Here is a 103,692-nt window from a genome sequence, read left to right as displayed (position 1 = left end):
ATCTTTATATCAACCTCTCGATATTTTTGCAGCCTGACTCATAAAATGCTGAGTGTGTGTGGGAGAGCTAGAGTGGGAGTGAAGGGATGGCACTGCCATTTTAAAAATGATTATAAATAGATAAAGCACCAGCTGTCTGCAACTTACCCTCAAGACAGCATTAACTGGCCAAGATTATAGCCTTCCTCCGTAGCTGATAAGGCAAAGATGATTAGTTTTGTTTCTTAAATTTAACGGAGAGTGTCATAAGACTTGACAGCTATATATACAGCTTGCAAGGTACAGCTGCCATCAGTATTTTTCTACACAGTTTCAGTTACGTTTATTTTTTCGTTTAAAAGGGAGATGATCACTGTAACAATTTTAAAATATGTTTGTATTATTACCAGCACTCTGGATTGTAATAAAACTAGAATTCCCCGTACCACTTGCTTCACACTGTTGATACAGTTTACTTCCGCTTGCTTCTGTTGAAATAAATTGGTTTCACTTTCATTTCTGGAGAACCGCAGGGTCCGTTTCAGCAGTGGCTTTCACACACCAGCACATCCCGACAATGCTTAGGCCGCAGACCTTAGAGGGGAACGTTTAACGTTTAAATTCAAATATAAAGCCTGCTGTCTTTGCCTGTTTTAAAAACGTAACAGAAGTGTGCTGGGTCCAGGCCTACACACAGCGATGATAATGGGACTGTGGTACTGTCATTTTTTTAACCCTTCATTTTCTAGTCGGCGTGTTATTACGCCTTTAAAACTAGGTATGTTCGGTAATGTCAACAGAGATGAAGAGACCCTTATTAGGGCACACATCGCCGCATGGGGTCCCAAGTATGATTAGAAACTCATTTTCCCGCTATGCGAAGTATTTGACAGGCAACCAAGCTGACGTGCTACCAACTGTCAAACACATTTATAGGGAACAAAACAATTCTGAGCAGCTCCCCTGCTGCACTTCCCAGTTATCTAGCTGGCTGGCTGGGCTCATTTAAATGTGAAACAATACAAATGTAACTACATAAAGTGCACATTGTCTTATATAATATAAAGCCAGGTCCTGGTGAGGGGATGCCGCTTTTGGCTCTGCTGTAGCTTGAGCAAATCGCTCAGTTTTCGTATTGTCGATACAGAAATACAGACCAGCTTCCCAAGGAGCCTGCGGCACAGTGTTTTATGAAGAGATTTCTTTTCACCTGCCAACATGTTTTGCAGGAGCTCGGGTGCCATGCGGGACGTCAACGCATGGGACCTCGACGGCAGAACAACTTGCTGAGAAAACTGAAAGGCCTCTTGGTGGACCCTGAAGAAGGAAATCACAGACTTTCCTGTAGACAGCTGAGAACTACTAAGCGTCCATGCTTCCCAGCACAGATCCGGAGGGAATTTAGCATGAATGTGGGGCGATTCCCTGGACGTAAGTCTGAGATGAGCACTTTGATGTTCAGCACAGCCAAGATAGCAATGCCTCTGGGCATACAGAGGATCACATGATTTTAAGTTCCCAGAAAAGTTTTCCACTCATGACTTAGATGCCTGCGGACTTGGAGCTACCTCAGTAGCTTGGTATCAAGCTACTCAGTTAGTAGTAGTTCACATCAGTAAATCACGTACTTGAATGTAGGTACCTAAAAGCCACCAAAGCTACCTATAATGCAGTTATTCCCATGCTTGGATCTAGTCTTCTGTGCCTGCTGCTGCACAGTGCTGACCTTTTGCTGGACGTGTTGTCTTTAGCTGCTGTTGCCTTTATGTCTTTTTTTTCCAAGAAAATTGAAAGTAGATTTCCAAGAAAATCATACTGTGCTCCAAAATACAACTTTATAAAGGAAGCTTTTTAGAACATTAGCTGTGGAGACAGACCATGGCATCTTGACTAATGTAAAAACTTGGCACTTCTATTTCAACTTTCACCAAAGCTTCACGCAAGGCCAAATCCTGCAAGGTATAAACTCTCAGTCCTTCCAAAGTGATCTTTTGTGGCATTTAGTAGACTTGCAGAAGACTGCTAAATGCAGCTCACTAAATTTCTATTCAAATACATCATTTACTGAGCACTTCCTCGCTGTGAAAAATTGTCAGGTTGTGGGTACATGTTGTATCGACATGGATGCATAATATGCATACATAAATGTATGGTACATATTATTGTTTTCGCTAGAGGAACAGCTTTAAGGACAGCAAAGTGGCCTTATGACTTTTAATGTCACTCAGATTGCAGTGTTTGTGCCAGAATAAGCTCCAAAAAGGAACAAGGTCATGAACACAATGCTGCTATATTTGTGAAAATGCTGTGCTGGAAAATGTTCAGGTCTAAGCGTCAGGTCTAATGCTCTAAGCATTTGACTGAAAGGAAGTGTGACCTGGATTTCATCCGACAAGATCCTGGAGTGTGTTTGTAGATCACACTACTCCTTCTCCAGGTACCAGCCTGGTATTTAAACTCTCAGAATCGCTTAGTGCTCTGGCAGAGATAACTGCAATCTGCGATGACATCTATGCTACACCATAAGACACCACTTCTTCTGGAGCTTTAGTCAAAATACCTGCCAGGAGACTAGCTTCAGCTGCTTAAATATGCATCTATATTGTGTTTGTGACTAAAGATGTACTCACAATGGTAGAACTAAACTGAACTGCCACCCTCAGGAAAACCTTATTAGAACAATTCCGTAAAAGTAGTTTATGTAACAAGATCTTAAATACACACTGGTTTTCTAAAAAATGCTGCTATGCAGTTATCCTTAACTAACCTATACCTTTTTTTTTTTTAAGTACCTAGAAATATTGAAATATAGACTCTTTGAAATCATTGCTCTGGTGCTTCTCTTCAATCTGCTGTTGATTTTATTTGAGAAAGTGATTTCATATTAAAACATTGAAGATATCTTGCCATTAAAATCAACTCTTCCAAAGATCTAAGTTGATATAGTGTTTGTGCATTGAGCTAAGGCAGACCTTTATTTTTCCAAGTGTCACCTGTAGCATCAACAGTTTTGACCGTGATCCTGGCTGCACCTACTTGATAGCACTTAGTAATTGTTTTGTCCTCACCTTTTTTTGTGATACATAACAGCATGCACGAAAGCAGGCAGGTGCACCCTTATCACAACTTAATGGTCTATTTCCTAAAAAAGTTTGACTAGTTGTAGTGAAGCAGAAAAAACAGAGTATTTTTGGCATACACCATGGTCATTTAGGGTGCAAAACGAAGTACGTCATACCGACTTTTGCACTGAAAGGTATTCAGACTTAAACATGCTATTGCATCATCAAACTCATATTCTTTAACCTAGTCATATTACCTGTTGTTCCAAACAGCTGTCACAGCACTGAAACATATTTTTGGTCTAGGAGTTCATTTTTCTTCCTTGCTTTGTCCATATTTAGTTCTAGCCTTTGTGGCTGAGTTCAGAATGAATTGCCTTCTTAAGCTCCATCAGATAAAGATTCATTACAGAGCAGAAGTCCCACATTTGCTCGAGAAGGACATGAACGCTTTTGTAAAAGTTACTGACTTTGTCAGCTTCCAAAAGAAAGCATAAGTTGGTTTTTGTTTGTTTGTTTGTGTTTTAAGTCCTTGAAACCACGATTCCTGCCACACAATTATCAGACAGAGGATTTTCAGGCAATACCGAATGTGAATTATGCTGAACTGTGCAGACCGAAACTTCAGAACTGGTCTTTTAAACTAGGTGGGGGTGATTCAAAAATATCATTAATTTTTTGTAATGTTTTGACATGGAGCCATAAGGCCAGTCCTGTAGCATTCATTGTTTCATACGGTATTGGTCCAACAAAGGCTCTGCAACTGTTTAAACTCGCTTAACAGCCACTTCTTGCTGCTGGAGGACAAGAGAATCTCAGCCTGTCTCCAAAACATTCAGCTATTTTTAAGTAGAACTACTAGGTATCAGCTGCAATATAAACAGTGTGTGAGAATAGCCTGCCACTCTTCTCTTTCATTCAAGTATTTTTTTGTGACAAAGAATCTAAGTAAAGACAACCAGCTTTACACAGATACAAATTGCAAAAGTGGCATTGCTGTCACCAAGAGAAACCCCTTGAAGCAGAAAGAAAACCTGCAGGAAAGCTTTGGAGAGGAGGTGGGGAATGCGCAAAAACAACATGCATTTTCAAAATTCATTCCAATGGGGAAGAGGCATGGGAAAGACAATATTCCCTACGTTTCAGTCCTTCATTTGCTCAAGTTCCACTTCACGGCTTAGTCAAAACTGCCTTGGAAAGCGCATTTATATGCAGTCATCGGATTTTGCATGGAAGCAGGTGAGGTGGTAAGACTGGACGAGCCAAGCTACTCCTTAAATAACTTCCTAGCATTGGGATACACAGGTAGCCACTCTATTGACCACTCTTTGATGCTGTTGTCAGAGATCATACCTTTACATCTTCCTACGTCACAGCAATCAGGAATGACTTGCTATTTTGGAATCACTGTTGTTCCTGGCTGACCTCCTCATTTCCCTCAGAGCCATGACTGATAGGGTCATGAACCCACCACAGTGGATTGCTAACTGTCCCATTGCTTACAGAAATAGGTAATGTCTTTCTCGTAATTAGCTTTTCCATTATGGTGTCAAGTGCTCCAGGAACCATATCTTGCGTCTAGGCCATTAGCTGTGGTAATTATTTCCTTCTGGCAAGAGGATACAGAGGCATGGCCCCACACATGTGAAACACTTAGCACTTGATTTTCTCTGTGACTAATTTAGAAATGAGGTCATGAGTGCTGGTATGGAGTCTAAAGAAGCCTACGCAACTCAGGAGCCACTGGACAAGTTATACATTGCACCTTGGATAATTTCTTGCACATAGGTTTTTGTGTACATTGTTCCTCTTCTGCTTCCAGAAGCAGAGCAAAAAATTAATCTCAACTCCCTGGGGCAGTACACAATCAGAGTCTCCTGTGGTTGTTACACGTTTGCTTTAGCGCCAAGTTTCTCTGTCTCTTGCTACACAGTGTTCCCAGAAGCTATGGATACATTTATTAGCATTGGTAAGAGGATAAACTCAAAAGCAGACATAAAAGTCCCTTCATAATCCCTTCTCAGCTCCTACCCTACACTGAGCCTTAAATTTACTCGTACCTAAATTTTCCAGCCTAAAGCCCCTTCAGTGCTTACCAAGCTGTTGGTAACACACCCAGAGAACTCTGTCCTCTGTGGGGCTGGCTGGTACTCTCCCCTACCCAACCCCACCCCCCAAAGAATCACAAAGCGCTCAGTATCTCACTATACTCAGACTATCCTATGAAGTCAGACAATGACTCTGGCCTTCTGTAAAACAGAGGCAGAGGAAAAAATAACTGTGGTTATCTGGTAACGCAAAGGCCTCTGCTCTCATCCCAGATGCAGAAGGCCTGGCCTCAGTCCCCCTTCTACCCATGGGGTACAGGGGCCCATGCACTTGCCAGCTCAGGTCTGGAAACAGAATAGTGGCCCTTGAGTGACACTGCTCAAGGAGCCAGTAAACCTTGCTAACAGTCTGCTCTGCTTCTGAACTTGAGCTGGCCTGTACACAGACAGCTTGCGCTTCCCTGCATATCACTTCCCTGCTCTCCAGACTCTGGAGCCAGCACAGGCAGAGGCAGCCCAAGTTTGTTTGTACACGTGCTTTAAGTTTTTTTCTTGCTGCACGAAGTAGAGCAAACAAAGATTAAAGGGATAGCAGCTGGAACTACACAGCTTGGTAGAAATTCCATAGCTGTGCATGCATTTCCTGTATCTAGAAATAAAAAGGCATCCTTAAGGCGTTCTGCACTTGCAAAAGGCTGTTAAGTAGAGGGAAATTCACCCACCTGGCAAATTCACCAACTTTGAAAAGTGGTAAGTGAAGAGTAGAAGCGCAGAACAGTGGGCAGTTTGCTTAGACCCACTATTGCTCTCCCCATAAAACAACTCTTTCTCCCTACTGGAGGGAGTACTTTAGCCTGCTAAGAATTAGCAGTAGGCTACAAAACAATCTGAAGGGCTCTTTTTCCCCCTCCTCCCAATTTATGCTCAGGGTGATTAAGAGAACATGATTTCTGTCAGAGAAATAATCACAATGTGAAGCTGCTGTATCACTTCCGGTTAACTCTGCATTAAAGCATTCAGGGAACTCCTCGCCCATTTCCTTCATAAGACTAGAAGACAAATAAATGAAAGCATATTACACTGCCAGAGATGGAGGGGGCACAGCTATCATTTGTAGCTTTCTGTGCATAATCTGGTCATTAAACAAACACTGGGTGACATACGGGTAGGCAAACATTTATTTGTCTGTTAGTCTCATGAGAAAAAGACAATAGTGAAAATTACTGTTAAAGGAAATGAGCTTGGAAAGTAATTCTAGACTGAAAACAAGTTCATACTTACGATGTGTTTATGCGCTCTTTCCTTTCTCATCTGAGCCAGGAGACAAGCTGAAGAAGCTCTACAGCTGCATTCCTCACTGCCATTGCTTGTATGGAGCTGGAAACAATGAGGAATTGCTGTAGCATTGGCTTGCCTCAGCTATGCTTCCTCCCACTAACAGGAGGAACATGCAACACAGAGGTGGGAAAGGCTGGAGGTTATAGTAAATTCTGCTGAGGGAATTCAGCAGTGTGGGAAGTAAAACTGTGATTGCCACACAGAAGCAAATTATTACAAGTCTGTGCCTTGTTGAACATGCAGCGCTCACTTTGCTCTTATAAACCTGCTCTGAAGCAAGCCTACTTACACATCTGCCTCAATGTTCTTTCTTTGTTTTTGCTCCCCATAACAAAGGATGGGTATTCTTTGACTGAACCATGCTGCAAAATTATTTTTAACTCACTGGCATATTTGCTGTACAGTCATCGAACCACGCTGCTTACAGGAATTCAATCTGCTTTCATTTCAGCTTGCAAATAAAAAAACCCAGCGGTATAAATTTAAGTATGTGCTTTTATTTTATACCTTCATGGCACATTTTAATTTGTAAACATTATATCCCCAATCCCCTTCTTCATGTGTTGAAAATAACCATTGAATACCTTTATGAGTATTACCTGAGATTTAAAAACAACAACAAAAAAAAAATACTGGCATCTTTCACTTTAATTGTGTACAGTACTGTTTGAAGAAGAATTACAAAAGGGAATGTTTCCAAAATAGGATGGCTTCCTTTTGACTATAAAGAGATAGAAAATACATCAAAACATATTAGAATCATTAGCCTTATTCAGAGGATATTGCAAGTCACTGCCTGAAACAATTCAATTAATGCACAGTTGAAATGCACACTGCTTCAGTCCTGCAGTAGCATAATATCAACGTTGTCATGAACACCTTGTAAAAGTAGCTCCCCTTGATAAGAGACAATCTTTCGTCGTTTTGCAGCCTTAAGAGTTCCCACTAGAGCTTCAAAGAGGTTGGCACACTTTTCATCAGCAAAGAGCACACCGAATTTCACACTCACTCGTCCATCAGCATCTAAATCAAAGACAGAACATGAAAACACACACAGATTGTCTTTCATTTAGGAGATTACAGCAGTACAGAAGTGAAACAGTCAGAATGCTGAAAGTAAACCCCGTGGCGTTTCCCAAATGCCATCAACCTGATGCCTCACTTCACTTCCATGATGTTTGTCTTTGTTAAAAAGAGCACTTGTGGGGAAGATACTATGAATGCTGATGATAAATATTAGGCAAAGTTCCCACCTGGTAAGACTTTCCCTTTTTTTCCCCCCCAGTGACTTGTATGCAGGACCACATATCTACTGTGTTTATTTTTACTGATGACTTCTGAAATCTATGACCAACCCAGAGTATTGAACATCTTCAAAGCACAAGGAGTAAATTTGTTTTTAAAAAATGTTTACGTTTATGAATATTTAAGGTCCACACTGAAATAGCGTGAGCGCATTTTTCACACACAAGGTAAGAATTCGAAAATGCATGTTACGGCTAGCCAGGTTATTCCTAAAAGACATATACAGTCATATGAAATGCAAGATGTGCATGACAGTTGAGTTTTGAAAAATAAACGGAAATAAATGGAATTGCATCAGAACTGAAATACATGAGCAGGTCCCACATCCACAAATTGCATAAATATGTGCAAAGAAAGTCAAATTTTAACAATGAAAAACATCCGGAAGAGCAAAGTCTACATTCTAACCAAGTTCAAGGGGAGGCTGGGACTACAACTCCCGGATTAGAGTTTTAAGCATACAGATCAATTCCCTCCAAATAATACTAGGATGAACAGAATTGAAGTATATGAATACTGTACTGAAGCTCAGTAGTTACCAAGGAAGTGGGTGGAAGGTAAAGGTGCAACTTTTTTCTTTGATGGCTGCAGCCAGTATCTTTGAAGTCCAAATGAAAGGATAATTTTGCAGTTGATTTTAGTGGGAATAAGATTTCAGGCCAACCTCGCCTGTGCTGCAGAGGCTTAAATGTTTAACTTCATAATGGGTTCTAACTTTAGAGAATGAGTTCTAGAGAGTACCATGCAGTCCAACATTAACTACATACACAATTTTTCAGGATACCTCAGCCTGTTTAATTAAACCTGCCAAGTTCAGAAGTTGGTATAACACATCTGCATCTGTATGGTCAGAGAAATTACAATACTTACTTCTGGTTCCCAGCCGCTGAATCTCCTCAACTAAGAGGTTAATTTCATGTTCCACGTTCATTGTGTTCTAAAAGGTAAAATAAATTTTAATAAAGTTATTAGGAGACCATTTATTCTTTGCACATGTCCAACCGAGCATGTTCTGTTTATCAGGAGTATCACAGCATTTTATAAAACGGCAGTAGCACACGGTTATGGGATATCCTAAGATTTCAGTCTTGAAAGGAGAGAGCCTCCACATTTGTGTGAAAAAGGATAGAAAATAAAACCTCAGTGCTTTCCAAACTCAAATATGAAAAGCTCATCTCAAAGTGCTAAAAATATGTGGATTTGGCGTTTTGGGGTGTTTATTTTGTTTGTTTCTTTCTTTTTAAATAACGAGCTTGGGCCAATTATTATTTCAGTGGCAGTTAAAAATCAGAACGTCCTGGTTTGGTAACATCGTAACTCTTCGGGGGCTCTGCATCTTTCTGTTAATGCCCTCAATAAAAAGGGAACATCTTCCTTTAAATTTCCCTCTAAGATATGTGGTGGGCAAGTGGCTGTGGGATTTTCGTTTTGTTTTTAAAACCACGCCCAGCTTTCTACTCATCCTGCCAAGATACCCCAGCCACCCAGCTCCTTATAGCAGGACTATGCATGCAGTACCTGAGATAGCAGCAGCTACTGCATACCTGCTACTGAATGTGGAACTGAACACGAGACAAACTTTGCAAGTGTCCTAAGGATGACAATGTTTATTTCCATTCGTAGTGATCCACAGGAACTATTGCAATGCAAAACATGATCTGGTGCATCTCTGCTGTGAAACACGGCAATTGTCACTAATGTGCATCAACGCTATGAAAGTTTAGTTATATGCAGCTTCGTAGATGGCAACACTACAGCTGCACAAAACACTCCTTGGCTACAAAGGATCCAAGGTTAATAACGCAAGCACCTAAAAGGTGTTTTGAGATCTATAGCATATACAAGGTGGCCTCAACACAATAAAACCTTTAGATGTGGAACACCTTAAGCTAATAATGGTATCAAGGTAAGTACATGGAACGGGTGCCACAAAGAAAGCAGACAAAGCGTCAAATGCAGCTTCAGGAGGTGCTGGCAACACAATCTGGAATAAAAGCTAGAGAGAGCGTTTCTGGAGTTGAGCACTATATGAAAGGGTCTCAGAATTGTGAGCAAAGGTGCTGTCTCTGCTGTTCAAGGACGCAGGATTTCTGCACAGATCTGGTAAGTAAACAGAGTTAAAACTTAATATCTGGCTGCATCACCAACTCTTCCTTCTAACAGAAAAAAAATCCTCTTTTTTTTTTTTTGTATTTATTGGGCTAAAATAGGTAACAGTGATATAGTTCTACCTGCAGTCCCTCCATGACTTATGCAAGGGGTAAAATACAATAAACAGAATTTGATTTTCACAATTCATTTACAAAAAAAAAAAAATCTGTCTTTTTACATGCAAGTTTGAGCAAGCTTAACATCAGCATGGATTTCAGACGCAACCTCACCCAAAGCACAGTTTCATCCCTAGTGCATGGTAACAACAAACGCTCAAGTGGATATTAACAAACTAAGGTATAACTTTACAAGACCATATGCTGCCTTGGTTATCACCTCTTTAAAAAGTGTATTAGAATTGCACGGCTACGTGGTTTCAGAATTTTAATTACATTAGCTCATGGAACAAATAAACTCTACAAACGTCTAGATTTTATTTAACTGAGCACTAACTATTGGTAGAAGTCACTGAGGAAAATATGACCCGTCCACCTAAAAGTTTACACTTCAGCACTGTTAATAGTTTCCCAAACTCGCAATTTTACTATCTGTTGTTATAAAATCACTAGCTTCTTTAAAGCTGTTTTCTTAACATCGTTATAGTTCAGCATTTAATTTAACTTAAAAGTCTCTCTCCCACAGATATATATATACTGTGAATTTAAATAGCAACGTTCAGAATTAAAAAAAAAAAATCTACATTATGATGCAAAATTCTCACGATCGAAGAGAGCAGCGGCTGCGCAAGGAGCGAGGGGAGGAATGGATTCTAGGTATCTTAAAATTAACTATTCTCGTTTAAATAGTCATTTAATACGGCCACGCAGGCTACACACCAAAGGGTTTGGTATTAACTCCACAAATACATTGGGGGAAGCCAACGCGATGGAGCACGTAAGACGGCAGTTCAAGTCCCCCCTGTCTCCGGGAGGCTCCCCTCACCGACCGGGGGAAGCTGGCGCTGCCTCGCTTCACACGCCTCCCGCCCGCCCGCCCCGCGCTCCTTCCAGGCACCGCAACGCGCCGACAACATGGCCCCTCGGCGGCGGCTCCTCTTTCAGGGGAAAGGCCGAGCCCTCTGCCCGCGGCCAGCCTCGCCGCCGGCCGGGGGGGCACCGGGAAAGGGGAGCTGGGGAAGGGGAAAGGCCGCCACCGCCCCGCCCCGCCGCCCCCCCCCCTCTCTCTCTCCCCCCGGCCGCCGCGGGCCTCCGCCACTCACCCGCTGCCGTCGCCGGGAGGCGCCGAGAGCCGCAGGGAGGGCAGCAGCGGCGGCGAGGCCGATGCAAAGTGAAGGGAGCCGGCGGCCGCCTCAGGGCGCGGGGGGGACGGCAGCGAGACGGCCTCGCCCCGCGCGGTTTATCCGCCGAGAGCGGCTTCCGGGCGGCTGCGGCAGGAGGGAGGGAGGGAGGAAGCCGGTCAGGGAGGTAACGTCTTCTCCCCGCTCCGCCCGGGCCCGGCGGTGGCGGCGGGTAGCTGGGAGCCGCGGCCGCGCCGCCATCTTGGGCCGTGCAGCCGCCGCGCCGCTGGGGCCATTGTGGGCCGCTCTGCTCCTCTCGCCCGCGGGGTCAGAAAGCTCCGGCTTCTCCCCGCCGCGCCGGGCCCTCTGCCGCCGTGGCGGCCCTCGCCGGCTTCTGGAGGGCTCCTCATCGGGCGCAGCGGGGATGGGTCGGAGCGCCAGCCCCCTCCCCGGCCCCTCTGAGGGGGCAAGCAGGCCGCCTGTGCCCGCTGCAGCTGCGTTTCTGCTCCTCTTGGACGCAGTTGTACCGCTGCTTGCTAAAATATGATTATTTTTTTTTACTGGATTTACCTTACCTGTTAAACATCCGAGGGGTGGCATTCCGGAGCCTGCCGAGTGCTCCGGGACGCCGCTGTCCCAGGGGCATCGTGTCCTTCGGCCCGTGCCGGCAGACGGGCTCCCGGGCGAAGCGCGTACCCGTGCGTTTCGGCAGGCTGCTCACCTTGGAACTGTGCCGTTCTCCCTCCGCGGTGACCTCGTTCCTTGCCACGTTTGACGGCCCCCCCATTTTGTGTCATCTTTGCAGACTTGGTCAGTACGCCGTGTTCTTTTTGTGAAAAAGGCGTTAATGAACTTATTAGGAAAAATCAATTCCAAGACCACTCCTCGAGTAACTGCCTCTCTTCCAGTATTTCTGCTCTTAATGTAATACATCACCTTCCATTTAGTCACTTTCTGTTACTGTGCCGTGCTTCACGCTCTCCCTCTCTGCTGGTTTCCCCATGTGACGCTATGCCATGAATGCTTTGGGAAGTCGGGTGCGTTTGCTTTCTCCTAGCAAAACACTTCTTTTCAAAGAAAGTTAATGAGCTAGGTTGACATGATTTACTTTGATAAAGTCACATTGCATTTTAGCCTGCATTTCATTCATTTCCAAGTCCTTGTGCTTTGACACTGTAGAAATATGGAGAATTCGGTTTAATCTTTTGTATCTTTGTATTCGTTGCTGCTGTTGTCTTTCTTACTTCAGCTCATAGGAGTGTTTACATTCTTTCTCAGGGACACAGGCATTAAAACAGAGTAGAAAGTACTCTTACAAAGTGATGAGACTGCTGCCAACCCGCAAGTCAGAGACAACGCTCACAGCAAATATCGCCCTGAAAACTCACTGGCGCAGCTTAAGGCATTGCTGTTCCTGGCTGCCTCTCCTGCCTCTTTATCAGTCACAACTACCCCAAAGCAGAGCTGCTATAAGAAGCTATTTCCAGCCCTTGCAATTCACATCTTCATGCCTTACTTTATAAAGGTGAGATTGAGATAATTTCTCAGACTGTGAGCTGTACAGTTGAGGCCTGGTCCCTTCCTACATTCTCTCATTCCTGGTATAAGGGTGAATAAACAGCTAAAGGCATCTTACATCGCTATAGCAAGCTCTGCTAGGGCTCGTTTGGCAGAACCTGCGTCTCGATAAATTAGTCTGCATGCTGGAAAGAATGCCAAGAGGATCCATTTTCATCACTCTGGGGATGTTAAACTGGAGTCCAAGCCCTCTCCTTTTCCTCAGGATTTTTTAAAGTTGGTGTTTTCATTAAAATACTATTTTTTTGTTATTTCAGTACTTATCTTTCATTAAAAAATTCACAACAGCGTCTTTGGTTAGTAAAAATCAGAAATACAATGTGCTGCTTTCTGCACAAGGAGCTATGTATTCATCAGGTGATAGCAAATCAAAACATTTTCACAAACATAATAGCTGTATTTAACGTTTGTAAAGACCGCTCTTTTCAAGAAAATGAACCATAACAATTAGGAGTATAAGGCTGAAAGAGCTACATTCCTCAGTTAATAATTAAATGAATGAATTTTAAATCTCTGTGAGAGGTTTAAATGAATTTTGGTAATGCCACCTGAATTTGGACCCACTGTGCATATAGTGTATACATTGTATATATGTGTATATACATAAAGACGCAGGCTTATATAACATGAACCCCTTTTTAATTTACTGATGACTTTATGTTGATGGCTGTGGTCATTCAAGGCCCAGGTTGAAAGGGGGTTTTACAGTGACAAAGACTAATTTTTATCATAGAGTCCTTCCAGACATAGAGCAGCTTCCATCTAACTGAGGGAGGAAGGGGGAGTTTGTGTAGCTGGTCCTCCATCGTGTCGCTCAAAGCATATGCAGTGGCAAGCTGTGCTAGCAGGAAATACAAGCCATCAAAACTGATCCTTGCTTTATCCCCAGGAGACAGTTTGCCCCACTTGTTGCAGAAACTTGTAGTGAAGGGTAGAGCAGTTTAGGAAGAGAAAGGAGGGTCTTATGCCCTGGGAGTACCATCCTAAACTATGGAGTCCCATATTTAACTATGTGGCATTGTGAGGTTTGTAAGCTGCTATTCTGTTCCATTTCACCAGTATATGGCAAAAAATCACATTAAGCTGAACTGAATTAAATGACAGGATTCTGGGAAAAATGTAATATCCGAAGAGTGTTATAACTGTGCAGTTGAAGCCATACTACGTATTTATGTTATGGCACACTGCTTTTCGTAAAATCTCCATTTTGCTGGCCCACACAACGTTGAATGCTATATTCAAATGCATAGACTATATTAAAATGCATAGAGTTTTAAGGAGAAACCGAGACAAACCTTGTAAAATGGTACCTAATTATTATGTTAGCAAATGTGGGAAGTATTCTAGTTATTTAGCAGTATAGAATAAAAGTGCTATTTTTCTACTTTTATTGTTAAGAGCATGCTTTCAGTTGAGTTACGTAAGTACTTCAGATTTCTTAATCATCAGAGCAGCATAGCATTTGCACAAATAATGTAGTCATTCATTGTGGGTAATGTAGTGGTTATTACAGATGATTTCCCTTTGATGGAATAACAGTTTGGGACTTTTCAGACCAAAGGTGGTGGTGTTATTATGAAATCTGTTAAAAATGTTTTTCAAAATTTGTTTTGAATCATAGCCATTATTTATAATAAGCCTGTCAACTATACGTGTGAGAAAGAGAAACAAAGACCTGTAAGTTCTTATCTTGTTTTAATTTAGCCCTCTCTGAGGAACTGAAAAGCATATTTTAAATTCTGTTTCCTGAAAAGAAATAGTTCAACGTACCCGAGTATTGGCCCCCCAGGAGCACGTCAGAAGATTATCAAAACACAGTATGCTTTCATTACTATTTCTTTCATGGCCCTTCCTTGTCATGTAACGTTAAGATAATTGTAGGTAAATGAGTAATCAAAAGCATCTGTTGCCATGACAATCCGGGCAGCAGCGATTCTGCCTGAGTATGCAAACGAGCTGGGCAGCTTAAGGGGTAAATGGCTGATTATGTCATTTACAGGGGCAGCAGCAGAGAGCAGCAAATGTGAAAACTGTAGAGATGGTGACTTTCTGTTGCTGTTTCCCCAAAATGCTGCTTAAAAGAAAAAGCGCAAAACAGGACACAGGAACACACAGGACAGATTTGGAGATCATTGCTCATACATATTTTATATCACTGGTTAAGGTCATCTTCCGAATCATAAGTCAAATTCTCTTTATTGCATTTGGGTCCCCCAAAGTAAGGAGATTCCACCTTGAAATGACTGTTCTCATTTGACCATCACTGATATCTTGTACTGTTACTGTCTCCCCCAACATAGTTTTACAATTAGCTTGCAATAATTTACAAAAAAGAGGAATTACGCAACACAACATTTAAAAATATAGGCTGAGAACACAAAAGCAGACATACTGGATCCAATCAAATATATCTAACTCAATATTTTGCCTCCAGCAGTTAGGATTAGGTGTTTGGAGGACGAGTATAACAAATAGGGAAACTAACAGTTGATCCTCTGGCTTTCTCTCCTAGCTGCTGGCACTTAATTGGATTAGGTTAGGGATTTCCTGAGCTGGAGGTTTAATCATGATGTTTAAAAGTCACAGATGGGCATTTGTCTATGAATTTGTCTAATTCCTTTTCTAACCTACTTACACTCTTTGCTTCCTGACATCCTATGGCAATTATTGCATAATTAATTTATGGAACTATGTGTAAAAAGTTGTTTGTTTTGCTTATTTTTAACTTGCTTCCTGAGAACTCAGGGAGTGCTTCCTACTCCCTGTATTCTGAGCAAGTAATCCATCTGTCTTCCCCTTTCTCCATGATGTCCATGACTATAGCTCTCCAACCATCCATCTCTGGCAAGCTGAAGAGTCCTAGTTTTATTTAAACTCGTGTAAAATGAATATCATTCTATGTTGCTGATCCTTCTTGTTGTTCTTTATAATTTTTGAAATTGTTCCATGTTCTTTTTTGAGACCGAATTACTAGGACTGTCAGCATTATTCAGCACATGGGTACAGCATATATAATTGCAAATGATGTTTTCTGTTTTGTTTTCACTTCTAGTAATTCCCAATGTTCTGCTTGCCTTTTTGAAAACTGCTGAGCACCATCCAGAATGATTTCAAAACCTCTTTCCTAAGTGGTAGCAATTCATTGTTCTGTTATATATAATTAGGATTACTTTCCTCCCAGAACATTATTTTGCATTTTTCAGCACCATCTGCTATTTTATTGTGTGAACACCAAGTACTAGGATAGTCTCTGATAATTTGAAATAAAATCATTCAGAGACTTTGTCACCTCTTTTCCCATGTCACTGATGACATTTGAAAAGCACAGGTCCCAACACAGATTCTCCTAAAAGCACACTGGTAACCTCTCTCCTTTGCGTAAACTGTCAGTCAGCTCTCTTTCTTTGCCTCCATCTACCTTTCAGCTACTTATTGATTCAGATTGGAGCCTGTCTTCTTACCCTATGAGAGATTAGTTTTGTAAAAGTGTTTAGTGTTTATAGTAAACACAAACAAATTTGTTGTAACAGCTTTCTCCAGACAGGCATGCAGTGCACCTGAAAAGAGCATGTAGAAGAATTTTACAAGGTCTTTTGCAAGGTAATGGCCATTTTTTTCTGTTTTCCAGCATACATCAATTAAAAATATTCATGTTTTCCTATTATGATCTTGATAATAAATAAGCTATGCTGTTCTTGTTTTGCACAATAGTATGCTCTTAAGTCTTTGCTTCATTATGTGCTTGTGGGCGGACAAATGCACATGCACACGCACACCATAAAATTTTCTGTTGAGATCCTTAACTAGCTAAAAAAAGCATTAGAGCTGCCACTGTGATTTGCAGATTTTAGCGCTAGAAGAGACCATCTTATCTGCCTTCTTACCTAATCCAGGCCTTGCTTTGTTCTTCCAACACATTTTTGCCCGTGACGTTGATTTAGTAATACTTCCTGCTGCATGTACCTGTCTCACATCCCTTTGCTGTAATACCGGCAACTGACATCTGCTGGAAAGTGCCACAGATTCTCCTTACTGTCTCCAAATGTGGAGAAGCAACAGTGCTGTGATTCAAGCAGGAGGATGCATGTGTGTCGTCTTACCCAGTCCCATCACCTGTCTGTGCAGGGGGCCTCCCGTGAGTCACTCCTCAACGTGGATTTGCTGTATTATGCAACCCACTACAGGGTTATGATTCAACATGAAGTAGTAAACCTACTTCAGCCTAGGCTAAAGCAAGTTTTAAAAATATATCCTCACATGATTTAAAGATTTCAAGTGATGGAAGATCAAATGTATTCCTAACTCCTGTAGACTTTCTAACACCACAGGAAAAAAAAGATATCTTTTCTTGGAACAAGACAGGCTCACTGGCTGCAATGAGAAAGACAGAATCACAGCAAGTCAGTGCTGTCATGGAAATCTGAGGGGAGTAAACAGTATTCCGCAAGCCTGGCGGAGTGTGTTCTGAGACAGTCAGAAGAAAAACTATATTGTTTGAGACAAGCCAGTCAGCCAGGAAAACAGCACCATGTTCTCTTACCCACTCCACACGCAAAGCATCTTCATCATTCTTGGACCAATCATAAATTGTATTTGGCTGTTCTCTCTGTCTTAAATAAGCAGTTGTTTCAAAGGAGAAAATTATTTGAGCAAAACGGAAGGCACAGTGATGCTCTGCAAAACCTTCCAGATCACTTGTGTGGGCTCTTAGCTTTACCTTTTCCTAAAGAAAAAAAAAAGTTTATCTTTTTGTTCTCTTTCAGTGAGCTGGAAAAGCAGGCTTTTTTTTTTTTTTAATGTAAAAGCAAATATGACTGACCTGCCTTAGATCAAGAGAGATTGTAAATACAAACACAGCTACTGCTGACAGTCTTGCACTTGAATGAATATTTCCATTGAGTTAAACCGAGTGATTCACTCAGGCTGTTGTTCACCTGTGTCTGTCCGTGAGAGAGGGGTCTTATTTCAGAAGTGATCTCAGGGCAGCTTTACTCTTCCTGCAATCTACTAGATGCCTCAAACAATGAAATATCCCTTCTCCCTAAATTAAGCATGTAAATCTTTGTTACACTTGAACAGAAAAGGAGTCCTTAAAATCTTGATGCAAATCACCAAAGCGACTTGCTCTTCATCTAACCCTATCTAAACCTGTGTGTGGAATGACAGAAATATCCTACTGGCAGCACAGGCTAAAAGACTGAGCCCATATTGTTAGTCCTACATCAAAAACTTCAAAAAGAACTAAAGGATGACCCTAACCATGTCTGAGTATGGTCACATGAACGTTGTAAGACTGAACTGAAAACCTCTCTAAATTTGCACAAGGTCAGAATTGGCAGGGAGTATATTTTGAGCTTGGGTGATGATTTTCTGTACAAGAAGATGTGAAGCAAAGGGTATGTGCAGTCACATGTCGAGGGAGCAGAGTATCAAAAAATTTTTGGAGACAAAAAGAAAAAATATTTAAATAGCTGATTGTATATAATGTGTTTTATAGTATTCTTTGCTGTAACAGCTGAATAGCTGGGAGAGAGCAACAGGAAGACTAATTACTTTCTCAGATTCCTTGTGTCAGAAATCTCTTGCAGCAAGAAGATGGCAGCACATCTCCTGATCTCCAGATAGTATAGTAACACCTAAATCGTCCAGTCCCTCTGTCCTCATGTTTAGCACATATTCCGAAAACATATTCCGAAATCGCCTTCCCTCTACCCTCTACTCATACACATACACACACACTGACGTCTTAGGGACTTTTGCAGAAAATCAACAAAACTGGCTTTGCATAAAATTGTCAACTGATGATAACAGAGATGACAGTTACATTAATACAGAATTACTTTTCACATCTTCAAATACTTCAAATACAGCTCTGGGTGTATTATCTTTATTTATTAGTTTCATATAAATTTCCTTCCTAAAGCTCAAGCATTAATAATGACTCGTGACAGAAGTACATCAAATCTTTTCCTGAAGAAAAAATTATTGAAATAGAACTGCGGATTGACGTTTGTCAGGATGCATTTATTTAAGAGACAAAATCTTGTCATGGCAAAAGTCATTACATTAATTTTTTTTAGTGAAATGTCAAGACCTCCTGCTGGCCATGGAAACTTGGTTCAGAGAAGTTTATGGCTGGGAAAACGCAGAAGAAAATTTTCTCTGTCACTGACGTAATGGGAATCAATACTCATTTAAGGCAATGATCCTGATTAGGAGCATCACTTTCAGGAGTAAACCTCCAAAACTTTCTCTGAAGTAAACTTTAATTTTGATAGTCTAGGTTCTAGGTTCCCAGCTCAAAAACTGTGCCTAAAGGTGCAGATAATGGAGCATTTGAAGCTGATAATTTTCAAAATTGCACTATATTTTGAAGCCAAATAGAGGACCACATTATTGGTTCCTGCTTATGAGGAAGTGTATTTTTAGGTTCAAATTTTTACATAAACTGCCTTTTAAGAATTCTTTTCTGGTTTCAAGATGCAAGACCAAATCTGAAATCCAAATGAACTGCAAATTCTTAACTGATTAAACTTAATTGCACTGGTGTTGTAGCTGCAAGTCTTTGATTCTAATTCATTTGATTTCATGCTGTTGGAAACTACAATGCAGAACAATGATCAGATTCCAAATGCAGCTTTCCATAGAGCACTGCTAATGGTCTCACTGACCTAATACTCTAGAAAGAATTTCTGTCAAGGTACAGAAGATCAAGCTGTATACTGATTTCAAAGAGTGGACACATATCTACTAGGGACGTACTACAAGAATATCAAATTAATTCACACTGTTCCACATACGATGCTGTTTGATCATAAATGGCGCGCAAGTTTTCTCCAGCTAACATCTAAGTTTCTTGAATTTTCAAGAATTTTTCAGCTGTGAAGTTAATTGTAATTGTGAATCCAAAACGTCTGGGTGGCTGTTTAGGTCTTACCTTTTTCTTTTCTTTTTCTTTTTTTCTTTTTCTTTCTTCAAGGAAACTGGTGTGTCTGGTGACGCTCAGATTTGAAACACAGTTAAGAAAATTAAGCGTAACCATCTGTCCTGTTTGGTTTTGTTAGCCCACCTAATTGTGTTACCTGTTGATTTAGTCAAGTATATAAATAATATAAGCCTCCCAAGTTCTTGTGTCATTGATAATATTCTGAAACAAATATGTGTTCTCTGTAACACAAATGAGTAGGACAAATGAATCTCACTTTTCAAATGTTTACGGAAGGAAAGCACAAAAGTTGTCTTGCACAAAGACAAGGTAAACTGTTAGAGAGACTTCCCAATGCACTTCCTCTGAATCCAAGTCTGTCTTATGCAAGTTTAGACCACCTTCAACTTCCTTCTACTCTTAGAAATCAGGCTATTACCCTATTTAAAAAGCTTATCTCTATTTGAATTTAATGGAGGCATATAAAATAATATTAGATTACGTGAGAGCATGCTTCTGATGGTCTGCAAATTTGATAGAATCAATAGGGTTTTGCTGATGATTCTAGAAACTATATATGCAAGTATTTCTGTTCTAAAAAACATAAATAGCCATGTAAGTACAGTACTATCAAGAAACAAAAAAGGGAGGGGCAATGTTATCTTTTCTTTAGACAATCATTTCCAGGTGCTGGCAAAATAGGATTACTGTGAGCTGTATAGAGAACACAATGCATACCATTAGCAATCTTCCTGGAAAAGTCAGCAGGCATTTAAGAAGCATTTGCCCAAGCGTAGTGTCTAAGATTTGGAGTAGCAGTTGTAAGAGCTCTAGTTTTCAATCAGGCTTTTAAGTTGTGCATCTGTATTAATATTCATCTCACCAAATTTTAGCTACCTGAGAGTAAGGTGTCTGTTTTAAGTTAGCTACCTAACTCTCTGTAGTATATATAGTTATATCTCCAATAGTGAAGAAGAGACATGAGGAGGTGAAGACCTTCAGCAGGCGAGGTCCTCACCTGAAGAGCACCACCATGGAGAGAGCTCCAGTAAGTAGCTTGGAGATGACACTTAACTTTTAAATAGCTAAAGACACATGGAACCAGTAAAAGCTTTGTGGTCACCGTTGTAGGTTGAGAGATACATAACTGGTAATGCAGAGTAAGCTATTAACTGTAGTACCAAGAATATATTGATGACCCCATTCTATTGATTAATCAAAGATCCCTTATGCAAATGTACAAATAATCCTCAATATTAACAGCTTCTCACAATAGCAAGTAGTCATTAATAAAGACTTGGTGTGTCAGTTAATTAGTTACTACTGCTCAGATTGTCCTGTCTTTGTCTTTCCATCACACAGGCAAACAGAACATGGTAAGTCTACTACTTCAGCGGAAGTGTAGACTTTTTTTCATTTACTTACTTTCTAAGGAATACACATCCTTTATTTCAGTTTTGGGAAATATAATTCATTTGTGTTCCCAAGCTAACAACTGACTATACAGGCTATTTTTCTCACAGGTCAGATGTGAGGAAACAGAGCCATTTCACTTCCTTCAAGATCTCTATATAAAGACAAGAGGAAAATGGGACCAGACCTATTGTTCTTTGAGTTTCCTGCCTCCTTTTTTACTGTGCCTCATTTGGAAAAGCAAGGCACTGCCACTCCATCATCTCTAGTCAGTGTATTTGGATATCTAATAATCTATAAATTGCTCTTGTACTACACAGACTGTCAAAAGAGTCTTCATTTGATAAAAAGGCTGTATAACGCTTTGTCAAAGATAGCTGCTGCCTCTGTTTTTCTTTTAGATAAAATAATGTAGCTCTTCATTTAAAATCTCTCTCTTCCAAATTAATAAGCTCAAAATGTACAAATAAATATCCCATCCATAAAATCTCAGTAAACCATTTTTTAAGTTCCTTCTTGGTTATTTTTTTCAAGTCTTCAAACATTTGAGTGGCTGGAGTGTGATGATAACATAAACAAGACAAAGGCCTGAGTTACAAAGTATATTTGGCCTACTCTTTGGCTACTCTAGTCCTAGGCTTTTTGCCAGGGTTATAAGAATTCTCATCAGAATGAACTGGGAAACGGTACAAGAAGTTTCTGCTCTTACTCAGCTAAGAGTGGTAACTGAAGACCTGTGAAAGCAAGCATGAGATCACTGTATGCTCCCAGCAGGCCCTGCTTTGCTATTTCTTCTATCCATACAAGATGTACTGCAAAATAATTGGAGTGAGCATGCTAGGCTTTTCTCAATCTCTCAGCCGTTTGTAAGACACCTATAAAAACAAGTGCTACGCAGACATTTTACAAAGCCAGCCATGAAGAAACCCACTAGTACATCTCTCTGTGCTGTGAGGTGAAGAAGAGAATGGCCTAGCCTGCTACTTTCTAGCATCTCATCAAGCTGAACGACCTAGATTGCTATCTCAGCCAGGTAAGAGCAGTGTTTGGATTCCTGTAATGAATCAGCATTGCCTTTCATCACAATAGTTGTTTGTTCCATTATGGAGTACAGAACAGATAGTGATTCAGAAAACTCATAGCCTTTCAATCGGAGAGGTGACTATACATTGTAATCCTTCCCTAATGAAATTATTTCCTCTGTAAAAGAGCCAAACTGACCTTAGCCTGAAGTAAGAGGCACAAGGGAGAATAATGATGCAAGGAGCTGCTCTTCTTCACCTCTTATTTTACCCTCCAGTAAGAGAGAGATGCACTTCATGCACTCAGGGTATTCTCTCTCCCCTGTCACAGACACACATCCTGTCAAAGGACTTCGGTGAGAAGCAAACAGACACAGTCTGACAATCGTATGAAAAAATGTGTGGATAACAAAAGATATAATAGTCTTTCTGTATTTATGCGTATATATTCATTCCATCCTGCTCATTTTATGATTAAAAACTGTAAGATCAGAACCTTTTCATAGAAAGCACAGAAAGGAATGAAGTACTTGGCAATAATTCTACTTAAATGCAGAGAGCCTTAGCTCTGTGTAGACTTAGCACCCATTCTACCAAATACATTCTTCCCTCTAAAATGCCTGGAACAGAACATGATGTTTCAAAAAATAAAGAAACAATAATTTCTTTAGAATATTTGAATGTCTATTCATTAAGTATATTTCTACTCTGATCAAACATTAGTTGCAGTTCAAATAATATTAATTGATTTTACATTACAGGATTGTCATTAGTATTTGCTAATGGAGTCAAATTTAGTATGAAGTTCTGATGGTAAGAGCTTTGCTTCAGGAATTATTTATATACTAACAGGAAAATTTCATCTTTCTTTTCTGACCTCTTGAGTCGCTTAATGCAAACAGAAGTTTCAATTCTGTGTTTATAGTATATATGTTACTGTCAAACTCAGAAAATGGATTTTCTTTGAATAGGAATGGTGGTACAATGAAGATACTACCGTCTTTTAAAATCAAATTCTGCTTCCAAGTACACTAATGGAAATACAAAATTATACCACTTATTGTGATGGCATTATTCTAGCTTTTACAATACTGTATGTAAGTTGGGGACGTGGAGGTGAGGTCAGTGACTCAAAGGTGTCAGGGCCCTGGGTGCATCCTCCCCGCTGCTGGGGCTCAGGGCCAGTTCCATGGTGGCCCCGCTGGCACAGCCGAGGGTGGCCCCTTCCTGCTGGGGCCATGGGGAGAAGCTCCCTGACAGCAGTGGGGAGGCCGCAGCCAGGCCCGACCCCCCCACCCAGAAGCTGCTTCCAGCTGGGGCTCTCACATGGGGCCTAGCTTGAGCTCGGCCCTTGCTGTGTAGCAGCCCTGCCTCTACTTGGCCACAGGCTGCTGATCCAGATCTGACCCCAACCCACAGGCAACTGTCAGCCTCAGCCTGGCCCCATACCCCTGGAGGTCCCTGATGATCTGGATGGTTGGTTGAACCCGGCTGCCACTCCTGGGCCTGGCCTGCTCCCTCACTCAGGGGTGATGGGACTCTTGTTGGTGAGGACACAGCCTCCATCTGTCTTGTCATCATGCTCGGCTCCCAGCCTCCCTCCCCTTAGGGAGATGCCAGTCGTTGCCGGTCCCTGACCAACAGGTGTGACTAAAGAGATGTAATTAGAAATAGATCTTCAAAATAAGTCAAGATACTCAGGAGAAAGAAGGAAAGAAATAAAATTACAGACAGAAAAAATAACAAATACGAGAAAGCCTGAAGAAGTGAGATTCTCTAAAATATATTAAAGCTAAACTATGTGTATATATAAGCCTTAAATATTACATTCATGTATACAAGTAGCTAAAGGGACGGTGTCAAGAGGATGGAGCCAGACTGTTCTCAGTGGTGCCCAGCGACAGGACAAGAGGCAACAGGCACAAACTGAAACACAGGCAGTTCTGTCTGAATATGAGGAGAAACTTCTTTCCTGTGAGGGTGACAGAGCACTGGAACAGGTTGCCCAGAGAGGTTGTAGAGTCTCCTTCTCTGGAGATATTCAAAACCTGCCTGGACGCAATCCTGTGCAATGTGCTCTAGATGACCTTGCTTGAGCAGGGGGGTTGGACTAGATGATCTCCAGAGGTCCCTTCTAATCTCAACCACTCTGTGATTCTGTGATTCCTTCATCATAGGCTGAGCATATAGCGTTCTTAATCTCCCTGCTATCCCTGATTCAAACATCAGAGAAATGCCATTAAAACAGCGTTACTTTTACCAAAACAAGCAGATTTGAAAGAAGGTTGAGATGTTTTTGATCTGGAGGTCCTAAAGAAAAGGAAATAGACTAGATTACTCCTATCTTAAACAAATGTAAGACAAGAGTGAGTTTTGCATCTTACTTAACATATCAAGAGCAGCCTACATCATGGAGAAGAAAAAGGAACGGATTAAAGTTCTTGAGAAATTGATATTAATGGAAAACAGTTAAAAATACAGGCTGAGTTAAATTCTGAGCCAGAGACAGAATCATACCATAAAATAACAAGCTGGTGAATCCTGAAGAGAGAACATACCAAAGCACAAGGAAAAGAAGAGTTGCAGCACAAATCCCAAGACTATGGATATTTAAGAGGACTATATTAAGAGCGTGAGGGAGAAAGATGTAAAAGGAAAGAAGAAAGGGTCAAATTGAAATCCTTGAGTAACTGATTTTAACTTAAAACAGGGAAAAAGTAGTAAGATGGAAACTGAAATATAAATGAAATGGAAAAGAAAAATTAAATTTACATGGCTAAAAGCAGAGAGTAGAAAAGAAAAGGTATATATTTACTATGGGAAACTATAAAGAGAGATCTGAAATTTGGCTTTCAGCACTGCTTCCCACCCGGTAACCAATTTCTGACAAATTCAGTACTATGCCAGAAGTTTCCTGAAGTAGCCATTAACAACCCTCCCACATGGAGATCATTATTCAAGTTAGGAAAGGATAACATCCGCTTCCATCAGCGAGTTAGAGTGCACTTCCACATTCAAGGGGAAAGAGGAAAGGGTAAAAAGTATGGGAACAATGAGAATTGCTTAAGAATCCAGAGAGACAGGAACTAAACAAATAATAAAGGCACTGAAGGGGGTGTAAGAATATGTTCAGACTAGCTGGTGCTTCAGTAATATAAACTTTAGGGACAAATATACAAAAATACATAAATGTATTAAGAAAAAGGTATTTGAATATAACTTTATTATAATTCTAGGCAGTTGTTACCAATATATAAAGGATTTTATATAAATAATTATGTGTGCTAGATAATGCTAAAAAGTACAAAGGAAAGTTAAACTATCTTACCCCCCCTGATGCTACTAAATTATAAATAAAGGACATATTTATAACAGAGGATGTAGATACTGTTGTGAATAATCTGTAAATAAATACAACAGCAGAACCAGATGTATTTACAGTCAAATGTTGGAAGGCTCTAAAAGGAGTTTTAACTCCTATAATAAGAGACTAATTTAAAAATATCATGCAAGCAGGAGACATCCTCTCCTCTCTGAAGAAACATGAAGAGTTGTAAAATCTAAAGAAAAGTGGGATTGGACTCACTGCTTAGGCTTTTGAGGTCCTCAGATAAATACGAAAAGAAACCCTCTGTTCACCCTCTGAAGGAATTCCTCCCTAGATCTTACGGAACACAGCTGTGCTTGGGCAAGGGCAGGTGCTCCCCACCTGCGGAGGTGCAGATACAAACTCTCACACAGAAATCTGCCAAAATCATAAAGAAATAAAGGTTTCTCTTTTCCAGTATCTTTCACTTGGAATTTTTTAAATAAAAAATAAGCTTTCTTTTAAAGGCTTTCATTTGACTGCTTACTTCTTTCAATCAACTGATACATTTGGATGAAAGAGAAAAGGGGTCAAGTTCTGAAATGTGCACAACCTTTACAAAGATCATGATAGGTGTATATGAATTAAAAGTTTAAGGGAAAACTGAGTCAGTGCAATGGTAGATGATATGGGAATTGTTTATTCGTTATTGTGATATTTACACAATTAAAAAAAAAAAATACTCCACAGTTAATAAATGTCTCCAGCCGGGACCCCATGCGTATTTTAATGGTTATACATCATGCTAGAGAGGCTTTTGAGAAAGAAGTTACATTCCCTTATGGGATGTGCCTGCACAGAGATGCAGAAGGGATCAGAACGACCACATTGTGGTAACTGTATTCCTTGAGATTCACTGTGTACTCGCTGAACACTCCTTGCAAAGGGGTTCTCTGTCCAAAAGAAAAAAATGGTAGACTCCTTGTTGTTATTGTCTGCTACATAGCTTCGCGTGGAAAGAATTGTTTCATCTGCCATTGAAAACAGACTAAAACATGGGGCATTTTTTTGGTGGAGAAATAATCTAGCAAGACAAGTCGGGGTAGATTTTATGAGGGTAGATTTTTTGAAATATGGATGCTATTCCATAGAAGATAAAAAATCACCAGCAGGTATAACCTAACCAAAAACTGGTGTTTTTGTAGTTTACCAAAATTGCAAGAATGTAACTATCAAGGTTGACAAGATGTCACAAAGTGTAACTCATACAACACACATGGAGAAATTTACAGATTTGTAGACACAAATATCTATATAGTCTCTAAAAAGACTGTATTTACATTAAAAGTGTTGATTTTCCATATGATAGGAATCAAGGAGGCTTTTAGAAAAGCGGAACAAGGACTTCTTTGATTTAGAAACGCCCACAATATTCTTCTGTCTAGGAATAAAGTATGCCCCCTCCAAAGCAGCTCCGAAGTCAGCAGCAGCAGATTTCTGTAACGATCTCCCATTCATTTTTAGCATTACTCTACTTCTCTTTCCACTAAGGGATGAGGACAGAACAAGTTCCTGCAACTCATGATGAGTTGCAAGTAAAGGAGTGTATTGACAGAGTTTGTAAAACCTGCTCCACAGCATTATGTATGGAAAAAAACTTAGAAAAGCAATGACAAATAACCTCAGGGCCATTCTTCTAAACTTGGGGAAAGAGGTACAAGATGGAAAGTGTGCCCAAACTGTAAAAGATTAAAAGTTATTTCAATGTGTTTCAATAAAAAAGTTATATAAACATATGACTTATTTTGCTGCAAATAATGGCAGCACATGAGACTCTCCAACAAGAATTCAGAGGCCCATCAGAAGCAGGGAGATCTGGGACACGGCCCTCCCATTACACCTGATAAAGACAAGACTCTGTATATGCATGTGTTTGAGTTATATTTATAAATTAGTCTCAGCATGTTTAACAACTAGTTTCTAGAAATCAACATTAAATAATGATAAAAGATACTGAAATCTGAACAGTGTTTTAACTGGCAATTCCCTTAAATGAATAAAACATTACAATATATCTGGTTTCGGGTTTTTTTTTTCCTAACAGCAACTGACATGCATGTTTTTGGTTGCATAGTAAGTTGTAAAGTATTCCTTTTCTAAAAAACAAGGTTTTATTGGTGCTTAACTTGGTTCTGATTCTAAAAACTGTTACGGGCAAAGTAACTTTGCACTATCTGGGTCCTTAGTTCTGGGGCTCCAGTGATGATTTCTCTGATTTTGTTCCTTTAAAAGAATGATTGCTTTGATATTAATGTCATCTGCTTCACAGAAAATATAGTAAAATTAGGCACCAACTGGAGAATAGTTTAACTCTTAATTCGTAACTCTGAATTCTAAGGTGAATTAAAAAGAGCATAAAGAGTATGGTACCTTAAAAAGCCAAGAAAGCTCCTCCTGCTATGTTTAAATGATAATTTAAGGCAGTTAAATCAACTTTTTATTGTAGTAAGACATCAAAAATGAAAATATACTTGGGAGAGTATTTTGCCATAAACCTCCTTCTTTGCATACCTAAAACGAGCTCTGGGAAATGCTCTGATACAGATCTTCCCAAACTAATAAACTAGAAATGAAAGTGCTGAAGAGTAAACAAAACAGGTAAAGAACAAGACAGAAATTATCACTGAAAAATCCAGCTAATTTTTTCATCTCAGTAGACCTGGAGTCTGACTTGATGGGAACAGGTAACGTTCTGAACACCTACCTCGCTCTGGAGATTTGCAAAGGTCCTGTCCAGGGAAAGGAGATCCCATAGCCAAACACAGATACACTGTAAATGGGACTGAGGCAAACATGTTTCCCACATATGTAGCCCTTGGGAATTAGAAGTTAATTTGCTATGCCTCATTTTATTCTCACTCTTTCTGCTAAGTCTTTGAATTAGCACAAAGGCAAGGAGGTAAGTTTATGATATGGGAGTTGGAAATGGAACCAAACAGCTTCTTTTCCAAAACAGCTCCCTAAATGGTTTTCAGAGTGGTGGTATAAACAGTGAAAAGTCCCATATATTCCCCCAATGCATTCAACTCTCCAGTAAATAATGGCATCACACTTTGACATAAAACTCATAATATAAAATTATTTTGACAAGTATAACTACTTCTGTGTCCTGAAACTAATTTCTAAAGAAGTTTATGGCTGTAGATACATACATAGATTTAACTTCCAAATAGTAGTGCCCAAACCAGCACACAATCACTGAACCTTTAGGAAACAAATGCTCTTTGAACCCAATCACCTACTAGCAAGCACTTTTAAAAGCTCTCCTACAAATGACTGTTTAACTGATAGTATTGTAGTATGCAATTTAGCCCTAGAGGAAAGGTGATATTCATTTTACTTACAGAAATACGTGACAATGGCTCCAATCAACTGACCTCCGATGCTAATTTGTTCCTATCTCAGTTTTTGATATATCTAGTTATTATGATTTTATAAAGTTAATTATAATTTCTTCTATATAGCCCATAAAGAATTTTAACTAACTGAGAAACATGAAGAATCTGTGTGGTCTCATGATTAATATTAGCTGGGGTTGCAAAAGATTCCATAATGGTACGTTTCTGCAGTTAACACAAAGATGGATCTTCCCAAAGTAATTTTTCAGTGGTTTCTAGAAAATTTAGTTAGCAGCAAGAGGATATACTATGTTTTTCAAAGAGAGCAAGAAAGACTAATCTCTGCTTTAAGTTCAGAAAAGAACTATCTAATTGCAGAAAAACAATTAGTATTACCTTGTTAAATTATAATGATGTTCTTTTAGCTCAAATAGAAGACAAATGCTGGAATCAAAATTCAGAAATCAGAGCTGATGGGTAAAAAAGGATGAGATGGTTAAGTGAAGTACAACAAAGGCAGCAGCAGCCACTCGGAAAGAGAAAAGGAAGAGCTGTGAAGGAAGACGGACTGGAAAAAAAGACAGATAAATTTAAAAAAGAAAAAAAGAGAAAGGGGGAGACAATGTCTCTAAATACTAGGATTTCCACCTCAGCAGGATTTAAACCAGACCAGGTACTAGCAAGGGTCTAGTATGAGACCATGACATTCTGCACAGGTTAACCGACTGTCAGGAATGGCAGACTGGCTCCAGAAGCACAGTTACCCTGCAAAGAACTAACTGCAGTTGTATTCTGGTGAGGGCTTACATTTCCCCACCAAAGTAGAGTCCAGGAAAAAGAGAGCGGGACAAGCAGAGTGGTAACTCCGGCTGAAGAGACAAGCGAGCCCTTACTTATTCTTTCTTGCTAGGCTGATGTATGGAGCTATTACCAAGGCACCTCCTAGTATTGTGTTATGTAGCAATGCTGCATGAAGCACTGAGGGTAGAAGAAGAAAGCACGTTGAGGATATAGTCAGGCACACTGGGTAGAGCAGTCATCAGTTATCAGGAAAACCTGCTTTAGGGAGGCCTCTGTTCCCGGAGCCCTCTAGGTCACAGGGAAGGCAGACTGTGGAAACCATTCAGCCCTGCCCTCGCTTGCTCCTCAGGCCGGCCTGCAAACGAGGAAGGCGCCCGCGCAGCCGCGCCGACACAGGGCCTCTACCACTGCCCCATCAGCCGCGGGGCGCGGGCCCGGCCGGACCGGCGAGCAGGCCACGGACGCCGCCGGCGCCCCGAGGAGGAGGAGGAGGGCGCAGCCGGCAGCACCCTGCTCCCGCCACGGCGCCGCAGGGCGCCACCAGGCCCCGCCGCACGCGCCCCAACGGCCGCACAGGGGGCGCTGCCGCGCGCGCGCCCGGCACAACACCTCCCCCTCCGCTCCGGCGGCGGCTGCATATCCGGGCCTCGGTAAGGGGGCGGGCCCTAGGGCGCCGCTCGGGAACTTTATTCGCGCTCTTCCCCGCTAGCCCCGCCCCGCTGGGCCTTGCACTTCCGGTGGTTCTCGCCGCCGCCGCCGCTCGCCCGCTGGTTGGCGCAGGCGCGGGGGAAGGCGCGCAGGCGCGCCGCCGTGTGGGCGTGGAGGGCGGGGCGGGTGGGCGGTTGGCGGGGGAAGGTGTGAGCGGCCGCTCGCGCGCGGCGGCTGGCTGGGCGTGCGGCGGCGGCGTTGTTCCCCTGCCGGGCCGGGCCGGGCCGGGCGGCGTGAGGCGGCTCGGCGCGCTTTCTCCTGCCCCCGCCTGCCAGGCCGCCGCCGTTGGATGCGAGGCGGCGACGGCGGCAGCAGCAGCGCTGCGCGGTGCCCGGGTGTAAGATGGAGGGCCTGACGCTGAGCGAGGCGGAGCAGCGCTACTACTGCGACCTCTTCTCCTACTGCGACACCGAGAGCACCAAGAAGGTGGCGTCCAACGGGCGGGTCCTGGAGCTCTTCCGCGCCGCGCAGCTGCCCAACGACGTGGTCATGCAGGTAGCCGCAGCCGCCCTTTCTCCGCGGGGCGGCCGCGCTCCCGGCGGGCCTGGGCACCGCCCCGCCGGTAAAGCCCGCGGGGAGGCGGCCTCGTCCGGGGCTGCCGCCCCTCCCGTGCGCTCGGCCCGGCTCTGGCTGCTCTCGCGTCCTTCCCCGGCCGGGAGCCCTTTGGCGGGGGTCGCCCCGCCGCGGGTAACGAGCCGGGGTGGAGAGGCCGGACCAGACCCGGGGCGGTCGGGGGCTATTGTCCGGCCTAAGGCGAGCCTGGAGCCGTCCACCTGAGCCCGGGCGGGAGGGTGGCAGGGCTGAGCCTCTCCAGCAGGGAGGCAAGGGGGGGTCCGCGTGTTGCTGGGCAGAGCGTGCTCCTAGTAGGGCCCCTGCTTATGTGTGTGTGGGGCTTCCAGTTGCAAGACTGGGAAAGGTCCGCTGATAAACTCCAGTGGCCATGTCCAGCAACTGGTAGGAAAGTGTCTTGTTTGCTCTGTGTTGATAAAGTCCATCCAAAGCATGAGAACCCTGCCCCCCCCTCCCCACAAACTGATTTTAGGATGTGAGGAAGGTTTGTCCTACAATTCAGTGGTGAAGAGTACTACAGAAGAAAACCTGGGTTTGTATTTTTGGGTACAGCTGAAGTTGATTCGTTTTGCTTATGTTATGCAGTCTTTTTTAGGCATCTATTCCCAGCTGGTATTAACTTACCTGTAGTCACCAAAACGTTTTCTTGCAATGAAAAATGCAGTATTGAGTTAGGCCTGTACTTGTAATACGTATATGAAGAGTTTTAGCACTGCTTTTCCTGGCCAGGTAAGATGTAAAAGCTGTGATTGTATTACAGATCTACCAATGCAGAACAGGGAAAGTCTACTCTGATGTGCCTCGTGTAATTATTTGAGGAAATTATTCACAGGGTGCCATGCTTAATCAATAAATATTTGTAGTAATTGCTTTTGCAGTTATCCCTGTCAGTGTTCGTGCTTTAAAGTTTATGCTGTATTTTGAACGCCTCTGAAAAATGCTGTGGGTAAAACTGCATCTAAAAGGCATTCTGTATGTTAGGCAGTTTCACGCTCTTCCTAGATAAACAGCCCTTTTAATAAAGCATCAGCGTTACTGTAGCCAGAACTACAGGACACACATTTCAACTTTCTGCAATTTAGTACTAAATGTCAGGAGAATACTTATGCTTAGCAAGGGTTATTGATAATGTCTTCTGGGCTCATAAAAACAACTGGATTAGTTAAAGGAGTTTAAGATACCCTGAATCACATGTTTCAGCTCAGTAGAAGAGGGTGATAGTTGTCAGGGGTTGGGAGTTTTTTTGTTCCTTTTTTTAAGGCTAAAATAAATGTTTGTTAGTAGTAAAACTAATAATCTTTTATTTGATAACTTGCTAGAGTGTGCATAATGTTAAGAGAGCCTTCACGTTCAGTATTATGAATGAAGTTCCTGAAGGCCACTCACTGTTTCTTTTTGTCTATGGCCAATGCATTTCAGAAAACTCATCCCAGGAAAGTGGATGTTTACCTGCTTGGTGTATTTAAAATCTCTTTTCCATAAAGCTGTCTGGATCATTGTGTAGGTAAAATAGGCTAGTGCTAGAGATTTTATTCTATGCAAAGGTTTAGTGCAAGAGCAGAAAGACTTGGTATTTTGGATACAAGTGGCCACAGACTATATTCTTATCTGTACAGAGAAGGTAACATATTTTCTCGCAAAGGAGAGCGCATCTGAAGGAAAGAAAAACTACTCGGGCATCATTCCATGGGTTCTAAATAAATTGTTAACTCCAGAAGCAGACCTGGCTTATCACTAAAGTGATCTCAAGGAAAACCTTGCAGTTAAAACAGTAAACAAGATGTTAAGATTGCATGAGGAATGAGACTGTAAATAATGCAAAGAAAGTCAAAATGCCCTTGCATTTGACATAGGTCAGGCTGCTCTTGTGCGTTTAATGTTGGTCACCTGTGAAGTACCTGGTATTTGTGAGGGAGAGGACCAGTTGCCTGGTTCTTTATATTCGCATTGAAGTACAGCTGTACTTGTAGTTAGGGCAGACGTGGATATATTAGTGCATGTTCTTCAGAGGATATTTGATGCTTCAGAGGTTGTGAGTATACAACTAAAAACTCAATGTAGCATAGTTTAAAAAATATCGATGAAACCCTGTGATGGGCACTGATGTTTTTTTTTTTTTTTTCCTTTCCGTTAACTACCCAATTCTGTGTTCTGTTATCTGTTTCCCTAAAAGTCCTGGTATTTGTAAGGGAAAGGAACTTGATTCCGTTACTTCAGGTACTCGATTCAGTTCTTATATTCTCCTGAAATAAAGTGTAGTCCTCCTAATCACATAAATGCTAAATACTTTTCTGGTGTTCAGTTTAACTTGATGCAAAATTGCTGCTATTCAAATCCACAGGAACTGGATAGTCCTGAGGAACAACCTGCAAGTTTTTCTCTTTAGCAATACAGATCTGTAGATACCTTTTGAATAATTCAGAATTGATGCTGCTGAAAATAAAAATGCATGACTTGTTTGCAAACCTGTTGTTTTGGGACTGGATACATCTACAGCCTTTCCTGCCAGGAGTTATGTTTGCGTGAAGTTTCTGTTTGCAACAGAAGAGTTAATACATGTGGCTAATCTTCTTAATCATTCACATTTCTTCCTCTAAGGAACACTGTCAGCTGTGCATTAAATGGGAATAAATGAATGTATCGACAACTGAAACAGTTAAGGTTGCTGTACACAAATCCTATGCTGACAAAGCAGTAAAAACCTGGAAATGAAAAGCTAAACGGCCATATAGTGTACATCCACAAAAGGACGCTCTTATTGCCGCAACAGAAATGCCACAAACTGTTGCAGCCTTAACTGCAGATGTGAGGATGCCAGCCTTTCATTAACCTGTATTTCAGCCTATTTGCGCACATCCTTGAAATTAGCGTTGAGGTAGAAGATTTGCGTAGAATAATAAATGAAAGTGTGTGTGTCTGGGTAACAAGTCCAGCTGCTTCACAACAGCCATAAGTTTTTTACATCGCTCTCAGGATGCGGTTTCACATTGCAGCTAAACCAGTTAATGGTGAGCTATTACTGAAGGAGGTGGTTCAGTCTTCCCCCAGCCATGTAGTCCTGCTGCTGCTTCTCCTTGCAGAGGCGCTAGTACTGTCTGATACTGGTGTGTTCTGGTTTCAGGGGCTACATAGGCAGAAAATGAATCACAATCTTTTTTTATTTTTAACTCTGTATCAGATAATTGTGGGGGTTGAATGAATGTCTGGGCTGGCACAAACAAGGAGACAGGAAAACTGCTTGCTGATGGTGGGAAAGAGGAGAACCATCCTCTTTCACGGCAACTGGATGTATCAGTTGTGACCTAGCATTGGTTTCATAATAGCTTCAACTACTTGAAGTTGGAGCTGCCATGTTTTCATTGTTTCACTTATGCTGGCACCGGCATGTATTTGAACAGACAATAAGATGGTTCAAGGAGCTTGTACAGCCAGAATTTAGGGGGTTTTGTCAATTTATTTTTAAGTTGGCTCAGCTCCCTGAGCTCATGGCTTGGTTGCATGTGCATCAGTGTTGGCACAAGAGGAGGGAGGCAGGACTGTGAAGCAGGGGTGGTGGGGCAGGATGGGATTACAACAGCCCTGTTCTGTGTAGCTGCAGTAAAACTACCACCACTTTGCCTTGTTATCTGACAGGAAAAAAAATCTATTTGGTCTAGGAACACGTTAGTAGAGCAGTAGTCCTTCTCCAAACGTTATGGTCCAGTAGAGTAGTAATTATTTTCTGGAGGTGATACCAGTTTCTTCCATGTAAAATTAAGGGACTGAGTATACTGACTTTGTGATACTTTTTCAGTCTAACCACAGGCTTAAGATGCTCTGTAAGTGCTTATGTTCACAAGGCTATTATTGAAACTGCAAATATTAGATTTCCGTTTTCTGCCTTGAAAGTTAAGACAGAAGAATTTTGGCTACCAAAAATGTGTAGAGACTCATTGCGTGCCGTCGAAAGATTGTGTGAATTTCCTTTCCCTATTCATAACTTGAGTGAATTGACAGCTCTTAACACATCGGTTTTCTTCATTTTGATTGCAACCAAATATGGAATGGTGAAAGGAAAGTTTTCCTAGCAAGAAAAGTGATGCATAGTTTTATTTGGTTTTAATAAATAAGACTTAAATTTAAAGTATCTGTGGAATAAAGCTAGTTTCAACTGCTGTTAATGAAATGATTACACATACATTTTCTGAATGAAAGAGCATTGAGCTAAAAAAGTTTAAGAATCAAAGAACTGTTGATAAGTTAGCTCACTACTGCTTTATATATTAAAGTCTGTGGTTTCTGTTAGCCAGTGATATGACATAACCGGTGTGATGCTGAGAACCTCAAATTCATACTGCGTATGCGTTTCAGAAATTTTGCTTTGAACTAGTTCTAGCCTGGTCCTGTAGCCTGAATAGTAGAATGAATTAATTAGGGTGTACTCCCAAATTGCATCTTCTAGTTTAGCTTCACACAAAAGAAATCTATTTGCATGATCTGAGGCAGTTCTACAATATGAACCAGAGCAGAGAAGGGCAATCGGGAAACTTGATTCAAAAGCACACTTCCGATATGAACCAAGATACTGATGTAGGCATGCCCTTAAAGTCAATTCTTGATGCCTCTACTCTGGTGCTGAAATTATTTGTAAAAGCTGCAGTCAGCCAAAAAAAAGTATTGTGAAATTCATTATTTATATATGGGATTAGTAATAATAGCTGTCCCATTTTTCAAATATAATGTTCTGAGAGGTGAAAATATTCACGTCAAAGACTTTACTACTGCATTTGTAGAATTCATGTTCGTGTGATTTATGAACTTACACTGCTCCTAGAATCCTAGAAATTTCACAAGAGGATAAAAATTGTGCATATGGTACTCATCAACAAATATGTAATTATTTGCATGTACTTGCTCTACAACTAAGGAATTGTCATCTTCAGTGTCGGCATTGTACACCAGTTACCTGACTTTTAATTTGGTATTAGAAAGTGTGTACAATAAGTGTGTACAAAGTGTGTACAAGTGTGTCGTGTCAAAATTACACCAAATTTCTCCAATTTACAAATACGCTTGCATTAGCCCATTAAAAACCTAATGTAAAGCCTATTTTAGGCTTTATCTTGGTAGTCAGTTTCAAGCCTTTTTTCATATCTAAGAGTCTTTATGCTCGGACAGATCAGTTTTGATTGTTCTTGTGTCATGGATACAAGAAATTACTGCCACTAGTTATCTACTTCGACCCTCTGTGAGAAGTTACTGCCTTCACAGCAAGGGTTATAAGAAAGCGTGCATCTGTGGTGCAGGTGCTTCGTCGTAAAGTCCAGACTTATGCTGTAAATCCCTACTCATCAGCTACAATTTTTAGATTGTGCAAAAAAATGGCTGAGGTTCAGGCATGTGTTCCCTTTTGTTGTTCTTGGGGTGATAACTTTTGGCAGACGTAGGGAGCAGAGAACATGGAATGGTAACTTCCTAAGCTGCCAGAGCTCATCTGTTAGCATGTAGTGTTTTTCAGTGTCGTCGTTTAAGTGATAGCCTTCCAAATCTTTGTATTATTCACTGAATACTAAAGAATGTTGCTTGTGATTTCTTTTAGTTATCAGATGCTTTTTTTGTAATCCTTATTTTATCTCTTGTTGCTGGTGGTAGCTTTGATGGATTACCCCTAATTTGAATACAGTAGGTACTTGAATTATAAGCCTAAGGGAGCTCATGGCAAAATAGAATAGCAGTTTCTCAATTAAAAATATTGATTTCTTTGTTAGAGACTGGATGTTCAGAGAAAGGGGGCTAAGAAAATAAAATTTTCTTCATAGTGACTTTATTGCTGCAATCAACGTTTCAGTTTTTCCTACAGAAAAACTACCTGCATATCAAATTACTAGAATTCACTAAATGCCAACTGCAAATGGAAGCTGAGCTAAAGCATGCTCTGGATTACCTGTGTGGTGGGGATATGCAGAAGAGTCAATCTAGTTCTGACTAACGTATTTTCAGAGCTAGTAGGCTGAGAAGTTCCTTATCCACTTCAGGTTTCGTACCTTCCTTTCAGCTACTTGGATTTGGGCTATTTTTAAAAATATAGAGCATTTTCAAATCTTTACCTCCCACAAAGGTATACTATGTAAAAAGCTTTCTTCTCCTAATCACTTTTACTTGATCTTCACAGAAGCTCTTTTTTTTTTAATCACTTAATTGGGTATTCAAATCCTAGTTTGGACCCAAAACCCCCATTTATTTGGGGTTTGTGCTTTTTATTTTAAAGCTTACAGCTTTTCTGCATATCATTTAAAAATAAAATTAGTTTAGATTTCTTCTGAGGGATATTCATAACAGTTTATTAGTAAGGCATTCTTCCAGTATGGAAATGTATAATTACATTTAGTATTTTAAATAGTTTGAATAATGTCATATCTCAACAGCATTTAGTTGGGGAATAATCACGTTATTTTTTAAAGCACAGGCAGGCAGTTAATTGCAAAACTTTAGTACTTTAGATGAGGCTTGTTAGACTTGTATTTGTGTTCAGCTGATTTCTCAATATAATTGTTTTTAAGCCTTTGAAATTGACCCAGAATTCATACTCTACAGTGTTTTATATGGTTAAGTAGTCCCTTTGTAATTACTGATGCCAACACAGAGTTCAGCTATGATCTAGTACCACCTCTCAACTTTGAAAAGTGTTGTTGTTTTTTTTTTTTTAAGTGCTATCAGAGAATTAATACCCGTTCTAATATGGTCGGATAGAACTGTAAAATCTTTTTAGAAATAGCAGGATCCTTTGTATCAAATGCAGCTGCAAAATAGTTAGTCGTACAAAATCATGTATTGTAAACTTGATTTTCTTCCCCTGTAAAAGTGACTTTTTTATTAGTTGTTTTGAGCACCTCCCTAGCCATCTACGAAAAACTATAAACATACCTTCATCTTTGTTTAGTCATCGATAAGTATTATTGTAGATGCTGTGGAATTGCGAGATTTTGCTGCCAGTCTCCCTGAATTTTCAGTTATGCTTGCTAGCTTTCAAAATGTTGGTCCTTACAAACAGGTTTTATACCTATCAAAAAGGTCACAAATATATATCATTTAAGTTAAACCTTTCTTGTAGAATTCCTAGACTTTAAAGAGTTCGTCTGCTCTTTGCTTAAATGAATTTGAAGTTAAAAGTGAGTATGGATATATACATAAATATATATGTGTGTGTGTGAGTATGTTTTAACAGTGAACACTCCTGCCCTGCAACATCAGATTTAATATTTTTCCTGTAAAATTTCTTCTCATAAGTGAGTATGGAGATAGATATAGCTGCTTTATTGACTGTGAGATTTTGTTTTGGCTGGAGTTCTAGTAACGATTACTGTTAGGAGGATATATTTTTCATTTGTTCTTTTTGCTTTATCATTTCTTAGACCATAGGGATATTAAAGAATAGTGCTTTTCTTTCAGTTGAGCAGTAACTCACTGCGTCACAATTTGTATTTGTGACTTGTGTTTTCCAACTGTGGTGTCTACAGAGTTAGATTATCCTCTGCCACTAGTTATACAAAAAAAAAAAACCTATTGAAACTTAAACTTTTTGTCTTTATATAGGGACTGCCTTTTGATAGGTTAAAGGACTTGGAAAAGATGACGCCTGATCTTAATTTCTGGAAGGACTGACTTCTGAAGTCTAAAATGCTCCTGAATTATGTTAACAGAAAATTAGTAGACCCAGTTTCAAGTACATTGCTTTAAACTTCAATAATTCCCGAAAAAGTAACCAGAACTGAGCTATAGAAAATTTAGCATTAGATAGTAAGTTGCTCCTTCTTCAGAATATTAGTCACGAATTTTGTAGAAAACTGTTCTTACTGCAGTAGTTTATACAACTTGTATTTCTCTGAATTGAAATGTCTTAAGTCATTTAAGACCTAGTGTTAGTAGCTCTGTTCCAAGTCCTTCTTAAATATAGCCATGTAAACACGCAGTTCTTAAAGTTTTATTTAAATTTAGCCTAAATTCTTATAGAGCTGTTATTAAGACTTGTAGATCTTATTGGGAAAAGGAAAGCAGTACAAAGCTAAGTCACTTACTGACACTGCCTGGTCAGGTTGTCACTCAGAAGAAAACAAATTTAAGTAGGAGAGCAGCATAAGATGATGGACGTGGTAGCTTCAGGTAAATTTGTATGGAAGTGCTCAGGAATACCAAGGCCAGATCTAAGCAGTCATATTTGGTTAGGCTGCAGCATGACCACTGTTTATGGGATCACAGAAAGCCTTTTAGTCTACATTGTACACTAGCAAAAAAGCCTGATGCTTGTGTTCATTCTTTAAGGCTCTTCTGTCTTATGTGTGTTCTGGCATGGTGATTTTAGTGAAAATGTTAAAATTCAGAAAGTAAGAAATGGTAATTGGGAAGAAATATCAATTACCTGCTTAGAATATCAATTTCCTTCAATTTCCAGTGGAGTGTTATGTTTACATAGGATGGCTGAAAAGAGTTGAAATGTCAGTATACATGCTCTTTCTGTTCAGAGTTTAGCACGTAGGGAATTTTGCAGGAAAAATACTCAATTTAATGTTGCCGGGCAGGCAGTGAGAACATCCATGTGACCTCCCATGAAGCAGCTTGCCTGACTCATTCATTATTGGATTAATAATTTGAAACACTGAATATATTATTATTGTGAAATACCTCTTCAATGCCTGCCAAAATTAGGTGCTTTTTAACTGCTCTAGATGGATACTTTGGCTGCTACTTTTTATTCTAGAAAAAATGATCACCATGTGTCCCAGAATCATTCCAGGGAGTCTCGAATTGGCACAGACTGGCTCAGGCATTGAGAGCTGGTGCTAAAGGGCATTTTTGTTTTGAGGGGAATTCGTAGCAGTATGGTATATGCGTGTATCTTCCCCTTCAGCTCTGTCAGAGTGGCAGTCATGTTAGGATGAATACAAAGTAGCATCCTTACAGTACTTCCTTACAGTACTTTACAGGGTTTCTGGATGTTAACAGTCATGTTTGGCTTCCCCCTTCGTCTTTTTAGCTAGGTTTGATGTTGTGTCTTGCAGCTTTTTGCTTAAAGGATCTGTGTTGTCTTCTGTATCTTAACTCCGACCAGATCGTCATCTTAACATGAATGGGATGCATCAATCATTTTATCTTCCTGTTCTTCATGTGACAGGTTGTGCATGATCTGTCTTCTTTCTAAGGCATGAACGACCCCATGCTGGCATGGACAGTAGAAATCTTCAGAGTCAGCTTAAGCAGATAGGTGGTTCGTTGTGCTTCCTCGCATAGGCTGAAGAAGACAAAGCATTTGTGAGCTTATCCATGGTCTGTTTTTTTTCCAGCAGTGAAATATTGGAATCCTGCCCAGTTGGTGTAGCAGTCATCCACTTCCTGCTGGCCCTCTGAAAAATGGGGAGGTTGCCCCTACCAGGCATTATGAGAGAAATTGCATATATGTGCACCTTTCTCATTGCAAATATCTAAAAACATGCATTTAGTTTGAGAGGTGAAAAAGTGTGTCATGGCTAAGAAGGCTTCATTCAGCATCCCTCCAGTTCTGCTGCTGTTCCTCGTGCACGAGTTTAGATGCCTGGAGGAAAAAAAAAGCCATTACCAAATCTGTCCCTAGTAATGCTAAGGAAGACTTCTTTGGGTGAAGGATACAATATTTTTTATGAGATTTTAAGTACTCTTGAGGTGACATCCTATTCAGTTGCCTCAGTTGTGCCTCCTCTGCCACTCTTGAATGCAAAGCACAGGACTTTCTTGAGGCTGTAGCTTTACAAGAAGTTTAGCGCCAAATGAACAAAAAAGCATTGCCACCAACCACATGCTCCCGTGCATGTCTTGTAGCTGCTGAGTTGCTCGTTGATTGTACAGTAAGCTGACTCAGTTGAATAAAACTGCAGATAACTTAGCAAGGAGAAAGGTAAATAAGGTTTTACTGGCTTACTGAGAACCTTTCTTTCTGCATCAGGAATTTAGAAGGGCTAACGCTCCTTTAGATCTGTAGGACATCTTGCGCTTCTTCAGAATTTTTTTAATTTCTGGTTCTTCTTGCTACTGTGTTACAGTTCTCACTTGTCAGGTTACTTTCTCATGAGAGCCTACTCTGCGAGAAGGACAGCAGTAGAGACCGTCTTAGTGCAAGCAAATAGCCCCTCTGCCTTGAGGTCTTCCAACTATGGCTTTGTATAGTGTACTTGGGAGGACAGTAATTACTTTTTCAGTGATTGTTCTGGCCATCTGAGTTTTCCTTTACTGGTGCTATTGAACATGTCAGAAAGGATGTGCTTCTTTATTCTTTCCTATCTTTGAGGTTAGTTGGCTATATTTTGCTTATGAATAGAAGCGCCCATTAGCACAGTCTGGCTTTGCTTGGAGAAGCAGCCCCCTGCATCTTGGAGTTTTGTTCAATTCAAATGCGTGCAGGGTGCATCTGCCTCGTCTTCGTGGCTGGCATGTGTAGGTGATGATTGGCAGTGGTTACCACGTACTACCTAAGCAAGGAGGGACCCACAAACCTCTGGAAGGCTGTGGAGCTCTGGATAGGAGGCACTGTTAATGAGACTCGTGTATGGCTGCTACAGCTTTAGCAAGAGTTATTGGTAAGACCACAAGCTTTGACTGTAAATGGAAAATCAAAACTACTGCGTTAGCAGGTGTCTTCCATGAGTGAGGACAATCCACTGCAGATATACTTCCTACTGGGAAGAATAGGAAGTGCTGAAGGCCACTCTTGAATGGGTTGAGGTCAGGAATGTCTCCTGAATGTGCTGCTTTCATGTTCGAAAGAGCTGCTCTGTGCTTTTTTTCTACTTTCTTCTGAAACTCAAAGGTCAGAAGCATAAAACTCTAATGGTTTAGGTGTCTCTAGCTTTGCCTTGCCAGTTCTGTTTCCAGAACCTATAAAGTTCTGCTGCTTCTCCCTGACCTGTTCTCTCAAGCGCTTCACCCCATTTTTCAGGTCCTTTTATCATATGACATGGATGATGCCCTACACTGCAGTTAGGTTTTGTTAGTTGTTGGAAGATGTCTACTAAATGACATACTTCAAGTGGACTATGTTTCCAGCATGGTGCACTCATCTCTGTATTGTGATCTTCTGATTCTTGAAGCTAGGCTTTGTATTTTAGTGGGGCTTCTAATTTGTTAACTTCTATATATGCCAACATCAGTTTTCACAGCTCAGCTTAAAAAGGTACCAAAGATAAATAACTGAGATGTATGAGAAAGATGGATTTAGAAATGAAGGATCTAAAACATGACCTGTTTAAAAAAAAAAATAATACCTACAGTAGGTGAAAATTCTATTAATTAAATTTTTGATGAGCACTGTTGGGTTTTAAAGCATTCACTTTTAAAAAGATATATATTTATTTTGCATATCTGTCACTTAAATCAGTTTCATTTTTTCAGAGGTTTTTGTTTGCTGCTTTTGTATTAACAGAATGAAAGCAGGACTCCAAACCTTCCAAATTTCCTTCTAGAAGAGCCTCACTTTCTACATCCTCCTTCCTTATTCAGGGATCAGACACCCTTCTAAAACAAATTCCGAAGTACAGGGACAGCATCATTCCCCTGAGACTTAAAAATGTTGGTCATTCTTTGACCAACTAATTAACTTCTGTTCTTTTACTTCTGATGAAATTAATTCTGAAGTTACATTTGATTGAAACGTATAGTGGAACCTGAAATGGCCTTTGGTATGGGAAAGTTTAGTAGGTTTTTTTTCTATTGATATTTTATTAGTCTGCTTCCACTGTGGATAGCATTCTCCTTAATGAATTGCTGTATGTTGGATACAAAAATAACATTATTGATGCTTTTCATTTTAAATTGTGAATCAATCTGTAGTCGTAGTTATATTTTTATTAAATAATCTAAAACTGAATATAGACTATTTTAAGTTTTTTAGCATTTTTATCTGAAGAAGGCGCCTTAGCTTGTTTTTGGATGAATTGCTTGCTTTTCATTAAAAAGTTACTGTTAATATGCATAGCAAAAATGGGAAATCACATGATAAATGTTGAACAACTATATTCATTTAGTCGAATTTAATTCAATTTAAATTCGTCTGTATCAGATACTGTTAAAATTAAGGTGTATACTTGTCTTTGCAACTCTGGAATGTGTTTTATATGTCATTCCTGATAATCTTTCTGTTTAAGTATTAAAAACCACTTTTTTACTGATCAAGCACTGGAACAGATTCCCCAGAGAGGTTTTAGAGTCTCCATCCTTGGAATTATTTAAAACCTGACTGGACGTGGTCTTGAGCAACCTGCTCCAGCTTACCCTGGCTTGAGTAGGGGAGCTGGACTAGATGCTCTCTAGAGGACCCTTTCAACCTCAGCTATTCTATGATTCTGTGTGGAGTTTCTTTGTGTTTGTAGATTAAAAAACAAACAGACAAAACCTTACACGAGCAATACCAAATGTAGATTCATGCAAAGTCACAATAGGACTACTAAAACACCTCAAATTAAGAATGTTTATAAAAACAGGACCAGGCTTTTATTCTAAAGCCCAATTTGGCATCTTTCTCTTTTAATACCTAGTGTGTGTATATGTACATATATATGTGCATGCACATACGTATATATTTTGTTTACTAGATAGCAGACTTGTGTTGATATCCTAGCTTGGATGCAGTGATACTTAAGGTTCTCCAGTGAGCTTATTCACTCTCTTCTCCCCTCCCCATTACGTGTTGCGACTGCCAGCCTTCAAATTTGCCTGTCTTGCCTCTTATCTCCCTCTTTTATGAAAGCCTTAGTGCTTTAGTGACTCCCTACAAGCAGATGAGTGAAAAATCTTTACCACGTAGGTGGCACATATGCCTATATGTTGCTTCCTTTATTGTTTTATCACTGAAGAAGTCTCTGTGCATAAATACTGTAGCTCTTTTGCATGCGTAGTGTTCACAGGTCATAGGCTTGATCTGCCTTGTGGAAGACCCTGTGGGGGAGTGTGATATTGTGGTAGTCTTTCCAGGAGAGGTTTAAGTTCCGAAAAATGCGTTTCACCACATTTCATGGGAAAAATGTAATTTGTTCTACTTCACCTGGAGTTTTAAAGGGTCTTAGGTCTTTTGGATCTTTGGTTCACAAACCATCCTAAGTTCAAGAACCTCTTATCTGAAAGATAAACCTGCAAGCGTTCTAGAAGTTGCATTTTGATGTCAAAATACCACTTCCTGTGTGTCTGCTCTGCACCAAGTCCTAATATTGTTGATGCTGCTGTTTTTTCTTTGTAGTATGGTGACTTTAGTGTGCAATTTCATATTCTACAGCTTTTGCGCTGATCTTTGCATCAGCAGCTCCAAGCAGTTCTGGACTTAATTCACTTAATTGCAGTAGTGTGACCTGAGGATCTTCACAGCTAAGCAGATGCAAACAGCTATGGGGGGTTACCTCTTGAAGATGACGCTGCATTCCTTAAAGTTTTAGGAAATTCCTTATCCTCTCTAGTCCTAGGAAGATGAAGGTCATAAGCATAAAACAAATCTCAGAGAAGCAATCCCTCAATTTTTTGTCCCATCTGCATAGCTTATTGCCTGTGGAACATTTAAATCCTCCTTCAAGGAGATTATAGGTAGGCTGTTTGAGGTATGTTCAAACATGCTGTCAGTCCACAGAGGAGGCTCCGCTAGATCTTTGCATTTAATGATTTTACTCCTCCTTCAGTCATCTTTCTGATGGTATTATATGCTGCTTTTGAAGTAGAGAAGTCATTTAACTATGTATGGGTGGATTTGACAGCTACTTGTTCAACAGTGTCAGGGCATTCTTTGTGGTTGTTTTTCTGTATCCTTAGCTGCTTCCTTTTCTTGATACTTCAATCTGGCATTTTTTTCAGTATTTAAATCTTTCCTTTGAATCTGTACTTGTCATTCCTTTATACTTATTTGCCAGTAGCCTAGTTATTGATCCAGTATTTAACAAGCTACTTATTAGCTTCAAAAATGTCAATTTCTAGTTCAGCACTGACTTTGAAATTGCCTAAGCCTGTTACTGTCTTACGATTGCATAGGTTCCAAATACCAGTGTTGCTGCTTCCTGTCATAAAGAGCTTTTCCAGAGTCTGCTCAGTTATCCATCTGTCAATGTTAGATCAGTGAATCTACAAGCTTTTCCTGTTTTATGTGTAGTCAAGTTCACAGATATTCATCAACCTTCCAGGAAACAGTGAAGAGCAGCACTGCTCTTGCCATCGTCCTGATTTTTGACTGTTAGCTATTTGTTGTTGAAACTCCAATGCTTTAATTCTGGCACTTATATAAGTATCATTACTTTCAACTTTAGTTTGGGTGTGGGCAGTTTATTTCAGATGTTACTGCCTCAAAGTTTATCCTTTGAGTTGTTACCTGTCAATTTAGACTGTCGCTTGTTTTCTCATGGCGTGGTCTTTGCAGTCCAGCTAGCTACAGATGTTTTGAAATATATTTTTTTTTAATTAAGGAACTTTAAAATGCCCTGCTATCCCCTGACTTCTGTTCTAGACATGCTGCAGAAATAGTACAGTGGAGAAGCCAATTAATGCAGGTGCTGCAGGACAACATAGGAAGTTTAATGCAAAAGTAACCAAGTGATTTAATGGAGCTAGCTTCTGTTTAGTAGGATTTGAGTGCAGTGCGCAGTCCTAGCCCTGCTGGTCTTTTAGGGGCTCCTTTGGAACTAAATGCAGGCATCCAACCCCTTCCTGTGAAACCTGTATGGGGTTTCACAATAGCTTATTTATTTTGATGGGGTCCTAGAACCATGGCATATGGTAAGGAAACATGCAAGCAGCTTTTGTTGAGCCATATGTAGCTCAACTATAGTTAATGAACCCATCAGTTTGTCTGATTGTGCATAGTTATTAAAGTGTCTTTCCTTTGTCAACAGCACTGAGGCATGCTGGCTAACTTCTCATGGGCTTCGTGGTTCAGATGCTGCTCTGTGAAAACGTAGTTGACTGTTTTTCAACAGGACCTTGCCCAAAAGCAATGACTGTGAGCTTCTCTGCTCTTCAGAACTGCCTCCCAGGAGAGCTGGGAAGCTGCAGCTTTTTCTAAACATAGTAACAGTCCATCCCTGTAGTCAGGAAAATGAGAAGACATATCTCTTAAGAGAGTGGCGGAGATTAGAAGGGACCTCTGGAGATCATCTAGTCCAACCCTCCTGCTCAAACAGGGTCACCTAGAGCATGTTGCACAGGATCGTGTCCAGATAACTTTTGAATGTTCCCAAGGATGGAGACTCAGCCTCTCTGGGCCACCTGTTCCAGTGCTCTGTCACCCTCACAGGTGACCCTCTGTCACCCTCACAGGAAAGAAATTTTTCATCGTGTTCAGACAGAACTGCCTGTGTTTCAGTTTGTGCCTGTTGCCTCTTGTCCTGTCTCTGGGCACCACTGAGAAGAGACTGGCTTCATCCTCTTTACTCCGTTCAGATACTCAAACACATTGATCAGTCTTGTCTCCTCCAGGTTGAACAGTCCCAGCTTCCTCAGCCTTTCCTCATAGGAGAGATGCTCCAGTCCCCTAATCATCTTAGGAGTGCTTCACTGGACTTGCTGCAGGAGCAACATGTCTCTTGTACTGGGGAGCCCAGAACTGGACACAGTACTCCAGGTGAGGCCTCCCCAGGGCTGAGTAGAGGGGCAGGATCGCCTGACCGGCTGGCAACACTCTTCCTCATGCAGCCCAGGATACCATTGGCTGCCTTGGCCACAAGGGCACATTGCTGGCTCATGCCTAACTTGTCCACCAGGACCCCCAGGTCGTTCTCTGCAGAGCTACTTTCCAGCACGTCAGCCCCCAGCCTGTGCTGGTGCCTGGGGTTATTCCTCCCCAGGTGCAGGACCCTGCACTTATCTTTAAACTTCAGGAGGTTCCTCTCTGCCCAGCTCTCCAGCCTGCTGAGGTCCTTCTGAATGGCAGCACAGCCCTCTGGTGTGTCAGCCACTCCCCTCAGTTTAGTATCATCAGCAAACTCGCTGAGAGTACACTCTTGTCTCTTCAGCCAGGTCATTGATGAGGAAGTTGAACAGTCCTGCACTCAATATTGACCCCTGGGGGATACCACTAGCTACAGGCCTCCAACTAGGCTCTCTGCCACTGATCACAGCCCTCTGAGCCCTGCCATTCCGTGAGTTCTCAATCCACATTGCTGTCCACTCATCCAACCCCCGCTTCCTGAGCTTGCTGATGAGGATGTGATGGGAGAGAGTGTCAAAAGCCTTGCTCAAGTCCAGGTAGACAACATCCACTGCTCTCCCCTCATCTACCTGGCCAGTCATTCCATCATAGAGGGCTATCAGGTTGGTTAAGCATAATTTCCCCTTTGTAAGCATGCATGCATGCTGACTATTCCTGATCACCTTCTTGTCCTCCATATGCATGGAGATGGCATCCAAGATGAGCTGTTCCATCAGCTTTCCAAGGATGGAGGTGAGGCTGACTGGCGTGTGGTTCCCTGGCTCCTCCTTCTTGCCCTTTTGGAAGGTGGAGTGATATTAGCTTTCTTCTAGTCCACAAGCACCTCTCCTGATTGCCATGACCTTTCAAAGGTGATGGAGAGTGGCTTAGCAGTGATGTCTGCCAGCTCCCTCAGCACTCGTGGGTGCATCCCATCAGGGCCCATGGACTTGTGGATGTCAAGTTTGCTTAAATGATCTCTAACCTGATCCTCCTATGAACCTATTGACCTGTACAAGTACATGGGACCAGATGGAATGCACCTGAGGGTGCTGAATGAGCTGGCTAATGTCACTGTGAGGTTGCTTTTTCTTATCTTTGACTGGCTGTGGAGATCAGGGGATGACCTCAGTGACTGGAAAAAGACATATTGCAGCCATTTTTAAAAAGGGGAAGAGGAATGATTCAGGGAACTATAGGCTGGTGACTCTTGTTTTGGTCTGGGAAAATTCTGGAGCAAGTCTACTTGGAAGCCATTTCTGGGCACCTGAAGGAGAAGGTAGAGATTAAGACTAGCGAGAATTAATTTACCAAGGGTGTGTGTCAACCAGATTCCCTTCTGTGATGGAATGACTAGAACTGTGGTTGAGGGGAGAAGAGCAGTAGATGTCATCTACCTTCACTTTAGCCAAGTATTTCAAAATAGTGTCCCACAGCATTCTTGTGTCTCATTTGGGATTATAGGCTAGGTGGAACTGCTAGATTGGTAAAGAGCTGGATAGATCATCAAACTCAGAGACTAACTTTGGACCTGTCCTTTTTAATGTCTTATGCGTTTAACATCTTGGAAGAGGTAGGAATGCACCCTCATCAAGTTTGCAGGCACCCAAAGTGAGAAGTGCAGTCAGTACGTGTTGAGTACACAGCTGCTGTTCAGAGAGACCTAGGCAGGCTGGAGGAATGGGCTGACAGGAGCCTGATGAAATTCCACAAAATAAAATGCAAAGACTTGCACCTGGGAGGGACTAACTGCCTGGAGCAGCATAGGCTAGGGGCTGACTGGCTGTGTAGCAGCTTTGCAAAAAAGGACCTGGAGGTCTTGGTGGACAGCTGGCTGAATGATGTGAGTCAACAGCATGCTGTGTCAGTGATGAAAGCTAACAGCATATTGGGCTATGTTTCTCACCAGTAGGTCAAGAGATGTGATTGCTCCCTTTAACCTGGTGCTCATTAGAATATGCTTGGATAACTGCAGCCAGTTTTGGGCTCCCCAGTATGAGAAGGATGTTGATAAACTGGAGCGAGTTCAGCAGAGGACCACCACAGTGTTAAGGGGCTGGAGTGCATGGCCTGTGAAGAGAGACTGAGGGAACTGAGCTCGTTTAGCCTGATGAAGAGAGGACTTTGGGAGATTATTGAGAAGATGGAGTCAAGCTCTTTACCAAGCTGTGTGGTAGGGAAAAAGAGGCCATGGTTATATATTTTAACAGGGAAGGTTCCAACTGCAGGAAGGGTGGTGGTGGTGGGGGGTGTCTATGAGGAAAACTAAGTATTGGAATAAGCTGCCAAGAGAGGTGACAGAATCTTTGTCCTTGGAGGTTTTCAAGACCTATCTGGTAAAAGGCCTGAGAAACCTAGACTGAACTAAGTGCTGGTCCTATTTTGATCAGGAGACTGATCTAGGCTTTGGACTAGATCACTTCCCAAGGTCGCTTCTGAACTCAATGAGCCTGTGATAACAAGGTCAGTCAAAGTTAGCAGACTTCTTGAACTCCTCTGATTTTGCTAAAACAGGACACCTATCCACTTCTGTTAGCATCGCTTTCCAGTAGCATGTTTGTCTAAAGGCAGTTTAGTTACCAGCCTGGTGCTGTACTTTCTGCTCTTAGGAAACTGAATGTGAGTTCATATGTAAAATGCTTAAGTTTCTACCAATCTTTCCTGGATTGTGATACCAGTTTCTACCATATTGTTGTCTACAACAGCAGTATGCCTAAAATTTTTCATAATAGGCTTTGGGTATATTACTAGGATTTTTGAAGCAGTGTTTTTCACCTGTTTTGAGGCAAATTCAGTGTATAGCACCTGAAGTGGTGTTTACTCATTTTAAACTTCAGCAGAAATCATGAGGAAGAACAGAATATGGAAAGAAAATTTGTAAGGTTGTTTATGTCCATACCGTTGGCAAACCCCCTATACATTCATATTCTTGCAGATTTTTTACTCCTGATGAGTCTGCTCTGATTCTTAGGAAATGACAAAGAGTATATGAACTACTTAAAGTATAAGGAGGATATATGAATTTCGGTTCTGTGTCACAGGCTACAAGCAAGGGAGAGAACACATCTCCAAGTAGAATTTTACTTTTTTAATTGACTTGATCTTGCAATACGAAGAAGTATCTAGTGTACTTTTAAACATCAGTTGTATTGTATGTGTAAAACATTGAAAATATGCAGTTTTATAAAAAAACAAGCTCATCTTTTGTGCTGTGTTGTTTTTCACATAGGAAGACTTCAAAGGAAAAAACAATAGTGGAATAAGTTGCTGACAGGAGTGTTTTACTGCTGACCTAGGCCATTGATATCAGCAGTATCCAGCCTTCTGGCCCTTAGCGTGATTAAAGAATAAAAATCTAAATTCAATTTGAAAACAATTAAAATTATTCTGTGTTGTCACAGCAAAGTAATAGCTTAGTTAGGAGTGTTCTGAGCAACTGCTAATCGCCTCCCTACCTTGCTGTAGTGACTCTGTCCTGTCTTGCATTCTTTTTTTTCCCCTAACTCATTGCATCTTAGAAAAAACACAGTGGAGATTTCAGTAGATTTTCTCAAAATTCATAACAAAGAAGGTTTTCTCTTTTCAGTTACACAGAACACTGAGAAAGAAAAGGGAATAAGCTGATAACATCACTGTTCTCGGTTACATTTTCCTTAAAGGAACCAGAGCATCTATGAGAACCTGAAGTTCTGTATTCTCTGTCAGTCCTGAAATGCATGCATATGTGTGGATACTTGTATATATTCTGAATGAATGCTTTATAAGTTTGTGTTACAAGTTGGAAGATAAGAGCTACAGGAGGCCTATGTCAGAGTAGGCTGCCAGCTACTGCTTTGCAGTTGTCTAGGATTTTTACTTTTTATAAGTTTTAACCTCTCTATCAAAATTCTTCAGGGAAAGAGCATTTCTCTGACCTCCTCAGTAACATGCTATTCCAATTTGGCTGAGATTCATTTGAAAATCCTCATCTTTATGTTTTTGGAGTACATCTGACATTAATAGAATGCTAAAAATGTTGAATACTCTTAAAGATCAGTTCCTTCCTTTTCTGTAGCTGTAACTGGAGAATCGAAGACATTATAGCTGCTAATGGACTAGTTCATAGAGACCTAGGATGTTTATTAGGTAGTTTCTTGTATAAGAGTTGGAAATAGAAACATGATCCCAACAGCTAGTCTCTTTTGTTCCATCTCGCATCGTATCTCTGTAGAACGTTTAAAGCCTAAGTGAAAGAAAAGATGGATAATTAGCAATAGAACTTAACTTAAGGCTTTCCTGCTTTTGCTGGTTATCAGGAATCCGATATTCTTTGACCCTTGTCCCTAATATTTAGAGATTGCACATGAAGTTGTTGTTGAAAGATTGTATAAAAAACCATGAGTATTTCCTGCAAGGCGTGCTGATGTTAAGTGTACTAAATTGCCTCTGTATAGCAGTTTGTATTTTAACTTTCTTTATAGAAGTAACTTTTTGTTTGTTGTTTTTTTGCAGATTATGGAGCTTTGTGGTGCAACAAGACTTGGCTATTTTGGGAGAAGTCAGTTTTACATTGCTTTGAAACTTGTTGCTGTGGCCCAATCTGGTCTCCCTCTAAGAGTGGAGAGTTTAAATACAGGTAAGTCAAGGGGGGATGTAATTGATTCACTAAGTAGGATTATTGTAGTTGGCTCAAAGATTCTGACAGAGCAAGGTTGTTAATTACTGGAGTCTTTTTTTATATATGTTGCTAACTTTAAAAAAAAATTAATAATAATTTTGGAGAGAAAATGAGGGTGTATGTTCTTCCCATGCTGTAAATGTGAGATGCCTTACTCTACTGAGAATGAGATGAGCAGTGTGCTCATCATGGAAGCAAATGCACAAATACGGCTGACTAGTGCAAGTACAAGTTCACTTTCTAGATTGCCACATGATAACTTGGTTTTTGTGCTATATCCCGTAAATAGAAGTACTAAATCTGAATTTGAAAGAGAAGAAAAATGCAACATTTTCAAGGTTTTTTAGTTACTGAATTTATTGAGCCTCGATCGCAACAAATGAGAGGTTATCTTTTCCAGAGCTACTACATTCCTTTGTTTTACACTGGGCTTAGGTATTACAGTTTTCTCCCTTCTTAGTCCACATAGGGAGATTAATGTCTTAAGATTAAGGTTTTCTAGTGAAAAACTGTATTTGCAAAAGCTTTTTGGTTTTTTTTTTGTTTTTGTTTTTTGGTAAGTGGCCTATTATCAGCCAAAATAGCTGTCATCCTACTTTTGAAAGTCCATGGTGGAGGTAGTGAAGTAGGAACAGGAGAAAGACTGGCTCTAGGAGAAGATTTCAGGACAGCCCAAAGAGCCTTGGTTCTAGGCTCTACTGTAGCCTACTGAGTTGTTGTTATATAAGTGGATCTGTGTCCAGGTTGCTCTGTGGAATGAAAAGAGATTTAGAAAGATGGAGGAATGAGTTTTAAGCCATTGCAGTCATTTGCAACAAAGTATGCAATTCTCAGCTTAGCGGTATCTCTGGAGCGCAGCTTTGCATCCGGATGACTTTTCTGACAGATTTTGTTTATGGAATATATGTTATGATAGAATCTAGATATGCTGGTAATTAAAAGAAAGGTTAGGAGATTAGACGTCCTTATGTCTAAAGGATGTAGGTTAAATTGTGTTGGTAAGAAAACTTCCTTAGAGCCAAAATCTGATGGGCCTGAAGTACTTGACAAAGCTATTAAAAGAGCAAGAAATCATCGTGTAAACCTTTAGTTATGTTTATGTTTACAGCTGTGCTTCTGCAAACAGTAGATATTGCTTTTGTGGTTTTTGTAGTTTTTTGGAAATGTGCATGGTTTGATGCAGCACTTTGCTAGTATTCAAGTGACTTTCTGCTCACAAGCCACCATATGATCATGAATTCTTTCCCTAGTTTTCCTGCTGAGTGTTCCCAAGAACTAACGCTTCAGTGAGTTGTAGTAGAAAGTTCTAGAATCTGATAGTTGGAAAAGGGACCTTCAGCTCTTCATATTGGATAGAACTGAAACTTGATATAACAGCAATTATGAGATTGTTCATCAAACATTCATTGAAGAAGGCAAGGACTAAAATCTGTGTAGGTAGCTGTATTCAGGTTTTTGTATGGTTAATTTTATTTTAATGTAAGACACCTTAAATGGGAGGAAACTTTCTAATTAAAAACACAAACAAACAAAAAAACACCTTGGCAGTACCTTCAGAAGAAATTTGAAGGAAGAAATTGAAATGAAAATACAAAATTAATTCCAAAATACAAAAAATGCTGTTGTAAAATTAGCAAAGAGCCACTGGAACTTGTGTAATAGAATACGTTTCCTTGATTCATGACAATGCTCAGAATACTTTAATGATTTCTAGACTTCTGGGAATAATTTTCTGTACTGATTCCAAACTTACCAAATACAAGTGTAATTGACAGAACATTTATTTCTGCCCTGACTGTTTTTAGGTTTGGTTGTCTGTTGCCTTGGTAGCAACAGGTAGTTCCAGTCCTATCACTGAAGTTCCTGCTCCTAGGATGATTCAAGTGCTGTTGTAGCAGCTGCTAAACAGCTAGAATATGGCAGGCTGAAGACAAAAATGATTCTGAGCTTGGGTTATCTTCCTTTATGAACTGGGGTTCAGCAGCCAGGTCAGCTGGGTTCTGCCCACAGTTCAAGAGATGTGTAAGAGGAACTGTGGTTGCCTTATGTTATTCACTCTTTTATCCTTAGATTTTTCTCTCCTAGTTTCTCCTTGTGTCTTTTGCTTTTTGGTTCCCTATGTTTTTCTTCAGTAGATGGGAAACTTTCTTTACATGAATAGCTGAATAGAGGCTACAGTCAAATTTTGGGTACTCAGTCCGTCCAACACAACTCTTACCAATTGCTTCTTAGTTAACTAAATGCTTTTTTGATTACTCAAAGGCAGTATACTAAAAATACTGACTTTAGTTATGATACTGCAAACCTCTAAATCTGTTGTTCCTTTGCTGTCCTAGAAAATTTTCTTTTCAGGAAGCTAAGAACTTAGACATTAACGAGCAAGTATGGAATACAGTGGGGATTTTTTTTGTTGCTGTTGGATTGTTTTTTTGTGTGTGTGGAAGAAAATGCTAACGAGATGGACATGAAAGTTACAGAGTTTTCTAATTAGTTTCAATTTAAGATGTTAATCCATTCATAGAGCTATCACAATTATAGTTGAAGAATTTCTGAATGGTAACAAATATCGCAGTGTTAAAAATGAATTTCTCTGCTTTTAGGGGGAGAAGACAGAGATGGGGAGAGGTTAAAATGGCATAGTTCAGTGTCTATGTAAAAAATTTATACAGTCCAGTAAAAGTAAATCCGTATTTATCCAGCCTTTTTTTTTTTTTTTTTTTTTTTTTTTAACGAGACAGTGAATAGAGTATTTTGTGTTTCTTGTGAGCCCTGAATATTTGCTGCTTTGGAAGATAAAGTGCTAAATGTCTCATACCAAAGCCTCATGTTGGAACAATCAGTTGCATGGGCTATACAGATTTTCCCCTGTGCTAATTGTCTGTTCTAGTGCTTGCATTATCCTCTGTTTTGCAAGCATAAGAATTTTCAGTTGTATGTAATGAACTTTTTCCTTTCTTTTTGTGACTGGTTCTAGATCACTGTTTAGTCACATGAATGACTATCCTAGTACAACATGGGGAACAATATGGATGTGGAAATGATCTAGGAATGAGGAAGGCATTGGGATTCCCACCTGATATGTAACTACAAACTTAGCAAGTAGACTGTATTGCATGCTTCTTCCATGTGATGAAAACAATTTGGCACATTGAATTAAGTTAGTGAGGGAGGCTTACATCAAGTTTTTTCTTACTGAAGTGTTGTTCTTCAATACAGGATACATAAAGTCTCTATAGTTGTTGAGTATTATGGATTCAAATGAGATTCTTCAAATGCAAATCAGTTTAATGTTCAATTTTTATGTAATAAACTGTATTCAGTTTAGTCTAATATTTTAGTAGTATTGATAGTACCACTGACCAATTTTTAATACCAAAATTAATAGATATACAGGAATCAACATGAGAAATTAAATTTCAGCCATGCTTTTAAATTTTTTTGTATTGGAAAAACAATTTACAAGCAAGCTGTACAGCAAACTTGCATTTTGTTTTCGCTACCAGTGGACCTGTGAGAGAGTTGTGGTCAGGATTCAGAAAAGCAGTGGATATCTTGCAGTAAGACATTAGAGATTTATATAATCTCTTTTTTTATATCAGACAACAGTGAATCAAGATGCATAAAGCTAAGGACCTCTTAGCTTTTTGTAGAAACTTTAAGTTTATACATGTTTGTTACAAAGTGACAGTTGATACTGTATGACTAATTTAGCTTCTCATGTAGAAAGGTGCATGCAGATGTGTTTAAGCAGTACTTGCAGTATTTGCAACAGGGTTAAATATCTGCCGTGAAAATAAACATGATACAAGTTCATTAGAAAAAAGTTGATGTTGATTATACTGCAATATTTTAATATTTCTTTTTACTGATGAACCGTTCTGTATGAAGACAGTAACACTCTAATTTTAGATATGTGCTAGAAATGGGAGATAATTTTTGAAAAATCACACTTCAGTAATTAAAATGTTGGTAAAACTAAGAAGAGCTGAATTCAGATTGTGTTTAAATGCAGTGGCAATCAGAGTTGTGGAGCAAAACTCTTGTTTTTATGGAGCTAGGTGAAGTCATCTCTTATATACCAAAACCAGAACTTGGGTAGCAGAATCATAAAATATGATGCAGAAAAGGAATTTGGGTTTTTTTGTTTTCTTTTTCCCCAACTGGTAGATACTGGCTTGACTGTAGCAGCAGTCTGTGTTTAATTGAGGCACATGTTAAATTTTAACCATGAAGTTAAATGCGTTTTTATTTTTAAGCATCATACTTATATGGCCTGCTCTATTTTTTAACAGTAAAGGACCTCCCTCTTCCCAGATTTGTTGTGTCAAAGAATGAACAAGAATCAAGACACACAGCCTTGTATTCTTCAGATGCTGATAACCCAGCTTCATATTCAGGTGTAATTCCTCCTCCACCTGGCAGGGTACAAGTCAAAAAAGGCTCTGTGAGCCATGATGCAGTTCAGCAACGTACTTCAACAGACCAACAGGTAAATTAGTTAAAAAGACTAAATGGGACTCTTAACTGCTACTTTGTTGCATGAGTATCAGTCTGGTAGTGTTTCTAAACTCTGTTGCTTTTGGTACAGTTTCTTCTCCTCCTCTTCCCCCCCCCGCCCCCCAAAAGAACCATCCCACACAGGTGTTGATATGTACAGGAAGACTGCTTATGCTTCTGAAACACTTGTGTGTGAGAGGTGTTTTTATATAATATTAAAATCTGTGTTTGAAGTATTGGTACTAATTGACAAAGAATTGAGACAAAGCAAAATAAATTTGTTAATGTGTAAGATATGATAGTAAGTATCAAGTTTTAATCATTATGATATTAATAGCTGGTTTATTAGATAGTTCATAGCAACTTCCTGGACTTCCAGACAGGGTTACTGAATGCCATGGAAGACTTGAGCGTCTAGTGTTTCAAAATGCTACCCTATGTTTAAATCTTTATTTAGGAAAAAATATCTCACAGTGACTCTTCTCTTCCTTCTATTTACATTTGATTGTTCAGCAATTTAATTAGGGAAGACGAGAACCAGAAATGAACAGAGAGACAGTAGTTTTCACATAGCTTTTCATTGTGCTCTAATAATAGGATAACTGAAAACTAATTCCTTTTGCTTACTGTTTTTTTCATTTTCGGCTTAAGGGATAGCTGAATGAATGAAAACTGAAAAGTCTTAGATCTCTGAATATACCTCCTTGTAACTCTTTGTTTAAAAGCTTTGTTGCTTATTCACCTAAGAGCTTTACACTTTCTTCCTATTAGGAAATCTCTATGCTGATGCTCCTATCAAAACGAGAATGCTAAGTGCAAATATTATTTTGCTGGGAGTATGTGGCTTTATGCAGCTGACTGTCCTATTTTCTTCCTCATGGTGTGTCCTTTCCTGAGCTGTTTTATAAGGAATCAAGAAACTTACAAACGTTCCTTAATGACTTTGGGAATGAAGGAACTTGCTGAAAAACATTTGTTTATCTCTCCAAGAATAGCCCAGACTGTGAAAAACATTTGTTTATCTCTCCAAGAATAGCCCAGAGTGATCCAGTATTGAAGAAAAAGCAAACTAGCAGATGCCATGCGTAATAAGTGTTTGGCAAGTAAGCACTTCTGCCTCTTCCTCCCTTCCAAAATGGGAAATGGGGACTGTAATGAAAGGAGGAGGACTGACAGGAGATCTGAAGATAATTTGTCATTATCTAGCTTTGGATAGATTTGCAAGTTCTGGCAAAAGAAGCCACAGATTCACACAGGCATATACACATCCAAATTTCATTCTGCCATCTTGGCTGATGCAAGCAGCCTGGCATTCCTCTTTCACAGAATTCTGTGTGGCTTTATCAAAATAAGGAAATTCTCTGTACGAGTCGTTTGTGTACAACTCTGGCCCAGAAATCAGTCTTGGAACAGATGTAACAGACGACACAACACTGAGTCCAGTAGTTTTCAGCTGTATTCGTGGTCTGGGACCTAGAACATCAGGGAAGTATTGTCTGGTTTTGCACCCTGTCGTAAAACTGTATTTTCTGTGGCTGATTCTTACATTTCTGACTGTGCAGTAGATTTCTTCCAAACAGTGAAGAGCAGCCTTGCCCCAGTCTAATATTTATTGGTTAGGATACCATATTGGAAATGAGCTGAGATTTTGAATCCACTTGGGCTGAGAAGGGGCTTGAACACAGGTTTCTCATTTACCAGGTGAGTACTACAATTAGGTTATTTTTCTGAAAGATGGATAGAGGTTTTCGCCATGTTTTTGGAGAAATCAGTGATTTAGTTGTCTACCTAGAGAATGTTGCTCAGGTTTCGAAGACCTAGAAAGATTTTCAGACTGTGAATCCCAGTTGCATGCCATCTTTTTCAGTGACAAAGTTGGAAAGGGCTGAAGTCCAAGAAGAGCAATTTACAGCACATGATTTTCCTGTATTTTTCTGAGGAATTTTAGGTGTCTAAGTTACGCTTGTAGATTTTGTTCTTAGAGCTAGCCACTTAGCTGTTAGATACTGCATTGGTAAGTCTGGCCCCCTCAGTGAGCTTCACTCAGAGGCAGTGGAGCATCAGGAACTAGCAATCAGGTTGTACCTCCAAAGAGTAGCTATAAATTAGGTTGTCTTTTAAAGCAAGCAGAAGCCAAATTGAGGAACATCTTTTTTCTACCTTGCTGTTTTTGTGATGACGTTTGTCATTTATAGTCGGTTTGTATTATGTAAATATAGCACTGGCCAGATGTTCATGTATTTTTTAATCTAGTTAGTGTGAATAGTAGATGAGTGAAGTCATGCCCAACTGTCATGGAGGCTGCAGAACCAATTTTAGAAGTTAAGCCAAATGATGAAAGGCACCTTTACTTGCTAGAGGCTAGGTTGGCTGCACAGTGGAGATAAAACACATAGTAGGGGAAAATAGTTTTTCTACTGACATAATGTCGTCTTCTTAAATAATATACGCGAAGCAAATGAGAACTGTGATATCTATATCATCAGTTTGGTTGGTGTAAGTATGTTTGCCATGGGCTGTATACCTTCATACCTTGATGACAGCAGCCATACTGCTAAAAATTTGTAGTTTAGACCAATTTTGAGAGTCTAGATTCTTTTGTGTTCTTGTGCTTTTAAAGAAATCCTTCTAGTATGATTAGAAGCTAACACTGTAGATACAGGTTTTTTTTGTTTGGTTGTTTTTTTTAAGGAATTTTGTGTTTAAGAAAAAAAAAAGATGCATGTTCTGAAAGCGGTTTCTTAGAAGACGCAGCACTATTAAGTTTAGGAAGTACTTTCTGTCTTTTGAAATTGTGGTTTAGGTGTGACTAAATGTTGTTAGCATCAGTCTACTAGATGTTGCGTTTGGATGTTTTGTGATTTGTTGTTAAAACCAGTGATCACATTTAAAGACAATGGAAAGAGTACTTGATTCAGATGTTGAGCCAGATACCTCTTTGGGATGCTTTTACTAGCCTGCTATGTTTCCCAAGGAATGGGGAAGTAGCTAGTTTGAATAGAATTTGCTGCTGTAACAGCCAATTCCTGCACGTATGGCAAATGTTCATAGGCTGACGTGTTGCTGTATCCAGGTGAAAATGAAAAGTAGGGCTGAAGGTATGTATTTTCCAATATGTGCATTAGCCATAGTACTTGCAATCCAAATTATATAGATTTATTGATATGTCTGTGCAGCCTTAGGATGAGACAACGCAAATCTGGCACCCCCTAGCAGTCAAAAATGGATCCTTTTAACATCTGTTTTAGTTAGGTTCTGTTTTGTAGAATGAAGAGGTAATTCCAGGTAAAATTTGTCTGGTATCAAAGAAGTTGTTTAGGAACGCAAAACTGGAAAAACCTCTTGTGTCTTTGAGTCTAACCCTCTATTATCGTAGGCAATTGTATTAGATAATAAGTTAAAAATCAGGTTCTCTCTTGAAATTGTGAACTTCTGTCATCGCTGGCTATGTTGGGAAAGCTATTCTAGAGCCTTATAATATTTTAATTCTCACCTAAATTTACTCAGGTTAGGTAATATCTATTCTTTTAATAATGTGGTCTTTTAGTATTTGCTGCAAATCACCCTAGTGTTTACTAGAAAACAATTGTATTCCCTCTTAGCCTCAATTTTCCTTGACTAAACAGTTCATGCTCTGTTTCCTCTCATGAACTAGTTCTTGGTAATCCTTGTAACCCTTTTCTGTCCTTCATCTAATTTGAATTTGTTCTTGTTGCAAATAACTGAACTAGAGTTATACCTCTGATTCCAACTGAGCTCTCACTAGTAGTATTGGTTTTTTTTGAAAGGTAATATGTCCCTCCTCCTACTTGATATATCTCATCTCATGTGCCTCAGCAGCTTTGAAAAGCATTTCTGTCATATTTGATGTATTGTGGTAGTCCAACAGTTGGCCTGTGCATCCACTCTGTTTTCTGTTTTCAGCCAGTTGGTTCTCATTATGCATTTTGGTATTAATTTCCGCTATGCAAGAAACTTTGATTTTTGTGTTTTGAGATTTGATCTTGTTACCATTATTTATGTCCTTGAGGTAAAGCAGTCCTTCTGTATTAATGATACCTCCTTACATATGTTGTTTAAAATTAATCTGCACGCTCCTATTTAGTGTGCCAGAGCTACCTAAAGTATGAAATAAGGTCATTCCCCCCAGCCAGTCTTTCAGGAGCATTATGAGAAACTTCCCTTCAGTCCCATACTCCCCCTTTTCATACAGTCCAGCTTTGTTCCTCTGCAGCCAGTTTCTTTTGCTCCTTAGATTCTTGTATTAATCTCCACATTGTTGGATTTATCTTGTGGGGCACCACACTGAAGTTCACTGAAATTCAGGTTAAATGTAGTGCAGTTCCTTTGTCTAAAAAACTATGAAAATAGTATCAGCCAGCTTAAGTAAACTTAACTGTGCTGTGGCTTATCCCTTTTCCATTTATTTCTGTATTTTTAATTATTCTTTTCTTCAAAGTTTAATCTAAAACCTTTCATACTGTTGAGATCACACCAGCAGGCTTGCAATTAGGTGAAACATCCACCTCCTGTCTAAAAATACATACTGCTGCATGTAGAGAAGCCCAACAATTGTTGGACCGTTTTGCTCTTCAGTATGAATGATAGTTAATTACAAAAAACATGGGTTCTGCAGTACGATTGTCATCTCTAGCATAATCTTTCTTCATGATGGATCTGTTCCCTGACTCTTATGCAGGCTGTGTGGTATCAGGACCTGGATCACAACACCCTTAGAGCTACTCTTCGGATACCATGTCTGGCTTCATTGTCTCTGGAATTCTCCTTAGGAGGTTTTCTTCTGGCCTGACGTGTGAGATCCAGGAAAAGGTTTATAAACTCATTTGACTCATGTATGCTTGCAATTCCCTTCTGAGAATGAGGTCACCCCAGAGTTGCTTCAGCACACTATTGCATTACCTTTCTCCAGTTTGTTTGACTTACCTTCACTAAGGGTTTCCTTTTAGAGCCATCTGTAATACCACCTTTTTATAATTAACATGATATTTTTAGTAACTGCTTGTCAATCTAGTAAAGTCAAAGTTCTGAGTCCTTCATAGTGTCTTGGTTTAGTAATTCCACCCTAACAGAAATTTTACAATTTTTTTTATAACTTAGGTTAGATTGATTTCTTTAAAAGTATTTTTAATCAAAATCTGTTGCTTGATTTTTATATACTATAGCTATATCTTTTTTTTTATTATTAGTTTTTGAGGGATATGTTCTCAGCAGTGTGGCTTAACATGAAAATATGTTGATGTGCATTTAACATTGATATGATTTAGGAAGATGTGATAGCTAATCAAGTAACTATATTAGTATGCTTTTATTTAGATCTTATTTTTCCCCCCTTATGTTATTGCAGAACACAATGTCTTGATAGTAATTATAACTTTCTGGTTTTTCATTTGTTTTTTATTAAGCTTTATTTGGATGGAAATTAGAATCTAATGTTTTAAATGTGTCAGTAGAATTGCACTGAAAGTACTAAAATAGTTTATCAAATTAAGTTGTTATTAGTTGCTGATTTAATAAATAACATATTAACTGTAGTTAATTTTGTGCCAGGTCTATGGTCAATTATCAAACAAATGCAGATAGTTACTAAAATTGTCGAAGCTCCCAAAGAAATTAGGTAGGTAACTTCTGTTGAAATCCGTGGAATTCAAAATTGATGAGTTAATCATTGACCTGAGCTGGCAAAACTGCCTTTAAATCTGTAGTAGTTGTTAACTATTAGGAATTTCAAGAGCACTTAGGTTAGGTACCTTAATACTGTCAGAAAATCTGATCCCAGATACTTTAGGCTTTCAAAACAATTCTTTTTATTAATAAATTAGAAGAAAATGAACATTCCTACTTTCTCAACTGCTAAATACAATCTCAGTTTAGAGAGAGGAGGTGCTAATGAATCTACTGCCTCTTTGCTAAGATTGACAGCAAATGCAAAATTAAAGCAGAAATTGTTCTACAGCAAACTATTTTTTTTTAAGGGATTAGTATGTTAAAGTGTGAACTTCTTATCCACTGCAAAGGCAGGTACCTAGCTGATGTTACCCTTTTTTAAAAGGATGAATTAACCAAACATTTTGTATAGAATTCCTACTCATTATATTTTTCGATGACTGCATTTGAGTCTGAGTCAAAGTTGCTACAGTCTTGCCTCCTTCTCAGCCTTTTCTGGTCTGATCTTCCTTTCTTTGCACTTGCATTGACCTGTTAGTATTTTGGCAAAGCCATTTAATTTTTTTCTCACTCTTTCCATTTTAGTTTTGCGAAAGCTCTTCTGAGCTTCTCATAAGCTCAAATCAATGCATGCTGATATGAGAGAAAGAGTGAGATTGCATAGGGGAAGATGGTGCCACAATAATATCATCTTAAATTTGTTTAAACTATTTTTGGAATATTTGTCTCATAATGAAGGTAAAGCTGAAGATGTGACCTATGCCTCTTCCAGAAACTTTCTGATACCAGAATTAGTTGCATGGGTGTTTTTGCTATTATAATTATGGGGTATGTAAGTAGAAGATTAATTGTGGGATGTCTGTAAAAGTGTTCAGAATTCTGATCTAACACTGACTGGAACGTTGAAAACCAGTTAAATATTTATAATGCTGCCTGTGCTTCTCATTTTCTGACTTTCTCTCTCTCTAAACACTTTCTTTAAAGTAAATGTTTAGAAAAATTGAGGTTGAGGATCCTATTAACTTTTTATGCCTCTAGGTGAACAGAGGGCAAAATGTCAGAGGCTTACTGAATAGTGACATTTGTCAGCTTGCCTACAGCAAAGCTGCTTCGTGAAGGCCATGTGTCATGGTTTGAATGTTTATATCCAGTTACTAGAAATAGTGAGTAGTCTTTTCTAGGTAGATTGTCATACATTTATCTGCTTCAGGGTTTCTTTGTGTCCCTCTAGACCATCTGATTCATCAGAATAAGAGCACTGGAGTAAACAAACAATGGCTGTGTCCCAGCATAGCAGTCCCTAGGTTTGTTCTTGGTGTTTTGCCTAAAAATTCAATCATCCTTCATATCTTGTCTGAAAAAAGAAGACATGAAAAAGAAAGAGGAAACTTTTCATGTAGATTTCAGTTATGCATCATCTTGGCTCTCTTAGTACCTGTTGCACTATGCTCTAAGTGGGCTTAACTCCTCAACCTCAGTTCTAGCTCCCAGGCTACAAGTGATATTTTGGATACGCTGACTTCTTTCCTTTGTTTCCCCATATGCCTGTAAGGGTAAGAACGTACTATTATCTAAAATAATTTTCTTGTCAAATAAGATGCTGAGAAGCGTCTTCCTGAAGCAAATCTGAGATGAGTGGGCAACTGCAACAAAAAAATCCTGAACTAGAAGTACTGTAGAAAATGTGACTTTGACTATACAATCATCTGATCCTTGAATCAAATGTTTGAGTTAATTAGTACTGCTGCAGGCCACTTTTTAACACTTTGCAAATATGCACAGGCATCATTTAGGTGCTTTGAATACAAAGTTCAAAATGCTGTGGTCTTGGAACTTATTTAAAAGATAATTGATACTGAACTCTGACTTAGTGGTCAGAGACTTTGGAAAATATCTCAGTTGCAGAATCAACCAGGCTGTCCCTGTACCCAAAGAAATATGAAAATCAGAGGAAAAAATAGTGAGACACCTTTCACATCAACACATTAGAAACTAATCAGTCATCATGGCCCTAAAGCTTTTGTAGTAGGATGAATATGGTTTTAGTATGTACCTTTCTTGGAAGAATGGTGGTTTATGACACTTTCTTACTGAATTTCAGACTTTACAGATATAATATTGGTAAAAGACATCATGACCTTTGAATATTTGGCAAAGTTAACAAGTTCAGTATTGGAAATCTAGCTAAATGGAAACCTACGGTCAGCTTGGCTGTTGGTGCTTGATAGCATGTTAAGAGTTGACAGGGAGCTACCTCCTAGATGTTTATGCTCTTTCAAGTCAGAGAAACTTACTTGGATAGCTCTCTTTGAAGTTCATTCAAGTTTCAGGACACACATTCAAGTGTGTTAAATTTTTGAAAATGTATTTACAGAGTTAATTTCTGTGCCTTGTGGGTGAAATAAAGAGGAAAGTAAAGATTATACATTTTTCGTGTGCCTTTTCAGTCAATAGAGAACCAAACAAGCAGAATTTTTTTTTTGTCTAGTACTGAAATAATTTTGAGATTCTTTTTTTTAATTTTGTTATTACTTTTTGGGAAAATTGGGGCTCAAGCTTTGCCTTCTTGATGCACTTGTTTTCACTGATATAGTGGTGTTTAAACTGAGACATCTGGCAAACGGGGAGTTTTTCATCATGTTTTCCTCTGAAATTGAATAAACTGGTAATCTAAATGTCTAAGTACTGATTTCAGGTAGAAATTGTACATAAGATTCTCTCTTTCCCTGCTTGTTCAGGGAGAATATAGAAGAATGTGAGATAAAACAAAAAGACCGTGAACCTTAAAATTATTACAGAACTACTTTGTAAGTTGTACAGCAGCAAAATATATTCTAGGAGTCATTCTTTGAAAAAAATCACCTCTCAATGTCAGTTTGAAGAAAAGTTCTGTTGCCTGCCTACTGACTTTAAAGACATTTAATTCTGATTTGTTTTTTTTAATGAAAATAACTGTGATTGTATATCACTTGATGAAAGTTAAGTATGATAAAGAGATTGTACAGTAAGTAAACTTTTTCTTTGAGACCTGGGTTCAAATGTAGCTTTTATCACAAGTGAAAGTGAGTCTTGTAATCTTTCTAGTTTCCTTTATAGCAAAGCCATTTAACTCAACATCACTGTTGTCTTAAGAATGCTAAGCTCAAGAACATATTAGATGAAGTTTTTTGAAGTGAATGCATTCAGTGTCAATCATATTGTACCTGACTCCTCCTGTTCCCTCACTTTGATAATTACTAAACTTTTCCCTCTCAAAAAGAAAAAAAAATTAACCATAATGAATGGTTGTTCCTAGAAATAACAGTTTCAGATAGGCTTTTATGTATTTAGTTATACAGCACAAAACTTAAAAGGTTCCTTTGTTTTATTAGGAGTCCACATCTCCAGTTGTTTCACCACAGCAATCCCCACCAACCTCTCCACATACATGGAGGAAGCACAACCGCCATCCCAGCGGAGGAAATAATGAACGACCTCTTGCTGGACCTGGGCCTTTTTGGGCTCCATTTAGTGAAGCACAACCAGGTATAAATGTCTTCTGTTATGCTTCAGCTGTAACCCAAAGTTGTGGAACTCTTTAAATAAATAAATACAATAAAAAAATAGTTTAGGGCAATTTATCTCCATCTTTTTCAAACCTGGAAACTTTGTTGCAGATTCAAATGTCCACTTTCATGTCAGCAATGTGGAATCTGTGGTCCTGTGTATGGCGGATCCATTTCTTAGTGTGGTATGGGAAATGCTAGGAGTTTGGAGGGAGGGAGAGTATGAAAGTTTCCCAGTGGAAAGTTACAATATAAAATTGACATGCTGTTGAAATTGTGCAGGAGTCTGCCAGCGTTCCCAAGAACATGGGGAGGTCAAGGGAAAGAGAAGGATAATATATTGTTTGCTTTAATTATGTTTCTGGTAGATTAGATGAATTGTCAGAATGACTAATTTTCTTAGCTTTTTTTTTTTTTTCCTTTCTGTCTGTCTTTAAGTTTATATAAGCATAACTGAAGCCATGGTATCTCAAATATGTCAAGGTGGAATCATAACTTGTTTTTCAGTATATGGCTTTTCATGCTCTATTAATTGCTCTTCATTTAGCATGAAGATCATCACTGTTGTTTTATCTCTGTGCTCAAATTGAAAAAAGCTTTCCACCATAATATCTCGTATTTCTACAAGCTGTTTTCTTTTCTGGTATCTGCTAACCTTATTAAATTTGGGAGCAGCTGAGCAATTTAATTCAGCTTCCATTTTTTGATGATACTGCTAAATAATATGTTGCATTTTGTAGTTTCAAATTGAATTGTGATTTGTTTATTTCAGTCTTGATATTTCCAAATCAGTTCATTATCTTTCAGTATATTTGATTTTGTAGTTAAAACCATCGATGGAGGACCACGTGTTCTGTTGTTAGAATTGGTTGAATTATCAATTCTTAAGGAAATAGAACTGGTTTGGGTGGTCAATTAGACATGAAATAGGTTGTATGGAAGGGTTTATGTCTGTTTCTTGAATATTATTTGCTAGTGAGTGCTAGTCAATTTAGTGTTAAAAATATTATTAGTCTGTTCATTGTATATATACATAGTTGTAGCACTTTAGTACAGGCGTTTAAACATACTGTTAATGATTTTTCAGCTTTTAGTCTCTGGAACTTTTTTGCATATTTATTGGGAATTGCATTTCTTGCAGGCTGAAATACAAGTTTGTCTAGTAGCTGCATTCTGATTTGTGAAGTTCTTCTAACTAATGAAGTCAAGGTTTAAAAGAAAGCGTGGAAACTACTCCTAATGATTGAACCGCTCCACAATGTTTTTTTCTAAAAATAAAGTTGTAATGCCCTGTTAATATTGCAATGCTTTCCCTATGATGTTTAGCAGATATATTTTTCAGAAGTCTGAAAAGCTTTCTGAATTAGCTCAACTTAGTCAATTTTGTATTCCACACTGAAATACATTCTTAGCGTGTTTAAAATAATTTGGACATGCTATTATAGAATTGCCTGTTCTGTCAGTGCTAATGTTGTAAGAATGGATTTTCTCATCATACTAGCTTAACAAAGACTGTCATCCTGATTTACTGTAGGTGATGCTTTTTCCCCATGAATTATTCCTTTGAATTCTAGCTGAATTTTAGACAGCTCCTCATGCTTTTTTCCCTTTCTCTTGAGGGTGTTTTTTTAAGGAGCATATTCTGTAGAAAAATGGAGTAGTTCTGATTTTTAGGTAGAATCAGGTAGGCTGTGGGTTACTTTTTATTAAAATTAGGAGTGCAAGCTTATCTTGATTCTGAGGCAAGGTATGCTGTCAATCAGTCTTGAGAAATCAGATAATTTGCAAGTATGTGACATTATTTTCTTAGAATTTAGGGCAGGACTGTTCCATTTCACTTGTGATCCAAGAAAAACAAGAACCCAGGTCTCTCTGATTGTATAACAGTAGGTGAAAATTAGGTTTGAGAGTAATGGTGAGGTGGTCAGCTGAAAGCATGGAAGCTCAAATGTGAAAATATTTCTGATTGGTCTAATAACACATAGTATATTGTCTTTAACAAGAAAAGCAGCAATCAAATCATAAATCGGTTTTGTTTAAAAATATATATTTACAAAGCTTCTGACTTGTACACAGTAAGGAGACTCCAGTGTGTTGTCATGCTTCCACTGTGAGTAAAACTAAATGATGCTTTTGGTATTGAAGTGACCCCATTAAAAATATATATATATTTTTAATATATATATTTGTGTGTGTGTGTGTGATTTTTTTCTTTAAATAATGGCTCAATGACTTTTTAAAAAAAATCTTACACCTCATTTTGTACCAGAAGTCTAAATTGCAACTTCTAGCTGAAGTCCTCAATTTCTTGAGGAAGCAAACCTGTTCTTGACAGGGCAGAACTCGGATTTTAGATTTTTTCCCTCACCTTTTTGTCCAGTATTTCGATTAGGATCATGAAGTATCTCTAATACTTCATAAGAAGCTGGAATCTGAGGCATTGCCATGAGTTCAGTTTGCTTATACATAACTGACCTAATAGATGAAGCCAAAGTTTGTTATCATCTTGTGTTTGAGTCTTTTTGTAAAGAAGGTACCGAAGGGGCATGTGTATTTTACTTTAATATCAGGAATGAAAAGTTTGGTGACAATCATTTATCACCTGCGTGAAATGGAAGTTTACTTAGGTCTAATCCTTAAATGTCAGTTAATTTCATTAAAACCTGAGTCTCTCAAGTCTTCCATATGTTTGATTTATTAAGAATATATTCTTAACATAAAGCTATTATTTAAAAATCGTGTTGTATCTCAGTTCTGGTTTCCATCTCTGATCTTTCTTGAACATTTCTTCTAGATCAGTCTTCAGAGAACAATAAAGGGGAAGACTGAACTTTTTATATTATAAGGCAACTATATATCTCAGATGAGAACCTGCTATTCCTGTAGTTATATAGGAGAGAGAAAAAATTTGCATGCTTTTCCCTTTTCAGCTCACTTTACGGTCCAACTTCAGCAACTAGAAGGATGCTGCCTGTTGCAAACTTAGGAAGAACAACCCCTTCCTCATCCCCAATCTCAAATGATAGTTGAGTAGCGTGTCGGAATAGGGGGTAAAAATTACTTTTAAGTTTGCTTATCTCGACAGAGGAAAAAGAGCAGAATTTTTATGTTGGTGATATCCAAATACTAGTTTCAGGCTAGTCGAGAAATATGAGGTCTTCTGTTCAGACACAGAACCTCAACCAGCTTTCTTTGCCATTACAAGACAGCTCTATTTTGATGTCCAAATATGTATGAGCATCTGCAGCCCCATACCACACTGATTTATTTTCCTCCTTAAGAGTAATTTTACTGCAGTTCATGAAATCAGGAACTAAAAAGGTTCATGGAAGATATCTACTGTGGTTAGCAGTTCACTCGCATCTTTACAGTCCTAAAATACTATGCTTGCAGGGTACTGAATGGTGCTTTGTCTCCTAGTTACTATTTCAGTAACTATTGATAGTTGACCTTCATTTTTACAGATTAAGGATTGTTTTTACTTAGATGTGCTTATTCAAGGAGGGAAGAGCTCTACAACATTTTGTCTCATTTCCAGAATTGCGCTCCCTCTAGTTATGCTTCATCACAAATCAGTCATGAGGAAAGCTGATGCTCATTTAAAAAGTTATTTGAAAATTTAGTTTCAATGAGTAAAATCCACACTTGCACAGTGTACAGAAAAGTACAGACTACTCGGATGTTATCTGGATAGACCATTTCTTGTATTTCTTTGCAGCTTAAAGGGCAACTTCCCTCTCACAGGAACTGAGAGCCATTCTCCACAAGTACTCAGTGTGTTGGTAAGATGTGTAAGCTACAGGAGAAGGATATATAGCAGTCACAGGAATTCAGGTTATGTCTTCATACTAAACAGTGCATTAGACTTCTCCAGTTAGTTCAAATCTGACATCTGATAATCAGTCTCAAGCCTACTGTCCATTTAAAATGCGGTTAATGCTTTCAGCTTCCTTTCTACTACCTCAGTATTCTCAGTCTGGTTTTGTAGTTGACAAGGAGAAACTGAGAGGTGACAATCTCTAAATCAAATGTCAAATATATGTTGTTTTGATGCTCTGAGAGTTGAGTATCAGCTAGTGGCAATGGATTGAGTATGTCTACAGCTACCTGTCTGCAGTTAATCATGAAGTAACTTTTCTTCAACTTTCCCATCCTATGCCCTAATAGTTGCGTCACAGAGTAAATAACCAGAGCAGTAAAGCAGGAGTATTCTTGTTGAGATGGTTTGAACAGGAGACAAGAAAACCATTCTTGCAATACTTGCAAAGTACTCAGAAGGTATAACCATTTGCTGCTGCTGTTGGCTTCCCCATTGCTGTCACAGTACTGTTTTGAAGGAGGTGCTGTGCTAAGAGGTGTACAAATTAAACTGCACTAAAACAAGCTGTCGGAAGAAATAAAGGCAGAGGTAAATGTATATAGGCTTAGTGGTGGTAACCTCAGTGACTGAGGGACAGAGAAGGAGAAAACCATTGCATCGCATCATAAGTGGAGTGCAGCTTCTCCATAGGAGAGATAGGAAGGACTTGCATCGATGTTATTGTCTGTCAACCTAGTGAGACAAAGTGGAGAGAAACTCTGAGCTTTTTCACATGTTTCTTTTTAAAGTTTTAGACTTAGACTAGCTATTGAGGAAGAACTTGAAGAATTATGAAACTCATTGTCTTTATTCTCAGCAGTTTTGGATAAAGCCACCAGAAGCTCCAGATCACATCAGGAGCTTCTACAAGTGGAAGGCAGATTATGGAACAAAAGGAGTATTAAATGGGGGTTTCTTATCCACAGTTTGTTATCCTAATAAAAGCAAGCTTAAAATAATGTTGATGTTACTCTGGTATCTTGACAAAATTCAGAAATAACGTAACCTCTCAATTTTGTATATTCAACTTACCTAAAAGATTTTTCAAGATGTTCTGTCTCCTACCAGAAATCTAAGCATATCTCATTTTTATTCCACTTTAAGGTTAAATTCACTGTACACAGATCAGGCTACTGTATGTAGCAAAAGAAAATAGACGAATCCTCTTGTTGCTTTCTCCTGGGGAAGAAAGTCAGTTAGGAGTTTAAAGAATAATTGCCACCTGCCAAATGTTAAATAGTAACTCTGTATACGAACAATATTAAGGGTTACTTTAGGTGTTAGTCACCAGTGTGCCTCACTGATTTTTAGGCTTTTGTTGACTACAGATTGGGTACCGGAAGTGTCATCAGTCTCCAAGTTCCTGAAAACGTTGATGATTGTCAGCTCCATAGAGAATACATTACCTGGACTAAATTGCGTGGACTTCAGGGCTATGTTTTTAGTCAGCAACTTGGCAATAAATTCCTGGGGTGTGTTGCTTGAATTTGGATCCGAGTGGAAGGATTGAGGTTATAACGTTGATGCCTTATTCCTTGTTTGTGGGTTGTGTTGAATGTTTAGGAAAAGTCACAGAAAGTTGACCTACTTGTAAGCAAGTCTGCTTCTACCTGAGAAAGAAATTACTAAGTTTTGCTTTCTGAGAATAGTTAAACAGATCTCAAGACAAAGCAAGTCGTTGTACAAGAAGAATAAAAGATTCAGCGTAACAACTGCTCTTTAGGGTTCAGGAGCTCAACGTTTCTTTTACGAGTCAGGAAGTAAACTCGAGTCCTCTGATTCTTCTAGAAATATTCCAGATAGTTTGTTTTACCGCTGGTTTGACTCAAGTTTTTAATTTGTAATTGTAACTTAAGGGAGTTTAGAGTCGTCTGTACAGCGAACAGTGGGTGAGCAAATGTTTCTATAGTTGTTGCATCATTATTATTTTAATATTAAGTTTTTGAACATCAGCAGTGTTTCAGAAGAAGCTATAACAAGGCTCTGGCTGAATCTCAACTATTGTATTCTAGATACTTAATACATTACAGCTGTCGGTCCTGTATATGGATGTCTTGTACTATTTATTGACTGTTTTTAAGCAGTTGAGTAAGTTGATCTAGAAATTATTTGGGAAAAAAATGTAATCTATGCCAAGAGAACTGATTCTTAAGATGACTTTCCAAGACTGAGCTCTTTGAATGACAAATCAAAACCTTTTTAAAAAAAAAAAAGTTAAAAACAATAAAGCTGCATGCTAATATCAAATACCACTTTAAAATAACTGCTTGTCCACACAAGTTATTCATTTAAATTAAGTGAAAGCGTGGAGTATTGATTAGCTCATTCAAAACCATTATATATGTAAAACCCAGTTTTAGTTTTACAAATGTTGCAATAAGCTTATTACTTACTTTCTTTTTAGTGCAGATTTAAGTTGACCAAATATAAACATGTATATGAGTGAGTGGCTGGGAGGTGAACTTTGTCACTTAAGTGCAATTGGATTTCTGTTTCACAATTCTACAAGTATAGAAGAAGGTTTATACTCTCAGGCTCATAGAGGAGCTTGTCTCCTGTGACTGCTTTTCCTACCCAGAGATTTCAGTTTTCTAAGGCTGTATTTTGAAAAGGAATTATTTCTTCTACTTTCAGGCTCATCTACTACTAGTGATCCCGTATGGTCTGGCCATTCACCACCACCTCATCAAGAAAATTGGGTCAGTTTTGCAGATACCCCACCAACCAGTGCTCTTTTAACCATGCATCCTGCTTCTGTCCAGGTGTGACACTTTATTGGTATTTGATTTGCTTCATTCAGGTTGATGTTGCAATTCTTTTTTTTTTTTTAATATATTTTTTTTTCACTGCAGTTGCTTACTATGGAACTGAGCTGTAGTCCATTTGGTGCTATTTACCAAACATATTTCGTTCATTGAGTTGACTTCATTTGGAATGATCAGAAAGTTACTGATTTAAAAATGTCAACAACCGTGACTTTAAAATATGTGTGCTTAGCTTTTTTCTTTTTTGCATATGCTCCATACTTTTGTTTTTGCTTACATAATTGCAGTCATTCCTACCCATTTATATCAGTGTGCAAAAATATCCTGTCATCCTGTAGATGCAATCTGCTGATAGTTTCCTGCAGTTTTTAAACTACTGTGAGATTTAACTCTGCTTTGCTTTTTGAAGGCAAGAAGTTTATAATTCATAGGAGCATTCTGGGTAGATGATACTGAGGAAAAATATTTCATTTCAGGACCAGACAACAGTACGAACTGTAGCATCAGCTACAACAGCAAATGAGATTCGTAGGCAATCAAGTAGTTATGATGATCCCTGGAAAATAACTGATGAACAAAGGCAGTATTATGTTAATCAATTTAAAACCATTCAACCTGATCTAAATGGATTTATACCAGGTAAGTTCTTTTCTAAAAATACAATTATGGGTGCAGCCATTTTGTTACAAAGACAGTATTGTGTACGTAGGGTTATATACTATTTTGAAGAAAGTTCTACGTTTTACTGATACCACTCTGGTAAACTTCAGTGTAATTCCAGAAGGGACTTGCAGTTTGACTTTTCTTCATTTAACCATTGTAATTAGTGCTGTTCCCCCTGCCCCCCAAAGCTTTGTTAAGTAGCCTACCTCCTTTACCATAATTTTCTAAGTCTTCTAATGATTTAAACTGCATTTAAATATTAAGTATGATTTTTATGATCTTTCAGGATCTGCAGCTAAAGAATTTTTCACTAAGTCAAAACTACCTATTCTTGAGCTTTCTCATATTTGGTGAGTGTGTTATATCTTTATTTGGATAATTATTTTGAAGGATGACAGCTGTCTGGCAATCAGTCATTTAATAATCTACTTTCTAGAAGTTATTCCATAAGCACAATTTCACTTCTGCTTCAGTGTTTAGTCCTAATCACGTTTATGCCAGTATTTTTATGGACTTATGGATCTGGGCAAAATACTATTTACAAAGTATTATGAGCTTTTGAAGAAATTTCAAACACTTCACAGAGTAAGTAGTACTTTGAGATCTTTTAGTGTTAAAGATGCATTGAGTTATAAATAGTAAATCACTTATCTATATTTAATTAAGTGTCTTAGCTAGTAAGAGTAAATAGAATATGCAAAAGTAAATATTTTTAAATGCTGGTGTTAGCTTCGTGACAAATTTAGTTTTGACTTAGCGCAAAGCTTGTCTTTCATTGTATTTTGGAGTGCCTGCTGCATTGTTGGGTGCTATCATTGAGCGGCTTACCTTGGCAGATTTGATCTTTCTTTTAAATGGTATATTGGTTTCTCAATCAATTATTTCCTCATTAAAATGAATCATGTTGTCTCAGCACTATAATTTCTAGGCACTGCAAGAAAATGCTTCATTATACTTTTCCATAAATCTGAGGCAAATAATATTGCATAGTACTGTCTTAAATGCAGGGAACTGAGTTTAAAAACCAGAAGAGAGAAAAGTGAATTTAAATCTTATTCTTAACCTCCAAGAAGTGCCATTAATGAGTGCTCATATTCTTTGAAGAGTAGAGCATATAGCACTAATTACATGGTGTTAATAGGGTGAAATTGACTGTAGTCTGCACTCTTTGATCTTCCAGGTAACACAGCAGAAGTATGTCTTTTGGAGATTAAATAACCTTAAGAAGCTTCATTTTATTTATACTGAGCTTTTCTTGTAGGGAACTGTCAGATTTTGATAAAGATGGTGCACTGACTTTGGATGAATTCTGTGCTGCTTTTCATCTGGTAGTTGCTAGGAAGAACGGATATGATTTGCCAGAAAAACTACCTGAAAGTTTAATGCCCAAACTGATTGATTTGGAAGACTCTGCAGGTAAGACTTGTTTCAGTACCAAAATTTCACTATTCAAATGACAATATAGTTAAGGGTACAGTATAGCAGCAGATAAACTGAGCATAATGCTTTATTCGTCATAAATCAAAGCAGTGTGTGTTTTTTTAGAAACCTTAATCAGCGCTCAGAATTAATCCAAGCACATACATGTTTCTGTACAGAGATGTGCTTTTTAGGTATAGTGCATATGTGGACTTATTTGGAAATACTGCCTGTGTCTTTTAAAGGGGGTTTAAACAAAACAAGATTATCACTGTGTGGATTTATTCATGATCAGCTATTGAATTCCAAATTCCCAGTCCAGCCATACTTCAAATTTACTTTCAAATAAACATGCTTCTTGTTTGCAGTCAATTCTGAAAATAGAGCATGAGCTTCTAAGTCTTGAAGGTACTTAGCAAATATTCCCATGCAAGACGAGGTAGGATGGTTTCATAGTTCTAAAGTACAGGATCAATAGTGCAGAATTTTTTATTTTACTCCTGACTTGGCAGCAGCATTTATACTTGTAATACGTAGTTTTTCTATGCACAGTCCTTTACCTTTGGATGCCCTCAGATAAACTATTGAATGTACGAGCCCTGCTTCTTAATATTGATCAGAAACACTTGAATTCCCATGACTGAAAAGCGAACTACTGTTCCATATGAAAGTGGCATTTAAAAATGGAGTGTTTGTAGCCTTTTTTGCATGTCTATTATAAACAGATAGAGGACGGTCAGTGTTTTTAAATTACTTTGTAAATAGTATATCTGCATTGAATGCTGAATCTTTGTAGAGCTGGGGATATGATGATCTGTGTTAAAATTAACTTTACAAATAATTCATTACAAAACTCTCCATACTTATCAAACTGGATGCGTTCCTGCACTTTGCAGACCTAGAGGCACACAGCCTATGTAAAAGCCTGGAATAAAACTCAGATGTACTAACCCCTTTCAAGCCCTCTTCCCATTTTGTACCACATCGTTTCCTATTTGTAGAAAACTAACTGCTTCTCAGTTGTTCTTAAAGATGGTGAGGCTTTGAAATTTTAAAATAAAACTTTACAACCTTTTTACTGTTGTAGTTATTACCAGTTTATTATAGCCAGGGAGGATAGATCTTCTCAGGTGCCATTCATTACTAATAACTTTGTATTTGGGGTTTTTTTTGTTTTTAAAAAAGCAAGATACGTGAATAGAGAAAAAACATTAAGACAGCTACAGAAGCCATGATGTAAAAAGGTGGAAATTTAATTTCCATATTAGATCACTTTTTAGCAAACAGTCTTTGCTTTGGAAAGTCAGGTTATACTGTGGGTGTACAGGTTTTCTAGTTTCTTAGAATGTTATTTCTTCTTAGTAAACATGTTAATGGAGTAGTTTCATCCTGTGTTTGTAGTACGTCAGAGAATGAGGTTGTAGGGTTTTCTCCTGGTAATTATTGACAAGTTTTTAAACTAGATACTGTGGCTCTTAAAACATCTGTTTTAATAATTAAACCATTTTTGTGGGAGTAGCTTGGCCCCTCAAGGGACCTTTCAGCAGCGGTCAAAAGTAATTGTTTTCAGTATGAGTAAGCACATTACTATGGCTAAAATATTCATAAGAAATATCTAGAATGAGTTTGGATGAATGCCTAGCAAATGTGTAAAACTCAGCTACTCCATCTATTTTAATATAAAGTTGCTGGCCAAGCAGCATTGTAATAGGAAATGAAGTAATATGCATTTGTATAAACCATTGTTATAACCATATCTACATCTACAACTGGGCTTTTATAGCCTTTTATTGGCATAGTCAGTCTGGAGGATTTTGTGTCATTTTTAACTGAAGTTGTCTGGAAACCTTAAATTGCACATTAAACCAGAAAGTTTTATGGATTTTTTTTGTTTTAGAGCCAACTTGGTTAATATAAAACTTGTTGTGGACTTACTTTCATGAAATATAAAGTTTTTTAAATCTAAAGAAAAACTGCTTCTAAAAGTAGAAAAAATATTTTTCCTTCTGGTGTTAAAGGAAAGTTATCTGATATGTTCTGGTGAATACTGGAACGTTACCACTGTGTAAGCTATGCTTTAAAAAATTGTCCAACTGATATCTGAGCCTGCTGATGTCATTAATAGCTGAAATAAAATGTGACAATTCTTGCAAACTTGTTCATGTAATAACATGAATTTTTTAGTCTAAGCCACTGCTAGTGGAAGTGGATAATCTTTTCTAGCACCTAACATGCATGGAATAAAACTGCAATATACAAGCACCTTTGAAACCCCCCTCTCCATTTTGCACCACGTTTTTCCTGTTTGTAGAAAACTAACTACTACTCACCTATTCTAAGTAACTGCTTCTCACCAGAACTTCTGAGTTAACTAAAAGACTTGGGAAAAGTTATTGATTTGGCTATACCTTTATTTGTAGTTATAACAGTGCAAAAACTCCAGTATACATTGAGTATTTTAATCCAAATAAAAAGCTACTAATAGGTCCATTTGCAGGATAGTGTGCAGGTTAAGTTATACAGGTGCAACTTGACTGTAAGTCAGCCTGGAGAAGTTAACTAATTAAATTTTTGTAGTGTTTCCGTAGAAGCTGTGTTCCAGTAAAGCCTTTTCAAGAATAGAAACTGTACTGGCGCTAGAGTATCTTTTTGAGTGTGTTTTTTCATAAGATGCAACTTTTTCAAAGAAGGAAATTGTATTGGTGATCCTCTCCTGCTGCCTGAAACCTTAGTGTGAATAACACTTTCAAACTGTTCAAGAAGGTGAATTAGGTGTTTGGGGTTTTTTTTTTTGTTTTTACCTGCTATGTATCAATTTTAAACTTTATTGTTAAAACTCCTGAACTAAAGATAAGTTTATTCCTGTCCTTTTGTTGGAGCTTTTTCCCTTGTTATTCCACACTGCAGCTCTCTGCTGAAGTTTGCTATCTCTTGTATGCAATCGTGTATGTGTTGCTCTTGCATGAAGCATTTGTATAGCTGGTCATTTTCATGGTAGAACAGCAGTATGGTCCTCCAAAAGATTGTGGTCCATTCCAGCTGAAAATTAGTAAAAATAAAATTAAAAAATGGTTATATGTTAATATCTTTCTCCTGACTAGGGAGAGAAATACAGGTTTTATTCTTTGAGATATTTTTAAGTTCTTGGAAATTGTAATCTTAATTGCAATTTTGCAATACACGTGAATCATTTTAGTATTTTGAGTTGGATCATATACTTGAAAGTATTATTTGGATTGCAGCAGCTGCAGCTAAACTTAAGATTACATTGTGCTGTGGTATTTGTAGTTACATAATGTCAGGTCTTCTGAGTGAGCAAGATATGTCTGGGTAAGAATCTCTAGAGGAAAAAACTGCAGTGGATGAATTTCAGCATGAAGTCACACAGACTTTTCTGTTTAAATGTATATGCATTTACTTTATCGATTGAGTACTGTTGCTAGCAACTGTCTTGACAGAATAATTTTTTGATCTGCAGGTGAAAAGATTAGTAGTCCCAGTTCTTATTATGTAAATAGATTTGAATATTTTCCCTTAAAAAAAAAAGTCAGTGCTTATCTGAGTTAAGAAAAGCTACCAACCCTTTACGAAACTCAAGACAGTTTTTACTTCTCTTTCTGTAAATTTTTGTTTACAGAAAGAAAACAATTGTTTTTTGTTTAGATTGCTGCAACAGTGCCCTTTCTTTTTAAGAAAAGGAAAATAAATTAGTTTGTAGCTGATATCTTCCTTATTAATAGACAGTAGACTGAGACTTCTTCCAAAAATACTTTGTTTATGCAGGATGCTTTTGTTATGAAATAAAATTTTAGTCTTAATTTGTTTTATTTCTTAGTAAAAACATTTTTCAGCATTTTTACAAAAGATAGCATATAATTTAAAATTTGCTGCTTATCAGTGATATTTTATGGAGAATCTGCCATGCTTTGTGTCTTATACAGCTCAATTGCTTTAATTATTTGACGTTCTCCATGTAAGTCCGTGGTTTGTGTAGATCTTTGTAAATTCTCTGGATTACAAAAAGCTGGACAGCCTATCCACTGCAGTTTTCAGACTTATCTTTGGACCTTGCATTTAACAGTAATCATTCAGTTAACTAGTATACCACAGTTAAAATCAGAATTTTGAGTGATTTTTTTTTTTAACTCATTAGAAAATTTTTACTCAGTTGGCACTTCAAAACAGTTCATATGCACTAGGTATTCTCAAAGCATTACCACTAGCATATTTTAAACTCAGTGGCCGCAGTATGCCATCGTGACTACATGTTGACGCAGGCTGCCAGCTTGCTGTAATTTTTGTTTTATTGCTGAACTTTTTTCCCCTGAAGGAGGTGTTAGGTGCAGCTTCTGTTTTGAATAATATATAAATTTATTTTTTCTGAAGGACAGCAGTATGAGATGCTAGGTACTTAACGTAATTTTAGGAAGGTTGAGGCCTGTTACCTGGTTGTTCACAGGCAGTTTACAAGACCTTTGATGTTTTAATACAGGTTGCAGGTTACTCTGTGTGTAGTAGGTGGATGTGGGTGTTTTTTGTATGTGTTTATATGTCAGTAGCATCTCAGACTTCCATTACCTCGAAATGGGATTATTAATTCCTTTATGGGTTTCAGTGAGTTGGCTATTCTTTTTGGTCTGGGTCTCTTGCTGTCCCCACTAGCACTTTGGAGACCATGGCCTATTGTTGACTTTCCAAGCTGCAGTTGGTCACCACTGACTATTCAAGTGTTTCCAGTTTTAGCTTTTCTTGGGGGGCACATTTACTGATGCGTTTGTTGTTCTGGCGGGGAGGGGTCTTAAGCCACGTACCACAAATCCAGTGTCAAATTGAGTCATGAGTTTCATCCAAATGGAAGATAGCCAACAATATTATGCTGTCAGAGCATGCTGCAGAGTTCAGCTGTTCAAGAGCCTGAAACCAGTCCTTTTTATATAAATCAATCTTTGTTACACTGTATCATATATTCTTAGTGACAGTCATCTTCAGTCATGTATCTAATTATTAAAAAACATTAAAAGCCATCCTTTTTAAGTGGATAACTTCAGTTAAGCTCTTTCATCTTGTGCAATATTTTGCCTTACTCAGAGTTTAATTCTTTGGACTGTAAACATCCCGTTAGTCTGTCTAGCTACTTATCAGTCACACTCTCAACTACCCCTCTTACTTAAAATGTGCAATTGTAATATCAACTTCTGTTTGAAGCTTTCATGGTGTTGCTTTAGCCTGCATTGTTAGATCTAGCAAATTAAGAAGACACTCTAAGCAGGATTTCACTGAGTTATGCAGAACACTTAATCCACTGTTCACATTTTGTTTACTCCATCGTATTGTAATTTGGACAGAACAAAAACAAGTGTGCAGCTTCATGAAAATTTATATAACTTTGAAGAAAGGAGGGTTTCTTCAAAGGATTGTAGTTGTTGAAAGCCCAGGGAAAACTAGACTTACAGTAATGTAAAATGTGATGGCTGCTAGACTGGTTCAGTTTGCAAAATACAGTGAATTTAAACACCAGTGTCTTAACTGAAAGGCTTAAAACAGAATATTTTTTGGAGAATAATCTTTTAAGTGAACTAGTTGTTTACTTAATCTCTCTTTTCTTATTTTTTTTTATGTTTGCCTTGATATTATTGTTGCATTAACCTTTTGAACAAGGGAGTACTTTATTCTGTAAGATAAAATGTCTCAGTGGTTCTGAATTTGAGGTAATAAACATCAGCGTGAAATTAATTGCTCATAATGTAAGTATAAATTATATTTATTTCTACATGTAATCAGTGTTCATGCTATTTAAAACCTCGAGCAAAGGGAGATAGTGTGACACAGAATAATCTTCAAAGTCTGCCTTTCAGGAAGATCCTCAAAATGAGGGCAGTGCCTTATAAATAGCACATTTGACTTGAGTGAGTGTATTTTGTCTGCTGCTAAATGTTTACTTGGAAAAGTTATAACCAAAAGGTACTTGCGCTTTCTGTGAGATGGGAACAGCTTTTTCTGAGAGTAAACTGAATGCAATTCATGATTTTAGTTTTATAGTGGTTCCTGTCATTTCAGAAGCTGGGGAACAGACTGGTGAGGTAGGTTACTCCAGCTCTCCAGCAGAAGCTCCTCCAAGCAAGTCACCATCTATGCCATCCCTAAACCAGACCTGGCCAGAACTGAATCAGAGCAGTGAGGTTAGCAAACACTTTTATCTAAGAATTCTTTCCTTGCCGAAGTCAATAACTCAATTGTGTATGCATCATAAGTGGACTATTGATTACAGATTGAATGCATTGACAAAAAATTCAGCCCTACAATAGACCTTAAAAAACAGGAAGGTTCTGCACGTGTTAAATTGTAATAAAGGTAATGCTTTCTTTCTGATTCTCCAGTCCTATGGTGAGACAAGCTACTGTTTAAAATGTTGTGTCAGTAATAGTAATTAAGCTTTATATGAATCATAAAATGATCTTGTTTCATATTTATTGGAGGTTTAATCCATTCTTTATTTCTTGGAGATTTTACTCAAGCTTTTATAGACGCAACTTTTGCAAAACTGCAAAGTAAATTTCTGACAGATACGGACTTTGTGACCGTTTACTGTGGAGGTGAATATACCTTAAAATGTCAAATACCTTCCAGTAAGGTAGAGAAGCTATAGCTCTGGGTTTATTTCAGAAGCACAGATTCAAAATTGAATCTGAAGCCAACCATTGGCTAAATTCATTTAAACATTAACATTTCTGCTATCATGTACTGTTGGTATTCATTTTATCGTCTAGATGAGATTTATTTGTTTATATAGTAAACCTGTACTTTGTCAGAATTTGAAACCTAAATTAGCCAAGAAGATTCTTTCGTAAGTATCCTTTGATTAAAAATATCTGTAAGAGTTTCATTCTATTTTAACAGATTTTTGGCTTTGCAATTTATTCTGAATAAACCAGTGTTTTATTCTGAGAGCTACCTCAGAGACTCAAATGGTAAAATGAGAAGTAAAAAATTATACTGTTTGTACACAGTGACTGTCAAAGTTGGGGGCCATGGGCTACATCTGGTACTCCTGGATGCAACCATATTATAAAGATGTAGGCTTATTTTTCATTATAAGAAAACAAGAGGAAAGTACTGAAAGTATTTATTAAACTTTTCATTTAATAGTCTGAGATGCTCAAGAATCTAAAATTTCTTTTAAAAGCTAAGATAATATTCACCAATAGGTAGAACTGTCTTTCTTGGGTCTTGTACTGAAAGAGCTTTTTGTTTCTTCCCTTTCTTTTTCTCTCTCTCTCTCTCTCTCTCTCTCTCTCTCTCTCTCTTGCCTTCAAGTGAGTAGAAGATTGATACTAGGAAACTTAGGCAAACCAAAGGGGAGTCAGAATGAAAATAAGCAGGTTTTTTTTAGGATTAAAAGGCAAGAGCAAATGAGATTTTGTTTATCTCTTAGGAGGGAGGACTTGTAAAAGCTTGCTTTGCCTTTTAGTGACAAATGAAAGCCTTACAATGGTACTATCATTAAATAAAATAAATGAGGATTTGATTTAGTGATTCTTAGCTGTTCTGTTTAAGAGTGACTCTTGGACTGCTGGTAGAAGCTATGTTTTGGGAAGGAGGTGAGCAGGTACTCAGTTGTTGCTAAGAAGTTGTAAATGTCTGTGACTGTTTTAAATTTTGTGTTGAGGTATTCTCCTATACTTGTATTAAAGGTTTAATAAGCTAATCGTTTGGTAAGCTGCAACGTAATTGAACAGATTTTTCCAGTGGCCAGTGCAACTCAAGCTAAATAGCAAATGGTCATTAACTTTGCTTCACTAATGCAACTGTTCTTTGAGCCATTCTCCATCCAAATAGACACTGTGATATTTTTCTCTCTGAAAATCAGTTCAAACTTAAAAAGATTTGGAAAAGCTCTCAGACTAAATATACTAGGAAACACTAATTATACTAAAATGAAAGTTAGAAATGTGTTAAATGTTAGGAAATTTAAGTGAAATGCATGATGAGGAGGTTTTGGTCTAACACCAAGGAATTTCTATTTTTTCGCCTGTATTGCTATGCACGTTTCTTGCTCCTCATCCTTTTCCTTCCATCATGAGTCAGGTCAAAGTCAACAAGGTTTTAATGCCATGAAAGAGTTTCTGGTATTACTTCAGGCACCAGTATAATTGTTTCCTTTGTGAACCTTGTCTAGCTGTTACCACTAGAGGGATTGTTTGAAAAAGTTGTGCAGCTTTGGATCAATTGTCATTCCAGGCAGTTTTCATCCCAGTTAGTTTCAAAAGCTTTGGTTCCTCTGTTCTTTCTATCTCATAGTTGTTTTTTTGAGCCTGGCGGTTAAGAGTCTTTCAGTGTAAACTCATGAGCGTGGACCAAAGCAGCAGCCTCAATCCTCAAAAGAAGGAGCACCATAAATGTCCACCTTACTCCTCATACTAATCTCATGCATACATCTCATACATACATTCTCATATTTTTGCTCATCACTTCACTTCTTGATCATTTTAGATGCCTATATCATTCAGTCTCAAGCCTGAGCACTTAGTTCTGAGAATGAAAAAAGTTGAAAAGCCTTTTAAATTCCTTTGAAAACTATCTAGTGTAATATGATTGTATTAACTTTGACACAGATAGGGGGAGTTAGTTTTGAGTTCACAACTGTGACACTTTGTTTCACATGTTTAGACCTTGTAGTAGCAGTTCAGGCTGTGGTGAGTTTTAGTTGCTAGCCTTTTGAAAGGTTTTTCTGAAAGATTTTTGAAAGTCTGAAAGACAGGTATTTCAGTTAAAGTTTTAATCTTGGGGCTAACCAGGTGTCCGCTTCCTTTTTAAACCACACACACAGTTTGAGATGCAGTCCAGTAGATGCTTAATATATGTGTTTCTCTGTTAACCAGGGAAGTAGCAGTGGCTAGCCTTTGGTAATTTTTCAGGATGGAGCACAAATGGCTTGTTTCTCTGAGCAGCCAGAAGCTGTTCCAAAAGATTTATCAGTGCCCAGCTAGGGAACCTGAGACCAGTTAATAAATGTCCTGCAGTACGTCTTCAGAGAAGTAGAATAAAAGGTAAATTCAGCATACTACAACCTTAGTTAGGTTTTAAAAAGTTGTGCATCAGCATTTCTGATGTCCACCTTAAGTAAGATTTAGCACTGATTTAGGTGTAACATAAATACTGTATATCTTATTTTATTTAAACTTCTCTTCTATGAGGGAGCAAGATTTCTGTAATCAAACTGTTTGCCAGTCTCACCAGCACCTTTGAAGCTATTGGCCAAGTTGCAATTAAAAGGGTAGTGGTAGTCCTAAAATAGATACTACTGCTCATTCCTCACAAAACTTGCAGCTATGTGAAGGCAAGAGGCCAAGCTAAGGAAAAGACTAGTAGAGCTCAGCCGTTAAGTTTCTGACATAGTCAAAACTGACTCACTGAACATGTTTATATAGCTCCAAATTATTTACAGTGCTGTGCTGCCCCTTCTTATCCAGGACGTGTCGGGGAGCGCAGAGATGAATTAAGGATTAATGCAGGGAGTGGGAGAGAGTACTTAGGGAGGGAAAGCTTACATCTTGTGAATAAAGGCTTTATTAGAGTCTGACGAAGGGGCAATTTTGTGTAAAGACAGCAGCTGAATAGTGTCCCGTGATTTATGCCTTAACTGAAATTCTGAAATGAGGAGATAAGGCCCTGTCTATACAAGGAACATCTCCATACACGAAGGCCCTTAAAAACTTTGTGGGTCGTCTTATGAATTTTCATAATTTTCAGCTGATTAAAAACAGTTATTTAGGAGTTTCCATAAAAAAGAACTGTATCTGGAATAACTTTTCTGAACTAGTTTCGCAAACAGGCTATTCACTGAATATAGTATGGTATGAAACGTGACGTGAGGTTAGGTTGGCTAACAACCGTATAGCTCATCCTGTGGCTTCTGGAAACATTTACTATTTGTTATTTGCCTTGTAAAAGTGGGACAAGGGTATTCATTTGTTTTCATAGCCATACTAACGTCATTTTTGTCAAATTTTCTGAGCACTAAAAATCTTGTGTCTGTAACTTTTGCTGTAGTGTTTGAAACTTGACTAATGCTTGCTCATATTTTACCAAGATGTAACAAATTTAGCATTCTCCATGTGATTTGTAATCTAGTTTCTGTAGCACAGATTAATTGTATGTACTCTGGTACTTCATTGATCCAACCGTGGCTGTAGCTTAACTTATTAAGCATGAGGACTCTGTATCAATACAGCATGCCTGTATCTTGTAAAACTGTTCAGAGATTGACTTATTTGCTTTTAGAGATCAATTGTATATTTGAATTTAATTCTTTGCATTGTCAGTGATTTAGACTTGTAAAAAAAACAATACTCTATTACAGAAAAGAATCATTTCTCAGGGGTTGCACTGGCAAGCTGAACTGGTTTAGTTAGTGTACTCTGCTCAGTGGTCGTTTTTGTCTGAGATCTTGAAGGAAAATCACTTTTACTAAATACATTTGAAATTTGGCAATTACAAAACCGAGGAACCTCTCTGTGGGATTTGTAATTATGAACATGCACAACAAATGGCACTGATCGTAGTTTTACAATATTTCAGTGGCTTAGGCAGCTTTTTTTTTTTTTTTTTAATTGGATGATTTTCATTGACAAACACACGCTCTTAGAAGTACTGACAGAGCACCTGTATCTTCATTATGAAAAGTGAATATAGATAATTAATACTGGCAAGTAATACACTTACTTGCACAGCAATCTCAGACTGAAATAAAAGATTCAATGCAGATTAGTGTGGTTTCCAAGTCTAATATTGTCTAGTATGAATATAGTACTTTCCAGTGCAACCTCTGAACTACTATGCTAAATCTCCTCAATGATCTTTTACTCCCATCTTTCTCATCATGCTGACTTCTCTCCTCTGTCTGTTCAGCAGTGGGAGACATTTAGCGAACGCTCTTCAAGCTCACAAACTCTGACCCAATTTGATTCTAACATTGCACCAGCTGATCCTGTAAGTCAATCACTTAGCTTGCTTGTTTGAAATTAATTTCAATTAACACCAAATTTTCATACGTTGTATTTAGCTGTTATGCATGGTTCCATGGACTGCTTTTTTGGGAATGGTGGCAGGCTTGTTAATTTTTTTACTTATGTTAGGAATATAAGTTTTCTGGTAGTATTCACTTTTAATATCAAAATGCAAAAAAAGGCTTTTTCCTTTATTTTGTTGCGATACTCCTTTCAAACCTGTATTATGCAAAGTATTTGAATGTAAGGGTTTTCTGAAAAAAATTTGTAAGATAACTCAAGGGCCACTCCCAATAATAAATCAATTCCTCTTCAGATTTTCTCTTCCGTGTCTTTTCTAATTGCAGAGCTTGATTTGCACAAAACCTTAAGAGTTAACAGTACCAATTTAAGAAAAAAACTATCAGACCTTAATGGGTGTGGTATTTCGTACTGCTAATGTTTTTACCATGTTACTTATTAATAGGGCTTTTAGTATTTCTCCAGCTAAATCCTTTGCTGTTTTAACGCTTTAGTGAGGAGTGCTCTGAATGATTATGTAGTTAAATATTTTGCCAAGCTTTGGAGCCAGAAATTTACTGCAGTGCTTCAAGTTCTGCTGGTTTTAAACTTTACAGCCTGTGACACTGAAGCTGTTCTGAAGTGCATTAAAATTACTTCAGTATTTAGGTGCTTTCATCCTGCTTTTCTCGCAGATTTAATTATCACTTTGTTAGTGTTCATTTTAATTTGTTCATATAACAAAAAATAATAGGTACACATAATACTCATTTCACTGCTTCTAATATTAAACAGGTCACTTGTGTTTAAAAAAAAGTATATAGGTGCTCTGTACTCTCAGAATTAACACTGATATTTATTAGAAATAATGTTTCTAGGTGCTGGAAGCTAGAATTGAGACTGCACTGTTTCCAACCCCCAGAATCACCCTTATTAAGTATATTTAAAGCAAATTAAAATGTCATACTTAAAATCCAAGCCTTTTTCATATCTGTGATACTTTTTCAGTTTGCCTGTACTATAGTTATGATGTTTTAAAGAAGTGTATATAACTGAAATCAGTGCCTAATTTTGCTATTGTATACAACTGCACAATAGTAAATAGCTATCACTATATTGGTTCCACAATAGGTTAGTAATGTATTTTTACATATCATTAGCAAATGACAGAAATCTTTTCCTCATACGTGGATAACTTTAAAAGTAAAACTATGTTAAAAATATATGGAAAACATATATGTAAAAGATCACATTTTTGAAATATTTTTCTTTACTCAGTCTCCAGTACAACTACAAGCGTGGTAGGTTTTTTTTTGTAAAGAACGGTGAGCATCTTTGCTTGCTAAAGTAACAGTCTTGAGGATAGATACTTTAGAGGCTTTATTTTCATACTGCAGTTAAGAAACAAATGACATCAAATTTCTGTTACTACCATGCAGGCTTCTCGTTTTAGGAATCTCAACAGTGATGCCATAGGACTGAGTTTCAGAACAACTTATTGGTATTCTCCTGCATTCCCAAAGGAGAGTATAACCTTTCTTGAGCGTTTGTTAAAAAACAACTAAAGAGTAAATTCATAGACTGCCTCTTTTCTCTTACTGTTGATGAAGCAGCTTCTTTGAAGGGAAGAGAAAGATAAGTGGGAAGAGTGTAAAGCACATTCATTCCTCAGTATAGGAGCGTAATCTGCCTATTTTAAGTGAAAGCTGTTAACGTGTTTAAGTTGCTTTGTGTATATTGATCTGTACTAATACTTTGTGTGAAGTTCATTTAACTTTTTCAGACAAATGAGGTTTTCAGACAAATGAGGTTTTTTGTATTAGCTGCACGTTAGATTAGAGCACAGGAGCAAAGTAACTACAGCAAGAGTGATCTTTGCTTGGTAATCCCATTATTGGAAATTTCAGTATATTTTTAATTGACATTCATAAGTCGTGTTACAAGAGTGAGCTGTTATTAGGAAGTGATCTTAAAAGTTTATATTTACAAGGGAAGTCGTACAGATCAGTTTAAACAGTTATTAGAAATGATTCACGTAAATGTACTATGCTTCGTGAAAGTGGCTTGCTGGAATAGTCCAATCAGGTTAAGTTTCTGATGCCTGAGCAGTTTTGAAACCTGTTGATATATATCTAGAGAGAGAATATACTCTGTTCTTTGTGCTGTCGTTGGCCCATCTGTTCACATATTCTAAGGTTAGATGACAGAAAAAAATTTCAAATGAGTGTATGTCCATATTTTTGTTGTGTGTGGACAAACATGAAAGCCGGGGGATTTTTTAAAGCTATCTATGCTTGATCTCCAAATCAAATGGAAAGGGCTGTCTGTAAAGTACGTTGTAGTAATTTAGTCCCTTATCTGAAATACAAAGAAAATGCCTATGTGTTCAAGTCAATGCCTATCTAAAGATATATTTCATAGTGTTTACTATCCTAAAGTTTCAAGGATTTTACTGTTTTAAAGATACCTGAAATTATTTGGCTTAAACCGCTGCGAAGTGTGTGTTTTATAGCGAATTACTCATGCTGTTTTAAAGAGCCCATAAGTTTTGGGGGCATTGTCAGTAAAACCTAAGAAAGGAGTTTTTTTGAGGCTTCTTTTTTTATTATTTTTTTATTTTTTATTTTTTTGGGGAAGATGCATTTGAAGTGACAGGTGTCTAGTATGCCAGACGATGGTAGAGAGCTAACAAAGTACGGGTCCTAATTACATCAGTCACAGTTAACTGTAGAAATATTTCCAGTGCCCTTTTAAAATTGAATGCTAGGTACACTTTATAAATGTTTAGAGTAACCTTGGCTCATACAGCTTTGGGTTTATGGGTATGTTCAATTCCTTGAAACTCTGTAGAAATTAAATTTATGATTTTTTTTGTTTGGAAATTGCTTTCACATGGTGTGAGAGACTTAACAAAACAATTTAAAACTAGATTAACATCACTTCCTCCGTCTCCTCCACAGGATACTGCAATTGTGCACCCAGTTCCCATAAGAATGACTCCAAGCAAAATCCACATGCAGGAAATGGAGCTTAAAAGAACTGGAAGTGGTAGGCTATTTTGCCTTGCTAATCAGGAAAGTTTTGTACAATTAAAGTTGGCTTTGCTTCCTTAAAAATTCTGACATTTTTTCCATGTACTTAGATAAAAAATATTTGGAATTGTGACCAGTGTAACTATTCATGAGATGATTCTCTGGGTTCAGAGTTAGAGTACTGTTCTATTATATGCAGAGTTTGAGTTGGCTGTTTGCTACTGTGAGGATTTCCCCATCTATAGGAGATGATTCCTTGCAGTAGTTCAGAAGCATGATAGTATAGGTTTGTTTGTGACTCTGGGAGAATGCTTAGGTTTTCTCGTTAAATACTGGAGGAGGCTGTGCAGATTGAGAACATCACCTGTGTTTTGTAGTTAATAAAAGTGAGCTGTGAAGACATGGCTTGCTCTACTGCAGTGAGAAATACTGAGTTTGTTCCTTTGAAACCTGACAGCATTTGAAAGGATTGGTAGGCCATTTTTATACTCTGGTCAACAATAAACAAGCTTGCTTGATATCTTTTCTGGAAGAACAGTGGAGTCCACAGTCTCAACTTACAAGTGTGTTTTAATACTCCAGTATTTCATAAACTCATGTAACTTTTGTAAAGCTAATAGCGTATGAGAATAAGCAAGTATGCACACCGTATTTCTTTCATCATTTTGCTTGTAAATAGGTAGAGATTCACAACTCTGAACACTGAGAAATATAAATATGCTATTAAAATGTAAAACTTCAAAAATAAAATAACTTATACATAAAAAGTGTTTAAGTGATGACAATTTTAGTTTGAATACAGCACTTCAGTTTAGGGGAGAAAATTCTTGTAAAGCTTTGGCCTGAGAGATAAAGGGTAGTTTGAATACATTTGTTTATTTAGACTTATTTTTTCATCTAGATCACGCTAACCCTACTAGCCCATTACTTGTGAAACCACCTGATCTCCCGGAAGAAAACAAAATGAGTTCATCTGTAAAATTTACAGCTGGAAATACAGTTAGTAAGTATCAAAATACTTTTGGATGTCACTATTACATTATGCAAACTGTAGAGCTGATAGTTTTTCAGTGAATGAAACCTTGCTAGATGCAAAAGCCCTGAAATGAGCATAAACTTAACATGAGAATAAAGACATTTCTAACATGAAGTATTTATTAAAAGTAGTTTAAAAAAGAAAAAGTACCTTTGATGTCCTTGGAGATGTTTCCCTCCAACTCTTCCTGCCTTCCTGCTATCTCTTCTCAAAAAATGTCCGTTTCCTATCAGCTGTTTTGTCCTTTTTGTTTTCTATTTTAATTTCAGAATGAGAAATTAAAATGTATTGAAAGTTAAATTGAATAAGTAGCATTTGATTCTACTTCTCAGACGCATGTATCAACATTTTTTTCAAAGAAAAAAACCTATTAACCACAAATTTTCAGGCTGTTTTCATCTATTTTAGCTCTTAACAAAATGTGATCGACTTCCAGATTTCTTTTGTAGGTACAACTTTTTAACTGTATATTTACCCACGATAGCTTTTATTTATTTAAGCACCTTCTACATCTAAAACTTTTTCTTTATTTTAGTTTGATTACCCTATTTGTCTAGTATTGAGGGAAGTCCCAGATCACATGTAGTTCAAGTGTCTAGAGTCTGTTTCTGAAATAGTTTTCCCTTTCTCTTTAAGTTGGGAGCTATCCTTCAGTGAAAGGATAAAGAATTCCTATTAAGATGGAAGTATTTTGGTAGGTTGGTAATACAAGCATAGTTTAGAAGGTGCCTTTTTGAAACAATTTTTCCTTTGCTTGTGAGCTCTGTTTCAGTGGCACTATTTTCTTTCATGGTAATTTCTTGAGCCTTTCTGTCTTTTTCTTTCACAGCAGAGCTCTGTTCTTACTAGTAAGTCCTCTGATACAAAAGAAAGATCCTGCAGGTATACAGATTTGGGAAGTTTCAGGCAGTGTATTGGAATATCTACCTCATACACTGAGACACTCCTTACTTAAGCTTGGTAGACCTAGAGGCAGATGCAACCGAAACTTAATATTCTCTCTCACTGACATTGAACTTAACAGGTCAAAAGCAAAAGAAAGCATAAGCAAACATGCTCTTGTAGTGGGGTAATTACTTCTATATGCAGGATCTAAGTTCTAAGAGCCCTTCCATATTCCTCTTCCTTTATCTGAACATAGGCTAGTCCTCCAACACAACAGCTTAAAGTTGATAAAACTGATAAAATAAAAGGCATGTAATTCTAGTTATACCAAGAACAACTCTTCCCTCAGAAGAACGTGTTGAAATAAAACGGATTTCATTGCTGTGTAACGAGGCCGCTCTGTAGCACCTCAGACTGTAGTTGCTGTGGGAAGCCCATCCTTTTTCTGAAAAAATGGCTCTTGTAGGTGTTAAAAGTAATTTAGATGGTTAACACCTTTAGGGTGAATCTTGAAGAAATCATTTAATCTAAACTCACTTTAGAAAGTGAATTTCTGTGATATTTAAAGACGATGCAAAGAATGTGACAGGATTTTCTTTGCAGACTTGCTGTCTTGGTAGTTAAATTTCCTAAGGTTCTTTTGAGTCATAAAGCAGCTTCCATAGTAATCAGCAACAGTGTCTGTAGTGCACTTCCTTGAGTTACTGGACTGATCTCATTTTTCAGTGTTTGCTTTAGTTGTGTGTTTTGGTTCATCTGTGCCAGAAGGCACTTAAGAATAGAGTGCCTTTCATTCTTTCTTTTAAAAGAAAAAAAAACAAACAAAAACAAAAAACTTAGAAAAAGTTTTTTGGATATATTTCAGTTTTTGAAGTGTTGTTTTATACATGGACACTCCTGACTCAGAATATTTTGTTCCGAGTGTTTTATCGCTCAGAATTTAGATGTAGGTTATTTTACTTCATATAGCCTACTCTTATTGGGTCAAGATATTAAAACAGTATTTGAAACTGAGAATGGAGATTTATGAGCATGAGCCTGATATTGAGAAGTTTGCATTTTCTCTTTTTCGGTGCCTTGCATCAACAGTAATTCAGCCTGGGAGAGATGAGTTTGTAGTTGTAGCTCAAAGCTGATCCAGGAAAAAGGGACGAATTTTTTACATGGCATAAGATGAGAAAGAAGCCTTTAGGCATAGGCTTTCTGTACAAGTTAAATAATATGGGACACAGAAGAGTGAATAAACAGCCTTAGAAAGTAAGAACTATTCACTAGTAATTCTTCTGATTACTGGACACCCATTCTGCTAAAGCTGTTATGCAAGTAAAATAAAAGCAGGAAAGAAATTGCCATTTTCCCGGATTGTTTTAACTTTAGAGCAACATGCTACTTCAGTATATCATGAAAAACAAGTTTGTGAATATGTTCATTTAAACTCTGATTAAATGATGTACACAAGATTGCCAAATACTGCGGTTGGAATGAAAAGATAAACTAAATTGTTATGTCCCTTCATATGAATATCAACTAACTTGTATAATTCACACGGAATAGTAGAACCATCCTTGAGGGGAAAATTATATTGCAAATTCTATTTATATACCATTTACATATGGTATATAAACTTCATATATGAACTTTTCCTGACTATCATGCTTGTGTTACTGGAGAAATACTCAGAAGGATTCAGTTAGATTTAAGATGATGTTCAAACTCTTGTAAGTTTGAATTAGCCAATACTGGTGTAGTATGAAGATTATATTTGCTGAGTGACTAGCATTATATAAGGATTAAAACTGTTTACCATCCAAATCTTTGAAATCTATTTAGAAGTACTCAATATATTATCATGGAAACCTAATTGTTTCCTGCTGAAATAATATTAAACTGGCTTTTTGATCCAGAAGAGCTTACTCTTGCCTCTTAAGAGTGTGACTGATTGCACAAATTCTTGTTTGACTAGCTTATATTTCATCCTGAATGAATCCACAAATATACCCAGTACTTAGAGATGTTTTGAGAGAGATTATGTCATTCACTCCATAGTCAACTTCTAATTCTCTCGCTTCATCCTTGAATGTCATCTCAGGCTAGCCATTTCTGGGTTTTTAATGATTATGTGAAGATTTCCTTTTTTTAGATCTCTGTATTTCTCACTGAATAGACACACGCGTATACCTGCAGAGTAACTTTAATCTGAAACTAAGGTGAAATAAACTATGCCTGGGCTGACGCTGCATGGTAAATGTCTCAAGCAAACTTCACTAGGTCAAGGTACGCTCAGCTTTAAGAAAAAAAAAAAAAAAAAGGTAGGAATGTGTCTTAATATAAAGGAAAATCATTTCCTCAGGATTCTCATCTCTGGGTGTTCATGTGTTTTAATGCTTTGGAAAGCTTTAGTGTCCTAGGAGGTTAAAGTAATCCTTCGTGTAATTCAGAAGAGATAATTATATGATTTGGTGCTCTTAAGTAGAGTTTTCCTCTTACTGTCATCTGATCATGAGTCTCACTTCTCCAGTGACTTTCCACCTTGTATTGTGCCTCACCAGGTGCTCTGAAATCATCCAATGTGATCAGTTATTCTCTGAGAACCATTTTTATGTCAATATAAATTCCACGTAAATGTTGTGATTTTTCATGAAGCTCCTGACTACTAGCCTCGATGATAAAGAAGTTACAGTAGTAGCATAGAGGTCGTCTGTGTACCGTGCATACCTATTCCTTTGACTTTTAAGGTTAATGACAGAGTTCTTCAGAGCTTCTAAAATCAAGCATGTCCTACTCCTTGGGGCTCTTTTGTTTTGTATTTTCCTTGCTCGTGTTGGCTAGAGCGTTGAAGTGGTAGAACGTTAATTAAAAAACACTTTTTTAAGTGTTTAGAAGTTACAAATTAAACTTGGAAAACTTACCTTTCATATTTTAAATATAATATTATTGTTTATTCTTCAGACCGTTCCATTAGTAACTAGCAACTCATAGTATTGGGGGCTGATTTTGGCTTGTCTTCAGCTATGTAAACTCAAGAATTTTGAATCCTGCCCAGATGATACCTTATAAGGACATTGAATTGTTTTTGGTAATTTGAAATTATATATTAACTGTATCTGTTAGAGTATAACCGTGATGCAAAAATGAATACAAAATGTTGTATTTTTCTTCTACCAGCAGATGGTTACAGCAGTTCAGACTCCTATACTTCAGATCCAGAACAAGTTGGAAGCACTGTAACGCGACAACGGTCAGTAGAATAGCAACTGAATGAATAAATAAACTAAAGGTGTTTAAGCCTAGTCTCCCTATTCTGAATTTGTGGTTATTTGGCAACTAGCTTTTAAAGTGATGGCCAAAGAGACTATTGCTTTAACAATCAGAAGTCTGAAGGCCATCTATTTGCAAATGTATTAGAAACGTGTGCTGTTGCTGTTAATGTGTAAAGTGAGAATTCCAAAAATAATGTAGTCTAAAGAGTTGTTTGGGCTTGGCCAATCAAATTAAACTCTCCGGTCAGAAATTGTGATAAAAACTTTTTACTTAAACACAGGGGAGTATAGTCACAGGTGATCATAATGTTGCTTGCAACTGATTTCTTCTTTTTTTTAAATAGTATATTAGGCACTAAGGAGAAGGACCTGCTAATTCTGTGTAGCATAAAAGATTTAAAAATGAATTAGAAATATCACGACAGTAAATCAGTCTCTGTTAATAGTGAGCTTGTGTAAAATGAAGGGCCGGTCATAGGCCCAGTATAAATTAAGGAATTGGAGGGAAGCTATGCAAGCACATAACCAAAAACGCATCTTATGACCTAAGAGAATGTGCTGTACCAGCTGGTGCTAATTGTCCCCATTAAATCTGTGCCTGAATAGGATTAAAAACCAGCTATGCCATTAACCATCTTACAATCAGTTTAAAAGGTAAGTTTCAAAACAAAAATAATCAGGGCGACCTCAATATCATAGACAGACCTTTCAGTACGGCATCTTGAAAACTTTCCTCCATTGTTACTTAGTGGCAAATCTAATTCTCTGTCCTGCTTCTATGTATGCTTTTGCCTTATCAAGATAATGATTTCTTGTTTGTTTTCCTTGTAGCACATATTCTTTTCATCTCTGATTTTTGGGTTGGGTTCCCTTGCTGGCTTGCGTAGATCAGCAGCTCCTTCTGATGAGTTGCACATTTCTGGCACAGGTAGCTTCTGTCCAGATCTTGGAAATCTGGCGGTGTCTAGCCAGGAAACTTTTCTCCTACTTTCTCCTTTACTATCTTCCACTGATATCTCTTTTACCAGTTGCAACTTTAGTTGTAAGCATGGCATTCTCCTTAACCCTACCATAAGTTCAGAGTATTATTTATATTTTAAAGAAGCTGAAACTGACAGAGCATTGTCAGATAATGATACTTCGGGAGTGTTCTTAAACCACTTTTTCCTTTTTATCCTAGTTGTGCCTTTTAAGAAACTATTAGCTCAGCAGATGACAACCATAGAAGTCATTGTAATTAGATCTGCAGTTCTTTAACTGGAGGGGTTGTGCAGTGTTACAGAAGCATCCTCCAGGAGAGCGTATTAAGAAAGCAGACACTTGTACTGGGATAACTCAGTTTTCTGTCTGGATTTATACATTTGGAAATTTCAGGTTCTGATGTGAAACTTTGGGTACCTCTTAACTCTCCTAGTTTAATCTTGTGACATTTATAGAATAATGTTAGTCAATCATGTAGAGAAGACTCACTTTTGTGTGAGTTGAATAAAAGTGTAGCTGTATTAATGTCAGAGGTCAGTGTTTCACTCACAATTTGACTGCTCTAGGAAGTTTCTGCAAGCTGCTTTTTAAACGAAAGCTGTATAAAAATATAGTAGGCAGTAAATCCCACTTAAATTGCACTTTTGTAGTGCAGTATTTCATCCTTCTGTCATGCTTTCTGAATCTGTGCTTGATGAACTTACAGGAGATGTCCACTAGATGGTGATCTTACCTAAAAATGAGTCAAAATTTCTGAAGATCCTACCAAGTACACAGATTTGGAAAATTTCAGGCGGGGTACTGGAATATGTAGAGCGTGAGAATAGAATTAGAATATAGAATATATTAGAGTATTAGAATGCCCATGCACGCACATGCGCGCGCACATATATATACCTCATACGCTGAAATACTCCTTACTTTGGTTTGATAGACCTGGAGGCAGATACAACAGGAACGTAATAATCTCTTTCAATGACATTGAATTTACCAGTTTAAAAGCTAATCAGGATGTTGACTACATCTTACATATTTTGCAAATCGTAGTGACTGCCATCTGGGTAGAATTACCATATCCAGGATTCTGCGTTCCTGAACTGTCATTGTTTGGGATGTCTGTTAGAAGCTATAGGTTTTCCCAAGATAAATTACTAGAAGCAAGATAAGAATAATTCCGAGAATGGACATTAAAGCAAATAGAAATATTAAAAACAACTGTGAAATCAGAGAATATCAGAAATTTAAAAGTGATTTTTCTCTCTTTAAAATCAAAAGCAATCATCAGGCTCTTTCTGCCTATCAAACTTATTTTTGATTGAATACTTTGAAGGAATTTTGAATTTTAATTCCATTGTTGCAGCTGCCTAAAATCAGTACAGAGGCTTATATATTTTGCAGATCACATTCAGGAACATCTCCAGACAATACTGCGCCACCTCCACCTCCTCCCAGGCCTCATCAATCTCATTCTCGATCATCGTCTTTAGATATGAACAGATCCTTTTCAGTTACGCCAGGTAGGTATATGGTGTTCCTTGTGTACTTTATTTTTCAGAACATCTATCTCTTGAAGCAGACAGTTTCTTTTTTTTCTGGTGAGGAAAGATTTAGAATGTATTTTTAAAACATTGCTTCTGAATGAAAAAGCTGAAAATGTCAAGTTGTCACTCCTACCATTTATATAAAAATTTGTATGCCACTTTGATTAAATAGGTATTTTAAAAGTAAGTGCTGAGTGCTGGCATTGTAGTCCTGTGGATGAGAATGGGAGGCGGAGTTGGGAAATATAATTTTGATAGTGCATCAACATGTCATGTATTGCACCTGTCAGTTACCTCCAAGAGGAGCTCTTTTGGTATCTGACCTATTAAGAAGATAGATATTAAATATTTCGCTTAAGAGGAAGTGATTAAAGGTCACTTTTGATGCTCTTTGTTAAGGTTTTTATTGCAATTCTGAATGGTACTTCTCAGCTCAGGATCACAAAGTGCAAGGAAATGTTAACAATGTATAATGGAGTTAAAAGAAAAAGACTAAGATCAGAAAAGTATGCCCATGTTTATATTTCAAACCGGAGTGAAGGACAATACCCATATTCTGATTCCTCATTCCTTATTTTGTCTATTTGTAAATTTGAAAGGATATTACAATTCTAAATATGGCAGGTTTATATGTAGGTGTCATTGGCAGGATTTTTCATGTTGACGAGTTGGAAGATCAGATAGTGCTCTAATAAACAGAGTAACAATCTTAGCCAAATGTGATGCCTCTCTTACAGGACAGCAACAGGCGGGAGTTGTTGCCCATCCCCCTGCAGTGCCTCCAAGACCACAGCCTTCACAGGTGATGAAGTGACTTTTGAAGAATCATACTCTAACTTGGTGCATGAGACAGTAATATTTTTATCTTGCTCAAAATTGTAACTTCTCTCTAAAATGTGGAACACTGGCTGATATTTTTGGAAATCAGCTGAATGTCAATGTTGGTTATGTTCTGGGCTTTGCCGTATGTTAGCCTTTCCTGAAAAAGGAATTGCTTCTGGTGGAACCATGGAGAAGGCCTTAAGCTAGAGATTGAGGAGGAATCTGGCACTCTGTATTGTAAGAGAGGAAACTTAATTTCACGTTCCTTTCCCTGTTCCTGTATTGCTAGTAACACCAACTGTGAGAGAGATCTTTTGAAGTGCTGTGAAACTTGAGTACTTCTCTTTACATCCATATGTCTGGTACAGGGTATAGTTTCACATAAGGTGTCTGCTCCCAAAAAGAGTGATCCCGCTGCTTCCCATGTTATAGACTAAGTGATCTTGCAGTAGTAACCTGAATCAGTTCAATTAGCTGACCTGGTAGAAAACATATCCTGCAAAGTAGTTTTACCTTGTCTCAACCAGCTGAATCCTTCAACTGCTGTCCAGATCTGACATGGGACAGATAGAGTTGCTTTTCAGTTGTTTTTCAACAGCAGCTAAAACCTGAGTCATCCAGTACTTAATTTTCTGTGTCATATGTAGAAGACTAATAGTTTGATAAACACCAGAAATAAAGCCTGATTCTCATGGACTTCTTTTTTGCTTGAAGCTGTTTCTGTAGTGTAAATACTTCTCAGTGGTCTCCTGTGTGTTTTCTCTGATATGTAATAATGTTTGAGGTCATGGTACAGCAGGTCCCTCATTTGGAGCACTTGTAATATCTGTTCTCTACTTGGCTTTCTGTTTTTATGAAATTTAATAAAGTCAGCCAATGGATTCAGAAATCATCTGTGGGGAAGGAGGGTGCACTGACAGACACGTAGTGCCCGCCACACAGAATGATTACGTAAGCACGTTTCTCTATGAAACGGCTAAAAATCTGTTTCAAGCCTCGTATAGCCAAGCTGGGCTCTGCTACAGCAGAAATGTACCTGCCCTCTGATGATTCTAGGTAGTCCTACTATATATATCCATCTTCGGTCTCATCCACTGACATAATAGCTCATCTTACTGAACCTCCTTTTCTCTTAAATATTTCTCTGCTTTTATAACTGCAGAGAGTGGTTTGTCTTTTTTTTTTTTTTTTTTTAGATGAGATGTGCTCTATTCTAGTAACAGGACATAAATTGTGAGGCTAAAAAGGCAATTTTCATTACTAGTTTTCTGTCACAAACCGCTGCTCAGGAAGTTTCTTTATCTCAAATTCACTACATCAAGCACTTTATTGCTAACTATTTTCATTGTTCTGTTGTAGGGTCCAGGTCCTCATGTGCATCGCTCAGTAGATGCTGAAGGCCTAATAGCTCATACCAGTACCTCACCTCAACAAATACCAGAACAGCCAAATTTTGCAGACTTCAGTCAGTTTGAAGCGTTTGCTGCATCAGGTGTAAACAAAGAGGAAGAAGATGAAATTGAAACGCACTCAGAAGTCTTGCAGGTGAGCAGAAATGAAGATATTGTCAATTACTTAATGCCATCCACGAGACTTTCATTGTTAAAACCCACATAAGCTGTTTGAACTAGTGGTTCCTTTTTAGTGGTCTAATCTATTTCTAGAAAACAATTCTATTACATATTGCTGTGCTTCTTTAGTAAAGACACCTAGGCTAGGCAGCAGAATTTTTTTTGCTCTCAGTTGTTGATCTTAATTCAAAATATTTTGTATTTATTAGCATGTGTATGTGAACAAATATATTTGTATTGGTGCATTTAAAACTCTGAAGGAGAGATTTCTCTTCTGGTTGTTTCTGCCAGTCTTCCAGATGACTTGCAGATGAGTTCTAAAGTAGTGTGTCCTTCTAAATGAGATGATGTCAAGTATCTTAAACAGCTGATAAAATCCAGTTATTTGGTTTAGTTCAAAGCCATTGAACAAACAGCTGAAGTGAATATAGCTTCAAAATCCTCCTGTAATAGATTTTTTTTTAGATACTTACAAAGCCTAGCTTCCTACTATATGACACAGGACTCGGAATTTGGAAACCTGAAGTTTCGTTCCCATTTGTTACTGCCCTACTGCAACTACGTGAATTATTCGTTTTCCTTCTCATAATTTGCACCCTCCATACAGACTGCAAAGAATTTACTTTAGGGCATTTCAGCATCCTCAGTTACAAAAGTATCCATGATGCTTCAAAATTCTCCTGCCTGTCAGCAGGATATTATTGCTTCTCTCAGCTAGGAAAATCAGCGAGATAGACGGCTTGAGCACTCTTTATGACAAAATCAGCTATGTCAGTTTAAGCTGCTGCTGAAAGCTGCTTAAGCTAAACCTACTGATTATTTTGCACTGAGGTATATGGGGAACAGTCACGTTATCTGTTCCACTGGAGGAACTGAGCTTTGGCAGTAACAAATAGCTAGATGGTGGTGATAAAGTTATTGCAGAAACAGCTGTAGTGTCTTATCATCAGTTCACAGCCTCTCTTGTACGTGCCTTGTAACAGTGGGAATCGGACTTTGTTCAAGAGGTCTTCCAGTGTTCTAAACATCCAGACTACAGTGTTTGAGAGTAGAGCACTTTCAAGTAACTGTTTAGCAGGCTTTTCATAGAGAATTTAGATTCTATATCAGGATCTTAATTTCTGTTACAAAAGGCAGGTTAGGCTATTGATTCTGGAAGTGCAGCATTTTCTTTTGTGCCTTTTCTATAACCTGCTCCCAGATCAGAGCAGTGTTTGTGACCAAGATGGTTTTGGTTGGGTTTTGCTCTAAAGCAGATGATGTTGTTATATTCCAGCATATGCTTCTAAAGAAGAATTGAACTAGGATTTAGAATGTTAACTCTATTCTGACATCAGAAACACAACATAATTTTATTTGCTGAATCTAAGTGTTTGTTAAGCTATAGTTTTCTAAATATAATTTTGAATCCTTTTAGGTTGAAAAGCCCTCTGATTCTGCAAGTTCTCTTAGAGTTGCCAAAGCAGATGGAAGAGTTGAGGACAAAGCACCTGCTAATGTCCCCACTAGTGCGGTATGCCAATTACACTTGGAAACAGAGTGCAGTTGTCCAATATATATGAAAATATATGGTTGTTTTGACTAATACACCAGCTTCATACACTTCCATTTGAATCCAGTTTTCTTACTCAGACGTCTCAAAATAGGCCTACATGTGGTGAATTTTTACATCGTAACATATTCACAGTTCGTTTTATTTTCAGGATGAACAACAGAGCCTTATGATACTTCTAAGTATTCAAGTTTTTAGAAGCAGTTCAAAACTGTTTCAGTGCAAAACTTGGTAACAGTAACTTTATGGTATGGGCATGTAGATACCGGAGGAGGGAAGAAACATAATCAGGATGTTATTGTGTATTTGCAGTTATGTCAGTTGTACCGCTGGGTTTTTTCTTGCACATCAAGCATGGTAGCGTGTAGCAACTTACTGCCGTTTCACTAGGGGAGGAGTAAGTACTTAGTTCCAGACAGTGTGAGGATGCAGCTAGGCATCTATCAAAAAATATCCGATGGGGTTATAAATTCACAGTTGGCCAAGTAACTGGTTCTAAGAGTATGTGACACAAATTACGAGGATATGATCTAAGTAGAAATGCGCTATGTCTGTGAGAATTAATAGGCTGTGTTTTCCCTCTCAGGGTAAAGGTACTACCCCACTTGCTCCACCACCAAAGCCTATTCGCAGAAGATTAAAGTCAGAAGATGAGCTAAGACCTGAAGCTGAGGAGCATACACAGAAAACAGGTGTCATAGCTGCTGTTCTTGCTTCACAGCCATCTATTCCTAGGTAACCCAAGAAGTGTATAAATACATCTGTTATTGGAAATTATATTTTGGCAGCAGACACACTTTCTGTTCTAGGGAAGAGTTGCGAGCAATTTCAGTATGTTTGAATTAGTCACTTAATGGTTTAAAGTGTTTTTGTTTTGAATGAAATCGTCCTGAAGTCCCTACTGTTGAAAGACCTTGTAACGAGCTTGATTTTTGGAGTGTGGACTCTTAACTTCTGCAAGCATGTTGGAAAGAAGTGATGAAAGTATTAGGATGTAGTATTTAATTTTAGATAATGGTCATTATTAACAGTCCAAAATTTAAGCCTGCAGTATTTGTGTCCTAGCATGAGAGTAGACTATTACGTTAGTCATTCAGAGATAAATGAATGTGATATTGTACGTTGGGACTTCAGGAGGTTTATTATGACAGTTTAAAAAACATGTTTTTCACTATTTCATTGAAATGAACTCTATATGGCTTTTGTGCAAACAGTGTTCATCCTGTCAGGCAAAAGAAGGAATAATGAATCTAAAATAGTGTAATAAGTTAAATTTTGAAAGGGGATTCTGCTCATTTGAAAAAGAGGGACTGTAAATGAGATAATTTAGTTAAGCAACAAAATGAATACCTGTAATATGTTCCCAGATCAGTGGGGAAGGACAAGAAGGCAATTCAAGCATCGATTAGACGTAACAAGGAAACGAACACTGTTTTGGCCAGATTGAATAGCGAGCTACAGCAGCAATTAAAGGTAATACCATAATCTTTGTCTGTTTTAAAACAAGATCTGGAGAGGGCAAGGTGTTAGTGATGCATGGTAGCTGGTATCTGTGCATGCAATTGATACGCAGCAGAGGGTATCAATTTAAAATATTTAGTTTTTATAGAACATAAAAGATACCTAATTGTGACAACCTTTGAGAAACAGTTACATTACGAAGGATACATTTACTGCTATAAAATATGCTTTTCGATGTTTTGATTTGCTCTCAGCTACATTAAAAATGAGCAAAAAAAAGTTGAAATTCTAAACTAGTAGTATTAACCCAGGTAGCTGTTGTGGTCATCAAATATTCTAGAAGCAGGGTGTTGAGAAGAGCAGTCAAGGTGGCTTAAAAAGTAGTAATAAAACTATAAATATTTTTTAACAAATATACATAATAAAATGATGTAGAATGCCAAACTCACAGCTCAGCAAACAGAACAACAGTTATCAGTTTAACTGGGATAAGCTACTGTGCTTTTGGATTTGTTTGACGGCACCTACAATCTGACTTATTTTATAATGTCTTTAATTTTAATGGTCAAGTTAATAAATTTAAAAGTGAACCAGTGTGCTATCTAGCCTGACGATAGGCCATTTTAAAAACTGTCGTTACCTGAATTTCACTTGTTAGTAGTTGTTAAAAGCATAAAGGTGCATAAAATTCATATGAGAGGAAAAAGTAGGGGAAAAAATTGGCAGTTGCTAATCTTTTAGCTAACAGGAGGAGCCCTCTTAACTCATCAGACTTCATTTGAAAATATTACAGCTAGTAAATATTTGCAGCTGGTTACAAATGTGTAGTTGTGGGTAATTTGAAAGGAATGAAGAAATACTAGATGACTTGAATTTTGGGCAAAGTACTGATTTTCATTTGTAAATACTCAGTAGCCAATCTTCTGTTCAGATTATGGGAAAAATTCTCCAGATTTTAGAAAGGACTTGGAGTTCTCAAAACTGAAGCTGACATCTACCAGTTTTCATCACATGAGGAAATTTTTAATATTTTTTCTCTGTGGACAGTGAGTAGAAAATCTTTCTTTTGTAGGATGTTCTTGAAGAGAGAATCTCCCTGGAAGTCCAACTGGAACAACTTCGACCCTTCTCTCACCTTTAAGCCTACTGCCGTTAACTGTGAATTTACTAATTTTGAAAGGGGTATTGGTTTCAAAGCCTATTTAAAGATCCATGCGTTTAGCTCAGTGCACTCTATTCTACATTAAATGTTGTGATTCTGTTTTGTCAATTTGTCCACTTTTGTATTTAAGTATTTTAATTTCAGTACAGGAAAAAAAAACTTTTCCTTGAATGTGACACTGCCTCTCACATCATTTTCTGTGGGCATCAGTGATCTTTGTTGGACTTGAGTTTGCAGAGTTCATCGCCAAAATTTCCAACTGGAATCTCTTAGTGAGCTTTTCCCCCCCCCCCCATTGAAACATCTTTACAGAAGAGGATTGCTAGTCAGTTGACCTTAATCACTCTTCTTTCACTATGGCATTTATTTTTTTGTGCAAGAAAGGAGAAAAACAAATTGGCTGTCCTCAGCCAGAATTGTCTCCCAGGCGGCCTTTCACAATTTGAAAACTGTTCACAGTTTCAGAAAGCCTGCCTCTTTGCAATAGACCAACTTACTCAGGCTGACAGAGTTCTGCTGTTCAGCTGTTAACCGTTTCAGCCAGATTTGATTTTGTGTTCTTGTTACATACATTGTAGAGTATGTGACCACAGATTGCCAGGTGTTCACATTTTATCCACTCATGATCCTGATTCAGTCGCATGCATATGAGAAGTTATGGTACAATTGATAGTCTATCAAACAAACCTTTTCCAGTCATCCCTTTTGTGAAAAGAGTTGGGTATAAATTCCAAACATATTGATTGCACATTTCTTGAGCACCACCTATAACTGCATGTTTCACACATTACCTTTTAATAACAGATCACGTCCACCAGTCTCCACTATAACTAATTGTATTGTCAAGTAATGTGTCAATACCTCTATGAACTTCTAATTCCCGGCAAAAATAAATAAATAATGAACAGTTTGCTTCTTAGGAATTCTGGGGTACCTTCTGTCATCTTGTTTTCAGGCCTTATTTCTCTGGCATATAGACAGACTTCACTATTAACAGTTCCCTGAGTGTATCCTGCTATTCAGGTTGATGTACTGTATTAGGATTTGTTGTATATTGTATGATACACACCTTTTGATCTCATATGTAAATTTGCATTAATTGCTGACTAACAGCAGATATTCTATTTAATGGCTTCTTCTGGCTGTGGGATCATAGATGTTTAACTGCATGGATGTATCTCTGCAGAATCAGAACTAGCAATTGTGTGATTTTTACACCAATAAAACAGCACAATATTTTAATTTTGTTGATTCATCTTTACCTGGGAATTGAAACTTATTCAGAAGCAGGGAGGCATTTATTACAGGTCTGCAGGGATTTTTTTTTTTTTTTGTAGCTTTATGGCATGTACAACAAGCAGTCAATCATAATCCGTTTTTTTTGGCTCGTTTTTTCAGCTATTGGTCAGAAATGCGGTCAAATTCTCTTGGTAATCTGTGGCTCTACTCCTTTTGTATACTCCTATAAGTAAACTAAATTAATAAATATGGTTATAATTTATAAAAAGTAAATGCTAGGATTGACTTGGGTCAAAAAAAGTATAGTTCCTTAATCTACATTTCTGGTAGATTTCCTTGAGAGCGCTATTCAAAATTCAAGCTAAATGGATCGCCTGTTAGCAGTCCTCATCCTCACTGTCTCATTTTTATGCTTAAATTAAATTCTCTTACCATCTGCTTTTACTCTGTGAAGGGATAGCTCAACTCAGATTTCTTCTGAAGAATATGCCATTTGTTATGGGAAAAGGAAGTATTTCCTTTTTTGGTTATTGTATACAGACCAGGTAATTATG

General features: G+C 38.2%; 2 protein-coding genes across 17 annotated transcripts; one reads left to right on the top strand and one right to left on the bottom strand.

Annotated features, from left to right (window-relative positions):
* Positions 1-6,904: 6,904 nt before the first annotated feature.
* On the bottom strand, positions 6,905-11,829 carry ABRACL (ABRA C-terminal like). Of its 3 annotated transcripts, none has more exons than XM_009688920.2 (3): positions 11,696-11,829; positions 8,603-8,669; positions 6,905-7,450 (listed from the first exon to the last, which is right to left on the bottom strand). In XM_009688920.2, the coding sequence occupies exons 2-3, from the start codon at positions 8,661-8,663 to the stop codon at positions 7,266-7,268; spliced, it is 246 nt and encodes an 81-aa protein (XP_009687215.2). In that variant the 5' UTR covers positions 8,664-8,669; positions 11,696-11,829; the 3' UTR covers positions 6,905-7,265. The 3 variants fall into 3 exon arrangements, with proteins under 3 accessions (XP_009687215.2, XP_068794612.1, XP_009687214.2); XM_068938511.1 differs by lacking the exon at positions 11,696-11,829 and adding an exon at positions 11,103-11,262; XM_009688919.2 differs by lacking the exon at positions 11,696-11,829 and adding an exon at positions 10,720-10,855.
* Positions 11,830-30,379: 18,550 nt separating this feature from the next.
* Positions 30,380-103,141, top strand: REPS1 (RALBP1 associated Eps domain containing 1). 14 transcript variants are annotated; one of them, XM_068938491.1, is made up of 20 exons: positions 30,383-30,767; positions 50,992-51,115; positions 55,450-55,646; positions 64,711-64,864; positions 71,378-71,505; positions 71,985-72,147; positions 72,458-72,521; positions 73,433-73,587; positions 79,648-79,769; positions 84,499-84,579; positions 87,557-87,644; positions 88,530-88,631; positions 92,715-92,787; positions 95,189-95,307; positions 96,069-96,133; positions 97,513-97,698; positions 99,142-99,237; positions 99,863-100,011; positions 100,644-100,749; positions 101,810-103,141. In XM_068938491.1, exons 1-20 carry the CDS (start codon positions 30,615-30,617, stop codon positions 101,876-101,878), a joined length of 2,394 nt encoding a protein of 797 aa, XP_068794592.1. In that variant the 5' UTR covers positions 30,383-30,614; the 3' UTR covers positions 101,879-103,141. The 14 variants fall into 14 exon arrangements, with proteins under 14 accessions (XP_068794605.1, XP_068794592.1, XP_068794593.1 ...); XM_068938492.1 differs by having other exon boundaries at positions 30,388-30,767; positions 84,502-84,579; XM_068938502.1 differs by having other exon boundaries at positions 30,389-30,767; positions 99,863-99,968.
* The last annotated feature ends 551 nt before the right edge of the window (positions 103,142-103,692 follow it).

The sequence above is a fragment of the Struthio camelus genome, chromosome 3, assembly GCF_040807025.1.
Source record: "Struthio camelus isolate bStrCam1 chromosome 3, bStrCam1.hap1, whole genome shotgun sequence".
Taxonomy (NCBI): Eukaryota; Metazoa; Chordata; class Aves; order Struthioniformes; family Struthionidae; genus Struthio; species Struthio camelus.
The sequence above is the reverse complement of the archived record's forward strand: the minus strand, read 5'-3'. Positions and strand labels throughout refer to the sequence as shown.

What these genes read in the sequence shown, in the direction of transcription:
- ABRACL (XM_009688920.2), bottom strand. Translation starts at nt 8,663, where the DNA reads ATGAACGTGGAACATGAAATTAACCTCTTAGTTGAGGAGATTCAGCGG. An exon ending in TCAGCGGCTGGGAACCAGAA is followed by an intron (nt 7,451 to 8,602) that starts GTAAGTATTGTA and finishes TCTTTGATTTAG; the next exon opens with ATGCTGATGGACGAGTGAGT.
- REPS1 (XM_068938491.1), top strand. Translation starts at nt 30,615, where the DNA reads ATGGAGGGCCTGACGCTGAGCGAGGCGGAGCAGCGCTACTACTGCGAC. An exon ending in AGTGGAGAGTTTAAATACAG is followed by an intron (nt 51,116 to 55,449) that starts GTAAGTCAAGGG and finishes ATTTTTTAACAG; the next exon opens with TAAAGGACCTCCCTCTTCCC. An exon ending in ATTTAGTGAAGCACAACCAG is followed by an intron (nt 64,865 to 71,377) that starts GTATAAATGTCT and finishes TTCTACTTTCAG; the next exon opens with GCTCATCTACTACTAGTGAT.